Source organism: Lemur catta, chromosome 2 (genome assembly GCF_020740605.2).
Source record: "Lemur catta isolate mLemCat1 chromosome 2, mLemCat1.pri, whole genome shotgun sequence".
Taxonomy (NCBI): domain Eukaryota; kingdom Metazoa; phylum Chordata; class Mammalia; order Primates; family Lemuridae; genus Lemur; species Lemur catta.
This window is the reverse complement of record NC_059129.1, coordinates 42,646,039-42,781,870: the sequence shown is the minus strand read 5'-3', so window position 1 is coordinate 42,781,870 and position 135,832 is coordinate 42,646,039. Positions and strand designations below refer to the sequence as shown.

General features: G+C 41.8%; 2 protein-coding genes, 1 long non-coding RNA gene and 1 pseudogene across 6 annotated transcripts; 2 read left to right on the top strand and 2 right to left on the bottom strand.

The window, feature by feature from the left end:
* Positions 1 to 55,018: 55,018 nt before the first annotated feature.
* Positions 55,019 to 66,035, top strand: BTNL2 (butyrophilin like 2). The gene is given in 8 exon segments (XM_045541778.1): positions 55,019 to 55,037; positions 55,040 to 55,093; positions 56,459 to 56,806; positions 58,784 to 58,891; positions 58,894 to 59,064; positions 60,205 to 60,225; positions 64,404 to 64,751; positions 65,746 to 66,035. Coding segments are annotated over 8 exon segments (1,359 nt in total).
* A 4,625-nt stretch (positions 66,036 to 70,660) lies between these two features.
* LOC123631794 (erythroid membrane-associated protein-like) lies at positions 70,661 to 76,261 on the bottom strand. 4 transcript variants are annotated; one of them, XM_045541777.1, is made up of 6 exons: positions 75,899 to 76,261; positions 75,502 to 75,520; positions 75,373 to 75,419; positions 74,546 to 74,572; positions 73,061 to 73,213; positions 70,661 to 71,094 (listed from the first exon to the last, which is right to left on the bottom strand). In XM_045541777.1, exons 1-6 carry the CDS (start codon positions 75,936 to 75,938, stop codon positions 71,072 to 71,074), a joined length of 309 nt encoding a protein of 102 aa, XP_045397733.1. In that variant the 5' UTR covers positions 75,939 to 76,261; the 3' UTR covers positions 70,661 to 71,071. The 4 variants fall into 4 exon arrangements, 2 of the variants coding, with proteins under 2 accessions (XP_045397733.1, XP_045397732.1); XR_006733230.1 differs by lacking the exon at positions 70,661 to 71,094 and having other exon boundaries at positions 72,292 to 73,213; positions 75,373 to 75,399; XM_045541776.1 differs by lacking the exon at positions 70,661 to 71,094 and having other exon boundaries at positions 72,292 to 73,213.
* Positions 76,262 to 76,621: 360 nt separating this feature from the next.
* Positions 76,622 to 94,419, bottom strand: LOC123631792. The gene is made up of 3 exons (XR_006733229.1): positions 94,385 to 94,419; positions 80,155 to 80,266; positions 76,622 to 76,635 (listed from the first exon to the last, which is right to left on the bottom strand). It is a non-coding gene; the product is annotated as an uncharacterized LOC123631792 (long non-coding RNA).
* Positions 94,420 to 119,570: 25,151 nt separating this feature from the next.
* LOC123632068 lies at positions 119,571 to 120,506 on the top strand (annotated as a pseudogene).
* Positions 120,507 to 135,832: the final 15,326 nt, after the last annotated feature.

The following is a 135,832-nucleotide window of genomic DNA, read 5'->3' as shown; positions in this document are numbered from 1 at the left end:
ACCAAAGTGGTCCATGACAACAGGGCTCATCTTTTGCCAGGAGGACGACAGCTCGAGAGTTTGATTCGTTTTGTCTTCACCCCCACCTGACATCTGACGCTTTGAAGACCAGAGTTGTCTTTATACACACCTCCAGGCGTGTAAACCTACCCTCTTTACTTGGGTAGTCTTTGTTTGGAAACCCTGAATCCGCATCCCAGAATATTTTCCCTGCCAGCAAACCGCAGGTTCCATTGCTATAATTTGAGCACCTACAGTCAGATTGCTCTATAATCCCCAATTTTCTTAAATTTTCTTGTCTATTCTAAAAGGCACAAACTGAACCTTATAATCCAGAGATGGTGAAGGAAAAGATTAATTTGAAAAGTCACCAAAGAAGCCTAATGGTGGTTGTCTCCAATAGCTGCCCCCACAGGGCCGATCCACGGCTTGATTCACTCACTCAGCACCTCCTGTTCCTCAGACACTCTGGCAACTTGTTGTCTGTCTATTATCTTGGCCATTCCAAAGCTGACACAAATAATCAGTACATAGGACATTGTGTGTAATGCAAAATGGTTTTCATCTTCTGGAAAAGCGCACACCCTCACCTGTGCATCCTCTTTTAGCCAGGAATAGGGAACAATTTTACTCAACCAGCCATGTAGGTCAGTCCAGAAGCTGCAACTTTAAATATTATGCTCTGTTGCATGAGGTCTAAAGTGTGGAACCTCATCAAGGCCTGAATGATTTTATAGATCACGCGTGTGCGTGTGTGTGTGTGTGTGTGTGTGTGTGTGTGTGTTGGGGAAGGAGAGCTGGAAAAGTCTCTATTTTGAATCAATCTAATTTATAGAATTTTAGTATATTCATTAAGTCTTTAAATACTATTTGCTCATATTCTATATTTAAGGTACTATTTTTAATTGGTTTTTGAGAACATCTGAAGCATACAAGTGTAACTGCTCGATTGGATAAGCACTAAGCAAAATTTCTAATCACGTTGAAATCACTGTGCCTGCTGTCACCCCTTTAGGCATTCTCACTGGAGATGCTATCCTCTGCTGTTGGGGATATCACATGAATTATTTGGTCAATTTTAATTAATGTGTCATGCTATAATTCCATTTCGTTGCACAAACATATCTTAATACAGCAATTAGGTTATTTGGTACTACATAATATTTGAACATCCCAACTCGATTTCAGATAAATTTTTCTATCCCCTACTGGAAATTTTTGCAGCAAATTTTAAGTTTGGATTTCCTTCCTTCTCACATTCTAGTTGGAACTTTGAGGCTATGGCCCATCTGGGGTGGGTTCAGGGAGAGGGGGAAAGAGTAAAAGGCCAAACATGTGTTACCTGAAGTGAAATGTTTGTGTTCTCTGGGCGCGGATGATGCTCACAGCGATGCGTTTCTCTCGTGCATGCTCTTCAGATTCCCTCAGGCCCAGGTCTGGTGTGCAGGAAACAGTTGATGCCCACAAACTCTGGAGTGCAGACCATTCCCCTGCAGTCACCCTTTCCAGGCCCCCTGCCAGCTGCGGCACCTAACCTGCCCTCTAGGCTTCTGGTGGGATCAGGAGCCCGTTCTGTGGTCTTCAACCACTCAACTTCATGTCAGATAGAAGAGACTTTGGTTCTCCTAGAAAACAGTTTCAGTAAATTCCAGGCAAGCAAGTTCATCCCTTTCCCATATAATTTGGGGTAGAAGATAGAATTCACAGTGAGGAGCAGATTTTTTCCAGGATCTCACAAATCCGTTCTGTCCTATATGATCTCTGACCACCCTTTGCTCAGTGAAGAGAGAATAGTAGAAACTTGTTTTTCCTGTTATTTCATCTGTGAGTTCTGCAAAAGCAGTGAGAACAGTCCTACAAGTCCATAGATATGTGTTAACGACCCCTTTGTTGAAATTGAGGAAAGACCATTTTTTTAAAAAAAAAATCACAAACATTATATAAACAAGTATAAATTACAGTCATTGTCTGTCACTTGTCATGTAGGCATAATTATAACACAGTTTAGGAAACGGAGATAGAACTAGCAATGTGAGTTGTCTTTCTTGGTCCAATTTTCTTACAGGATTATAGGGAAGAGTAGGCTTATAACACGGTTTATGTCAGATTAAGCATTACACAGGGATCTCTCTGTTAAGGAATACATCTGAGTTTCTTTCAACCTCTTCTAAGTACCCTGCTTTTTTCCCACGAGTACAATTGACATGTGAGGCCTCAGTCAGTGCTGTGCTCTGTCCAGTCACTCGGCTTGACAGTGCCAGTGTCCTTCTAAGGCAGTAAGGACATCTACTCTTGGGCATGTGCCACATAAAAGGCACAACTGGGTAGAATTGAAGATTATTCTTTCAGGGGAAAATAACACGATTTCTAGAAGGGCTTTTCCTTTTACTCAGGAGGGAATTCAGAGGCTGGAGTTCCAGTCTGGAACTGACCGTGCCCAGACAATAGTGCCATCAGACAATAGGCATTTCTGCCACCTTTTCTCTGGACATATGCAGCATTATTTGGAAATGTTTGTCCATTACGCATGATCTCTGCTCATTTCTGGAGACTGTAAGAATGTCTGTGTAGCAGCCCTTTTCTACTCATATCCTTTCTAAAAGGTATAACTGAGGGTCAGAAAGTAAAACCTTGAAGATGTTCTTCTAATGTATTTGGTGAGCAATCGTAATAAAGGAGCCGGGTCCTAGACACGCAAAACACCGATTGCAGAGAAGTTAGGAAGGAGACAAGACATCTGAAGAACCAATCGCTAGAGCCTCCTGGCTTATTGGATTAGGACGAGAAAGGTGGTAGAAAATGATAAAGGAGTACATAAGTACTTAAGATTTTTAGGATGAATGTCTTGAAAAAATGAAGGAAATTTTCACAAAAAATATTCATGTGGAGAAAGTGGCTCTTGTTTGCATTGGGCACAGCACAGGTCAGGCACAGAGTGTATGAGGGAAATGTGTTAAGTTATTACAATGTAACGGGGAAAACATGAGTGGATTAATAGCACCTAAACAATAAACCATTTCATGACTTAGCATAGTCCCCAACTTACGATGGTTCAACTTTACAATGGGTTTTCTGGGTATTAAATGAATTTTTAGCTTATATTTTTGACTTATGGTGAGTTTATCAGGACATAACCCAATCATAAGTCAAGAAGCATCTGTACATGAGAAGTGACCAATACTGCAAAATGTTTTTTTAAAAACCAGGTGTTATGATAGGAAATAAACTATTTTAGGTTTCTGGGGTTAGTTTTGAACTCTGAAACTTTTAAAAAGGTGGAAAGAAAGCTGAGAAATAAGCTAGAGGGTTGTCATTGCCTTCACTGAAATTCTTTTTGGGACACATTTTCTCCCTCACCAATTAAAAATACTATTACAACTAATATACTAAACCATACCATTATATTTTCTCGATAACAATTGTATCTCCATTTTATCCTGAGAAACCTAGGTTTTAAAGAAGTCTATTCTTTTGGTCGAGGTCTCACTTAGAGAGTGGGAACTGTGGAATTCTAAATCAAGTCTCTAACTGTGTAGCCAGCAATATGTGGAATCTAAAAACTTGTCCACTCAAAACACTAAAACCACTCCAACCACAAACATAGCCGTGGGTGGGGATGGCAGTTGCTTCTTTCTTGTACACTATGGTGGTAGGTAAAGGATTCTCAGGAAACATCTTTCCCCTGATTTTCTAACTTATAAGTGGGACTAGGCTTCCCTCTTGTGGTCAGCAATGCTCAATTCTTCCTAAATGCTTTTGACATTGAGTTTTCAGATACCTTACGAAAGGTCAAATGTTTCTTAATCAGGATGCTTTAACTAACTTTGTTCTTTATGTACATACTCAAAAATTCCCAGGCATGTTTGATCTAATTAGCTTGCTTAAATGGTTTGTAATTTTAAAATGTTTAAAGTCTTTTTATACTATCACCATGCCTTTTTTGAATAAGCACACAAAACATAAAATGTATTTCTTTTAAATAATTTGAAAATTGAGATAATCTTTTTAAAATGGAAAAAATTAACTCCATATCATTTTGACTCTTGTGGATAAATACTTAATAACACCCTCTCTATTTCTCCACGACAAATTGAATCTTAGGCTAATTTTCTAGCTGTTTCCCAAAAACCTGAAAAAGAGAGAATGGCAGCTGGATTTCTAGGCAACATTGCTTGAGGTATAAATGGCCTCTGATTGGCAATTTGTGTCTTGACTGGGAAGAATATTGGATGAACTACAACAAATGGTGGGAATCCATAGTTGGAGATCTCTGGATGCACTGACGTTTGTACCTGAGTGTACCCTTGTGGGGACTCTGGAAGCTACACTCATGTCACGCTATTTGTTACAAGAGGTGCTGGCTCCTACGTGGCATGAGGATTCTACTCCACTTCCACAGGTGTAAGTTCAGCTCCTTGCACCCAAGTTGTACTAGGGGGATGGGAGGGAAGAAACCAGACCTGGACTAAAGTATGCACTGTTTCAAGACTTCTCCCACTGAAAAGAAATACCCAATGCAGCCCCTGTGGCATGCCGGGATTCCTGTCTGGCATCCTTCTAAGTGAATCTGAGCGCCAAGTGTGGCCTATGTAGTAATTATGTGAGTCCTAGTGTTTAGTTAAACCTAAGAAGACCCACCTGGGTCTTGATATATGGGCAGCTTTCTTTTTTTTTTGTACATGTATGTGTATATGTGACATGTATGTATGTGTATGTGTGTATATATGTGTGTATGAATACATGGGATATGTATACATGGGATATATTTACATACATATACACACATACAATTTCCCATGATATTTTTTTTAATCTGCATAAGAGAGAAAGGAACACTTATGCACTCTTGGTTGAACTGCAAATTAGTACGACCTCTATGGAAAACAGTATCGAGATTTCTCAAAGAACTAAAGGTAGACCTACCATTCAATCCAGCAATCAACTACTGGGTATTTAGCCAAAGGAAAAGAAGTCATTTTATCAAAAAGACACCTGCACTTGAATGTTTATTGTAACCCAATTCACAGTTGCAAAGACATGAAATCAACTCAAGTGCCCATCAATTCATCAGTGGATTAACAAAATGTGGTGTGTGTGTGTGTGTGTGTGTGTGTATGTGTGTGTGTACACACACATACACACACACACCATGGAGTACTACTCAGCCATAAAAAGAAATGAATAAATGTCTTTTGCAGCAATTTGGATGGAAGTGGAGACCATTATCCTGAGTGAAGTATCCAAGAATGGAAAAACAAACACCGCATGTACTCTAATAACTTGGAACTAATTGATGGGCACAGAAAGAAGTAAAAATTTTTGGAAATCAAGAAGGGGGAAGGGAGGAGGAGGGGAGGGGTAAAAATGTACCTAACAGGTACAGTGAACACTATTCAGGTGATAGGCAAACTTATGGCTCTGATTAAAGTATTACAAAAATTGTCATGGAAGAAAAACTTTTGTACCCCCTTAGTATTTTGAAATAAAAAAACAATCTGCATATTTTATGGCTTTCATATAATTAATCTCACACTTAGTTTTGTTTTCTTTCTGTTATCAAATTAACTTACATCAGATAAACATAATTATCTAAGGATAGATGAACAATATTGTAATATATTGGCTATAAGGATATTACAAGTTTTTGGTGAGCAACTTCTGGTTTCAGGACAAGGTGGAGTAGATGCAATTCTGCCCATTCCTCCTGCTAAGAACAGCTAACGACAGACATAAAAGGACTGAATGGTGGAGGGGAGGGGCAGATTGGCCTCAGACCTTGGGATTGAGGAGTGACATCGTGGTGAGTTCTCTGGGTTTTCTTTTTGCCAAATATATCCAGCAATGGGTGCTGGAAAAACTGGAAAACAGGAAACACCAACAGGCACAAACAGAAATGTCCTAGGGAAAGTCTGCTCTCTTTATCCAAAGGAACAGGAACCACACTACTCCAAACACCACAGAAAGATCTGTGGCTGTCACCCCTGCCTCTGTCAGCAAAGCCTGAGTGAGGGGCTTAGATTTCCGCCCCTCCTGGCTGAAACGAGGCACTCCCTGAACCCACCCGGCTTGTGTCAGAGGAAGCTGACTGGGGACCCAGGCCTTTCACCACTGCCTGTCAGTAGCAAACCACCCGCACACTTCGGTGTTAGTGAAGTCACCCAGCTGGAAGGAGGCAGCCCTTACCCACCCTGCCAGGGTGCTGTCAGAGGAGGCCAAGGGGAAAGCTGGGACTTTCACCACTGGTCAGTGTAAGGAGGCACTCTCCCTTCCTGGTGTCAGTGGAGGCCATGTGGGAGCAGCCCTCCCAGTCAGGATTGTGTCAGTGGAGGCTTAGAGAGCAGGGAGCCCAAATTTCTACACCCACCCTGCAGCCACAAGGCACCCCTGCAAGAGAGCCCTAAGTTCTAAGTTCACCAGCAACTGAATCTGTCAGCACCTTGATTTTGGACTTCCCAGCCTCCAGGACTGTGAGAAATACAGCAGATCCTCAACTAGCATTATTTTGTTCAATGTTATTTTGTTACAATGTTGACGAGAAAAAAATCGATTGCTGGCCAGGGCCACTGTCTATACGGGTACATTTTCCACATGTCTGCGTGGGTTTTCTCCGGTCACTCCTATTTCCTCCCACATCCCCAAAGTGTGCACATTAGGTTAATTGGCAGGTCCAAACTGTCCCAGCAGAGAGACCGTGGGTGTGTTTGTGAGTGCGCTCCGCGATGGAATGCAGTCCTGTCCAGGGCTGGTTCCCGCCTGGACCCTGAGCTGCCAGGACAGGCTCAGGTCACTCAGGACTCTGAACTGGAATAACCAGGATGGAAATTGAATAAATGAATGAATATAAATTATTGTAAAATAAAACTTTATAAAGTATCCAATCTGCTAATCATCCAAATGAACAATAACGATGCGTTAGGAAAGCACTCAGTGAGCCCACCACGTTTGAGACTGTTTTTGAGCTGTGCGGTGGGTGGAGGTGCTCCTGACGATCGTCACTTTGCAAACATTTATTCCTTGATTTAACCCACCCCCACCGTGACCACCATCACTCACTACTTCACCAAAGATTGGGTAAATAATTATCTTACTTGTTTTTCTTAATCCTTCTTAAGTGTATGTATAGCTCACATTTATTTTAATGTTTACTATTAGAAGTGGTTTGGGTCTTTATTTAAAGAAAGTTTGTTGATATTTTTGTGTCCAGAAATATGTTGTAGGAACTTAAATCTTGTTTGTATCAATTAGCCTAATATGGCAAAATTGGTTTTGTCATATGTCATTTTGCTTAAAGTCACAGTTTCCAAGAACTGATCATTGATGTTAAGGGATGACTACATGTCTCACTAAACATTTAAATATTTAAACAACTAAATATCTGTTGTTTAATCCATCCAGTTTGGGTGTCAATGGAGCCCAGTAGAGTACTTGGAATTTCACACCCATCTGGCAATTTTTGGATGAAAGCGAATTGCCCTCCATCCTGTGGGTGGGCCTCCTTCAGTCAGCTGAGGGGCGGAATAGAACAGGAGGGAATTCTCTGATTCTCCAACAGACGCCTTCAGCCTTCCGACCCCGTCTGGGACATCAGCTCTTCCTGGTTCGACAGCCAACCACCTTTGGACTCAAAGGGCAACTTCATCTCGAGTCCCCCACTGCTGGCTTCCTCCATCAGAGTGTGGCCTCAGTAGCCTCCACCATCCTGGGAGCAAATGCTTTGAAAGAAATCTCTCTGTATGTCCACATCCTATTGCTTCTGTTTCTCTGGAGTAGTCTAATACAGATCCCAAAGGCATTACACTAAGTACAAAAAGCCAATCTCAAAAGGTCCTATATAGTGTGATTCCACTTACATAACAATTCTAAAATGACAAAATTATACAGATGAAAAACAGTGGTTGGCCCAGGTTAGGGGTAGTGGGGGATGGGAGATTGCTGTGACTATAAAGAGGTAGCAGGAGGGAGACGGAACGTCGTTCTGTATTTTGATCACAATGGTGGGTACAGGAATCTACGCGGGTGATAAATAGAAAACTGTACAAACATGTATCAATGTCAGTTTCCTGGTTTTGATACCATTGCATAGTTATATACAATGTAGCCATTAGGGGAAGTGGATGAAGGGTCCAAGGAACCTCTGTATTATTTTCACAATTTCCTATGAATGTATAATTATTTCAAAATTTAAATTTTAAAAAATTGTGATGCATATTGTCTAATTTTTTCTCTCAAATTTTGAACAAATTAATGGTTACCATCAGTAAATGTTTCTCTGCACTCCCAACAATACTGAATATATGTACTTTTAGACTTTTTTCAACTACAGATGGTTGTTGACTTATGATGGTTCAACTTAGGATTTTTTGATTTGATGGGAAAATGATATGTATTCTGTAGAAACCATAGTTCCAATTTTGAATTTTTATTTTATCGGGGACCACCGATAGGCAGTACGACACCCTCTTTTGATGGGGGTGCGTGGCAGCGAGTTGCAGCTCCCAGTCAGCCACACGGTCTCGAGGGTAAACCGTCGGCGCTCTGCATTTTCAACTCAGGATATTTTCAATTTATCATGCGTTTATGGGACACAACCTCATGGTAAGTTGAGGAACATCTGTGTTACATAAAATATTCCAGGTCATTTAAAATTACTTGCCTTCCAATTAATGGTGTCCAGGTTAAAAAAAAATTACTTGTTTATTTTTGTATACTTACAAGGTGATTCTGTCTGGCCCAGATTTACAAGAAAACAAACAAACAAACAAAAAACACTTGAGGTATTTTAAGCCCAGAGAGATAAACACAGTCAAATGGATTGGAAAAGTTTTGCAAGGGCAGTGTCAATGGAAAAAAAGGCAAACTCTGTAAAGTAATTTTAAAGAGATTTATTCTGAGCCAAACTTGAGGACCATAACCCGGAGCCATGCCCAAGAGGCCTTGAGCAAGTGGACTCGCTGTGGTTGGTTTTACACATTTCAGGGAGACAGGGTTTACAGGTAAAGTCATAAATCAATACGTGGGAGGCATACATTGGTTTGGCCTGAAAAGGTGGGCCATCTCGAAGTAGGGGGTGCTTACAGGTTATAAGTGGGTTTAAAACTTCTTTGACTTGTAATTGGTTAAAGACATGAAGCTTTAGGCTTGGAATGTTTTAAGATAAGGAGGTCTGTTAATCAGAGACAAACCACTGGACGTATATTTGTTGTGTAAATTGAGGACCTGCAGGTGTGTCTTGCATACCCTTAGGCCTGTTAATAAGTTACAAAGGATGTCCCCAAGAAGGGAGGGGGTGAGGCATGTCTGACCTCCCTCCTCCGTCCTCTTGGCAGGCAATTTAGTTTTAGGATGTTAGAGCCAGATTCCCTCGGCCCCGGGAACAGAATGACAGAGTCACTGAGGCTGTAAAAGGCAAAGGAGTTTATTGACTAGTTCAAACTAGGGTCCAAGCCCCGAGCACCAACGCAGTGGTCTCTTTCTATGGGCAGGGACCCCGCGCACTGGGAGTACAGGTCTTTTATATTTTTTTGTTGGAATTTATTACAGCCAGTTACCTCTGACAAGGGGACATACGCCCCTCATAAGCTTATTTACATACTGATCAGGCCTTGGCCCCCTTATCAGTAAGCTATTCATGGTTGTTTTTTTCTCTAACTACATTGGAGCATTTTTTTTTTTTTTTTTTTTAGCTCTTTATCGCAACCAAGCGTTAAGCAAGCAAGCCTTGTATACAAAAGCGGACTTTGGCTGTTAGCTATAAGTTAAGCAAGCCATCACAGAATTAACTAAAATATTGTTTCAGTCCTGTTCTACATTTTCCCCCCTTTTCTTTGTTTATACGAGCACTCCTGCTCGTATTTGGTTTATGGGCCTCTTATGTCTCTCATTTTTAAGCTCTGGTACTGTTGTCGCAAAACCATTAATTGTACAGTGTTAACCCATTTTTTTACAAAGGCAACCAGCCTATTTAGGATACATGGCCCGAGAGTGAGAATGAGCAGGATTACAATTAGGGGTCCTAGTATAGTGGAAAGCAAAGTAGTTAGCCAAGGGGAGCTATTGAACCATGACTCAAACCATCTTTTTCTTTGTTTACGCTCACGCTTTTGCTTTGCTAGTCTCTCTCTGACTTTAGCCATAGTATCTCTAACTACTCCAGTGTGGTCAGCGTAAAAGCAGAACTCTTTTTTAAGGGCCGCACATAGCCCTCCCTGTTGGAGGAATACAAGGTCCAGTCCCCTCCGGTTTTGCAGCATCACCTCAGACAGTGAGCTTAGGGACTTTTCTAAAAGAGAGATGGATTTTTCAATTTTGGTTATGTCTTCATCTATGGCAGCCCTTAGATGGTCAAATCTTTTATGTTGCATGGCTAAGGCTGAGATGCCTGTCCCTGCTCCTATTACACCCAGGCCAAAAAGGGTAGCCACGGTTATTGTTGTAAGGGGCTCTCTCCTTTTTTTAGCTAACCTGGCTCTGCCTGTGCCCTTTGTCCATGCATCGTATATTATATCTTCTTGATGGTAAATAACCTTAGGGAATACTAACACCTGGACACAGAATTCCTTAGACTCATTAAACACAGACAGGCTAAGACATGGAGTCAGGCCTACTTCAGAACAGAGCCACCACCCATTGAGTGCTGGAACGATCCATTTTGTCTTTACAGTCCGGTTTACCAAAGGGTGGATTTTGGCACAGAACTGTGTATGAGTGGGGGTTACCTTTCCTATACAGATTCCACTCTTGGCAACTATCTGAAGTGTTAGCCCGGGGCCCTTGTGGTCCCATATGCAAGATCCAGGGGCTTCTTTTTCTGAGTAGTTGAAGGGAGTAGTTAATCCAACTGCTTCATAGAAAGGGGGTCTAATATCATAGCATAACCAGCAAGCTGCCGTAGCATTGGGGTCGGAGCGATTTAAAGCCCCATATGCCGTGATCAGCATTTTCCATAAAGGGTCCTGTGGCTCTTGCACTTTCCATAGAAGGTTCTTTGCTACCGGAGCCTGTGTTCTGGGGGCCACCTGAGTTGCCTCTGAAGGTATAAGTGGGGTGCTGGTGGGTTTCTGGGTTGTCGGGCACTGGGTATACTGTTTTTCTGTCAGCACCCTATTGGGCCCTACAGCGCCTTGGATGGGAGAAACCCGCAGCTTAATTTGTATTACAGTGCCTCGCCCCCCCTTTGCTGTGATCATAGAGGGTGAATCCCCAATATAATCCCGTGACCCACCGTCTGTCCTTTTTTCCTTCCTCCGTAAACCTCACACGTACTAAGTTACAGTCAGAGGCATACCTGGTTCGTGAGCACGGCCAGACAAAAGACATTTTGATGAGAAGAGATTGGACCTGCCATTTCCACTCTCCATCATTGGTGGTCACACATCTCCAGGATGCACAGTAGAGGGACTCAATTTCCCCGCATGTGCGTCTCATTTTTCCTGTTTTAATCCTGGACATACAAAAAACCCATTTTTATTTAACTCTATCCGGGCCTGGCGTTGAGTAAATTTGCCATCTTGGCGCCACACCATACCCCCCCCCCCCCCCCCCGCGGTTCCTCCTATCCACCTGTTGTGCTTTGCAGGGTTATAGTCCACGTCAATGCCCGGTAATTGTTCTAAGTTGAAATATAGGTCCGGCCACCAAGTGTTTAGTGGGGTCGTCCCTGAAGTCCTATTATAAACTTCATGGGTTTCCAAGTTAGTGATTTCCCAGGTGAGGTTATAAGGCACGTGGGGATTTGGATCAGTCACTAGCGTTCCCACAAGAGTTACAATTATAACAGTTACCACAAGTATCTTTGTTCCAGGCACTTCTATCACTGGGCCACATGAGTCAGTCTGGTCTTTAGAGGATTTCTTGGGTCCACCGAGGCCTTTCACTGGTCACGCTGTTGTTCCTGGTCACTCTCGCTGGCAGGTTTCACGTGAGAGTGGTGTATCCAGGTCGCCACACCATCAACCTTTAGGGCAGTGGGGGTGACAAGAATAATCTGAAAAGGTTCTTTCCACCTGGGCTCCAAGGTTTTGTTATTATGTCTTTTTACCCACACCCAATCTCCCAGCTGGTAAGGGTGTCCGGTAACTTCTCTCTCCCCCTGTTGGTAAAAAGCTCGGAGCGCAGGCCAAATCTGGCCCTGGACTCGCTGTAGCGCCTGTACAGCCTGTAGCACTTCTCTTGGGTCTTCAGGCGCAGCCCCAGAAGTTATTCTTGGCACTACTGGTGGAGGAGCACCATACACAATCTCAAAGGGGGTTAGGCCTAAATGATAGGGGGTGTTCCGTGCTCAGAACAGGGCGAAGGGAAGGAGGGTCACCCAGTCTCCGCCAGTCTCTAGGACCAATTTGGTCAAAGTCTCCTTCAGGGTTCTGTTCATTTTTTCTACCTGCCCTGAGCTCTGGGGATTATATGCGCAATGTAATTTCCAATCTGTCCCCAGCACCCGGGCTAGTCCCTGACTAACTTGACTTGTGAAGGGTGGTCCATTGTCAGACCCTATGCTCTCTGGCAGCCCATACCTGGGAACTATTTCCTCTAATATTTTCTTTGTCACTATTAAAGCAGTTTCTCCTTTAGTAGGAAAGGCCTCTACCCACCCTGAGAAGGTATCTACCATGACCAGTAAGTATTTGTACCCATATTTCCCTGGTCTTATCTCTGTAAAATCTATTTCTCAAAACAACCCAGGTTGCCTCCCCCGTTCCCTGGTACCTGTATGGGTCCCTCTGACCTTTCCCGGCTGCATAACCTGGCAGACACGGCAGTTTTTGACAATGTCCTCTGCCGTCTTCTCTTGTGATTTGAATCTGAGTCGTGCCATGGCCAGCAGCTGTAACATCTTCTTTTTGCCAAGATGCGTTGTCTGGTGCAAGTGTCCTAGTAGGTGATGCCCTAAGGCCTCAGGGACTATCAGGCGATGTTCTCCGTCTTGGAACCAGTCGTCCTTGTTCGGCGTCGCCTGCAGCTTTTCTGTGGCCCACCTTATGTCCGTGCTGGAATAGTCCGGTGGGGGGGGCATCTTTCCCATCCCAGGGGGCGGCAAGCTCAGATGCAAAACATCGGTTAGTACCGGCCCTTCCGCAGCCCTTTTTGCCTCAATGTCCGCGGCCTGGTTGCCCCTGGTCTCAAGGGAGTCCCCCCTCTGGTGCCCCGGGGTATGGACTACAGCCACTGCCTTGGGTAGCAGGATGGCTTCCAGTAATTGGAGTATCTCCGATTTGTGCTTAATTTCCTTGCCTTCAGCTGTAATGAAGCCCCTTTCCCTATAGAGGGCTCCGTGTACACGCACTGTCCCGAAGGCATAGCGGCTGTCAGTATACACCGTCAGCCTCTTCCCCTGGGCCCGACGAAGGGCTTCCGTTAATGCCACCAGCTCAGCCTTCTGGGCCGAGGTCCCCTGTGGAAGGCGCGTGGCCCAGATAAGCCTGCCTTGCTCATCTACTATGGCTGCCCCTGCATACCTGTGTCCGTCCCGGACGAAGCTGCTCCCATCCGTGAACCAGGTCAGGTCGCTGTTTGCGAGGGGATGGTCTTGCAGGTCACTCCGGGCCATCTGGGTCTCGGCCAGGATCTCAAGGCAGCTGTGTTCAGGCATTGTTGGCACCGGATCTGGCAGAATCGTGGCTGGGTTCAGGATGGCAGGAGTCCGGAATCCGATGCGAGGGGCGTCTAACAGAAGCCCCTGGTAGTGAGTCAGCCTCGCGTTTGTGATCCATCGTCCCGGTGGCTGCTTTAAGATCCCCTCTATGGCGTGAGGGGTGGTGATGTGCAGACGCTGGCCCAGGGTGAGCCTGTCGGCGTCTTTGACCAGCAAAGCGGTAGCTGCAATGATTCGCAGGCACGCCGGCCATCCTGCTGCCACCGGGTCTAGCTTTTTGGACAGCTACGCCACCGGCCGCCTCCAAGGTCCTAGTGTCTGCGTAAGCACCCCCTTGGCTATTCCCTTTCTCTCGTCTATAAACAGGTGGAACTCCTTTGTGAGGTCAGGGAGTGCCAAGGCCGGGGCCTCTAACATAGCTTTTTTTAGGACCCAGAAGGCGTCTTCCATTTGCATAGTCCATTCCCATGTCTGGCCCACTTTACAGCCTTCATATAAGGGCTGAGCTTTTTTTGCAAAACCCGAGATCCAGAGACGGCAGTACCCTACTGATCCCAGGAATTCTTGCACTTCTTGACATGAAGTTGGGGTGGGAATCCCTAACATAGTCTGTTTCACTGCCTCAGTCAGCCATCGCTGACCTCCTTTTATTTTATATCCTAGATAAGTGACTTCTTCTTTGCAGATCTGGGCCTTTTTAGCACTGGCCCGATATCCCTGTTCACCTAGCACCCTAAGCAGGTCCTTAGTGCCTTTCAAGCAGGTCTGTGGGGTTGGGGCAGCTAGTAGCAGATCATCTACATACTGCAGCAAAGTCACTTTTGGGTGGTTGGCACGGTATTCACCCAAATCATCGTGAAGGGCCTCATTGAACAAGGTGGGTGAGTTCTTAAACCCTTGAGGCAGCCTTGTCCAGGTCAGTTGCCCCTGAATTCCCCTTTCCTCATCTTGTCATTCAAAGGCAAATATTTCCTGGCTGCGCGGGGCTACTGCCAAACTGAAGAAAGCGTCCTTTAAATCCAGGACAGTGTACCAGGTTTGTGTCGGGGGAAGGGTGCTTAGCAGGGTATAAGGGTTGGGAACCGTAGGGTGGATGTCTAGGACCCGCGCGTTGACCTCCCTGAGGTCCTGCACTGGCCGATAATCTTTCCCACCCGGTTTCCTCACTGGCAACAACGGAGTGTTCCAAGCTGACTGGCACTTTCGGAGGATTCCAGCATCTAGAAGCCTTTGAATGTGGGGCATTATGTCCGTCTTGGCCTCCTGGGGCATAGGATATTGCCTGACCCGGGCTGGTTCAGCTCCTGGTTTCAGTTCAATATAGAGAGGCGGCCGATGCTTTGCCCATCCTGCTCCCCCTGTCTCAGCCCAGGCTTCAGGAAACTCATGAAGCCAGTAGCTCATTTCCCCTTCCTGATTGATCTTCATGGGCTGATACAGTCTGTACTCGTCTGCCTGAGCCAAGGTCAGGCTTTGAGTAACCTGGGGGCTACTGATAAGATTGCCTTTATTATTAGTTATTATTATTCCTTCTTCTTCAAAGTAGATATGGGCCTTTAATTTTTTGAGTATGTCCCTTCCTAATAATGGGGTGGGGCATTCTGGAATGACCATAAAAGCATGACTCACTTGCCCCGAGCTCAAATCTAACTTTAGTTGAGTGGTCCATTGGTAGGGCTTAGTTCCAGTCGCCCCCTGTACCCAGCTAGTCTTATTGGATAGTTTTCCAGTAGTTTTGGTAATCACCGAGTATTCTGCCCCTGTGTCCACCAGGAAGCTAACTGGGTTCCCCTCCACTTGCAAAGTTACCCTGGGCTCGGGGAGGGGCACCGAACCCCGTCTTCCCTATTCACTATCTTCTCCTTGCCCCGCTAGTAAGACTCTCTTAGGCGATGCTCTCCTCCCTGGGCCCCCCTTTTTCTTGGGACATTCTCTAGCCCAGTGTCCGTGCTCCTTGCAGTGGGCACACTGATCCTTGCCTAGTCTTTCCCTCCGGGGTCGTTCTTTGCCATCTGCCCCTGACTGTCCCCTTCCCATGGCTGCAAGTAGGATCTTAGCCGTCTCCTTATTTGCCTTACGTGCCTCACCCGCCTGGAACTTCCTATCTTCCTGTCTCATTCTTTCTAACTTTTCTTCCGGCATCTCCCTATAGTTATAGACTTTTTCCGCCACTTCCAGCAGGTCTTTCAAAGTTTTCTCACTCAGCCTTTCTATTTTTTGCACTTTACGCCTAATGTCCGGGGCTGCCTGGTTAACAAAAGCCATCATTACTGCCGCCTTGCTCTCTTCTGCAGTGGGATCTATGGGAGTGTACTGTCTGAAAGCCTCCATAATCCTTTCTAGATAAGCCGCTGGACTCTCCTCGGGCCCCTGCCGAACATCCCCTACCTTAGCCAAACTGGTCGGCTTCCGTGCCGCCGCCCGGAGACCGGCCATCAGAGTCTGGCGGTAGACCCGGAGACGCTCCCTACCTTCAGCCTCATTGTAGTCCCAGGGCGGCCGTTCAAGGGGAAAGGTCTGGTCGATGACCCGAGGGTTGACAGTAGGCCTGCCGTCCTCTCCAGGAACTAACTTTCGAGCCTCCCCCTGGATTTGCTCCCTCTCGTCCGTGGTAAAGAGAACCTTAAGTAACTGTTGGCAGTCGTCCCATGTGGGCTGATGAGTGAAAAGGACAGAATCTAAAAGGTTAATTAGATCTCTCGGATTATCAGAGAAATTTGCATTTTAAGATTTCCAATTATAAAGATCACTGGTGGAGAAGGGCCAGTACTGATGTGCCTGCTCCCCGTCCACTCCCGGGGGTCCCACGGCCCTCAAGGGAAGCGCCCTCACTGGTTCAAGATCTGGAGTTTATCCAGTCCGTTGTCTAGTGCCGTACGCCGGCCCCCCCGTCGGAGGCCCCGTCTTCCCCTCGGCCGTGGGAGCTGCAGGAGCCGCCTGGGCCCCCTGGGCCACCCTGGGATCATAAGGTGGGGGTGTATGACACTCTAGGTCTATTAAATCTGGATATAGATTAGAGTCTGGCAGCACAGGTGACCCTGTGGGCTGAGGATCCTGCACCCCACTCTTCTTTATCTCTTTGGTAACTAGGGCTTGTGTCTTCTTCCTTGATGCTGGCAGGAGGGCCCTTAGCCAAGGTGGCGGATCCTGGACCAAGTCTTGCCAGATTATAATATAGGGGGCTTGGTCCAGATGACCTTGATGACCAAAGACTATCCCTTTTATTTTTTCAATAAGCTCAGCATCAAATGTTCCTTCCTGTGGCCATCCTACCCCGAAGGCTGGCCACTCTGCCTCACACAAAGTGATAAATTTATTTTTCTTTATATCCAAGGAAAGACTGTGTGCTCTTTCCTTAACATTTTTGAAATGATCAATGAGGATAGATAGAGGCGTTGTCTGAGTCTGACCCATGCTCACAAGGGTATCAAGGGAGGGAGTTCTTTCAGGTGTCCGCCTGGCTGCGCGTCCCTCGCGGGAACTTAGGCGCGTCTTGGCTAAGGTGTGTCCGTATAAAGCCCGGGCCCGGTCACTCCTTTTTAGGGGAGTGAATCACCGTTATGCCGTACGACATCGCCACAGAAACGCAGGTTAGGACCCACTCAGATTCCGTAGCCATAGCCGTGGAACCTCATACAGTCACACTTCATTCACTCAGTCAGACAGACAGACTTTACCTCTTAGAAGGGAGGGTCGATCCGGAGCCACGCTAGGACTCCCACTACGACCCAGTAGAAGAATGTAAACGCACACTTCTGTGGAGTACTCCAAGCCTGGGGTGCTACAGTGTATAGACCGACACCAAACACCAGGGCTAGTGAACAGAGGAGGAAGAGCTGCACCCAGAACACTGCACCTTCCAAGACCAGGCGCGTCATAGAAGCGAAAAACACAGACGAGACGACAAAGTAACGACAATGGGGAACAAACAAAGACAGAATGACAATCAGCGGCCCCGGACTTATCCCCGCTCGGGGGTGCCTCCCGCAACACACATCTTAGCCGGCTACCGTTTGGATTCCTCGTCAAACGGATCCACCTGGTTTCGCCTTTCTAAACACCGTTTCCATCAAGTGGCCCCGGACTTATCTGCCCTCTCGGGAGTGCCTCCCACTGACTACCGAGTGGCCCCGGACTTGTCCCCCTCTCGGGAGTGCCTCCCACTGACTGCCGAGTGGCCCCGGACTTGTCCCCCTCTCGGGACTGCCTCCCACTGACTGCCGAGTGGCCCCGGACTTGTCCCCCTCTCGGGACTGCCTCCCACTGACTGCCGAGTGGCCCCGGACTTGTCCCCCTCTCGGGAGTGCCTCCCACTGACTGCCGAGTGGCCCCGGACTTGTCCCCCTCTCAGGAGTGCCTCCCACTGACTGCCGAGTGGCCCCGGACTTATCTCCCCTCACGGGAGTGCCTCCCACTGACTACCGAGTGGCCCCGGACTTGTCCCCCTCTCGGGACTGCCTCCCACTGACTACCGAGTGGCCCCGGACTTATCTCCCCTCTCGGGACTGCCTCCCACTGACTGGAAACAAAAAAAAGCGAAACCAACCGTGGGGGTGACGGACGTCTCCTGTCACTCCCGACCGGCGACCCACCAGCGCGTCCGCCTAAGTCTTCTGCCGGTCTCTTTCCAGGGCCCAATCACCTACACCGTATGGATTTCAAGAGTTCCAACTCCTCCTCGGATCCGGATTCTGTTCCGGGGGGGTTTGGGATCCCGGACGAGCCCCCAAAATGTTAGAGCCAGATTCCCTCGGCCCCGGGAACAGAATGACAGAGTCACTGAGGCTGTAAAAGACAAAGGAGTTTATTGACTAGTTCGAACTAGGGTCTAAGCCCCGAGCACCAACGCAGTGGTCTCTTTCTATGGGCAGGGACCCCGCGCAGCGGGAGTACAGGTCTTTTATATTTTTTTGTTGGAATTTGTTACAGCCAGTTACCTCTGACAAGGGGACATACGCCCCTCATAAGCTTATTTACGTACTGATCAGGCCTTGGCCCCCTTATCAGTAAGCTATTCGTGGTTGTTTTTTTTCTCTAACTACAAGGATATTCCCTTGGCCAAGAGGCAGTCCATTCAGTTAGGGGGTGGGGGGTGAACCTTAATATTTTATTTTAGTTCACAGCAGAAACAGCAAAGTTGTGCTTCCAGAGAGCAGGCACCCCAGCAGTAAACAGCCCCACACTCCTGGCGGCCACTGCTCCTTGCTGTCAGAAGCAAAGTGGCAGCTGCTTTCCATCTGCCTGGTGTTGCAGGCCAACGGCTCCGGTAGCAAGGGGCTCGGAAAAGTAGTGCCCAGGCTTCAGCCCCATGTGACACAGAAAAGAGCACAACAAAAGAGGAAAATGGATTTAGTACCAAAAGACGATATCTCCAACTCGAAATTTTTTGAATATATTACCCTTTTCTAATACCTCCTTTGCACATTTCCTTTATTTGTGCTTTGTTCATATATACATATAATTGATAGAATTTTATCAGTTTTAGTAGCTTACTTATTTTATATTCAAAGGAATATTAATCCTTTTTATGTTAATTACACCAGACATAACATTGTCTGATGGACAAATCTTAAATGTTATTAATCAAATATTAATTAGCCTCTTGAGTTTTAATTTATATAAAGCTGAGTAATGTGGAAATAAATGAAGCTCAACCAAATGAGTTGGAAGCAGGGACTGTTAGAACCGGATTCCCTCGGCCCCGGGAACAGAATGACAGAGTCACTGAGGCTGTAAAAGGCAAAGGAGTTTATTGACTAGTTCGAACTAGGGTCCAAGCCCCGAGCACCAACGCAGTGGTCTCTTTCCCTGGGCAGGGACCCCACGCAGCGGGAGTACAGGTCTTTTATATTCTTTGCTGGAATTTGTTACAGCCAGTTACCTCTGACAAGGGGACATATGCCCCTCATAAGCTTATTCACGTATTGATCAGGCCTTGGCCCCCTTATCAGTAAGCTATTTGTGGTTGTTTTTCTCTAACTACATTGGAGCATTTTTTTTTTCTTTTTTTTTTTTAGCTCTGTATCGCAACCAAGCGTTAAGCCAGCAAGCCTTGTATACAAAAGCGGACTCTGGCTGTTAGCTATAAGTTAAGCAAGCCATCACAGAATTAACTAAAATATTGTTTCAGTCCTGTTCTACAGGACAAATATTGGGGAAACTATCACTTATTAAGTCCTGGTCATTTTGGACCAATTATTATAAAAGTTATTGTTTAGCTTCCTGGGTTGCCGCTAGAAATAGCAATCTGGCTTCCTGCAGGTCTGGCCTCAAGCAGGCTGGCTTGCCCGATTGTTTTTGTCAACAGGGGGGTTGGTTCCCAGGGCAGGTTGCCGCAGGTTGTGGGTCAAAGTGAGAGAATATAGGAAGTGGACTTTGCCACCTGCCTGAGCCTCGAGCCAAAGCTTAAGTCTGATTACAATACTGAGCAAAAGCCTTGAAGATGATTAACGCCCAGCTTCAACAGAAGGGAGTTCTGCTTCCTTTAAAAGGACGTGGCAACCGTCAGAGCAGGGGCCCACTCACCCCAGTCGAAGCCAGAACAAAGCGGTCGCTGCCAAGATGAAGCCGAAAGTTGACCCCTCATAGACTTTTCCCCTCATTTTAATGCTAAAACTCATGCCCAAGCGTGGAGATTTAACATGCTACTGAGACATGTGATGTACGAAGAAGTGTGATCACTGATGTGCAGCGGCCAACAAAACCCCCTCTACATTCTATAGTTTTAGTGCTGGTGCTAAACTCTCTCTCTCTACCATTTTAAAAGTTCCCCAGCCCTCTGTTCAGAGCCAGTCTGGTTGCTTTTTAACTGTACTGCTTCCCAAGTTTGAGCAAAAGCCCCGAGTAAAGCCTTGCCTGCCTAATCTTTCCGGTCTTCTGCCAATTTCTATTGACCTGGGGACCAAGAACCCGAAAGTCCAGTATCAAAAGATCCATTTTTATAGATGGTCTGGCCATTGTCTGTTTCTATATTCACTCTTTCAGTAAGGACAACTAAAATCTTATTCTTGTTTTCCACTTCGGTATAGGATGCATTAGGTCACAGCAGGACAAATTCTCCCACTGGTAACAACTAAAAAACAAGGATAAATTTTAAAACTCATATTTTTTAAAGACATTGTTGGCTAAGAAAGCAAATATGACTAGATGACTGAAATTGCCAGGAAGAACTATTCAAATGTAAGATGATGCTTGAACATCGCTTTTTCTCTTTGGTGACGTTTGCAGATTGTGAGTGTGGGCTGCAAATCAGTGCTTTCTCAGGAGAGGTTTCCTGCTGGGGGGGAGAGGAGCAGCAGTTATGGGGCTGGAGTGACATAATTAGAAACCCTGGCACCTCAAACACTCTGGTTTCCTCACATCACATTTGTTAAATTCTGTTACTATGGTGAAAGGTAAAACAAAGAAAAAACTAGACTGACAACTTCTGAAAGGTGGGGCAAAATCTCTCGAAGTCCAGTGGGGTTTAGGAAACAAAACAGACGTTGGGGGAACCCTAAAACAAAACAGACGTGAGATGTAATTTTGGGAAGAAGTAATGAACTGAAACTAAATATCACCCAAGGGCACTTACTGGTCTTCAGTGCTTTCGAGTAGCTAAAAATCCAGGTTTGGCCTCTAACAGTTGGCCCCCCACCCCCGATGGATGAAGAAAATAGCAGGTTATTTTGTCATTTGCTGTGTTACTAAAATGACAATATTTGAGAGTTGATGATCATTTGCTAAATTCTGAAGATGCACAGAGTAGAAGACTAATGAGCTAAGAGGAAAATTTCTCAGTCTCGGCCTAAATCTCCTTCAGCTTTTCAGGACTGAGAAAATGAAAACTACTGGATTCATCATTAGAAGTCACGGAGGACCAGACTCTAGGAAAGGGGAAAACACCAGTGCAGTCAAGCGTCACTTGACTATGGGGTATGTTCGGGAAAGGCCATTTGTCATTCTGCGAGCACTACAGAGTGCACTCACACAAACCTGGCTGCTGGCCTGTTGCTCCTGAGGCTACACACCCGAACGGCATGTGACCGTACTGACTACCACAGCCAACTGTGACACAGTGGGGAGTATTTGTATATCTAAACACAGAAAAGATACAATAAAAATAAAGCATAAAAGATAAAAAATGGTGCACTTGTCTAGGGCACTTACCTTGAATGGAGCTTGCAGGACTGGAAGTTGTTCTGGGTGAGAGAGTGAGTGGAGGGTGCATGGGAAGGCCTGGGACCTTCCTGTACACTACTGTGGACTTTATAAACACTGTACACTCAGGCTGCACTAATGTTATAAAACATGTTTTTCTTTCTTCAATAAGCAATTAACCTTAGCTTACTGTAAATTTCTTACTTTATAAACTTTTAAATTTTTTTAGCTTTTTGACTCTTTTGTAATAACAGCTTAAAACACAAATACATTATACAAAAATATTTTCTTTCTTTATATCCTTATTCCATAAGTTTTTTCCTATTTAAACTTTTTTTAAAACAAACTTTTTTATTAAAAACTGAGCAAAGGCCAGGTGTGGTGGCTCACGCCTGTAATCCTAGCACTCTGGGAGGCCGAGGAGAGAGAATTGTTTGAGCTTGGGAGTTCGAGACCAGCCTGAGCAAGAGCGAGACCCTGTCTCTACTAAAAATAGAAAGAAATTAGCTAGACAACTAAAAAAAAAATATATATATATATATATATATATATATATATATATATATATATATATATAGAAAAAATTAGCTGGGCACGGTGGCGCATGCCTGTAGTCCCAGCTACTTGGGAGGCTGAGGCAGTAGGATTGCTTGAGCCCAGGAGTTTGAGGTTTCTGTGAGCAAGGCTGATGCCACAACACTCTAGACCGGGCAACAGAGTGAGACTCTGTCCCGCCCCCCCCCAAAAAAAAACCTGAGCAGAAACACACATACTAGCTTGGGCCTACACAAGGTCAGGATCAATATTACTGTCTTCCACCTCCACACCTTGTCCACTGGGAGGTCTTCAAGGGCAACAACAGGCATGGAGCTGTCATCTCGATAACAATGGCTTATTCTGGAATACCTCCTGCAGGGCCTGCCTGGGGCTTTTCTTAGGGAGGTGTCACTCTTTTCAGAAATATGTTCATGGTGGTTTGCTTGGTTTGTTTCTTTTATTTATCATGGATTTGCTGAAAAGCCAAACCATGAACATTCTTCTCTATTAATGAAAACCTACTGGTGTTGGGGTTCATATTTTCAAACTCTTGGTGTTTCTTCTTTTTCTTCTCCTGCAGTTTCCTTTTCTTTTGCCTCTTTTTTAGCTATGCATTCCTGTTCCAGTTCCAAAAACTCATATGTCAATTCCTCAGGAACCGCCTCTAGAAGCTCCTCAGTGCCATCCTCATCCACACCCAGGTTGAAGGTGTATGTCTTCTCAGCCATAGCCTTATTGATTTTTGTAATCCCCTTACCCTTGGCAAATCCTTTGAAGTCATAGATGTCTTTTTCCAGATGCCATTCATACATGATGTCCTTGGTGACATTGTCTCAGGCCCAAGCAAGGTTTGCGATGCAGTCATAGCTGTTGTTATCGTTCCAGAATTGCTCAGTGTCTTCTCAGCCTCTTTCTTGGTTGCAGCAATAGGTCCTCCTCAGGTAGCCAGTAGGCCTTAAAAGCTGATCTAACTGCTTGATCTATTGGTTGTATTGGTGTTTGGAGGGAGAAATACCACCTCGATATTGGGATGAAGATCACCAATAAAAGGAGGACGTATCAAGAATCACCAACAATAAGCAAAACCTTGAAAGACACATCATTCTCCATTTCACTGGCATAGCAATTTGAGAAGGGCATCTTGGAAGAGAAACTGGGCCACCCATGGCTGCTTATTGCTCCTAGAGTCCACTGGCCGCGTGCGCTTATTGGTCTGCTTGAAGGCCCTGAGGTTCTCACTGTGCCGATCACAAAAGCTTTCCATTTGTAGCCTGCAATATTTCCCCCAAGCAAGACTGTTACCCTGTCCTTGAAAGTCTTGAAACCCGGCATTGACTTGGTCTCCTTATGCATGAAAGTCCTTTCAGGCATCCTTTTCCAGAATAGGGAGGTTTTGTCCTTATTGAAGATTTGCTCTGGCAAGTAATTTTTCTCCACAATCACTTTATTTAGAGTTTCCAAAATTTCTTTAGCTGCCTTTACATCAGCAGTCACAGACTCATCACCCACTTTCCCATATGTAATGAATAAGGATTTTTTAATTGTTTAGAACACCCAGAGCTAGCAGAATTCAATGTCATAGTCAGGTCCTGCCTTTTCTTTCCACATTGCAAACAAACTTTTTGCTTTGGTCATGATTGTTAACCTTAACAACCCCTGGGAGGGATATGCTTCTGTGTCTGGTCTTCAATCCAAGTCATTAGAAGTTTCTCCCTATCTGACATAGGTCCCTTCTTGAGGTTTTGTTATTCTCATTGCCTTCGATGAAGCAGATCCCTGAAGAGCTTCCATCACTTTGTTCTTGTTCTTCAAGATGACAGCTAAGGTGGAACGGGACACGCCTGCCTGGAGAGCAACAACCATCACTGATTCTCCACTTTGCTAGTCTTCACTCACTTTTAATTTCATTTCCAGGGCAATCGCTTGACATGGTCTCTTACTGACTGTAGGGACCGTCCCTGGGCAAGAATTGGCTTGAGCCCAGAGTCAGCGAAGCTGGACGTGCTTCTTGGGTCCAAAGGTCAATAGGTCCAGAACACTCCTTGACGCCAGAAGTCAATAGGGCCCTAAGCGGCCTATTGACTGCTGAATGCTCCCTGGAGCTAGAGGTCAATGGCCTATTGAACAGACAAACTGTTCCCTATGGAAAATAGCCAAGGGCCTTAGGTCCTGCACGCAAGCCAAGGCATGTCTCATTGTCCTGCACGGTAATGAGGTCCAAAGGTTAACATGCAAATGTCTGCCTTCCTTGAGCAATTTCCATAAGAAATGGAACATATCACCTCAGGACTCTAAAGATAGTCACGTACCAGAAAGTAGCTGCTGGACAAAAGGAGTATAAAAATAAAGTGACTAGTGCTTTTCGGAGCTGTAGTCTTGTACCGTCTTTGTGTGTCTGTGTGTTTCTTTCTGTGTCTATCCCCCGTTCTGTAATCGGGCTGCTACACTGACAACATTAGCAGTGGATTTTGTGTGCTTAGGAACCATGATGAACAAAATAACATGAGATTAAATCAAGCACAAGAGGAAATGTTGCAATCAAGAGATGAAGTAAACACAAATGGAGCTGCTGTTATAACACACGGAGTGTTTTACAGTGACCTTTTTTATATATACATGGAAGTACACTCTAAAATAACAATAAAAATATAGTATAGTAAACACATAAACCAGCAACATAATCATTTATTATCAAGTGTTACATACTGTGCATGATTGTACATGTGATACCTTTGTATGATTGTTTGCACTAGCATCACCACAAACATGAGCAATGTGCTACACTATGATGTTATTTACTATGTTACTATGCCTGTGATGTCACCATCCAATAGGGATTTTTCAGCTCCATTATGATCTCATGGGACCACCATCCTCTATGTGGTCTCTTGTTAACAAAATATCTTCATGTAGCACATGACTGTAGTCCAAGTCGCACCAAACCACGGCCAGCATAACCCAACTCCATCACTGACTAATAGAGGTGACCGACAGCTCGCCTTCTCTGCTTGACAGAGGAAAGGGCTGACACTCTGTGGTAGAAGAAAGCATCATCTGGATCCTCTACAATTTATTTTTCCATGATATCTAGCATAAAATTAAAATAATGTATGATGTGACTGAAAATCAAATAAAAAATAACAGATAATAGAAACAAATCCATAGATAATCCAGATTGGAATTAAAAGGACTTAAAATTATTATAATTAACATGTTTAAATAAAATAAATTTAAAAATAGAATAGAGATTTTCACATAACTATAATTTTCAAAAGCATCAAAATTTGAGTTTTTTTGCATTATTTGTTGCTTTATTGGCATTCTATAAATATGTCTATGGTCTGCTGCTTTTTTTAATTCAGAATATTATGGGGGTACAAACATTTTGGTTACATGAAATGCATTTGCCTCACTCAAGCCAGGGCCACAAGCATGTCCTTCCCCCATACAGTGCGCCCCATCTCCATCTGCTCTACCCCACACCCCCTCACTCCTCCTACCTGACCGGCACCCAGTGAGTATTACTACCATGTGAACACTTTAGTGTTGATCAATTAGTACCAGTTTGATGGCGAGTACGTGTGGTGCATGTTTTTCCATCCTTGTGATACCTCACTTTGAAGGATGAGCTCAAGCTCTATCCAGGATAATGTAAGAGGTGCTAGATCATCATTGTTTTTTGTAGTTGAGTAGTATTCCATGGCATATATATATATATATATATATATATACCACATTTTATTAATCCACTCATGTATTGATGGGCACTTGGATTGTTTCCACATCTTTGCAATTGTGAATTGTGCTGCTATAAACATTCGAGTGCAGATGTCTTTATTATAGAATGTCTTTTTTTCCTTTGGATAGATGCCTAGTAGTGGGATTGCTGGATCAAATGGTATTTCTATTTTTAGTTCTTTGAGGTATCTCCAAATTACTTTCCACAGGGGTTGTATTAATTTGCAGTCCCACCAGCAGTGTAAGAGTGTTCCAATCTCTCCACATCTATGTTAGCATTTATTATTTTGGGACTTTTTGATAAAGGCCATTCTCACTGGAGTTAGGTGATATCTCACTGTAGTAAAATTTGTTCTTTAGAAATAAAAAATAAATCCTCAATACAAATCTCAGTAGGAACGTTAGACTTAGTAGAAGACAGGATTAGTGAATTGGAAAGCAAGTAAAAAAACTGCCAATCTAGAATTCTATAATAATAAAAATGCTCTTTAAATATTAAAGTGAAATAAATGTTTTTCCAGACAAAAGAAGGATTTGAAAGGGATAAATAAAACTGTCATTATTAGGAGATGATATGATTGTTTTCCATGAAAATCTTTACAAATGTTCTGTGGAAAGTAATACGGAGATATCCCAAAGAGCTACAAGGAGAACTACCATTTGATCCAGCAATCCCATTACTGGGCATCTACCCAAAGGAAAAAAAGTCATTCTATAATAAAGACATCTGCACTCAAATGTTTATAGCAGCAAATTCACAATTGCAAAAATGTGGAAACATCTCAAGTGCCCATCAATACATGAGTGGATTAATACAATGTGGTACATGTATACCATGGAGTTCTACTCAGCCACAAGAAACAATGGTGATTTAGCACCTCTTATATTATCCTGGATGGAGCTGGAGCCTATTTTTTACTAAGTGAAACACCACAAGAATGGAAAAACAAGCACCACATGTACTCACCATCAAATTGGTCTTAACTGATCAACACATGCACACATGGAAGCAGTATTCATTGGGTGTTGGACAGGTGGGAGGCTGGTGAAGGGGGTGGGTAAATTCAAAACTACTGGGTGCAGAGTGTACTGTCTGGGGGATGGACATGCTTGTAGCTCTGGCTTGGGCCATGAAAAGGCAAAAAATGTAACAAAAATGTTTGTACCCCCATAATATTCTGAAATTTAAAAATTAAAAAACAAGCAAATTTAGCAAGATCACCGGAAACAAGTTTAATATAGACAACTGCATTGCTTCAGTGATCTATTACTATGTAACAAACAACACCAAATTATTGGTTTAAAATCACTAACAAAACTAGCAACTTAAAACAACTGTCTTGCTCATGAATCTAAACCTGGGCAGGGCTCCATGTGGAGTGCTTCTCTGCCCCAGGCAGCTTCAGCTAAAGTGGCTTGAAGGCTAGTGGTTGGTTACCCCACGCTTGAGGCTGGGGTCAGCGGGAGGCTCATGCACATGTCTGGTATCGGATGCTGGTTCTTGGCCAGAACCTTCCCAGGGGATTCGTCTCAGGTGGCCTTTCTTTGAGGCTGTGGCTTCCTCTCAGCACGGTGGCTGGGTTCCAGGTGTGAACACAGGTATACATACTACCTGTCACAGAATTTGGGGGCAATATAGAACTGCTAAAGGGAACATCATGGATATTCAGCTTCTGTCACCTGACAAAAAATTTAGAGCACACCAGTGACATTGGGTTGTGCCATGCCAACCTATCAGATCTCATGTGAAGTGTTCTTATCACAATAATAAAATGAATTAAAATAAACTGGATAAAAGAGGTAGCTCAGAATTATAATTGTTTTTTGTTCTTTTAAATTTTTTTTTTATTTCAGCATATTATGGGGGTACAAATGTTTAGGTTACGTATATTGCCCTTGCCCCACCTGAGGCAGAGCTTCAAGGGTGTCCATCCCCCAGACGGTGCACACCGCACCCATTAGGTGTATATGTACCTATCCCCTCCTCCCCCTTCACATCTGCCGGACACCCGATGAATGTTATTATTATATGTGCACTTAAGTGTTGATCAGTTAATACCAATTTGATGGTGAGTACATGTGGTGCTTGTTTTTCCATTCTTGGGATACTTCACTTTGTAGAATTGGTTCCAGCTCTATCCAGGATAATGTAAGAGGTGCTAGATTGCCATTGTTTTTTGTGGCTGAGTAGAACTCCATGGTGTACATATACCACATTTTATTAATCCACTCCTGTATTGATGGGCACTTGGGTTGTTTCCACATCTTTGCAATTGTGAATTGTGCTGCTATAAACATTTGAATGCAGATGTCTTTATTATAGAATGTCTTTTGTTCTTTTGGATAGATGCCCAGTAATGGGATTTCTGGATCAAATGGTAGTTCTACTTGTATCTCTTTGAGGCATCTCCATATTGCTTTCCACAGAGATTGTACTAGTTCGCAGTCCCAACAGCAGTGTATGAGCGTTCCTATCTGTCCACATTTGTTGGGAGAGGTCTCTGATTACGGGTGAGCACATAGCCAATAGAATCATTGCTGGGAGCCTTGTCAGGGCCCTCTACCAATCACTTCCCGCCACGACTACCTGCAATGGTATATAAGCCCACGGTCCTTCGTGTTCGGGGTCTCTCGCCATGTAACTAGACTAGATGCCTCATTAAACTGCTGTTGGAAGAACTCCAGTTTGTTGCGTCGTCCTTGCAGGCGAGTGCGGCGCGACAAGTGGTGCCGATTTTCCCATTCAGGTCTATAACCCCCAGGCCCAGGGTATCATAGAGCGTGCCCATGGCACCTTAAAGGCCTATCTCAAAAAACAAAAGGGGGAGACGGGGACGAGCCCTTTGGGCTTACGTACCCCTAAGCCTGTGCTCTCTCTCACCTTGTTCACTTTAAATTTTCTTTTGCTGGATGATCAGGGGCGCTCTGCTGCAGACCGCCACGCCAACCCCGGTTCCCCTTTATCAGAGCAGGTCTTGTGGAAGGATGTCCTGCTTAACAAATGGAAAGGCCCGGATCCGGTTGTGAGCCGGTCCAGGGGAGCTGTCTGTGTTTTCCCGCAGGACACTCCTGATCCAGTGTGGGTCCCGGCACGCTTAACGCGGCGAGTGCAGCGGTTGGCGGATGTGGAGGATGCAGATGATGGGGCGTCCGCTGCCGGGGATGCTGCTGCTCCTGACCTTTCTGCTGCTGGCCGCATCGGTGACGACGGACCGGCGCTGGGCCATCCTGTCGGTGTTCCCGAGACCGATGCCGGTGACCCATGATGCCCAGATCTTCCCCCGGCTGTTCGCTACTAATGCCTCTTTGGGCCTTGCCAATCTTACATGGAACTCCTCCTCAACATTTGAGACGTCGGTCCACGCTATTCAGCAGTGTAATCTGTCTTTCCCCTCCACACCTGTTTGCCTCTGGCCCCCCTTTTATCTGGATCACTGCTACTTCCTCTGGTCCTGGTGTTCTCAATTGCTCCACGGCAAACTGCTCCTATGCCCGTTGCTGGAATGCCTCCAGCCAGTCCATGGCAATTGTTGCCCGTATGCCTCGGCATATTCCTTGGCCGGTGGAGGCTCCTAGCTTCTTGACCCTTTTCCGACAGCGAAGAGATTTTGGCGTTACTGCAGCTGTAATTTCCACATTGGCAGTGACTGCCGCACTGGCAGCCGCTACGGCTGCAGTGGTAGGCTCTGTTCAGACAGCACAGACGCTGAACAACCTATCGGCATCTGTGGCTACAGCTCTGGACACACAATCCGCCGTCAACGTGCATCTGAAGGGTGGTATCATGATACTGAACCAACGTGTGGACTTGGTCCAGGAGCAAATAGATGCCTTATGGCAGCTGGCACAGCTGGGCTGCGAATGGCGTTTCACAGGACTATGCATTACCGCGGTACCGTTTGATAATGCTTCTGCCGCGGCCAACAAGTCTCGTCAATTATCTGCTATGTTGACAGGACACTGGTCTAGTCAATTTACCGCCTTGACCCGGCAGTTGCAATTGGAGATCACCCACATTAACTCCACACGCCTGGACTTGACAGTGACCAATGGTCTCTTTCCTACATTTCAGTCAATAGTCCGAGGACTTCGGGACTGGGCTGGCCTGGGGTCCCTAGGGTTCATGGGGATCCTGGGAGCAGGTTTCGTGATCTGGGGGTTCCTGCGCGTTCGTGCACAGCGCCGCAGGGACCGAGTGGTAGTTACCCAAGCCCTAGCCGCCCTCGAGTGTGGTCAATCCCCTGGCATCTGGCTACAAATGTTACGCTCCGAAGGTCAAGACCGCCTCCCCTCTCGCACAGCGTGACATGGCCCATGCACTCTGAGGGGTTTCCCCATTGCACCAGATTGTGGCGTGTCACCCCCTTACCAGCCGTTGCACCTCCCAGAGTCTCTGCTCATTGCACGGGAGACGGTGGCCTTTGCACCTGCTTCAGGGACTCCACCCCCTGGATCCGGACCTTGAGGTTGGAGTCCCCAAAGCTTGTGTTGCAAAACAAAAGGGGGAGCTGTTGGGAGCGGTCTCTGATTACGGGTGAGCACATAGCCAATAGAATCATTGCTGGGAGCCTTGTCAGGGCCCTCTACCAATCACTTCCCGCCACGACTACCTGCAATGGTATATAAGCCCACGGTCCTTCCTGTTCGGGGTCTCTCGCCATGTAACTAGACTAGATGCCTCATTAAACTGCTGTTGGAAGAACTCCAGTTTGTTGCGTCGTCCTTGCAGGCGAGTGCGGCGCGACACACATTCATGCCAACATTTATTGTTTTGGGACTTTTTGATAAAGGACATTCTTACTGGGGATAAGTGATATCTCTTTGTGGTTTCAATTTGCATTTCCCTGATGATTAGAGATGTTGAGCATTTTTTCATATGTTTGTTAGCCATTAGTCTATCTTCTTTTGAAAACTTTCTGTTCATGTCCTTTGCCCACTTTTTGATAGGGTTGTTTGATTTATTCTTCCTGATTTTCCTGAGTTCTATATAGATTCTAATTATCAGGCCTTTAGTGGATGTGTAACATGCGAATATTTTCTCCCATTCTGTAGGTTGTCTGTTTGCTCTGGTGATGGTTTCCTTAGCTATGCAGAAGCTTTTTAATTTGATCAGGTCCCATTTATTTATTTTTGTTGTTGCTGTGATTGCCTTTGGGGTCTTCTTCATAATTTGTTTGCCTACACCAATGTCTAGAAGAGTTTTTCCAACATTTTCTTTTAGAATTCTTACAGTTTCACGCCTTGGGTTTAAGTCTGTTATCCACCGTGAGTTGATTTTTGTGATAGGTGAAAGGAGTGGATCCTGTTTTAGTCTTCTACATGGGGCTATACAGTTTTTTCAGCACCATTTATTGAATAAGCATTCTTTTCCCCAGTGTATGTTTTTGTCTGCTTTGTCAAAGATCAGATGGCTATATGAGGATGGTTTTATATCTGGGTTCTCAGTTCTGTTCCATTGATCTATATATCTGTTCTTGTGCCAGTACCATGCTGTTTTAGTTATGATAGGCTTGTAGTATAGCTTGAAGTCTGGTAAATTGATGCCTCCTAATTTGTTCTTTTTGCTTAATATTGCTCTTTCTATTCAGGATCTTCTCTGGTTCCATTAGAAGCGTAGAATTATTTTTTCTAGATCTGTGGAAAATGATGTTGGTGTTTTAATACAGATTGCACTGAATCTGTAGATCACTTTGGATACTATAGATATTTTAACAATATTGATTCTGCCGACCCATGAGCATGGTGTGGTTTTCCACCTGTTCATGTTCTCTGCTATTTCCTTCCTCAGTGTTTCATAGTTCTCCCTGTAGAGGTCTTTTACCTCCTTAGTTTAATATATTACTAGGTATTTTACTTTCTTTGTTGCTATTGTGAAGGGTATTGAGTCTTTGATTTGGTTCTCAGCTTGACTGTTATTGGTGTATAGGAATGCTACTGATTTCTGCACATTGGTTTTGTAACCTGAGACTTTGCTGACTTTGTTTATCAATTCCAGTAGTCTCATGCCAGAATCTTCTCATTTTCTTGACTTAAGATCATATCATCAGCAAAGGGTGATAGTTTGACCTCTTCTGCCCCCACTTGGATGCCCTTAATTTTTTTCTCTTGTCTGATTGCTCTGGCTAGGACTTCCAGCACTATGTTGAATAGAAGTGATGATAAAGGGCAACCTTGTCTGGTTCCAGTTCTAAGCGGGAAGGCTTTCAATTTTTCCCCATTCAGTATGATGTTGGCTGTGGGTTTGTCATATATGGCTTGTATCACTTTTAGGTAAGTCCCATCTGTGCCTATTTTGTAAAGCGTTCTTATCATAAAAGGGTGTTGAATTTTGTCAAATGCTTTTTCTGTGTCTATTGAGAGGATCACATGGTCTTTGTTTTTGCTTCTATTTATGTGGTGAATTACATTTATAGATTTGCATATGTTGAACCATCCCTGCATCTCTGGGATGAAGCCCACGTGGTTGTGATGGATTGTTTTGTTTTGTTTTTTGATAAGCACCTGAATTGGGTTTGCTAGGACTTTGTTGAGAATTTTTGCATCTATATTCATAAGGGATATTGGTCAGGAGCTTTCTTTTTTTGTTGTGTCCTTTCCTGGTTTTGGTATAATGGTGATGTTGCCTTCATTGTTGGTGAGGATTCCTTCCTTGTGGAATAATTTCTGCAGAATAGGCACCAGTTCTTCTGTGTAGGTCTGGTAAAATTCCAGTGTGAAACCTTCTGGTCTAGGACTTTTCTCTTTAGGAAGGTTTTTTATTGCTGTTTCAATTTTGGTACTTGATATTGGTCTGTTCAGGAATTCTATTTCTTCCTGATTGAGCCTAGGGAGGCTGCGTGTTTCTAAGAATTTGTCCATTTCCTCCATATTCTCCAGTTCATGTGCATATAGGTTTTTATAGTATTCATAGATTATATTTTGTATTTCCATAGCATCGGTTGTAATTTCTCCTTTTCCATTCTTGATGGAGCTTATTAGACTTCTTTCTTTTCTGCTTCTCGTTAATCTAGCCAGAAGTGTGTTAATTTTATTTTTTCAAAGAACCAACTTTTTGTTTTATTAATCTTCTACATACTTTTTTTATTATCAATTTCATTTAGTACTACTCTTGTCTTTGTTATTTCTTTTCTTCTGCTGGATTTGGCTTCAGTTTGCTCTTCCTTTTCCAGTTCTTTGAGATGATTCATTAGATTGATTATTTGTGATCTTTCTGTCTTTTGGATGTAGGCATTTATGGATATAAGTTTTCCTCTCAGGACTGCTTTAGCTGTGTCCCACAGATTTTGATAACTTTTGTCTGCTTTATCATTTAGTTCAAAGAATCTTTTGATTTCCATCTTGATTTCCTCCTTAACACAATAATCGTTCAGCAGAAGGTTGTTTAGTTTCCATGACTTTGTGTAGAGATAAGCGTTTCTGTTGGAGTTGATTTCTAATTTTATTCCACTGTGGTCTCAGAAGGTGCATGGTGTAATTTCTATTTTTTTAAATTTTTTGAGACATACTTTGTGGCCTAGGATATCATCAATCTTAGAGAATGTCTCATGAGCTGATGAGAAAAGTGTATATTCAGTGGTTTTTGGGTATAACATTCTATAAATGTCAGTCAGTCCCATTTGTTCTAGAGTTCTGTTTAAGTCCATTGTTTCCTTGTTTATTTTCTATTTGGAGGATCTGTCCTGTTCTGTCAGAGGAGTGTTGAAGTCTCCAGCTGTTATGGTGTTGCTGTTTATCATTTTGTTTAATTTTATATGAAGTGGGATTTGCTTTATGAATCTGGGTCACCCAAGTTAAGTGCATAAATATTTAGAATTGTTATGTCTTCTTGTTGAACTGTGCCCTTCACCATTATACAGTGGCCCTCTTTGTCTTTTATCACTTTTGTTGATTTGAAGACTAAGTTATCTGAAATTAGAACTGCCATGCCAGCTTTCTTTTGGCTTTTGTTTGCTTCAAATATTATTTTCCACCCCTTCACCTTGAGTCTGAATGCATCCTTGCAGGTTAGATGTGTTTCCTGAAGATAGCAGATGCTTGGCTTTTGTGTATTTAACCATTCACCCAGTCTATGTCTCTTTAGTGGACAGTTCTAGCCATTCCCATTTATTGAGAGAATTGATAAGTAGGATAGATTTCTGTTCATCTTGTTGAATTTAACTTTGTTGCTTTGTTTTCTCTCTTGAGCCAGTGTAGTATCTGGCCTTTGACCTTTAGCTTTTGGATGATTTTACATTCGTGAGTGTTTATTGTGAGGATCCATGTGTATTACTGTTTTGAGTACTTCCTGGAGGGCATGTCTTGTTTTAATGAATTCCTTCAGTCTTTGCTTGTCTGAGAAGCTCTTTATTTCTCCTTCATATACAAAACTTAGTATTGTGTGGTACAAGATTCTAGGCTGGGCATTATTCCATTTGAGAAGAGTGAGAATGGGTCCCCAGTCTCTTCTTGCTCGTAAGGTTTCAGTTGAGAAGTCTGACATTATTCTGATGGGTTTTCCTTTGTAGGTTACCTGCTTCTTTTACCTTACAGCTCATAGGAGGGCCTCTTTGGTGGTAATCAGTCTGATGACTGTGTGTTGTGGTGTCTTCCTGTTTGTGATTAATCTCCCAGGGTTCCTTTGAGCTTCTTGTACCTGGATATCTAGATTTTTAGCAAGGCTTGGGAAATTTTCCTCTATTATATATCCTCAAATAGCTTATCCAACCCTTATGTATTTTCTTCTTCAATCTCACAGATGCCTATGATTCTCACATTAGACCTCTTTACATAATCCCACATTTCTTGTAGGCTTTGCTCTTTTCTCTTATTTCTCTGCTCTATCTCTGTGACTGACTTATTTAACTGAAAGGTATTATCTTCAATCCCCGAGAGTCTTTCTTATGTTTGATCTACCCTGTCCTTGAGGCTTTCCACTGTGTTTTGTAATTCCTTGAATAAATTCTTCATTTCCAGAAGTTTGGCTTGATTTTTCTTTAATATTTTGATTTCTTTAGTGAATTTTTCTTTCAAGTCCTGGATTTTTTTTTTTGTGTGTGTGGTTTCTTTTTGTTGGTTATCCATTTTTTTTCTTGCATATCATTGAGTTTTCTTATAATCCATGTTCAAAATTTTTCTTCTGTCATTTTAGTGTTCTGAATTTGATTGATGTCATTGCTAGAGAGCTGGTGTTCCCCTTTGGGGATGTGCTTTCCATTTGATTCTTCATACTTCCAGAGTTCTTTCGCTGATTCCTTCCCATCTGGATCAGTTGTTGCTTCTTACCTTTAGATTTTTGTTTGAATAATGACACACCTTGTTTAGTCTCTGAGCCAGTAGGTGGTGTTCGTGGGTGAGATTCGACCACACCCTATATGATGAATCAGTAGATGTAGTAAAAGGGTGTGCAGAATGACCTTCCTGTCAGTAGGTGGTGCTTGCTGGGAGGGGCAGGCTGCAGTGTTGTTTTTGGGTCCTGTAACCAGCTCTCCTTTCTTTGGAGAGGCACTTTAGTGCCTCAGCTGGTCGGTGGGGCCCTGGGACTTCCAGGTGTGTCCTTATTCTCCACCTCAGTAAGGGGAGGTGGAAGAGTGAGTCTGGGCAGAGCTGGGTTAGGTGAGCCTGCCCTCAAGCACCACAAATGCTGTTAGCAGGTGTCAGAGGTCTGTTCTCTGCTTCTGGGCTCAGCTGCCATGGAGAGGCTGAAATGGCCCCACTCAGCCAAAAAGTCTGCATGTGGGGCTGGGGCTGTCTGAGACCTGTAGTCTGGATCAGTTCTCACTCCTTTCCACCCTTCCCTATTCTGCAGTTTCTCCCAGGTCTCTGCCAGCAGGCAGGACCTCAAGCCAGTGGATCTGCCCTGGCTGTGATGCCAGCTGGGAGGGTCCCTGCCCAGGATCACAGCTTGAGCTGGGTGCATGGCCATCCTGTGAGAGGAGGGTTGCCCCTCAAGCACGCTAATCTGCCCTTCAAGGTATAGACACTTCAGTAGGCTTGTTCACAAATATCCCTTCTGTGCCCTGGGGCAATGCAATCTAGACCTGATTGCATGGGGTCTGGTCTGCAGGCCTGTGCCCTGGGCCCTCGAGATCAATCCCCAACCCACCCCAGAGAGGAGTGCTGGTCTCAAGTTACCCCCAGGGCACCCAAGCTGAATCTATGTCTCTCTGCCTCAGGATTTGCCCAGCTCTGCCGGAGTCACCAGGCAAGCAGCATCTGGGAAGGCTGGCAGGTAGGGAGCTCACAGTCTGAGTACCCCTCAGTCCGCTGTAGGGCCCCAAAAGGAAAGGTCCCATTCCCTGAAGATGTCTCTAGGTGGTGGCTAAATTATCTCTCTCGGCAGCCGTGGGTAGGGAAGGGGAAGGGGAGAATGAAGCGACATGGCGCCTGCCGATCGGCTCGGGTCTGCAGGCCGGGAGGTGCCCGAGGGAGCTGGGCGCGCGGTGCCCTGTCTGCAAGAGGCTCACCACTCACTGGTGGCAGCTGTTTCTGGACTGGTGTTGGCAGGTCTCTCCAACCGCTCAGGAGCCCACCCTCAGTCTGAGGTGCAAGGAGGGGAAACGTAACCGCTCCAGCTACCCTTGTCGCTGGTCTCCACGCCTTTCGGGCACCTTTCTCCTTCCAGTCTCCTCAACTTCTTCCCAGGGAGTCTCCTGTAGTTTCAGGCACCCTTCTTTCCGACCCCCATCTGATCTATGTTTGCCTGTTTATTTTTTTTCATTTTCTTCTAAAATCTGTCTTTCTTGCAGAGACACTCTGGCTGGAGCTTCTTGTCCGCCATCTTGCCCTGCTTCTGCAGAATTTGTAATCGTTACCAGCAAGAGGGTTATTTCAATACAAGCTCTTCCACCCAGAGGCCAGAACTCTCCTTCCAGAGCTTTTAATTGACACCCAGGAAGGTCTTCATCCCTGCAAACATCAGTGAGAGTTTCAGCCCTGAACTCCAGTATTCTCTGGCCCACTTCTCAGCCTCCAGTACCTTCAAGAGCCAGCCTGGGAAGGGAAGCCGCGCCTTGTTCTTGCCACAGACCCGGGCCTCAGGCAGCTCCGAGACTTCGTGGGGCCTGTGGAGTTTCGGGCCTGACTCACAGTCCTGTGCTGCACCAGGGCTCAAGAAATGTCTTATGGGGGAAACTGGCAATGAATTTGAGACCCCTCAAATATCTAATTTCTTATTCAGTCCCTGTGTCACTGCTGAAGGCCTACTTGGTCCTCCTTTCTCCAGCAGATGCCCTGGCTGGGTCCGTGACCCTGGTCTGCTGAAGGATGAATTGGCAAATGCCGGGGGGAGGTGGGGGGCAGCTGGTGACTGCCAGCTCACCTCAGAAGGATTGTCTCGTCTCTAGAATTCTATTTCATCTGGTCCATGGTGCTTCCACTGGTCTCCTTTTCCTTTAAAATATGAATTTTAGGCTTAAACATTTTCCTAGCTATTGTACTGGAAGTGTTGGGTTGATCTGACTGTATCCTACATGGAATTCAAAGTCCTGTTATTCTGCTCTTATTTTATGTTATTTTTTTTCCAGCTTTTTGATACTTTTTGTCTTCTTATATGCCTTTTTGTATTGAGGCCATTGCAGAAGAACAATATGAGTGATAATTTGAGGCTGCAGATAATGTTATATTTCTCCAGAGGTTATTGAGTTTTGTCGTGAGACAGGGAGGCTCAGGGCACTGATATCCCCATATCACCCAAATCTAGTCTAGGATTGAGCCGATTGGAACTTGGGCGTCAGTCCCTGTGAAGAATTGCTATTTCCATTTCGCCCCTATTCCTATTAGTAGAGTTTCAGGGTTTCTGTGGAAAGTGTACTTTTATCTTAGGGGGCCCCTCATCTGTTTGTGAGCCATAAATTCCAAATTTGTCTGTCCAGCCTCATGAGCATGGAAATGCCCCAGTGATTCCTTTTTTGAGTGTTTTTGTGTAACGGGAGTTGAGCCAAACGAAAAGAAGCACAAATATCAAATGCCACGGTGGAGCTGACACAGCTAACCACTGGCCTTTCCCACTGAACCAGTCTGCTCCTCACGTAACAGACAGCACTGTGTTCTCACCAGACCAGAGCTGGAATCCTAGGAGCAGCTTTTGTCTTTGCCTGTACGTCTTCTGGTCTTCGCTGGGTCTGAAGGCAACTGGAGAGGTGACTCTCTCCCGCTTCCTCTCAGCCAGTGCCTTGTTCCTGTCTCTCATTCAGAGGCATTATCTAGACATTGGATAATTTGGGGCTGGATAATTCCCTGGATAATCATGGTGTAAAGTGGTGTTTTATTCCCCATGGTTAGTGGGAGTGTTTCCCTCCCACCACCTGCCTAAGTCGTTTCCAGCTGCCTGTGCCGGACTCAGCAGCCTGAGGTGAGAAGATACAAAATCCAGGCCTCCACATACCTGAGGCCGTCGTGTCTGTTCAGTTGTCTTTCGCATACATCGACACATATCAGCGTGTCTGCCACTGTGATAGCCCAAGGAAGAGAGAAAATATCAAGGACGCACAACTTTGGAGCTACTGATTTGCTTTCTTTGCTCCTAAAGATGGCATGATTGGGTTCTTCCTTCATGATGCCATATTTCTGGTGCTCATGGCACGGGCTGCAGCTACATGGTGCTTGTACCTCACACACATTATCAGAAAGTTAAACACATTCCATTTCTAGCCTTTACCAAGGATCCTCCCATTTGAATAGAGCTACAAAAAACATCCTTATGCTACTGAGCCCTTTTTCTTGTTTTGGTTTTATTCACTTGATTCCTTGTTTATACTTTATAAAAATTATGTTTACAGCATCCTCAGTAGACAGTATACACCTCTGCCTTTCTCTCTGGCCGCTTCCCAGGTCTCGGTCCCTCATGCTGATGTTCAGTGACACTCACCTTTGTCCTCTTGACACAATATGGGGAATAAGTAACTTGAATCTAGAGGCATTTCGGGTGTCATTCCACCTGGGCCTTCTCTTTAAGACATGCTCTGTGACAGAGCCCTTATGAAGCGTTATTCCTGAGGACAACTCAAGCTAAAAAAAAATAAAATAAAATATTCCAGCCAAATTGTTTGGTTGTGAATGACAGTAAATGAAGCTTTGGAGAAATCCCATCAGCTTTATGAACTCTCAGATACAGTCATTACCGGTGTGCAGTCTGCTTTGCGAGGAAGACCCAAAACCCATGCACGGTGTGGTAGGGACACCCCTCTATGGCACCTTCTTTCTCAAAGAGCTGAGATTTGTAACATCGGGGAACATGATATGAGCATCTTGTTACTCCAGGAATACAACTGTGGAGAAGAGGAATTCTCTGAAATGGTCATTTTTTTTAAGTGAGTGGGTAACCTTGGCAGCACCTGAAGGGCAGAAATTGTTGGGAAGGAAACGGGGAAGCAGATGGCGCAGAAACACACACTGCGGGGCAAACTCAGACTGGGCCGTAACGTGGGGCGATGTCTGGGCTGGGGAGGGCAGAGCGCAGCCCCTGTGAGGCTGCTGTCCTGCAGGGTAGCTGGGGCCTCCCCTGGCTACCCCTAGCATGGCACTGGGGTGGGCTGGGATGTGACCTCGGTGGGGGCAGTCTGTCCCCAGCCAAGAATGGAAGGGGTTGGTGTAGTCATGCATTGTATACAAAAATAGGCACCGTTATGAGAATGTTTTGGAAATCATCAAACATGGGAATTATTTTATTTTACTCCTCATTCCTTTTCTCCCTCCTTTTCCTTCCCTCCCTCCCTCCCTTCCTCCCTTCCTTCTTTCTTTCCTTCCTTCCTTCTATACATCCTTTTCTGTCCTTGCTTTATTTTTTTCATTAAAGATCTTGCCCAGGTGAGCATCCCGGAAGGTGGGGCATGCCAGGTGACAGGTGGAAACCAGCCAGTGAGCTCAGTATTGAGAGATCTGTGATCACGCGTCAGTTCAGTATCGGAAAGAGAAGCATCCAGCTTCAATCAGCAATAACTTGCTATAAAAGTGACCATTCACTTCTAGAGGACAGTGGCCTCTTTAATAACAGAGTAAAGGGCTCCCAATGCATGGTCTGCTTTTCCTAAGACCTCCAGCTCTCCCATTGATTATCGTGAATAAATGTCAGGTGGAAAATATTGCAGCAAACACAAGATGAATTAAAAAAAAACTATAATTCGAACTCAACTATCAAATTCAAGTTTGTCATGATGAATTGAAGTCTCTACTTTTCTTCGTAAAGGGGAGTTTAATGCAGGCAGGGCTCAGAGCCAGCAGGGGAGACCCCAACCATGAGTGTACACGCAGAGCCCTGGGGATGGCACTGACTGTGGGCACAGACCCCCACCCGGGCAACCGTGGGGACTGAGTCAGGGTGGATCAGGTTCACGCCTGGGGATCTCCCAGGCTTCGGTCTCCCCCGTCCTATCCAGGGCACCGAGAGCGGACACGGCCAGCAGTGCACAGTGCAGACTGAGGACTGGAGCTCCCAGGCCAAAGGAAGAGAGAACAGCCCTTAACTGGACTTAGAGTCACAGGGTGCATCAGCATGGGGTGTGTCATAGGGAGAATCGGTCGGTGTAGGACAAACAAAAGGCTGGTCTTAAACAAGTTTTAGGCTGTTTGATTGAAGAAGAGATGGAAGGATCTCAGAAATTACAATGTGACTCTATATTCTAGGGTAAAAATGTCTGGTTTACTCCAGGGCTATTCCAAAATCCATGACTGCCTCAACCACAGTCCACATCAGCATCTGTGTCACCTCCCTCTCCGGACAGAAGGTTTTCCCTGGCAGCGTTTGCTTCTAGGCCGAGGCATTAAGAGACACTTATCAGGCGGTTCTCAGCTCCAGACACCCTCAGGATGCCGGTGTGTGGAGGGAACCACACTCAGGGGCTAAGACGTGGGAACTTGGGGCCTGGAGCTCCTCAGGCCCCAGAGCTATGACGCTCCTGTCAGCTGAAAGGACAGGACTTTGCCTGGACAGGGAATTAGCATTTATTCCAGCTGTAAATCTCTATCTTGTCATCCTCCAACAATTTCAGCTAACTATTTCCCCCTGCAAGCCCCAGTAAAGGGGAATTTGTAACAGCTGAGGCCAGTGGTATGAGAAAGTCCTTCCCTGCCCTTTAGGGAGAGGGTACAAGCACCAGGACGTGCAGACCCAAAGACCCCTGTGCCTGTGTGCCCAGCTCTGGGCAGCCCCTCTCCCTCTGCTGGACCTTGGCTCTGTCAGGCAATGCAGTGAGCATTCTCGCTGCCACCAGCATGTCTGCTTGGACGCTTACCCAGCTAAAGGGCTTTCTGAAGTTCCACCTTCCTCTGATCCCTCTTTCCTCACTTTCCTGTAGCAGGACCATGGCCCAAACCAAGACCCTTATCACCACCATTTTGGGATTCACCAAAGCAGCAGAGAGTTGGGGGTGGCACCCCCATATGCTCATCACGAAGTCTAATAATCAATAGGTTTAACTTCCATGTGACATTTAATATTTCTATTTCTCTTCATTTTCCCCAACCACCATCACATCAAAGCACTAAAAAAAGCCTATTGGTTTTTAAAATCAGGTATTTGTCCTCAGGGTACTACTTCTATTCTTTAGACTCTCACAAATTTTTATTCTTTAGACTCATAAATTTGTTTTCTGCATAGTGTCACTCCTGCTGATTATCAGTCCCGCTTTGGGAATCAAGAACTTTTAGCACTTTTCTTTGTGAACTGCTTAGCTCCTACCAGAATGGATAGTTCAGGTTTTCAAGATCTGCAGATTGCAGGAAAGCGGATTCCCTATGCCCTGAAAGGTCTCTGTGCACCATCCCTCTGGGCTAGCCTGTCTGCTGTCACCTTGATGCCCCATGCCTCTTCCCCTAGCACAAGGCTGGGGGCTTCCCTAAAGGGGCCTCTGGACCTCACCTGCCAAGCGACGATGGGCAAACAGGTCCTCCCTCCCCCGTGTGGGTTGGTCCTCATCTGGGCCCTAACCTATCCCTGGGATGCTGGAGAACGGAGATGCAGAGAGCAGGGAGTCTCCTGAGAAACAGTGAGATGAGAGCTGCCATTATTGACCCTTTGGGCATCTATTGCCCACACCTGGAGGATGTAGTCCTGGGAAGCAGCTTTCACAGCGCCTGGCGTGGGTCCCTGACAGTGACCCCACATGAATGGTGGGGGTATGTTCGGGGGTATGTTCCACACGTAGCTGCTCGCACCACGCCTCCTGCGGACCATGCACCACTGCACTCACTGTGCATCAGTAAGTGACCAGGCAGCTGGTGACATTTCCTCTGTGAGTCCCCCTAGCAGGCTGATTTCCGTGGCAGCTGGGTAGAGTTTCCAGCAGGCTTGCGTGAAATCAGTGTCTTGTGGGGGTGAATAACTCATCGTATCCGGCTGCAGCATCTAGGGTTGCTTAGCCACGGGTGAGTCAGCCAAGTGACTGTGGTCCTGGTGGGCAGCTGGAGACCCACACCTGCTTGTGCAGAGCCTCGAGCGGACACCTGGAGATCAGAGGGAAAGCCCACCGCGATAATCAGACCCCGACTCCCCTCCCAACAGTCGGAGCTGCTTCTGCTTTGTGCTGGCTCCTGCCCGGAGAAGGCACAAGGACGAGGTTTCTGGCGGGGGTGGACGTGCAGAGCTGGGTGGTGAGACAAGGGTGGGGATGAGGTGTCAGGGCTGCCCATGTCCCCAGCCCCACCCTGCCTGTTCAGCTCCAAATTCGAAGTTACAAAGATGAGTCTCACCAGAGGGCCAGTGCGCGAGAGACACTAAGCTAGCGCGGGGTTTGGCAAGTGTTCATGAGCTCCGCCGAGAGAGGGGCCTGTTGGCTGCGCTTTGGACGGTACTCAAGTTCTGGAGGCATCCTTGGCCCTCGCACCTCTGAGGAAGAAGGTGGTGCCAACACACGCTCAGCAGGCCTCACGGCGAACGGCCCTGGCAGGCTGGAGTACTGCAGGTGCAGAAAGTCAGGGGCCATAGATCAGGAACGGACTGGGCTCCAAGACTGGCTCCGGGCTCTAGGGGCACGCCAGGGTTGGAGGGCGCCCCAGCACCTTGCTGAACAAAGTTTCCTGCCAAACCTCTGCCCTCACTCTTCACTCTTCCGTTTCATTCTCCTCAGTCCTCCACAGCGAAGCTTGCCCAGGGATACGCGGGGCTGTTCGCCGCAGAGTTACACGCAATAGAAAGCCTGGAGACAGCCCGGGTGTCTGCTAACCAGTGACCAGCTGAGCAAATGCAGCGGAGGGCAGCTGTTAACAGCAGTGATGGGGAAGGGAGGCGACGCACAGCGCCCCAGAGGACGGGGCTTTAGGCCCAGGCTCGGGAGCAAACGGTCGTGGTGGAAGCAGAAACGGCAACTGGAGGCAGAAGCTGGAACTGGCTCCTGAAAGCAATAATGTGGCTGAACACTGCAGCAAGAAGTGTCACTTACCCGGAGAGTTGCCTGGTTCTACCAGCCACTCCTGCATTTCTCCCACTGTGACCTTCCTCTTGTTTAGATACTCCTCCTTGATTAAACCACTCAGAATTATTTTTCATCCTTATTTATCTGATCCAGAGAAAAATGTGGCCATGACAGCAGTCCTAAGCATTAGTGTCCCCGTGTGGCATGCTTCAACAGGTGTGATGCTTCCTGTTTTTTGCCTTCAGATTGTGTCAACTGCACACCAGTCATCACTGTGCAGGGAATTAACTTCAAATAAGCTAATCTTACTTGAGCAAGGAGCAAAGACTGTGGGACTACTGAGGACTTTTGGGAGACAGTCACCTCCTAAAGGCGGCACATTGCGCTGTTTACACAGCATGCCCGGCACAGAACGTTGTCAGAAAGTGGTTACCGCAGGAGTGTGACTCCGTCTGCCTTCATCGGAGCCTCAGCGCAGGCACAGTTATGGCCATTCCTAATGAGCCAATCTTACTTGACTTCTGTATCCTAACTGCCGTCTCTACCTGCCGCACTGCCCCCCGCCCCTTCTATTTGCCAATGCCCGATAACAGCATGCTTTTTATCACGGAAAACCCAGGAAAGAAATGCTGCAAAACTCATTGTTAGATGACATAACGATAGCGCACCAGCACACCAAAGGAGAGAGGCAATTCACAAACACGCACCCCTTAGAAAATCTAGGTGAAGGTCATTTCAACACCCCTAAAAAATGATTTATTTGCCTATAATTGACATGAGTATATAAAGTTATTTATCCATTTGACTGTTAATGGGTACTTGTTTTCAGTGTTTTGCTATTATGAATACAGTTGTTATGAACTTGCAATAGTTTCTCCAGGTATATATTCAAGAATAGAGTGTAGTATAATTTGTATATATTTTCAATGCTACTACATGATGTTGACTTGTTTTCCAGAATGAGCCTAACAATTTGTATTTCTGTCAACAGTATATTGGTGTAACATTGTACCACATCCAACTGATACATTTTGACATTTTTATTATTTTTCTAGTGTGGTCTTTATTTGTAGTTTTCTGATCAGTAATGAGGAGGTTGGAAAAACTTTTCATGTATATATATGTCATTTATGTACCCATGCTATAGAGTGTTTCTCCTTGCCTTTGCCACTGTTTTTCCTCAGATGAATGTACTCCTTTACTGAATGATTTGTGTATATGCCTTAACTAATTGATTTGTGGGAGGTCTTCATGCGTTCTGGGTACCGATCCATTTATGGTTTAATGTGCTGCAGCTGTCTCCTCCCAGTGTACTAAACTCCCTCTGCAGTGGATGATCCCAATCAGCATACAAACGCACTGTGGTATTTCCTTTTCCCTGAATCCAACTCTGATAACGTACTTTTACTTCTAAGTTGAAGGAAATCCCTAAAAATGTTGGACGCACTTGTCATTTCCATTCCCTTCCACTCTTCCTTCAGCCTACACAAATTAGGAAACAGTCTGTAACTTTAGCTGAAATCCTTCTTGTAATTGTCGTAAGTTAGCTCAGTGTTGCCAAATCCGATGGCCAGTTCTAGGATGCCGATTTATTCATCATATTAGAAGTATTTTTACATAGTTGATCACTACTGCATAATCAACATATTTTCTTAATTTGTCACTAAACGGTACTCTTGGGATTCTCATCACACCGGACTGACAATCATATCTGAGGCTGCTGCACCGATTCCCCTCGTCTCCCCAACCTCTAAATGATAGAGGGCTCCGGGCCCATCTCTTGCATTTGTTTTCTGTGCACCTTCGTTCTCTAGAAGCTCTCATCCTTGCCCACAACTAAGCAGAAGTTTTTGTCATGTCTCTCTAACTGGCATCACTAGCCCTGACATATCACCTGCAGCTCTGAAGCGTGACTGGAAACCATGTTTTGAATATTTATTTTGTTCTTCTTTTTCAGAATACTTTCGGCTATTTTAGGTCTTTTGCATTTCCATATAAATTTTAGAATTGTCTATTTCTACAAAGAAACCCAATGGGAATATTTATCAAGATTGTGTTGAAGAGACTTGGTATTTCAACAATATCAATTCTTCTGAAAGCAAAATATGTTATATCTCTTCACATATTCAGGATTTCATTAGTTTCTATCATCAGCGATTTGTGGTTTTCACTGCAGAGACATCATGTATCTTTTGGCTCAATTTAATTGCTAAGTGCTTTCTGGTTTTGTTGCCATTGCAATGAAATTACCTTTTATTTTATATGCAGGATTCTACTGCTGGTATATAGAATTATAATTGTTTTTTATATTTTATTAAGTTCACACATTCTAGGCATTTTTTTAATAGCTTTCTTAGGGTTCTATATGTAAACAATCATGCTTTTCAGGCTGCAATGTTTATATTCTTTTCCAAAGGAGTATAAAATTCTGTGAACTCTGCTTGGTTCTAGTTATTTTGTTTGTTCTGAGATGGAGTCTCACTATGTTGCCCAGGCTGGTCTCCAACTCCTGAGCTCAAGTGATCTTCCCGCCTCAGCCTCCGGAGTAGCTGGGACTGCAGGCATGCGCTACCGTGCCCATCTTTAATTTTTAAAATAGCATCATTTTGAAATACAAGGCCAACTCAATTTTCAAAATTGAAGAATACTTTAAAAATTGTTTCTTACACCCAATTTTATGTTAAATCATAACCATTTAGTTAAATGTCTTATATATGATCATGAAGCTAAATAGCAATTATCTCCACATTTCAGTTTACATCACTTTCAATGGCTAGGGTATCTTTAGGGGTATAGTTTCCCTTTCTCCCTGCTAATTTATTAATTATTCTTTGTTCTGTATGTGCCCACACGTACATTTTCCCCTGATGCTGAAAACACCACGTCTCTCATAGAAAATGCTCCAACCTCCTGGCAGCGCAGCCCTAAATGAAGTACGAGCGATCCCTCACGTTCCATTCTGCGCACCACAGCCTCCACGAAGGTCTTCTTCACTCCGCAGTCATTGAATTATTATAATTTTAGCGCCTATATTTTAGAGTCCCCCCTCTTAAAACTGCAAATGACTTTGAGAGCTGGATTTAAAATGTTTTCCTCCTTTACTTCCTCAGGAGTGCCTGGTAAGGAAAGGCGGTGACAATGGATTTAAGACGACGAAGCCGCCCCCCCACCCTCTCCGTGTCGCCCTCTCCCGTCTCCCAGGGTGGCTCGTCACAGAATTCCGCCGGGGCCCCAGGAGACCGAAGCATATTCAGCGGCAGCAGTTTTCCTATTCCTGTCCCCATTCTGCGGGCTTTGAACTGAGTTTACCACGAACTATAAAAACACAAGTTAAGAAAGGAAGAGATGGGAAGTTAAGATTGGGGACGGTTCAGAGCACGACTCAGTCCTCTCCCTGATTCTGATTCTCTGTGCGCTGGAAACGCCGGGGCTCGTTCTCGGACGAAATGTGCCATCTACCGGTCACCTGCGGAACTGCAACGGCCCGCTGGGGAGCGCGCTCCGCGGGAAGGGAGCCGGCAGAAGAGCCCAGACCCAATGAACGAACCCGGGGAGAATGGCAGGCTGGGTGCGTGCAGATGCAGGCCGCTCAGTTGTTTTTTTTTTTATTATTATTATTTCAGCTTATTATGGGGGTACAAAAGCTCAGGTTATATATATTGCCCATGTCCCGCCCATCCCCCTGAGTCAGAGCCTCAAGCGTGCCCATTCCCCAGACAGTGCGCCTGGCACTCACCAGGTAGTCACATCAGATAAAGGACTGATAACAAGAATATATTTAGAACTCAGGAAAATCAGTAAGAAAAAATCGAACAACCCTATCAAAAAGTGGGCAAAGGACATGAATAGAAATTTTTCAAAAGAAGATATAAAAATGGCTAACAAACGTATGAAAAAATGTTCAACATCTCTAATCATCAGGGAAATGCAAATCAAAAACACAATGAGATACCACTTAACCCCAGTGAGAATGGCCTTTATCAAAAAGTCCCAAAATAATACATGTTGGCGTGGATGCGGAGAGACAGGAACACTCACACTGCTGGTGGGACTGCAAACTAGTGCAACCCCTATGGAAAGCAATATGGAGCTACCTTAAACAGGCGGCTCAGTTCTTTAACCTTCTTTCCCCAACATGCGGAAGGTTCTCCTACTTCCAGTGTGAGACATGGCTGCTGGATATCCGCAGATTTCGGGGGTCCTGGGAGGAGTGTGAGGGTGTAAAGGCACATTCCGTGACCCCCTAACTCCCCCAGGGGCATCTGCCTTGGTTTGAGAGTCCACTGGTGTGAGTTTCACCTGTGTTTATATCTCTTCATTGGGACGTCATTCTAATAGGCTAACACCTGCAGTGGAGTCAGTTTTATGTAGTTTATCATTTTCCAAAAATAATGGATGACAATTAGTGATTGCTTATACTTTTGTAACTTTTTCATAAAAGTAAATTTAAAATTTTTAAAATTTCAGAGGAACTGGTTTGGCACACACTTTCTGGATTCTACGACAACGACAGTCAAACAGTGCAAAGAGCTCTTCAGCTTAGGTGAGTCAGAACCAGAAATTGCCTCAGTTTCCCAGCCCTAAGTGTTTATTTCAAGTACCACAATTTACTATCCTGTGCTTTCTTTCTACCGCGTTCTTTCTCTCTCTTTCTCCTTTTTTTATCTGACATCTGGTGGCAAATCTCTGGTATGGGAAGATTTGCAGAGACATCTGGGTCTGGATGAGAGTCCTGGGACCATTACAGTTGCCCTGTTCTTGCGGCATGAACTTTAGGAATCACAGTCTTCATTCTCCTTTCATTGAGCCCTCAGTCCATGGGCTCTCACTTTGTGGATGATTCTCCTTCTTCATGGGACTTTGACCAGATGGCAGTGCTGTGCTTCCCTTTTATTTGAAGGAGCATTGTCACAGCGCTCAGTCCCCGGAGGACTCAAGGGGCTCAAGAGAGATGGACGCTCAATTCCACATCCACTGTGTCTCCTGCTGAGGCCAAGGTGACACTGGGTGAGGTGGGGGTAGGACAAGGAGGCATTCACACCAGGCACTCAGAGCTGCTTCCTGGTAGTTCACTCCCACATCACCTCCATCTCTGTGGATCCTGAGATATCACAGAGGGCCCCTGATACAGTCATGGACACAGAGTAACTCCTTTCTGTCCCTACAGGACTTGAGCTGATCCCCAGAGTATTTATGCCTTGGGACCACCCACCCTGTGGGGGAAAATTCCTGGAGGCCGGGGGTGACTTGCCCCTGTTTAGTCAGCTGAACTGTCCTCTTGCACCCAGAGCCCCCTCCAGGATCTGCTTCCATCCCTTAATGACCCAGTAATGGCCAGCCCGAACCCATCATTTCAGGCTCAAGTATTACCTTAAAGTGAGGGAATCATTCATTCCCCTCTCCTAAAGCTGGGAGAAAAATACTTCTGCAAAAAGACCAACCAGTAAGTAAGTAAGTATTGTTTCAAACAATAATTCAGAGCCTCAGGCTTCTTCTAAACAACAACAACAACAGAGTCAGGTTCTTTTTTTTTTTTTTTTTTTTTTGTGCTCTTTCTTTCAATTCAATTCAAACAAACAACATAAAAACAACTCATACAAAAAGTCTAGATAGGAGACAAGAGAAATTTCAAAAAATAATATTAAAGGTCCACACTTGCCTAATGTTGTTGCATCAATGCTATGCTAATGGAAAGTTACTCTTATTTTGATCTTCTAACCAAATCAGTAATAACCTTTCCATTTCAATAATTAATCTACTTTTCTGCTTAGCAATAATTGATGCTTTCATTGGAGCACAAGCGTCAGGTTCTTGTCTACGGTGGTTCCAGGGTGTAAAGAGTGTTGAGGGAGGAGGGAAGGAAGGAGTGGGATCCCCTCCCAAGGTGCTGATTGAACTGTGGCCACACTATGAGGAAAGGCCACAGTCCACCTGTGAGCACCGCCCTCCCCTCAGCGTCCCCAGGAATTCCAGGCCCGGGCTCAGAATCCGGGTGGGCTTCTCAGGAATTCTGCCAGTGCTGTCTCCCCTCCAGCAGGGAGCAAGCAAGAGGTCTGTCAATGACAAACTGTTTTGCCACCACGAGATGAGGGCTGCTGATTTTTCTTTCCTTTCCCCGAGGGAACTCCACATTTCCAAGTCCCATAGCGGGAGGACTCCACAAAATAAGTTATCCTTCTGGCGAGCTGATGGACAACTCTCAAAAAAGCTTTCCACCAGCTCCCCAAGAAGAAGTTGATGACACTCACCTGAATTTCTCCATATTCATAGCAAGACTCCTGACATCTCTCGGATTAATGTTGTTTTCTTATTCTCATTTCTTATTTCCTCCAGTTTTTTAGTCTACTTTCTTTCCAAGACCCTCCACTACCAATTACAACGCCTTATATCTAAGTAGGGATTTTGCATCATGATTATGTTTTCACTCTACCTTTTTAACAATACTTTAATGTGAGCAGTGCACACATTATCCCTATGTTAAAACTAAGAAAATTGAGACCCCAGAAATGAACGGACTTATCCAAAGTAAAGCTTGCCCAAATTTGCAGCAAATCTAGAATGAAAATGCCAGACATCCTAAGCTCAGGCCCCCTTTTGTCATCTACTGGCTGAGGGTACACAAGACAGCCACATCTGAAGGAGGAAACATCCCTAAGTGAATCTTTTCTTGAAGAAAAGCTCTGAGCCTGTCTCTGCTCCCCTCTGGTGGCCATGCAGATCCGTGACTCCCCCTCCCTTCTGTTCTTTCTCCTGCCTTCTCTGAGATCCTTGTTTTTGGCCTCTCCTCAGTGCTGTGAACGTTTGTCTTGTTATCCTCCCTCTCCCAGATATGGACTCAAATCAGAATGACAAAAAGACTGTGACTCTTTTTTCTCTCCCACATACCAATATGTCCCTACACAAAATGGCCGTGTACCTTAGGTAGCATAGTTTAGGACACAGTTCTTATTTCGTGTCTCAACACGGATGGACCTCTGCGAACGTGCATGTGAACGGTTTGCAAGAAAAGATGCACAGGAGTTGAAATAGAGCTTCCTTGCACAGTCAGCTGGTGCTAATGTCACTGACCACACATAGAAATTCAGAGACGGACACAAAGGCTCCTGGAAGAATTCCAGCACCAAGTACCGCGCTGATGCAGAACCTGCGCCCTGGGGAGTCCGTTTTCACACCATGCAGGTGTGAGAGCATAAATTTCTGTATTTTCTATTACTGATTCCAATTCTTGTGCTGAACATAAGACATAATAATGTCTTATAGCAGAGGAGTTAATGCGGTAATTTCCAGATGAACTCAGCAGCTTTCACACAGTTATTAAATAATTTAAAACTACTCCCTGCCCAGGGCTACTTCCGAGTTCTGCTGCGGGAGGTGGTGCGGGGTGGGTGCAGAGGCTCTCCTCATGTTTCCAGCACCGACTTTCCCCATGTGTCGGTCCCATGGTGCGCCCTGGTCGGCGCTGTCCTTCCCACACTCCAGGACGCCACTCTCCTCTTGCTAGAATATTCTATGCCAGCATTTTAGGCAGCACACTTTCATTCCACCGTTGCAGCCTTCCAGGGCCCACCTTTTGTTGGTTTGGGGAACTTTTCCTTGCTACTACACTTCAGTGTCATTGCAGGGGAGGGACATCTGTGGGCACCACCCCACTATTCCAGGGACCAGAGGTGAAGTGGGGTGCAGTCCCCTCTACTCTAAGCAAGAGAGAAACAGAGTAAAGAGACATTCATAACCTCATCTATGTTTAATTATTCATATTTCTTTTTCAAACCACTCAACCTTCAGAGTGGGAAGGGTCTTTATCTGGACTGAAGGATGGAGGCAGAAATTCTTACATTTAAAACAGTAACTCAAGTTATGGGGCCCAATTACAGCCTGCTCATAACAAGGGAGGGAAAGAAATTTCAGGAAAGAAATCTCCTCAAACCTTATGACACCACAATGCCACATATGCTTATATTATTACACTGAAATGAAAATCTAAAATTAAATTAAAAATTATCCTGGAGAGCTCTTGAAGCCCTGAGACTATATCTGCAGACCTCCCGCCACAAAGTTAAAAAAAAAAAAAAAACAGACTTAGGAATGTAGAAAATGTGGCTTAAACAAAAACACACACAAAAGTGTGCCTATAAACCCTAGCATTATACTCTTTGCACACGTTGTGTTGAATAGTCTATTATTAATAAATTTCTCGGCAAATATCCGAAAGTAATTAAACCCTTTATTACCTGGCAAGGGGAGATAAGAAGCAAAGTAAAAGGAGCAATAAACCAGCCCATGGGGTCCTGGCCTGGTGCGCTGAGCCCGGAGACGGCAGTTCCTTCCTCCCGGCCTCTACTACTTTTCCATCAGTTAAATGACGGCGGGACCTTTGCTTCCAGCTCCGCAGCCTGCGAGTACCGTGCTCAGGTGGCCACCTGGCACTGGCCGGGAGTCTTTGGCGCGTGTCGAGGCGGAGGGAAGGGGAAAGACAGACGCCGCGCGAGGTGCTGCAGGGACGGCAGGCCTGTGTGGGGGCCCGACAGGGGATGGCACAGACGGAGTGTCCCATGGGGGCCCAGCGGGAGTGCCCGGGGCTTCTGGGGAGGTTGAGGAGTGCCAGTGTCACAATTTTGTCTGCAGGTCCCCAGAACCCACAGCTGAACCCAGTCAAAGTCCACTTGTCCTCCGAGTTTCACTTTTGAGAGGATTACAATTGACAGGAGGGGCATGGGCCATCCTGATTCGAATCTGGTTTTCAGAGGGGATTTGGCTCTGCCCTCGGCTTGGGGGAGGCGGCATAGATCCTCCCTGCACCCGAACCCCAGAGGAAGCGGGGGCCACCTCCTCCCTCTCTGGCTGTCCTGCGGTTCTGTCCCTGATCGGTGCACCCCAGGGCTCTGACCTGTCTTTGGCACCTGCTGTATGCATGAAGGATACACCTGACACCAAGAGAGGAGAAGACCCCGCAACCCCCGGTTTCAGCCCGGAAGGATAGAGGGAGACACGTGAGTGGTCTGGAAAGTCCCTGGTGACGGGTGGCCCTGGCAAGCTGGGGGAGCTGACTAAGATGGGAAAGTAGAGCAGGCAGAGTCGGGGTCCTGTGGGGGAAATGCTGCCACCTGGTACACTGCGTCCCACGTAGACGGCACGCTCACATTCACGGCACGTTTTTCAAAGTGCTGTCACAGCTCATTTGATCCTCGGTGAGGAGGGGGCACTAGATTAAAAATTAAGAAACCAGTCCTGGTCTGTCACGTGGTGATGACACAGTTGGGAAAATGTTAGGGTGATTGTCTCCATCAGAGAGGAGAGAAAAGAGAGGTTTAAGAAAGTAAAGTGAGATGTCCAAGGTCACCGCGTCTCCTAGAACTCATATTTTATTTTGCTTTCTCTTTATAAAAATATGTTGCTTTAACATATGATTAACTATAGCTGCTTTTAAGGTCTATATAGATACATAAGCTTCAAACTTCATGAACTGAATTTATTCTCACCACTTAATTACTATGGCTATTTGGCATTTTGAGGATTTAACATTTAAGGCTCTTAAATGAAAAAAATCCTAATGACCCATGATATGTAGTAATTTGTAGTTTTCTTTAATATGAATTTTAGTAGCACAGGATGAGCCTTGAAATTCAGAGTTGTCATTCACCTAATGCCTGAACACAAACTACCACTTACTGTTGCATTCTAGCACCTACACCTCATCCAGAAAATTAAATTAAATATGGGATTTTAAGAATTTGATGATACATCTACATATTAGGTCATATATCTTGACATTAACAAAGTTTGCCACATTTAATAAGAATAGCAGTTTCAGAAGATTCTTGCTCTAAATTCAAATGGTAAAACAGAGATGTCAAAAGCTTATAATTAAATGTTTTGATTTAAATTTGCAATTTAAGTCCAGGTAACTATTTACAAAAAAAAAAATGTGCCAAAGATTTGCAACACACTGACAGCAGACCCCATGGCAGGGTTTTTCCTTGGCCTTATTGACATTCGGGGCTGGATGAGTCTTTGTTTGGGGCTGTCCTGTGCATTGCAGGATGTTTAGCAGCATCCTTGACTTCTGCCCAGTTGTGACAACTAACAGTGTCTCCAGATGTTGCCAAATGTCCCCTATGGGCAAAACCATCTCCTTCCCCAGTGAGAACCCTGGTCCAAGGCAGTTATTCTCCCCTTTCATTCTCTCTCACAAATCTATCCCTGAGCAACAGAGAAGGTTAAGATGTAGTTTTACAACATTCTTCAAAGCTGCATTGATTTGAGCAATGGTTCTTAGGGTTCATTTGTAGGCTCCCCCACCATCCACCTTAGTATAATTGACCTAAAAGAACATAAACCTATACAGTGCTTCTTTTTAGTTCGCACAACTGAGGGATAGTTGCCTCGATGATTCAAAGGGAATTCTCCAACTGACAACCAGCTTACTGCAAATGAGTGGTCTTTGTGGGGCTTTCCTTGCTCTTACTTGGTGGAAAAAGATGTTTCTGCTTTTCACAAGAGGTGTCGAGGGGACATCTGCGCCATCCTCAGTCTAAGGCAGTGACTGTTGAGATTCAGGGTTGAGGCACTGCCGGTCTGTACTGTCTTGTAAGGCACAGTCCCACTTTCGTATAAACAAGTCAGTGCTTTTTTAGATCTAGGTATCGTGACTGGGCTCATGTCCGTTTCCTTAGATATGTCTTAAGTGAAAGCACATATTTTTTTAGAAAGTGAAGAGTAATATTTGAGTAATAATAATCTCCTGAATCATCAGTTATTCATTTTCATTTCAGACTGTGGATTCTTCCCGTGCCCCACAAAATCTTACCAGAATTAGTTCGTGGGGAAAACAAAGCAGGAATTAAGTCAGCATTGCCCCTGAGCTGGTTCTTCTACTTGGTGTGAAGCAAATTTCTTTCAATAAAATACTTGCCACATCAGATATAATATGTCTTAGGCTTCTTTCACTCTAAATTTTTCATTTTTCAACAGTAAACCTAGCATTCAATCTTTGTCCTTCCCGGTAAGTTTCAAACTTTTTAGCTGTGCGGGAGTTTTATTATTATGCCTATAGAAGGGGCTTCTTGGGTTTGCCAATCTCTGCCAGTTGGGCTATTTCTTTTATCATTCCCATATGTTTTCAAGATCCTAAAAGGGTGCTTTAAGGGTGTTTCCTTGTTTGTCTTCTGCTGTAGCCCCATTTTTCCTCCGCTTTCTGAGGCTTCCTGGTGCCCCTGGGCTGAGTGTTGGCACTGGATGTCGGCCTCCTGGCTGCAGCGTGGGGAAGCAGAGCCTGCTCTTTCCTCCACATGTAAAAAACTGTAGTGAAGAAGGACTTTGCAAGAGAAGGAGGGAGGAGGATGAGAAAAAATATTTAAATTCTCCCCTAAAATTTCTGCATGCTCACAACAGATGGACCTAAGGAGTGTTTTTAAAACATGATTCTCCCTTTAGCTCAAGAGTACATTTCATTTCAATCAGAAAGCTTCCCTTAGGCTTAAAAAATAATTTAAAGTACAACATGTTAGGTAGGGGCTGGGATGTGGTCAGTAACTGCCAAGAAATGGAGCCAAGCCCATTGCACTGGTTGTGAAGGGGTTGATGTGGATTCCTTGTCCACACTGCACAACAAGTGGAGACCATGGAGTGTGCTGGGTGTGTCACAGCCTCACTTAGGCACAGTCTCCTTTCCCTTGTGTTTGCTCCAGGAACCATGGTGAATTTTCCAGGGTACAGTCTGGTGTGCTCGCCTCCTTCTTCTTCATCCTGCTGACCATGAAGCTGTCAGGTAAGGACTCCCTTCTCCCTTTACTGTGTACTTTAACCTCCCAGGGAGCCAGTCCAGTGCAGGATCCTAAACACAAAAGGACTAGAATAACGTCTAAGAGTGTAGGCCCAGTGGCCAAGGCACCTGTGTTCTTAAAAGGGCTCCTCCACTTCCAGCAGGGTCACCTTTGGAAAGTTATTTGAGCACTTAGTGCCTTAGCCTCTTCATCTTTATGATGAGAAGAACAACAGTACCTGGGTCTCAGAGGCTAGCAGAGGCTTTGGGGTTAAATGAGATGTGGAAAGCACTTGAGCCAGTGGCTGGAGCATGTTAAGTTCCTCATCCATCCTCCCACTTCCACAGGACAACCCTTTGGGGGCAAGAAAAGCAGCTGCTTCTTGCCGTAAATCAAGCAGCATAAGAATACTTGGGAATAAGGAACTGGAAGGAGACTTCCAAGAAATGGACTTGCAAATCTCAGTATATGAATTTTGTCAGTCAACATGTAGCCCCTTGAAAAAGGATTATGGAAATTTAACATCAGAGGGAGGTATCAGAGCCCCAGGGAAAATGCAGCACGTGAAGTGGGAGGAACCCTGGGCAGGGCATCTGAAGGCACAGGCTCCGCTCAGCGCTGCAGTGATCCTGTGACGTGGGGCTGCCTCCTCTCTGTGCTCGGGCTGCAGTTCCCCACCTGGGACTTTAGTCCCAGCTTCGCAGTGAGGCTCCACCGTGAAGAGTGCGAGCAGATCTCCACTCCAGCTCTGCGGAGACCTTTCGAACAGCATCTAGAAAATCACTGCCCTTAATCCACCACAAAATGTCCTTGTGAAAACTGCATTGTACATAGTCCCAGTACCTTCTCCAGAAAAAAAAAAGCACGGTTCCTCGAGAGCAATCCTGAAAGCTGAAAAATCTAATCAATGAATTTATTACCTAAATTTTAGGAAGATGACAAAAGTGTTAACACTAACAATAATATATTAATAGCTTCCAATTTAAAAAATCAATTTACCTATTAACTTATTTCAGCATAAATATAACCCAGAGAAGGTGGTTTCAGTGTCTTAAAGATGAAGAAATTAAGACTTCAAATCTCAAAGTGGCACTGAGAATAATAATAGATTTGTCCCCAATCACAGAGGTGTTAAATGACAGACTCAGCATTTGATCTCAAATTTTTGACCTGCGTTTCTTTTCAGTACACGAAATTGTCTCTATAACAAACAAATATGCAAATCGTCAGGCTGGATTTCTCTAAGACGTTGAAAATGAAGCCCTGGCTCCTCTCCGTGCCTCCCTTTTGATGGGCCTGACACCCCAAAGCAAGCACGTCGGTTCTCTGCGTGGCGTTGTCTGGTTCCTCTTTTTCTCTCTGTTTTGTAGATGACTTTAGAGTGGTTGGTCCTGCCCGTCCTATCCTGGCCAGCGTAGGGGAGGACGCCCTGCTCCCCTGTCAGCTCCTGCCCAGGAGGACCGCCGTGCACACGGAAGTGCGGTGGTACCACGCGGAGCCCGGCGTGCCGGTGTTTGTACACCCGGACGGGGCGGCGGTGACGGAGATGCAGGTGGAGGAGTACAGGGGCCGGGTAGAGCGGACAGAGGACGACGTTGCTGAGGGACGTGTGGCTCTGAAGATATACAACATCCAACCATCTGACCATGGGCAATACTGGTGCCGTTTCCAGGAAGGAAACTATGGTGCAGAAACAAGCTTGCTGCTCAAAGTAGCAGGTGACTATCTGGGAAAAGACACGGGGTCCCGGAGGGAGAATTATACTCCTTTGCAGCAAGCTGATTGTCAGTTGGAAAATTCCCTTTGCATCATCAAGGCAATTTCTAATGCCCAATCCTCTGCCCTGATTCACTTGAAAGCAAGCGTTTCTGGAGTTTTCAAAGCAAGCTCACTGGAAAAATATTTTCCTAAATTTAACTTAAATGGTTTTGAGTATTCTTTTTTTTAGTGTAAAATATTAAGGGGGTACAAATGCTATTGGTACATGGATAACTTTTATAATGCCTAAGTCAGGGGTACTAGCGTGCCCATCCCCGGACTTGTGCTCACTGTACCTGTTAGGTAGGTTTTTACCCCTCCCCTCCTGCCCCCTCCCCCCTTCCTGATTTCCAGTGACTTTTACTTCTCTCTGGGCCCCTGTGTACACATGGGTTAGTTCCAAATTATTAGAGAGTACTTGTGGTGTTTGTTTTGACAGTTCTTGAGGATTATTTGACATCCATGGCACACAGGCATTAGCAATTTCGAGGCAGGAGCTGTGCCACTCAAGGCTGGTGTGCGAGAGCGAGTGGCCTGCTGGGTGAGCCAGCCCGGCTGCCTGCCCAGCGCCCGCATCTCGGGGAAACAGTTGCTTTCTACCCAACCTCATCTGTGCAGCAACTGAGATGCGAAAACTTTGTGTCTTTGTGAAACTCCTCCAGCTGGGAAGCTAGCGCTGAGACCAAGAGGTTAAGAATGTTGTGCTTTTATGGAGATTACCATATACCAGGTTCGATGGATTGGGGACTCAGAGGTGCTTCTGGACACAGCCACTGTGAATGACAAGGATCTGCAGAACGCTGCTGTATCAGCAAAGCAGGAAGGGGTCAAGCGAAGAATAGATCTGTCTTACAGAAAAATAAGTGTTTGAACAGTAAACTCTCCTCTCGTTTCCTGACAGGAAAAACTCCTCCATGTCCTAGAGAGAACGTCAGGCGAACCCATTTACTGTACCAGGGAACTAGTTCTCTGGAGATGCTAATGGCCCTGGCTGGCGCTGCTTCCTGCCCTACTCCCCCATGCGGCAGCTTCCTAACGTTTTTTTCCTTGACACCCATGGCTGGTATTATTACTGTTGCTATATTCATGGTAATTCAAAATGGATTAAGGAATCCATGTTTTTCTGACATGTGGGGGGTGAGGAGGGAAGATACTAATGCATTTCACTATCATCAACCTTCACAAATAAGCCACAAATTCTCTAAGGCTCCAAGGGAAGAGAGTGGTCTCTTCCCCAGCAAGTGATAAAGACAGAATTTCCATCTGTGGTAAATATGGTCTGCTGTGTTTGGGTTTGGGAGTTTCGTTTTGAATGGAAAAAGAATTTCATGATTACACAGATCTAAACTAGGATTTCCCAAAAAACATTTTCCCCAGTGAACAGGATATTTAGATACAAAGAACTTCCCATGGAACTTCCCATTTCCCACACTCCAGTTTATCCACTCACATCCCAAGGTCGCGACCACCGGGAAAAGGAATGGGAGGGCCAGACCCCAGGGAAGTGATTTCTGACTTTATATTAAATATTCCATTTAAATTGGAATCCAGATATCATCTAATATGTCAGACAAAGTGCCTGATACAGATAATATTAAGATGAAAAGGCAGAGTTTGAAGCATGGAGAAATTCCTGAGTGAATTACTCATCTTTGTTTGCAGTACTAGAGACATAGCAAAATGTCATTATAGTCCCTTCTTCTCAGAGTCACCTGTCTGCACCTGAGGAAATATGCTAGTCAGACGGTACAATGTAAAGATCCAGACTGGAGAACAAATAAAGTGTAACTGATCTCCAGTTTGAATGGGGAGAAGACTTTGTCCCCGTTTCTGCTCCCCAGACCCCTGTCCCTGTGAGCACCGTCACTGGGATCTCGGTCTCTGCGATTGGAGCCTCCGTGGGCTCCGGGACTCAGCGCCGCGGCTTCTCTCCGCAGGTCTGGGCTCTGCCCCTGACATCCACGTGGAGCGATCTGTGGGAAGCGGAGTCCAGCTCGCGTGCACAGCGAAGGGCTGGTTCCCAGAGCCCCAGGTTTACTGGGAAGACAGCGGGGAGAGAAGTTGCTGACTGTGTCTGAGCGTCACACCCAAGACGAAGATGGCCTGTTCTACGGGGAAGACATGCTTGTGGTCCGGAATGTCCCTGCAGAGACCGTGTCCTGCGTCATCCACAACCCCACCCTGGCTGAGGAGAAGAGGTCAGTCATCGACATCGCAGGTCAGTGCCCTGCCCAGATCAGCAGGAGAGGCTCCAGGGGCTGCTCCAAAGCGCCTCATATTTTTTATCAAGAAAAATATCTAACAATTAGTAATATGTATTAAAAGCTATAGGACATTTATGACTGGAAATATAGGCACTACATTTTGATTGAATAGCTGTGAATGGCACTTCGGTTATTTTTGAGTTCTACCTTTTCTTCTACTGCATTGATTCTTTTAACTCACAAATATGCATCACATTGTAAAGAAAATGAAACTATACACCTTCAAGGGACATTTTTTCCTTTGCTGTGTTGTGCTTAGAATAAATTTACTTCTAGAAATTTATTACAAGGAGATAATCAGAGATGGAGACAACTATTTATATAATGAAATATTAATTATACCCTCATGTATAAATAACAACAAAAACAACCAAAAAAAACCAATATTGAGTATTAAGTTTCTTATGTTACTATAAGTTATAGCATTGATGAAAAATAGTATTCTCCAATAATTCCAATGATAAAAAAATCCTCATGATGTACTATTTAATGATAAAAATTACATCTATCTACCTATAAATAGATTTCCAATCATATAAAAATTATCAGCTTTAAGTAACTTATAAATGCACTAAGATTTTGGGAAGTCCTCTATATTTGGATACAAGAATATAATTGTTCATATAAATGGATAAAAATCTTAAAGTAAATGTTATATTTTAATATTGAAAGAAGCTGATGTTATTATATATATATATATTTAGTCTCTGTATATACTATATATATAATCTGTTTGTAATATAGGTGATAATTTCCCATGTCCATATAATTTTATACTTTTCATGCATCTATTATATAAAAGGAACATGTATTATTTTTATAACTTACACTTAAATATTTATATGTTAAATATCAGCAGAAACAAACAGAATCATGGGGAGATAGAAGTGAGAGCATTTTTCTTGTGCAGAGAAAAGAAAAAAACAGTTGTACCACTGGGTGATCCTTGGGAAAGAATGAATATTTTTCTGCATTTCGTATTTTTTCTATGAATTGAGCTTTCCTATAAAATGTAGAACTTGCTTTTATTTTTTTGAAACAGTTTCTCCATTCCCTTAGACCAAATTCCTTAATGTGTGATTCTCCCTTTGCAGAGAAGCTCCAGACTGTGCTGGGTAAGTAGGACGGCCAGCGCGCACCCTACCGGGAGCCTCTGCCGTCCTCAGTGTGTGAGAGTTAACCTAAGACCTCATGAGCCAGAGGAGAAACTGAGGCACAACTTTACCAAATCCTATGTTCAGTTAGCACCAGAGGGGACCAGCAACCTGCAGCCTCCTTAAGAGACTTTTCCACTGGGTCACCTGCCACTCTGGGAGTTCACGGGGATTCCCCTGAGCCTCAGCTGGAGTCCTGTAAGGGGCAGGGGCATCACTTCTGCTCTGTGCAGCCGGAGGAAAGGGCGCTGCCTTGGGGTGGAGGGAGATGGAAGGGGACAGCTGGGCACAGCTGGCCGGGTTCTGGAGGCCTGTTTAAAGCATTTCGAGGGTACGTGAAGGCAGTGTCATCATGACAACTGGGGGTCACACCCACCCCCTCCATCCTTGGCCCTGCTCTGGGCCCTGCACCCGCGGCTCACTCCAGTGGGCCCCTAACCTCGTCGCTGTTGGAAGGGCGCTGCTGCTTCCTGGGTGCAGCCTGGGACCCTGTGACTGGGGCGACAATTTTCCTTTTCCTTTTCTTTTCTTTCTTTCTTTTTTTCTTTTTTCTTTTTTCTTTTTTTTACCATGTAGCTGGACTTCAGGTATTATTTCATTGTACCTAAGATAAGTGGTTTAAAAAATAACCAACTGATACTCAAGCCCCTTCCGGTTGCTCCTTTAGCTCCTTATGGTCTCCCTCCTCTTTATGGCCTCTTCTCCCAGCCCGAGAGGACCAGCCGGCTCCCTGCCCATAGGCACTTGACCCTCGCTGCCTCCTGCCCTCAGTACCCCGCTCTCCCCCGCCACCTTCTGCGGAAATGCGTGTGTGCTTGTGTGTGCTTTAGGTGAGCTTACGGGCTCCTTTCAGCCCATGTAGAAGTTTTTTGAGGAAAGTCAGATGACAAACACACTCCAATCCCTGCCAGAGTCTACTGTGGCACCCTTGACCCCATCTGGTCATCAAGATAAAGGGAAGGGTTTTGGGAAGGTCAAAGGTAACTCCACAACGTGGGGAGAGACGCACCTGAGAGCCTTCTGCCTGGGGCAGCACACGCGTCTGATCCCACAGAAACCTCGACAGGCAGCGCGTGTTAGTTACAGACCAGGGCGTCAAGCCAGTGTGGGGGGCAGGGTGACACACATCTCTGTCCCTCAGTGAGGAGTTGCTCCTCTGAGTTCTCTGAGACAACTTGATACACCCACTGGAGACCCAGCACACAAAATACAGTCCCATGTCCTGCTGTGCCTAAATTGTGCTGACCTTCTGGAACCACAATACAACAGGGAGGAAGGAAGGAGCGTCCCTTTGCTCCCTGTTGGTGGCAGCAGGGCTGTGGTCCTGGAGCTTTGCCGGTGAGTGCGGTGACTGAAGAGCCCACGAACTCCACAGCCGCCCCTGTGTTGTCCTCATGAGTCAGAGGCCCAGAGGCAGGACCCAGCGCACAGGGCCGCCAGGACACCCAGCTCCCCGGAGAAATCCCTGCTCCCACTCTGCCAAGCCACGTCATTCAGTTATAAAAATAATGACTACTTTTTTTGAAATATTAATTATATGCCAGGTACTATGCTAAGTGCTTTGCAGGAATTCTTTTATTTTTTTTTTTTTACAATAGTTACAAAGCTTACTAGATTTATCTTCGTTATACAGTTAGGAAGTAATCTTTGAGACATATGTGGTTTGCAGAAAACCACAAAGAAATTGTGATGTTTGCCTTGTAGTGTACGTCTATGTAATTGAAGGGTGCAAGTTCTTAATCACTTATGTGTGATTTGTCAGCTCATTAGTCTCTATTTTTCTCATCTTATATATGAACAGGTTGACCTTAATCTCCAATGTGGTGTGCAGTTCTCAGAGACCAGACAGAATGTAGTTAGCGTATTTGAGAAATGAGATAATGCACTGATGGAATATGCTAATTGAAAGAGGATTGCATGGTATGGTGACAAGATTATCAGGTCTCAAGGAATTAGTGTATAATTCAATGTACTTCACACTCCAGAAGGGATTTAATTTTCCAGTGAATATTCAGAAGGCATTTCAGGGGCATACATACAATACTCAAAAAGAAAACAACAATAAATTTGAGCACAAATCGCATGAGAATCTGTGAACTAAACTGTATACAAAGGGGAAATTATGCAGAGCTGCTCCCAAGGAGCTCATATTCTAGTAGAACATCAATTATTAACAAACAAGGGTGCAGGATTTGTCTAGTACTTTCAACTTTAGCTTTACTTGGATTCTGGAAAAACAGGAATTTTGTCTAATTACAATGTATCTAATTAATTGAATCTCCACACTTTATTTTGCTTCCTTTAGTCTCCATTAAAGTCAATTGTAGCTCTTAATTACCTATGTCTAGCAGGGCAGGCCAACTTGATATTTGATATATGCTACAGGTCATGGACAGGGAAGAAAATCCTCAATACAGGTAACAGAGATGAAGAAACAGTGTGTTTTATTAAGTAATTTCCTGTAGGACATACAGCTGGAGAAAGAGCAGCAAACTAATCCCCAGTTCATTTTTTCTGATTCTTACACTTATCTTCAGATTTTAACAGATACATAGGGAAAGGAGATAATATTGTTTTAGGTAAAAGTGCAGGACAAAGCAAACAAAATGCTGGAGGTAATTGGGAGTCAAATATTATTAACAGCCAAAATAGAAGGGAGTAATCTGAAAATTAGAATTGTGTTGATAGTGACCTTCCTCTCTAGAAAGGTACCTAGCAGTTTTGGGCCAGTGACATGATGGGGATGTTGTGCCTTTGGGCACTGCCTCCGTGCAGAAAACCTACAATTTTATGCCTGTATTTCTATTATAAGTGATCACAACACATGCAAAACCATTCTTATCACTTGATAGAAGAAGATGACTCTCAATTTAGAATAGGGCAAAATTGGCACGGTCAGGGCCTGATGAGATGGAAGTTGGAATATAGCTGGATCCAGGAACTCCCTCAGAGATAATCTTCCCCACTCTCCACAGCGGGAAAAGTAGACCCCTTTTGTGCATTCATCGTTATTTCACGGTTGTATTTTGTGGACTTTCTCAATTCTTGATCTTGAAATGTTTCTCAAAGTTATCTGAGGACATTCAGCTTGGTCTGGGTCTACAACCCCACACATGTGGAACATTGCAGAAAGAAAATATGGTGGCTGGACCAGAGTTACAAGGCATTATAAGACTACCCAGAGGGAAGTTTCTTAACTTTCATTACCAAAAATCCACATGGGACTCCTGTTCAACCCCACCGTCATCAGGGCAGAGGGTGGGGTTGGCTCTGGCGCCCTCAAGCCCCACAGGTCCGTGTGCCTCTGTTCACAGCATGTGGTCATCCAGGTGCCGGGTACAGACACAGCAACCTTATCCTATGGGGAGTAATATACCAAATGTATAGCTTAAGAAACTGAGGCAAAGACAGATTAAGAAATAGTTTAGATCAAACATGTTAGAAGTACTAAAAGAAAAATTTTAGACACACTAAATTTAGCACAGTTGAACTGAGCCAAGAATGATTCTGGAATGAGGCAGCCCTCAGAACCAGAACAGATTCAGAGAAGTACAGGAAGCATTTCTGGACAGAAAAGGGAAGTGAGGTACAGAGATAGTGCCATTGGCTAGAGCTGGCGTTTGCCTTTTGGAACGTGGCTTGGACAGCTGTCCGCCTGCAGTTGGCTCACGTGGGGCTGCGACTCAGTTTGTCACTACCAAAGTGCACTCCTAGTTAGGCTTTCAGTTACCTGACATACCAGGTTAGGTTGCAGTTTGTTACATAAGGACTCAGGTACAGAGGTATTCTCAGGGCAAATTTGTAAATCCTTTATTTTATTCTGGGAGATTTTACTGCAAAATTATTTTATTATCAGTCTGTAAACTGAATAAAATTACAGGTGGGGCTGGTGAGGGTTCAGCTACTGATTTTTTTTTTTTTTTTTTGGACTGACACACATCGTGGATGGTTCTTCCTTGAACAAGGACATCATCTACCTGGAGTCCACGAAACTGGCACCTCTCCCAAATATGACCTTGGCCCTCATGGCTCCCCTGGGATGCTCATGGGTTCTAAACCCCACTAGAGATTTTCTTGCTGAGGATATAGTTTGCCCCATTTTGATACTTTCATTGTGTTTTGTCTGCTGTATTTAACAGCTTCCTTAAAAGTGATTGGACCTTCCCAGCCCACCCTTGTCAGAGTGGGAGAAGACATACAGTTGACGTGTTACCTGTCCCTCAAGGCTAATGCACAGAGCATGGAGGTGAGGTGGGTCCGATCCCACCATTACCCTGCTGTGCATGTGCACGTGGATGGGGACCCTGTGGCTGGAGAGCAGATGGCAGAGTACAGAGGGAGGACTGCGCTGGTGAGTGACGCCATCAACTAGGGCAGACTGACCCTGCAGATACGCAGCGCCAGACCTTCAGATGATGGGCAGTACTGCTGCCTTTTTGAAAAAGATGGTGTCTACCAGGAGGCCAGTTGGGATCTAAAGGTGGTAGGTAAGGATTTCAGATAGATGTTTTGGATTTAACATCTGTTCCTACCACTTTAAAATTTCTCTGCACCTGAAAATTTCTTAATGCACATTTGTCATCAAATTTATATCAAACCTTCCAGCGTGCAGGAAGTGTCATAGATACTTAAAGTCCACAAACTCAAATGGACCAAATGTAATTCTTTAGATAATAGAGCTTGTATCATTTCCAGTATTTTCAAAAAATGACCATATATTTAGGGAAATCTAAGAATTTTACTTCATAAATTTACATAAGACTCATTAATTCACAGTTTGCTATTAAAATTCTGGAAAATATGGTTACTAGGAAGTATAATAATTTGAAAAATAAACTGGATCCACTGCATAAACAAAAATCATATAGATTGACAGTGTTGGCAGGGACGGAGGAGGAAAGATAAAATAACTCCCTGCATCATGATTTCCCACTGTCTACATCTGAGAGCATCATTTTCCAAGGTTAGCAAATGCCATTGAGTGCAGAGGCCCAAATCCTCGACAGCCTGCACTTTTCTCCCATGGATTCTGAATCTACATTGATAAATGTATTTAGGAAATATCCACAGGGACACATGCTGAGAAGTCGAATGGGCCTCATCATTTTCTGCTATTGGACATAGATATTTATAAGATTTTCATCTTTGAGAATATTCTCTCACCATTTTTTTTTTTTTTCTCCTGTCTGTATGATCCATGCCCTGTCAAGGTTATTTTGTTCTCAGGGACAGAAGAATTATATTGGATTTGAAAATATGTCTTATCTCTTAATCTATCCCAGGATGATTTAGGAATACAAAAAATAAAAATAAAAACAAATAAACAAAACAAAACAAGATGACCCCCCAGCTAGACTCTTCCCTAGGTGGAGCTTCGCTGTCTCCCCCCTGACCCTTCGTACCCTGCCCCTCTCAGTGATGTCACTGCCACACAACCCCCAGAGAGACTCTAGGCCTTGGTTCCTGGATCTCTATCCCCAGGTCTGGGATCTTCCCCTCTGAGCACCATGGAGGCCACCAAGGCTGGAGAAGCACAGCCAATGTGCTCCTCACATGGGTGGTTCCCGTGGCCCCAAGTGCAGTGGAGGGACACAGAAGGAAAGAAAATGCCACCAACTTCTGAGAACCTGACTCAAGGCAGCCACGGGCTGTTCCATGTGGAGACATTTCTGTTGGTGACCAACATCACTGCTGCTAACGTGGCTTGTTCCATCAGCAGCCCGCTTCTGGGTGAGGAGAAAATGGCCAGTTTTTCTGTCTCAGGTTGGTGATTCCATATGTTCTCCTCAGGTTTGGGAAACAAACATCAAGACCAGTCCAAACTTACTCATTTTATTGCTCTTTTTTTTTTTTTTTGAGACAGAGTCTCACTTTGTTGCCCAGGCTAGAGTGAGTGCTGTGGCATCAGCCTAGCTCACAACAACCTCAAACTCCTGGGCTCAAGCGATCGTCCTGCCTCAGCCTCCCGGGTAGCTGGGACTACAGGCATGCACCACCATGCCTGGCTAATTTTTTTTTTCTATATATATTTTAGTTGGCCAGATAATTTCTTTCTATTTTTAGTAGAGATGGGGTCTCGCTCTTGCTGGTCTCGAGCTCCTGACCTCGAGCAATCCACCCGCCTCGGCCTCCCAGAGTGCTAGGATTACAGGCGTGAGCCACCGCGCCCGGCCTATTGCTCTTCTTTTAAAAATTTTTATTGTCTTCTCTGCAAGGAAGTACCCTGCTATCTCTTGGGAGGCTGGCTTTCAGAACACCCAGGGATCTCCTGCCCTGAGTGTTGCCCCCACATCCCCAACTAAGGCCTAAAGTATTATTTTTTGTTGAGTGTAGACTAAGTTGAGTCTGTCTTCACTATAACTCCAAACTCTCCTCTTCTGATGTGAAAACTATTACAGCACTTTGCTTTTTTGCGCCTCACGGTAGATTTTCTTCTGGATTAGAAACTAATTTTCCCTAATACCATCTTCATGGCTGTGGCCTGGAGAATTTTATCCTTTGCCGCCTCACTTGTTCCGGTGATTCTATGATATCATCCGAAGAGAGAAGAGAAAAGTGTGTGTGCGCGCGTGCATTTCTGAGAGGAGGGAACCCTGAAGTGAGGCCTGAGCTTGGTCTCTGTTCCGCCCCCACAGAGCAGGGAGGAGCAGACCGACCAACCGCCTGCCTGAGGGGCCCAGTTCCCTCCTCCCCAGCCCAGGGGCTGCTCAGATGAAAAGGACGATCTTGGTATTGTCCCAGTTTCATAATTTACTGGGATTCCGGGTTTCCGTTTTAGAGCCCCAGATGACTTTTCTGTGGGAGCTACTGCTTCTTTGGGGATTGCTTCTCGCTGCGGCTGTAGGCCTGACGGGGGGGGGGGGGGGGCAGCTGTGGCAAAGGTGAGTTGGTAAACAGTGCGACACTCTGCGGGGACCGGGCCGCACGCTCTCCCCAGCCTCCCCCGTCAGCACCGCCACCGGGGGCTTTCAGGGAGCACTGGGTCCTGAGAGCCCACGGCTCACGCTCATGTAATCGAGGCTCGGTGCCCAATGGGGCCACAGTTTACAGGGGCAATAGAAGCAAAAGGACTAAAAGACAATAATTTGATTCCCTACTGCCCATCTCCAAGCGATCTAGTCAAGGGAGAGGAAGAAAAAGGTCAGTGGCGTAGCCTCCTTGGTTTTGCAGCTGGGAGAGAAGGATTCACTGAGATTCCGTTGGCACGAACGTTTCACCATGATCTTTAAAAATGTGGGCTCCCACTTATGGTGATTCCTGCTCGGCCAGCGGAGGACTTCCCACGTGTTGACAGAAAGGCTGTTTTGTGCACTCTGTGAAGTTCTCCCACTGTAAATTTCTATGTCAGTGAAAATTTGCCTGTTTGGATGTTAACAGCATAAAATTAATACTTTTCAATATTGATTAATTATCAGAACGGATTTTCTTTCTTTGCAGTGAATGTGCCACAGGATCCAAGTACAGCTCACTGGAAACCGATTCTTCCTGAGGGAAGCAAGGGCGTGTCCCCTGGACATTCCGGCGGCCAGACGTCCCCCAGAGATTTGACTACCTGCTCTATGTGCTGGGCCAAGAGGGGCTCAAGGCAGGGAGGTGGTGCTGAGAGCTGGGGGCTGGGCATGGCACAGGATGGGTCCCGGGTGTTGCCAAGGACAGTGCTGTGAGGAAAGGAGTCATCTCTCTGTCACCTGGGAATAGGGTCTAGGCAATGGGTTGCTATGGAAGTGACGCCTGGGCCGTCACCTCTCCTCCAATCCTCCTCTCCCTTAAGGTGGCCCCTGGACAGGTCAGAACCTCCCTGACTGTGCCTCTGAGCACCTCTCCTTTTACAACATGACCAGCAGGTGCCCTATCTACACCTTCCCCGAGACTTTCTGGGACTCTGCATCCTCTTTATTCTTTGGTTCCTTGATGTAGATTCTCCGGGAATTTTTCTGCACCCAGAAGGGGCTCTTCAACATCTCCAAGGAAAACAGCAACTTTGGATTCTGGAAACCCAGATGATGTTCTGAGTCCCAGATCCTTTCTCCTTTCACCAACTGCTTGAAGGGACTCACATGATCATAAGTGCCAAGTCGAGTGCTTTACTCTCACTCTGGCTTCAAATCTGCCTGGAGACTGGGCCCTTCAGAGACCTATCCTACTGCAGATTCTCTGATGTGCAGCCTACTGATCACAGCCTCATATCCGATGCCCAAGCACCCTTAGAACATGCACTTTAGCCTAGAGGAAGAAATGAAAGGAATAATCAAGTATTTGATCAGTTTCTTTAAGATGATGACAATTAATTGTCCATGTAAGTGGAACTGAGAAAACCAAAAGCACAGTTAAAAAAGACTGAGAGAAAATACAGTTGAATATAAGGAGAAAAATATAATCACTAAGATATAATCTTGAAAATCGGATGAAATGTTGTGAAATCCCTACTTCAGAAGGTTAATAGAGGATATTGAGTGAGGAAAAATATTAGGCATTCTAATCCAAGAGAAAAATTAATTATGTATCATGTATATGAAAATGTCAATTTACAGAGAAAAATAAAATGCACAATTTAAAATTAATAATTATAAGATAAACATAAGCAATAAGTGCAACACAGAGTAAAAAATATTTTAAAGTCATAATGATTTAAAGAAGAGAACTGCATGTGAAAGGAAAAAGAATGTGAAAAAGATTTTTGGAAAGAGTCCTAAAATCTTACAAAGTGAGAAAGAGGAATACAGCTGATGACACTGGCTTCCTAGGTGGCAGTCGGCACACAGGCATCACCGTCCCATGTGGCTCATTCGCTGACAGCACTCTGGAGCTTCTATTCCAGGTCACAATTTTTTTTTTTTTTTTGAACTCAAGATAATGTTTCAAACTATGTATTATTCTTCCACAAATATTTACACATTTATTTTATTTTATTCTATTTTAAAAAATGTTTCAATTGTGATAAAATATGCCTAACATAAAATTCATCATTTTGACCATTTTAAAGTGTACAGTTCAGGGGTGTCTAGTACATTCACAATGAGACCATCATCGCTATCTAGTTCCAGAATATTTTCATCACGTTAAAGTAAACTCCATACCCACTGAGCATTACTAGTAGTGCTTCAGTTACTACCCATTTTTTTCCTCCCCACCCCCTGGCAGTCTCCTTTCTGTCTCTATGAACTTTCCTATTCTGGGTATGATTCATATAAATGGAATCATAAAATATTTCTCTGTGTGTGGCTTTTACCTAGGTTGACGTTTTCAAAGTTCTTCCTTGTTATAGTATGTACCAGTACTTCATTCATTAAAAAAAAAAAATTAAAAGACATCATTTTAGGACAGTTTTAGGTTTATAGCAAAATTGTATGGAAAATCCAGAGTGTTCCCAGATCCCCAAATCTCTCCACTCTCTCCCTGTAGTTTTCCCTATTATTAACATCTCGTATTAGTGTGGGACATTTGTTACAACTGATGAACAAATATTAATACATTATTTCCAACAAAAGGTCATAGTTGACATTAGGGTTCACTTTTTGTGTTGCACATTCTATAGCATTTAACAAAGTTCAGGGGTGTCAATAGATTCACAACGAGACCATCATCACTATCTAGTTCCAGAATATTTTCATCACGTTAAAGTAAACTCATTACATTACATTACATTACATTGATATCCCCTTTATATTTTGAAAACTTAAATTTATTAGTAAATATGCTAGTTTTGCTGGAAAATATTTTAATGTTACTCTATTTTAATTTAATGTAATAAAATGATTTATTTAATAATGCTTGAAGATTAACTGTTATTTTTCGTTTATTTTTGAATCTTCCTTCCCAGTCAATCTGGTTCTTTGCTTGTTGGTCTGTGTTTGTGTGAGCCCTATAAATAAATATATAGGCTTTTCTGGGAGAAAGTCTCATAAGAATTTTATTTTTAATCAGTCACATTCTGTTAGTATATACTAAGAAACATATTTCCCTGTAGCTTCCCAAACTGGCAATTAATTTAGTTTTTCAGTTCCAATTCCAGTTAGACCAGAGTGGCTTGAGGACGATGCCCCGGGTCACTGGGACAGTCACTGTGGCTGACGGATGAGTGACTGGATTGGCCCGTCAAGGAGGCAGCCCCTTCCCAGTTCTAATGTGCAGACAGCTGGGTGTGGTCACAGAAAGCATGACGACTCTCCAAATAGATGTGTGGACGGCTGGATCTCGGTTTCAGGGGAGAACAGGAGGAAGCCAGAGAGACTAAATTTGTCAGCCTCCTGCCTGTTAACCTCCCTCCTTTGTCAGCATGGTGTAAATTCATGAGGACAGCGATTTTGTCTGCAGATGTGTGTATGTCCCCACAACATAGAAAACTGGCATATATTGGTTGATCAACAAACATTTGTAAAACACGTGTATCGTTTCATAAAGTAGATATTTATTGAATATCTTATCTATAGAATGCACCCGGTTAGGGCCTAGAGATACAATCCTTGATAACACATAATTCCTGCCCTCGGGCCTTTCTTCATTCTAGGGGGGTCACTTTGTTTTTTGAAACTCTTATTATACCTTCATAAACTCTACTGAAAATGGGATTGCCAGAGTAGTCCAGTAGTAAAGAATTGATTGATGGCGCCAGGTCGTGACTTCACTTTGCCAGAAAGTATAGGCTACTTGGAGACCCTGCCCAGCTTATTGACCTACCCACAGCCACAGTGGGGACAAGGTGGGCTTTGTTATCCCTGACACTTCTACAACGCTGATTCCAATAGACCATCTGCCTTCATTTTTCTCTCACCGTCCACCTCCAGTCACTGCTCCTCAATCCCCAAGCTTAGTTAGAAGGACAAACACACACTAAAATGAGCGGAGAAGTGATAAGTGAAAGAATCTTGTTTTAGAAGAAAATATAAATTCAGCTCCTACAGGAGAGATACTAAAAACTCATTTGGAAACCTCGTGCTGAATGTCCTAAGTGTGTAAGAAAAGTAAAACATTCAGAGCTGAACCCATTATGCTGCTTGTTCTATGTCACAGTTCCATGCCCCTTTGTTCCTGTTTTGTTGTTACCCCCGTGTATACGGTTTATGCCCACAAATCGCTTCTTCCCCACCACTCCCATTTGATTATACCTATTAATATTTTCCCACCATTTAGTTGCCCCTCTCCTGCCTTTATCATTTCTTGCTTGAATTATGTAGGTCTTCCCTCTAGTGTCGGTGAAGTTAAGATTCTGGGCTCTGGGTTGATTCTTCTTGGGTTCAACTCCTGGTTTTGCCACTTAGTGACCGTGTGGCAGGGACATTTCACCAAGCAGATACATGTTTCAAGAGAGGTTGTTAAAGGACTTGCAGTTTAACGATCTGGCAATAGTGCAGATCTTTTCCGCCGTCAGGAAGAGAGGGCTCATTTAACAGGGGAAGCTTGTACTCTGTGTCCTTAAAAGCATAAACTTGGTGATAAGCAGCTGGAGAAGGCTGAGGTGCAGTAAAGACAAGGGAAACCCTCAGCAGTGGGAAAAACACAGAAAGAAAAAATATGCTAACATTAGCGAAGGCTCTTTCTCCATGAAGGCTACAGAGGCTTCTTCATTCCTACTTAACTGTTTTCACTCTGAAAGCATAAACTACAATGTCAATCCTGTTTTTGTTCACCATTCTCCACAGGACAGAATTCTGGACTTGCTCGCCAGTGAGAAATTATTAAAGAAAAGGGCTCTTTCCTCCCAGAAGGCTTGGACTTCCACTCCAGTGGTTTACAGCTGACATTGGACTTCTCCCTCCCTAGACAAAGTCCAAGATTGAAAGTCAATAGGACCCTAGAGCCTGAAGAATGGGCAAGCTGAGCTATTAACTTTCAAAAAACCTGAGCAGATTTCTGTGTCTCTCCCTCCAACAGTGGGAACGTGTAGTGAGAGTTCACTCCACCGTGACCCTTCCCTTTCAGTCCCACCCTCCTCCGTATTTGATAACAACAACAAAAAAAAAAAAAAAAGAAGAGAGGTTTTCTCTTTAAATATTGGTTTAAAAATATTTACTTCAACACAACTCAGCAAGAAGACAGAAGAGAGATGCAGGCACTTGTTTAGAATTTTCTTGTGACAAACTGTTATTGCCCACAGAGAGACTGCATTTCCCTGATGGTAACAGTAAGGAAATTCCCTTGGCATCTTCCAGTTGTCTCGTTTCTCTTTCTGCCTCTCTCTCTGTGGAAAAGCCTGGAATCAAACCTATACTGAAATGGAATTCCCTTAACCACTCTCTACCCGGAGAACACACCCGTAAGAAGCTGGAGTGGAGGCAGCAGAGGTGCCTAGGGACTCAAACATTTGCCTCTTGAGGTGAAATAGAGAGTTCGCTTGTATCACAACTACTTAAAGGAGTTACAGAGGTCACTGGAGAGAATCAGGACAATTTTCACTGTGACTGGAAGCAGTGCAGATGGTCACAGATGTGGCAGCCCCCTGAAGACTAGCATAAGGTTGGACATTCCACAGAAGGTGACTCCAGTGAAGGAATAGATGTGGCATCCACCCACCGTGTTGTACAAGGACACAGCCCCAGCCCCCCAGTCCAGGAACACTCCTGTCCTGTGGGGCGCTGCCGCAGCAACAGAGATTCTGACGGGGAGGTGAGAGCCATGACTTTCCCTTCCTGGTACGCCACCACCCAGAAAGCCTTCTCTGGACTTTCTGCAAACCACCTCTCTCTCTTCACTGTATCTGAGGAAACACCCAGAGCCCAAATCATTCCTGGCCCAACGTCTGTCCCCATATTTACTTCTACCTCCCAATAATGTCTCCCTGCGGTAAAGCAATTCTGACCCAGAAAGCTGAGGACGGTTCCATATTCTCCTGGCCCGTGGTGTGTTGGGGCATCACAGTTCTGAGGGACGTTGCCTATTGAAGAAACATGTCTTCTACTCTCAGATATGATGAGCTTGGGATGAGCTGTGTCTGGATCCAGAGAAGCAGCCACTGTGGGTGTGGGGGAAAAAAAGAGGTCAGTCCACAATGGAGACGGATTGGCCTTAGGAAAGATGCAAACACTGGAAAGCAGAATGGAAGAAAACAAGAGAGAGGAAAATGGAAGAGTAGGTAAAACAATTTATATTATATCCTAGAAGACACATGATGGGTAAATCATAGGAGCCCAGGGGCGGATAGGACCCTAGGTGACCATCTGTTCCAGATAGTCTGAGACTATCTAGCCAGCATGGTTGTCATACCTGAAAATCCCCAGGGTCATGTATTTCAGGATGACGTCTCTCTGTTCTTCAAATGCCTGTTACTCTATTGTTTGCTTTCAATAATTATGTCCTGTCATTCCTCCAGTCATGGCAGGCCCACTTTCATTTGAGCCTCTTCAGTGTCATTTTCTATGGGCTTATGCAATAGCTGAGTCACCCACTTCTCTTACACCCTTATTATATTTCTACCCGTGGAAAGCCTGGTCTCTGTATTCAGAAAGATCTGAGTCTTGATAATCACTCTGTCCTTAGTAGCTGTGATCTTGATGAAGTTACTTTGCTTCTTTCAGGCACACTCAGTTCTCATGGTGATGTACATAATTATGATACTCAGCATAGGGCTATTGTGAAAAATGAAGGAGACAGCTTGTAGAGAATTGAATACTAAGTCTTGTCCACTTGGTTAATTTTAGCTTCCAATAGTTATAGTAACACTAGTACCAGCAGTAATAGTAGCAATAGTACTAATACTATTAATCGTAGTAATTAATCTGCTTCCTGTCAAATCAAACTCCCTCAATAAAGTTTTTCTCACTAGAATTTGCATATGGAAATTATATTTAAATTTTTGGAGGATTCAATTAATGAGGAAATGTTTGTAGGTGCAGGGATATTCAGAGTAAAGTAACATCACTAGAAATTGACAACCCACAATTCTGGAAAGACTCTAAGATGGTCAGGGGCTATTTTCTACTTCAATGAGCTACAATGAGCTCTTCTCTGTCTCAGGCTGCACTTCTGCATACACAAATGCAAGAGTTTCTCACTTGTATAGAAGAGGTATGTGGGGCAAACCAATAAGGTCACCCACCTGCTTCAAACTGTTCCTTTCTCCAGTCTAAAAACAAGAACAAAATAATCACATGGAAAAATATGCCAAGAACCTGTCTCATGAACTAGTGAAATACTCCCCTCCTCCTGCTCCCTGTATCTTTCTGGACTCCCAGCTTCAAAATATTGTAAAATCTCCAGAACATGGCACCTCTCTGGAAAATGCCCAGATAATGCCTCATGAAATCCTGGGGCAACTGAAGCCATAAGACACGTTGGAGTTACTCACCAGCATATAACTCTGCATTTCTCCAGTCTGAAATAAAACAAAGGAATTAGAGTTTCTCATTCCTAAGATCTTCACTTCAGAATATAAAATTACTGTGACTTTATGAAATCTGAATGTTTATGATAGTGCTATATTTCTTTGCTCAACATCTCTTAATGACAGTTCTGGGGCATTTGTCTTCTTTGACATCTCCTGTTCTTCCTATCCCATTTTCCACATTCCTCCAGTCTGAGGGGCTGGTCCTTTTGGGAGACGCAGACGATAGGCTTGAATTGTGGGGCTGTGTTGTTAAGCCTAAACTTTCATGTGCTGCCTTGACATCTTTGAGCCTCACAAGGCTCCAAACGCCTGACTGTGGGTTCCCCTGTTCTCACCAGATATGCCCCCACCAAGCAGGGAAGCCCCCCACCCAGCTAATTCCCCCAACAGTCAAGCAGGCTGACTCCCGCCGGGTCCTAGACCAGGGCTTCATCTCCCTGTCAGCCTGGAATGTTATTCAAACAAGCCAACCACAGACTGCTGCAGGAAACAGGGGCCCCTCATCCTCTCGTTGCGGCAAAGCCTGCTCCTGTACCCTTGCTGGTTTGCTCTGCTCCCCAGGGCGACCCTGCGATCCGCGTGGCCTGAGCCCTCCTCCCCGGGCCGTGAGTTTATGTGACTAATAAGCTGCTGTCCAGCCCATCTTTCCAGTGCTGGGTGTCACGTGTTTGACCATCTTACTCCATTTAGGGCGGGGATCCCTCGCCCGCCCAGAAGACGAATTGGAGGCAACCAGCACAGGGGGCGGAGGGGGCGGTTGGCCCAACCACAACGTCAGCGCAACTCACCTCGCTCGTATAATTCCTTCCTTCCGGCTGAAAAGAAGTAAAACAGCCTGTGAGATGCCAAGTACACAGCATGGAGTAAGGACTCTACTTCTTCTATTAATATAATGGCGAAGAAAAGGAAGAACTTACCAAGCTTTCATGAGTGATTCTAAAAAGGAAAGAAAATAACAAAACAGATTTTCCAAAAAAAGAAATGCCCGAAGTTTATTTTCTGGTTTATATTACAATCCCAGATCCTGAATGCCACTTGCATATAAATAGATCAAAACATTTACTTTAATTGAGCATTACTAAGATTATTTTTTCCTAACTCCATGTTTATACCAGTAAACTGTCTTTCTCCATTGGATTCTATTGTAACATTTTTCTCATAGGGGCCATGGGCCCTCGGTCTTGCTGGAGGTCTCGGGGTTCTACCTTAGTCTTCCACATGTCTCTGTGTCCCAGCAGGTGCCATCCATACACACAGCCATGCTAACAAACCCACAAATTCACAAACCCCACCATGTCTGATTCATAGATTTACCTTTGGCTTCGCTTTTTCCTTTTCTTCCTTGGCCTTCCATACTCTCTTCTTTTCCTGTTTTTCTTTCCAGGCCAAAACCACAACAGCCCTCATGCAAAACACAAGTATGGGGAAAGTCGCAGCAAATGCTACCTTCATCAAAAACATGCACCAAGCAAGCCTATCCCATCCCAGGTCCCAAATATCCTCTCCTTACTCTTGTCCTGTCCCCAAAATGATCAACACCACCCACCTGGGATAGAAATAGTTTCCATCTGTTCTTGTCCAAAGAAAGGATTCTTCATGGAGCAGGGCACTTTTCTCCCTGAGCCGTCTCCCACAGTGCGGGGTGCCTCTGTCTGGGATAGCCCGTCATCATCTTGGGTCTCGTCCTCACAGAGAGACGGTGTCTTCTCTCCCCTTGTGTCTTTCCGCTGGGCCTCAGGCTGGGGAAACCATCCCCTTCCTGTGCATGTCAGCCTTATTCCTTTATCTCCTGGACCCACCATAAGGACCTGAGGACCAGAACCCAGCCCTGGAGAAGAAAGTCATTCATCTGAGACTGGGCCACTTTTTACCCTGAAATGCCCAAAGTTACACAGTAGCACCAGTGTATGAAGGTGGATGAAGCACCATAGTTTTTGGCAGGAGAAGAGGGCGTCTTTGGTTCAAAAATCACAGCAGACTTGAAGCTGATCCTAAGACTTATACCGAGGCCTGTCACGCATTCTGTCCCCAAGCACATCTGCATTTAGGTCCTAGAGGGATGAGAGAAAAGGGGCAGGGTGAAATTTGCCGATGTTGAATTCTTTCTGAAAAACATCTGTCTATATCTATGTCTATTGATTCTGTTTATTGGAGTCTCAAGGAGACTATCTTTCTAAGATTAAAATGAGACTTCTGGTAGTCAGTTCTTTAAACAATCTCCCCTTGTAGCTTTTTCCAAACTATTTTTCTTCCTCCAAGTAGACATTATCTAAAAGATGAAGGCAGCTGGGTAAAGCTAATCCTGGAGTCAAGGTGTTTTTACTTTTTGCCCTCACCCCTTTCTTTCCCCTCCTACCATCTCTCTTCTTCAGCTCAACAGAAGCTGTATCTGCAAGTGAATCCATGTAACCAGCGCCCATATCAGAACATAACATTACCACAATGCTACAAGAATCTACCCTGTCTTCGAAAATAATGACTCTCCTGAATTCTAAGACTACATATTATTTTGCCTTTTTGAACTTGATGTCATATGGTACGAACTTCTTATGTCTGGCTCAGTCCTACTCCAGTTCCTCAGCTGCAGGAACTAGATTAGAATTCTCAGCTACATCATCATTTTTTTGGCTGAAAAATATAACACAGCTAATGTTTACTACCGGACCCTGACCTGCCAGGAATGACACACTCCTGGAAAGCAGAAAGCAATCTGAAAGACAATGCATCTTCTCAGAATTGCTTGAGGGAGCCTCCAAAGGAAACATCTACATGGGTAAAACTGGTCCTGAGCAAAGTGGAGCAGATCAAAGCCTAGAAGCAGGAACTGCCAATAGACCAAACAGACCTTGCACCTCCCAGAGGCATATAGCCACTGAAGTCCCAATTTGAAACAAGTAGACAAAAGCAATACCTATGTGGAGAAGAACAGGAAGGGATGCCCATTCTTGAGCACAGAAGTGGCTGTACTTGGCAAAGGTTAACTAACTGAATAGAAGGTAAGTGTGGATATATAATTAACCAACTGCTTCTAAAGGTCAATTTGTCTTTACACCCATGAGTCAATGAACTGATTTGGGAAAGATACCGAAAAATGCTATGCTCCCAGGAGGTTAGTTCTAGGCTGTGAAAATCTGACCTCTTTCTGAGAGGATACTAAAGTGGGCTCACAGTAACAGGACTGAGAGAGTCTGTCACCCTTTCTTTCAAGATCTGATGAATTTGGCCTCTTCCTACATAGAGAAGGAAATTTGACATAAAGAAGATGGATAAATTTTCTTTTTCTTTTGTTTTTCTTTTCTGTTGCCTGGGCTCGAGTGCCATGGCAGCAGCCTAGCTGACAGCAACCTCAAACTTCTGGGCTCAAGCGATCCTCATGCCTCAGCCTCCCGAGTAGCTGGGACTACAGGCAGGCACCACCAGGCCTTGCTAGTTTTTTTATTCTTTTGTAGAGATGGGCTCTCACTATGTTGCCCAGCCTCATCTTGAATTCCTGGCCTCAACCAATCCTCCTGCCTCTGCCTCTCAAAGTGCTGGAATTACAGGGGTGAACCACTGAGCCCAGCCAATATTTACTTTTTAATGAACATTGACAATTTTCAATTTTATATCATGACAAAAATGATGAAACACACATACAGTAAGCCTTCACTTAACATTGATATGTTCTTGGAAACTGTTATTTTAAGCAAAACGGTATACTGAGAAGTTTTTGATCCTCGTTTTGAGTCATGATCTTCATATTGAGTTATGAAGGCAATAAAATTCATGTTTAAATCTAGATGTTTGAGGTGTGTGCAGTGACTTACACCTGTAATCCCAGAGGCTGAGGCAGGAGGATTACTTGAGCCCAGGCATTGGAGGTTGCAGTGAGCTATGATCCTGCCACTGCACTCTAGCCTGGGTGACAAAGCTGAGACTCAGTCTCTAACAAAAAAAAAAAATTCTATGTAATGGAAAATTTGCAATCATAAAAGAATACAATCTTTTGTAATTTGTCTATTACATATTGTTAAGGAGAAAACAGCAAGCTGCAGAAAGAACACATTGTGAGATATTTTAAGTGAAAATATCAGTATGTGTTAAGGAGCAGGATATTATTTGACATTTTAATAGTGTTAACTTTGCTTTAACTGCTACTTGAGCTTTCCTCTAAGTTTTTCCATCTCTTGATTCCAATTATAATATTTCAGCTTCAGGCATATTTGTTTGGCTTAAAGACCTTTCTTTCTATATTGTCAAATGCATACATTAAATAGAGCAATTGTATAATACAAGTGGGGAAAAAATGTCTATGGGCTACTGTCCTCAAGGAGAACAGAAAGAAGTTTTGATAGAGTGAGGTGGAGTTTTCTCAGAATTTAAGGAAGGGACACATAGATCTTCAGATTCTTCTTGAAGAGTTGTATCGAAAGTCTTGAACTATATCCATGACAAGCTTCCTGGAGGCAATGGTGGAGTGATGTAACAGCCTAGGACGATGAGCATCCCAGTGCTAACCACTGAAGGGCCCAAGCTGGAAGGGATTTGCTGAACCCTGGATGCTGTGGGCTGCACTAGACTCCAAGGAACTTTGCACAATCATTACTCAGGGGAAGAGAGGTAGGAAGCTCAATTATAACTAAGACATAATCCTCCCTGGCCTGATTGGCTGAGGAATCAAAGACAGATTTAATACCGTTTTTAAATAAGGTAACCGAAATGTTTTTGAACTAGTTTATTATCAGAGATTAAGATCTGATTCATAAATATATGGTTATGTAAAGAAAGAGATATAGAAGGTCAGAGAACAATCTGTTATTAAATGTTACATTGGAAGAAAAAATAAATACTGAAGGGAAAGGGAGGATTATCATTTTATATTTTATGGCTTTTTAATCGTTTGCGTCTGAGACAGCAAGCTTATAATTTTATTGTAATTGTAAATAAAACAGCGCCAATAATGACAAAACCCATGGTGGTCGACTCAGTGTTCTGTGGGCTTTCCCTCAGTCTATTCTTGCCTTTCACACCGGCCCCTCTCTTCAGGGCCGTTTTATTTCCCAAAAAGCCGCTCTGATATTGGTTTTCTCTACTTCTGCCTCACTTAGATACTCAACATTCGTTATTTTCTGACCTCAACCCTCTGCTGATAATTTTTTTTCCTGCACTATCAATCCACTGTGTCACAACGTTTATGATCTCTTCCTCCAAACAGTGCAATCAAGACCTCACCGCCAACACTCGCAGCTGAGACTTGGTTCATCACAGAAACCAGCTGGGGCGCTGGTCTCTGAGATAAATGTACATTTTGGTAATCACGGTGCTTTCCTTCAAATGCATGGGAGAGACATGAGTAAGAAATAACTTACCTATTTTTATAGTAGATACTTATAGAAGCGGTTCAATTTTAAAGTACAGCACAATAAATGCATAGATAGATCAAGAGCATTTGGGTGAAATCCAGTGTCCAGGATGTTGTTCAGCTCTGAGCACACCTGCGTGTTTGTCCTGTTCATGACCCTTCCCCAAATTCACACACAGAACACTTACATTTCCCTGAGAGTGATCTGCACGCTCAGGTAATCACTCACCTATCACCATTAGCTCCACAATGGCTTCTTCAAAATCAATGCCTTTTCTAAAAAACACATGTACAATCCATCGTCTGAGGCCTGGAGATGGTGGATTCTTTTTTTTTTCCACCTAGGAGTTTAAATGTTTTATTTTTTAATTTTTTTTAATTTCAGCCTATTATGGGAGTACAAAAGTTTAGGTTATGTATATTGCCCATGCTCCCCACGCCCCCATTCTTTTTTCTTATTGATACATAATAATTGTACATATTCATGGAGTTACATGTTACATCTTGATACAAGCACACAACATACAATGATCAAATCAGGGTAACTGGGACATGATTCACCTGAAACATTCATCATTGCTTTATGTTGGGAGCATTTGAAAACTTGTAGCTATTCTGAAATACAATAAACTATTGTCAACTATAGTTGCCCCATTGTACCACTGAACATCAGAACTTCTTCCTTCTATTAAACAGAATTACCCCTTCACCAACACCTCTTTGTTACCCCATCCCACCACCCTTACCAATCTCTAGTAGCCACCATTCTATTCACCTCTTCCTTGAGATCAATTTTTATTTTTAGGTCCCATATATGAGTGTGAAAATGAAATATCTGTCTTTCTGTGCCCGGTTTATTTCACTTAATGTCCTCCAGATCTATCCATGTTTCTGCAAATGACAAAATTTCCTTCTTTTTCCTGGCTAAATAATATTCCATTGTGTACATACACCACATCTTTTTTATCCATTCGTCCCATGACAAACACTTAAGCTGATTCCACATTTTAGCCATTGTGAATAATGCTGCAATAAACCCAGAAGTGCAAATATCTTCTGGTTACATTTTGTCTTTGGCTCACCCAAGCGAGGTTTAGAGGCATGCCCTTCCCCTCTACAATGCTCACTGTGTCTGTGACCCTTAGTTGTGAGTTTGTCTCCCCCAATCCCTTAATCCCTGGAGAATATTACTACCATGTGAGCACCATAGTGTTGATCAGTTAGTACCAATTTGACAGCGAGTATATGTGTAGACTATTCCTGGGATCTTGTGATACCTCACTGTGGGTAATGGACTCAAGCTCAATCCAGGAAAATATAAGAGGTGCTAGGTCACTGTCGTTTCTTATAATTGAGTAATATTCCATTGTATACATCTACAAAATTTTAGTAATCCACTCATGAATTGACAGGCACTTGGGCTGTTTCCACATCCTTGCAATAGTGAATTGTGCTGCCATAAACATTTGGGTGCAGATGTCTTTATTATAGAATGTCTTTTGCTCTTTTGGGTAGATGCCCAACAGTGCTATTGCTAGATCGAACGGTATTTCCACTCCCAGCTCTTTGAGGTATCTCCGGATTCTTTTCCACAGAGGTTGCACCAATCTGCAGTCCCACCAGCAATGTAAGAGTGTTTCTGTCTCTCCACATCCTCGCTAGCATTTGTTGTTTTGCGATTTTTTGATAGAGGCCAATCTCACTGGGGTTAGTGGTTGTCTCGTGGTGGTTTTGATTTGCATTTCTCTAATGAGTAGAGATGTTGAGCATTTTTTTATATGTTTGCTGCGGAGACGGTGGATTCTCACAGCTACTCTTCCGTCAGAGATGTGCTCTTTCACCAACTCTGCTCTCTCTTTGAAATCCACCGGCTGTTCCCGCCCGCTCCATTCCGTCGCGATGCGCACACACAGCCACCGCACTCCCACGCTCACGGCTGGGGACACACGGAGGGGCAAGACTGCGTCCACGCCCAGCGTGGCTCCAATGGGCTCTGAGGGGCCAATAACAAGAATGAATGTGTGGGATAGAGCCACAAGGGAAAAGAAAGCCCGCATGACCTGCCTGCGATTTTAGAGCTCAGCGCGTTCCTGCCCGGGTGTCCCGCGACGTCCGTCACTCACACAGTCACGGGTCTGGTTCAGGCTGAGGGGTGGCAGTGAGCAGGACAGAGGATTTCTAACCTCAGGGGGCTTACAATCGACAAGGTAATCTCACATTAAGAAAATTTTTGAAATTTTATTTAATTTTTAAAATTTCAGTTTTTAATTGCAATGGCAGTACATTTTATCAAGGAGGAAGAAGAGTGCTGGGAAATCATGGAAGCGGGGTTTTTAATCAGGTCTTGGGCATCCGAACATGTATTCCTCCTGAAGCTGAGACCTGAATGAATGAGAAGGTACTAGTAAAATAATTCTACCTGGTCCTTCTCTCTAGAATAACTATATACTCTATGGGCAAATAAATCATTATATCAAAATATTAAGAGAGGATTTAGAGCTAATCCATGTATGTATGAGAAGCGATGGAGCGATTTAATCCTTCTATCCAGAGACTAAGAGAACTCAGGTATAGAAAACATAAAATATTCTCACCTGAGCCCCACAGCGACACCTGGAGAAGCCGGACAGAGAGGAGGTCTATTGGCAGAGACGCGTCCAGGCAACGCACCGCCTTTCTCAGTGCGGGGAACAGTGTGGCACAGTGGCGGTCCTGGCAATAGCGCAGGGCAAAGACAAGAATGGGACCCACTGGTAGAAAGATCACGGCGAGTCGTGAGGTCCCTCATTCCATTAGGCTGAGAATTGGAAAGGAAGGACACACTTCAGCTTTTCTACTCTCCTTCCGCCTTACTCCAAATCTAATAGCAGAGCCCACCCAGGGAGGGGTAGACAGAGCACCGGCCGCCCCAGCCGCATCTGCACCTTCGGCCCCTCCAAGCCCCTGCATCCAAAACCCGAAACCTTCACTCTTCATATAAGAGAAGTTTTTGTGAAGGGAAAACTCCTGGTTCCTTGCTTGTCTGGACCTTTCTTTCTTTTGCCTTCACACTTAAGTGTTAGTTTTGTTGCTCAGGTAATTCCAGTTTCCACTCAGAAATATAAAGACTAGGTTCAGTTGTTTTCCTGCAATGAATATTGAATGACAAATGTATGATGGAATCTGATTCTTTTTCTTTTGTTCATAACGCATTTCCTGGACTCTGGAAGCTTGGAAGTTCTTGTTTATTTGTTTGTTTATCCACGGAGCTCCAAAACTTTGTAAGAATACATGTGTAAATGACTTATTTTTTTGCTCCAATAATCCAGCTTTTTATGAAGGGCCCTTTGAATCCAGGGACCTGATTTTTACCCCTGATTTCCTTCGTTCCATTCTAGAAATCCTATTACATGAATGTTGTGGTTCTGGATCTATTGTGCTTAAGTCATGTTTCCTAAATTTTATCTCTTTGATTTAATATGCCATATCCTTGGAGAATCCAGAAACTCCATCTTTTTAGCTCAGTATTTTAATCTTCAGTGGCATCTACTCAGGTATTTGACTCTTCCATTTGGTTTCTATTTTAAGCCAGTTTTTTATATGCAAGAATGCTGATTGCTTCCCCAGTCCTGTATTCCCTACAAATGAATCCTTCTTGTCATACTTCATATTTTCATTTTAAAATATTTTATGCACATTATTCTTTACTTTCTCATATTAGTCTGAAAATTATAGATAAACAAAAATTATAGGTAGAAATACCCATTTTTGCACCACTCAGCAATAAGTACCATATCATTTTTTGCATGATTTTGGTGTTTATCCTTCCATATTTCTTAAACAATTAGGATCATATTGCTCACCCTGTTTTAAAAAATGCTTTTTGAAATCAATAAGCTCCTGTAAGATATCTTTCCTTCTCTCTCGACTTCCATATCTTTCTCTCTTAAACACACAAACACTGGGTACATACATACTCGGTGTAATTTCCTCAAAATGTTCTCCACAGATTACTCCACTTTACTCAAACAATTCTCTATTATTGGGAGATATTTAACATATGTATATGAATTTCAAATTTATTTTTTCAGCTTTACTGGAAATATATATCAATCTATTTACATTTTGGACTAGAATATACACACAGACACATATCACAAATTTCAAAGAAAACAAGGCAAATGGTGTTTTCAAACTTTCCCTTTTCTCCTTTTTTTCCTTCCTATTCCTCAATATTTCAGACCTACACTATGAGGCAGATGTCAGCGCCGGGGGAAGACAGGAGGGCTCACAGAGCCCCGCGGGCCGTGGGGTGGAAGGGCATGGGAGAAGTGAGGAGGGCTGTGGAGGCAGCGACAGTCCCGAAGAGAACTGCCGCGGAGTAAATATGCATAATACACAATATTGTGCAGCAATAAAAATGAAGTACTGATACGTACAATGCGGTTGAATCTCAGAAAACATTTTGTTTCTCTAAAGAATCCAGATGCAAAAGCATACATACTGTATGATTCTTTTTTTGTTGTTTTGAAGTTTAATTTTTATTTTTGTAAAATTTTTTTCTTGAGGGAAAATAATATACATATATAATTTACCATCATTACCATTTTTAAGGGTACATATCAGTGGTAATAAATTTTTTTGACGTTTTAGATTAGGCAAGATTAAGCTACCATGATTTATATTAGAATACTGATTGTTATTCCTGGGATGGATTGACTGACAGAGAACATGAGGAAGATTTGCAAGAGATGCAAATGCTCGAAGTTTTGAACTAGGCAGTGATGGTTACATTTGTATAAACATTTGTGAAGCTTCTTTGAAATGTGCATTTTGAAGCCATGCATTCCATTGCACAGAAGTTATATCTAAATAAAATTAATTTCTTAAAAAGTCAAATGCACTTTACTAGGTCTAGAGAATATTTATTTAGAACCTTGGTATCCCTTTGGCCAGATTGTTAGTGGCTCAATACTAATAGTTATGCAATTGCTGTTTGTGTCCCTGATTATCTGGTAACCTTGTGTGACATGAAGAAATATGAATTAAACCTGGGAAGAATACAACATGGAAAGAAAACTCCTTCTGAGCACATTCCATGTCTGGCACTGTACAATTGTGTTATTATTTCTGTTATACTGTTGGGAGCCCCATGGTTCTTGGAGTACAGAGCCTTTCATTTCTGAGCTCTGATTTTCCCCGGCACAGCTCCGCACATGCCCTCCGACGTCGATTATGGTGTGGTAGGAAAAGTATGCTTCTCTTAGATGTATTCTCTAAATCAGTTAACTTCGTGAGCTGAACATTGGGATGACCCGCAGACCTGGACAGCATACAGGAAGATGACTTCCTCCCCCCTGGTAATGCAGTTTCAGCCTTTTGTAAACAGGAAAAGGGAGCTACGCTGACAATTTTCAACAAAAGCACGAATCAGAATTCCTATCATTCTATAACTCTGCCCCGACCGAAGTCTCTTGGGGTGACCTTTATTACTTCCACTTTCAAAGTAACTGAAGAGCTGGAGGCAGGCTGCGATTTTCTCCCTAGACTCTCTCTAGGACAGGCATTCAAAAGCCAGGGTATCTTGGCAGCCTTGTTGGTCCTTCTTCCCAAAAATATTCTCAATCCAGTGAAGGGTTGGAAACCTGCTAGCCCCAGCCCCTGCAGCCACCCCCTTGGATACTGAGCACAGGAACAATCAGGTGCAAATCGTCTCTGGAGCCAGCCCTGTGGGTGCACCCAGGAGTCCAGGAACTGCCAGGAATCCACCAGCTCAATGGAGATGGTGAGGGAAATGTGTGGTGATGTGCAGGGGTGTCTGTGGGAGTTGTGGCTACGGAAAACAGAGGGCCTCGACTCTGGGACCCATGGCAAGAAAAGGTTCCTTCCTTTTGGGAGTGAAGCCACAAGAGCTATCTGTGGTAAATAAATAAGTGAATGTAGAAACCTGAAGATAGAGTGGCTGAGGGAGTGGACTGGGTCTGTGTCCGACTTCACTTCTCAGCACTGAACTCAGGGTTCCTAATTTCCTGAGAGCCCTGGCGAGAAGGCGAATCCTCGGATAAGAAAGAGAGACACAGAGTGGGAGGCAGCCATTTACAGCTTTCTATGCTGCTGGGAACAGCTGGTTTCCAGAAGAAAGAGAAGGAAGGAAAACCCACCGGGGAGGGGGTAGGAGTTGATGGTGTTGGTCTTAAGGTCTGTGAGGGACAAACAGCCAAAAACCTGCGTATACAGTTAAATCTTTGAACAGAGGATTTTTTTCCTAAGAACCTCCACTCCTCTGCCTCCTCACCACCTTCTCCTGCAGAGCACCCAGTCATCTTCGCAGTGAACGTTCCCACCTGCCCTGGGGAAGATGGAGGGTTTTCCCGGCTTCTCTCCAGCTGGCTTTCTCCTCCCCTTTCTCCTCCTCCAGGGGTCCGCTCTGGGCTCAGCAGGTCAGTGTTCTGCCTCGTGCTTTTGTCTCATTGGCTTGTTTTCAATGTCTCCTCTCATGTAAATGAAAACACTTGGTCACGCATCAGCCAAGAAAACTTCCTCACATCCGTGCCCCATGCCCCTGAGGAGACCTCACAAAGCTCAGAGCTGTGACATTTACCCAAACCTTTACTGAGTGTAGGTGATTTTAGCCTGCTTACTTTTGATGTGACTGTTACAATATACTTGGTAATGTTGACACTGCCAAGAAAACCTAAGTCTGGGGACAAAGAATTTGGACTCAAGATTCCTGAGCTCTATTTGGTTCTGATCGTGGACACATCACTTATTCTCTCTGGGACATGAGTCTCTTTTTCATAAAAGAAAAGGGCCTCTCCGGGTGAGGTTTTCAGACTTCAGAATTAGAGAGAAACTGGATAGGGGATCACAAAAATGATGTTTCTGTGCCCCCTTCGTACCTGTCTGGCTCTCTCATTGAATGCTGTTTCTTTCAGAACGGCGAAAGGCATTGTACAGTGAAGGTAAGAGTCTCTGTTTGGACACCATGTGATGTCCCAATGCACAACATGTTCTCAGCTTCACTCTTTAGAGGAAAAGACTAAAGATTTCATGATGACTTATGAAAAAAAAATAAGAAGAAGAAAGGAAAGGAATATAAGGCTACAAGATAATATCTCACCTTGTCTTACCTGGATTTGTTCTACTTTAGATTGGAAGAAGGCCCTGATATATCCTGGTAAGGAACTCTCTGGTTTTAAATCTTTCCAAGTGCCTCTGGTATTATGAGCATAATAAGTACAGACATAAACACACACACACACACACACACACACACACACACACACACACTTGTCCACTTGCAAGTTGTAAACATTGATTTGATATCAATGTGTGCTATTGTGTATTTGAAGGCTCAAATAATTTGTTGTTTTCCAGAACTAAGCATGAAGGAGAAATAAATTCTAACTGGTAAATTCTACAACCTGGGTAGGGTGGACTCAGTATGAACTGTTAAACCATGAACTTTGGAGAAGGAAGGAACAGAACTCATTGATTTTTTATGAGCTCTAGGAAGAATAAAGACTACTCTGTTATGTCAGCATTTCTATAGGACAAAGTTTAAAAGAGCAGATAATATACTTCATATTTGGAAAATATATTAACTATGATTTCACATATTTTATTTTACTGATTCAAAATAAAGAAAATAAAGTTTTATATACAAGGATATAGATTTTAAGTATTGAAAAACAATCTCAAAATATTTTAACATCATATGTAAAAATATATTTATCTGGTGTAGAAAAAATTGCCTATTTTTAATATCCTTCTAATATCTGTATCTGTGTATTATTTGGGTTTACGGATGTGTGTGCATGTGTGATATACAGTTGGACTTCATAAACACACTAGGCCAGTCCTTGAACATGTGCTTGGGCAATTTTTATACAGCAGACACTGTGTGAGATGTTGGTATTGTGAGCCATTATTCACGATAAGGATAATCAGAATGACTAAATGTGAAGTGAAAAAGAGAATCTTAAAATTAGCAAGAGAAAAGCAACTAGTCACCTATAAGGAAAATCCCATCAGACTAACATCAGAAGACTCAGCAGAAATATTACAGACCAGAAGACAATAAGATGTCATTTTCAAAGTGCTGCAAGAAAAACAAACAAACAAAAAAAAAAACGCTGCTAGCCAAGAATTTTATATCCTGCCAGAATAAGCTACATAAATGAAAGAGAAATACAGTCTTTCTCAGACAAGCAAATGCTGAGAATTCATTACCACTAGACTGTCTCTACAGAAAATGCTCAAAGGAATTCTAAACATGGAAACAAAAGGTCAATATTCACTATCACAAAAATACATGAAAATATAAAATTCACAAGCCTTATAAAACAATCACAAAAAGGAGAAAAAGAATTAAATGGCAACATAACAGACATTCAGCAAACCGCAAAGACAAAAAGAGAAAAAGAAACAAAGAATGTAGAAAACAACTAGAAATCAACTAACAATATGACAAGAACAAAGCCTCATATATTAATATTAACTTTGAGCATAAGTAGATTCAATGCTTCACTTAAAAGATATAGACTGGCAGGATGGACAAAAAACCATGATCCAATTATATGCTGCTTATAAGAAACCCATCTTACCCATAAAGGCACATAAAGACTGAAAGTAAAGGGGTAGAAAATGATATTCCATGCAAATGGAAACCAAAAGACAACAAGAGGAGGTATACTTATATCAGATAAATCAGACTTTAAGTAAAAAAAGTTTGTGAGGTATCACAAGGATAGAAAAACATGCGCCACATATACTTGCCATCAGACTGGTACTAATTGATCAAGTAAGATGCTCACATGGTAGTAATACTCACTGGGTGCCAGTCAGGTGGGGAAGTAGGTGGTAGAGTGGGTGGGGGGGTAAACCCACAGCTAATGGAGACGGGGCACACTGTATGGGGGAAGGGCACACTTGTGTCCCTGGCTTGAGTGAGGCAAATGCATTTCATGTAACCAAAATGTTTATACCCCCATAATATCCTGAATTAAAATACATTAAAAAAAGCTTTAAAAAGACAAAGAAATTCATTATATAATGATAAAGGGACCAATTCAGCAAGAGGATATAATGATTCTAAATATATATGCACCGAATATCAGAGCCCCTATGTTCACAAAACAGATACTAGACCTAAAGAAAGAGATAGACAGCAACACAATAATAGTGAGAAAATCTAACACCCCACTCACAGGACTAGACATATCATCAAGACAGAAAATTGATAAAGAAACATATAACTTATACTGGACTTTACACCAAATGGACTTAACAGACATTTACAGAACATTCCACCCAACAACTACAGAATATATATTCTTTCCATCAGCACATGGAACTTTCTCTAAGATAGATTACATTTTAGGCCACAACACAAATATTAACAGATTATTAAAAATTGAAATCATATCAAGTATCTTTTCAGATCAGAGTAGAATGAATCTAGAAATTAATATGAAGAAGAACTTCAGAAACTATACAAACATATGGAAATTAAACAACATGCTCCTGAGGGATCACAAGATCAACAAAGAAATAAAGATGGAAATTTAAAAATTTTTTGAAATGAATGAAAATGAAAACACAACACCCCCAAATCTGTGAGGACAGTAAAAGCAGTGCTGAGAGGGAAATTTATAGCATTAAATGCCTCCATTACAAAAGTAGAAAGATCACAAATTAACAACCTATCATTGTACTTCAAGAAACTAGAAAAATAAGAACAAACTAAACACAAAGTCAACAGAGGAGGAGAAATAAAAGAGATCAGAGGAGAACTAAATGAAACAGAAACTAAAAAAAAAATTCAAAGGGTCAATGAGTTGAAAAGTGGTTCTTCAAAAAGATAAACAAAATTGATAAACTGCTAATTAGACTAACCAAGAAAAGCAGAGAGAAGATCCAAATAAATACAATTAGAAATGAAAAAGGAGACAAAAGAACTGATACCAAAGAAACACAAAAAATCATCAAAGACTATTATGAACAACTATATGGTCACAAACTAAAAAACCTAGAGGAGTTGGATAAATTCCTGAAAACAAACAACCTCTAGAGATTACACAAGGAAGAAATAAAACTCCTAAATAGACCAATGGGACCTGACCAACCTATAAAGCTTCTGCACAGCAAAAGAAATAATTAAAAGATCAAACTGACAACTTAGAGAATAGGAGAAAATATTTGCAAACTATGTGTCTGACAAAGGACTAACATCCAGAATCTACAACGAACTCCAACAACTCATCAAGAGAAAAACAAATAATCTCATTAAAAAGTGGACAATAACATGAACAGGCATCTTTCAAAAGAAGATATAAAAAAGACCAACAAATATATGACAAAATTGCTCAGCATTACTAATCAACAGGGAAATGTAAATTAAAACCACAATGAATTGCCATCTTTCTTCGTTTAGAATGACCATTACTAAAGAGTCAAAAAAAACATAGATGTTACTGCAGTTGCAGTGAAAAGGGAACACTTATACACTGTTGGTGGGAACGTAAATGAATGCAACCTCTGTGGAGACCAGCATGGAGATTTCTCTAAAAACTAAAAGTAGATCTACCATTCGATCCTACAATCCCACTACTGGGTATCTACCCAGAGGAAAAGACATAATTATATAAAAAAGATACCTGTACTTATATGTTTATTGCAGCACAATTCACAATCGCAAAGATATGGAATCACCCTAAATGCCCATCAACTGAAGAATGGATCAAGAAAATGTGATATATATCACACTTTCTTTATATATATACACACACATATATATATGTAAAACTTAGTGATAAGAAGAATGAAATAATGTATTTTGCAGCAACTTGCATGGAACTGGAGGCCAATATCCTAAGTGAAATAACTTGGGAACAGAAAAGTAAATGTAGCATGTTCTTATTTATTAGTGGGAGCTAAAATATGGCTACGCAAGGGCACACAGAGTGGCATAATGGACATTGGAGACTCACAAGGGGGGAGGGTAGGAGAGGGCAAGGGTTAAAAATTACCTATGAGGTACAATGTACTACTTAGATGATGGGTACACCAAAAACCCAGACTCTACCACTGCACAATATATACATCTAACAGAGTTCAACTTGTAAGCCTAAATTTATTAAAATGTTTTAAAATGAAAAAAATATTCAATTAATCAAAATAAAGGCAGAAAAAGGGAACAAAGCACATATGGAATGAATAGAAAACAGGTGGTAGAGTTGAACCTAACCATACAAAATTACATTCAGTGCAAAGGCAGAGATTGTCAGAGTGGGTAAGAAAAGTAATACCCAAATATATGCTGCCTTCAAGAAATATATTTTAAATGTAAAGACTCAAATAAAAGGATGGAAAATATATACCATATAAACATTAACTGAAAGACAGCTGGACAGCTAGACAAATAAACATCAGACAAAGTAGATTTCTGAACAAAGATACTATCAGGGATGAGGAAGATCATTCCATAATTATAAAGGGATAAATTCATTAAGAGAACACAGAAATACTAAATGTTTATATAATAATAATGAATGTTATATAACAGACCTTCAGCATTCATAAATGAAAATCTGACAAAATTGAAAATAGAAGTAGACAAATCCACAAATATAGCCAGAAATTTCAGTATTCCTTTCTTGATAATTAATGAAACAAGTAGACCATAATGTTATAGAAGGCTCAAACAAAACTATCAACCAACATGACTTAATTTATAAAACACTACATAAACAAGAAAACAAAGCACATTTATTTTTCAAATGCACACAGAATGTTTACCAAGATAGGCAATAATCTGTGCCACAAAATATATCTTAATACATTTAAAAAGATTTACATTATATTAATAGAATGTATCTTATCTGTTCACAGTGAAATTAAATGAGAAACAAACCCAGGAAGAGATATAAGTCCCAATATATAAGTCCACCAATAGCTGAAATTTAATGAAAAGTTTATAGGATGCTCCTCCCAGATGTTAGTGTCATACCAAAAAGTTTCCAGTGCAAGAACAGTAAATTATAGTTGAGAGAGCTGCAAAACACAGACTCTATCCAAAGCACTCCAAACGCAGAAATGGAGACAAAAACAAGGACAGTAGAGGAAGTTGAAGCCTCTATTGCCTATTGAAACAGTAAATGTTAAACACAGACTAACACCTAACAGATTATCATAAATCTTCCCACTAAAGGCCTAATTGCTTTAGTTCCTATTACCTGATTCAACATGTCTGGCTTTCAACAAAAAATTACAAGGCATGCTAAAAGGCAAGAAAAAAAAATACAGTCTGAAGAGACAAAACAAGTACCCGAATCAAACTTGGATATAACACAGATGTTGCAATTATTAGACAGGAAATTTAACATAATTATGTTAACATGTTAAGGGTGCTAAAGAAAAAAGTAAATGGCACACAAGATCAGATGGGAAATGTAAGCAGAGAGACAAAGAAAGGAAAAGAAAGAAAAGAAAGAAAAAATCAAAGGTAGAAGAAAGGAGAAAGAAAGAAAGAAAGAAATCTAAAGGAAATACTAGAAATAAAAAACAGTAGTGGAATTGAAGAATGCCTTTGATAGACTCATTAGCAACGTTGAAATGGCCAAGGAAAGAATGGGTGAACCTGAAGATAGGTCAACAGAAACTGCCCAAACTTAAATGCAAAAGAAACAGAATGACAAAAACAGAAAAGAAGTCATTACTGTAGGAAAATATGTAAAAATATAATGTGTGTGACTGAAATACCAGAAAGAGAAGTAAGAGACGGAATAGAATAAAGAATTGAAGTAACCATGGCCAATAACATTCCCAAGCTATTGACAGACACTAAAGCACAGATCCAGGAAACTAAGAGAGTGTGAAAACAAGTTTAATACCAAAATAAGACACCTAAGCAGAGTGAATTATGTATCCAATGAAAACAATTTGCTAAGTAAAGAAACCAGGCATAAAAGGTCACATATTTTATAAAATATGTCTGTCAATAGTTTGGGAATGTTATTAGCCATGGTTACTTCAATTCTTTATACTACTCCGTCTCTTACTTCTCTTTCTGGTATTTCAGTCACACACATTATATTTTTACATATTTTCCTACAGTAATGACTATATATATATATATAATATCCAGAATAGGTAAATCCATAGAGACAGAAAGCAGACGAGTGGTTGCCAGGGGCTAGGAAGAGGTGACAATGAGGAGTGACTGCTTCATGAGCATACAGTCTCCTTCGGGACTGATAAAGTGTTTTGAAACTAGAGAAGGGGAATGGTTGCACAACATTGTGAATGTACTAAAATCCACTGAATTGTATACTTTAAAATGGTTATTTATATTACGTGAATTTTACCTCAATAAAAAATGTGAAGGAGAAATAAACACCAGCAAACAAAAACTGAAGGAATTCATTGCCAGAAAACCTGCCCTGAAAGACATGCAAAAGAAAGTTATTCAGGCAGAAGAAAAATTATACAGATCAGCAACTTAGATCGCCATAAATAAAGAGAGTCAGAGAAACAAATGAAAGTAAAAGAGATTTCATTTTTAGTATCACTAACGGATGTAGAAGGTAACTGTTCAAAGCAATGATGATAACAGGTTTGGGATTATAGCATATGGATAGGTGAAATGAACGACAGCACTGTCACAAAGCACAGAAGAGAGGAACTGGAATACCCAGTCATAAGGGACCTCCCATTACACATAAAGTGGTACAGTGCTATTTGAAGATGAGCTTAGATTATTTAAAAATACATATAGTAAAGTCCAAGTAAATCACTAAAAATTTTAAAAGGAAGTGTACGTGATGTACAAAAAAAGATGATAAAATGGAATCAGATAAAGTGTTCTATTAAAACCAGAGAAGGCAGAACATGGTAGGGGAAGAGGAAGGAGAAACAAAGAACAAATGCAATGAATAGAAAACGGTTACAGAAATGGTATTTATTTGACTATGTAAAAAAATCACTTTAAATGCAAATGATATAAACACAATAATCAAAAGTCATAGATTTTTAGTATGGATAAAAAAAGACAAGACCCAATTTTAAACTATAAAGACTCAGATAGTTAAAAATAAAAAGATGGATGAAGATATACCATGCCAACACTAATCAGAAGAAAACTAAAGGAATGATATTGATTTCAGACAAAGCAGAATTCACAATAAGGAAGATTATCTACGATAATGGAGGACAACACATACGGTAAAGGAGCTAATTTTCCAAGAAAACATAATGATCTTAACTGCATATGCATCTAACAACAGTGTTAGAATAGATAAGGCAAAAACTGATAGAACTAAAGAGAGAAATATACAAATCAGCTATTTAGTTGGAGATTTAAACATCCCTTGTATTAGCTGTATATTACTGCTATAACAAATCACCACAAATTTAGTGGCTCAAAACCATACTGTGTTCTCTTACAGTTCTGTAGGTTAGAAGTCTGACATAGGTCTTACCAGGATAAAACCAAGGTCTTGACCAGGCTGTGTTCCTTTCTGGAGGCTCTAGGTAGGATCTGTTTCTTGGACTTTTTCAGCGGCTAGAGGCTGCTAGTGCTCTTTGACTCATGGTCCCCTTCCTCTATCTTCAAACCCAAAATGGCAGGTTGAGCCTTCTGACATTTCGTCACTTCAACCTTTGTCCTGCTTCCTGCTGGCACTGTTAAGAATACTTGATATTATTTCGGCCCACTCACCCCACCATCAGTAATTGACAGATCAAGCAGCAAAATGTCAGTGAGGGCATAGATAGTCTGAGCTGCACTGTCGATCAATGCAATCTAATTTACATTACAGCACAAAGAGTGAGCCTTTATGGATGCAGATTTTTAAAATAAGTTAACGAGTAGAGGAATTCCTGAATGGAATGCAAACCCTTTTAAAGGAATCTAACTGCACTACAAAGGTATAAAACAACCTCACTACAGAAGGAAAAAGGTGCTGACCTGTAGGGAACGAGTTCAAAAACTGTGGCCCTGATCAAGGGAAAAGACCTGCCCTGAGGGAGCAGTAGCACACATGAGATTATCTAAGCAACACTTTGGCAGGTTTGCAGGTGGCAAAAGTCCCTCAAAGCATAAGCCTATCCAGACGCACAGGGCCACCATCCAGAAGGGGACGAAGGGAAGGGATGTGTACAGACGATATTGCTGAACAGCATGATGGGTCGTCTCTGGGTTGGAAAGTCTAAAGGGCAACAGACTTGGGCTTTTTATTTTTACTTTTACATAGTCCTGTGATTTATCTTATTTCTGGATAGCATATCTTGGGTGCAGTCACAGGGAATATGTTAAGCATGAAGATTCTAAATGCCTAAAAATCCGCTTGTTTGTGCTACATTTAAAACAATTATATATGTAAAAATTTGAATTTAGCACTGACAGGTTTTTGAGCTAATGGATCTCTCAGCCTAATGAGAAGAAATAAACACAGGGGCTGATACACAACAGTCATTTTGGCTCATTTGTATAGCAGGACCTAAGTAACTTTGTAAGACTGAAAACAAAAAGAACTGCACATAAGTACTGTACTTTAGTTGAAAAAGTTCTTACCTACAGGGGTATAGGTTCACAATTCTGAAACCACTATACATCTATACTGAAATGAAACAGCTAAATAAGTGGATGGTGGATTGTGGGAGCAGGCTTCTCACTATTGGAGTGAGAGATTTTAGATGAGCAAGGGGAGTAGCTAGAATGAACCATGACTTACAGGATTGGAGCTGGAGGCATCAGCATGAACTCATGTTTATCTTAGTAGTTACATATAGAAGACTTATAGTTATGTACGCATTTCTTATTTATTATACATATACACATTCATCCCCTGGCTATGCCAGCTGAGATGGCCCAGAAGCAATAACACCCCAGCATTAAAAAACACACTTAGAGCCCATTCTCCAATAAAAGGAACCAAAGCTCCTTAGAGAAATGACTGACTTTAGGACTGGACAGAAAATAGACAAGGCAGCCTGAAGCATCATGCAGTTCCAGAAAGCAAGAAAGTTCTCAAAACAATAACAGCAAGGACAAAGCAATAACAAGAACAACAAAACACACAACAATGAGACATAGAAGCCAAATGCAAGACTTTCTTGATGGCCTAAACTGGAACAATTTGAGCAAATAAATTAATTATTATTGAATGATAATACAAAATACAAAATAAATATACATGAATCCATACTGATATAAACAAATGAAATTAACAAATGGGGAAAATAAGCAAATCACCTGTATAGAGGAATTATAAATAATTTGTTAGATACTGTCCCCTCAAGGAGGTGGAGAATACATCCCCACCCCTTAAGTGTGGGCTGTGTATGGTGACTTCCTTCCAAAGAGTCCAGTATGAAACAGCAGGGAGGTAACTTTATGGTGAGGAAATCTGACACACACTGCCTCAGCCAGGTGATCAAGGTTAACTTCCATAGTGATAAATCATATTGATCGTATGAATCCTTGATATGGTGTGATGAGAAGGGCCCTGTACATTTGTGGACATTGACCCTAAAACATACAAGTCATGTTTAACCAATAAAAAAATCAAGACAAGTCCAAATTGAATGGCATTTTACAGAGAACTTTAACGGTGCTCCTCAAAACTGTCAAAGTCATTGAAAACAAGGAAACGCTGAGTAACTCACATGTATCCAAGCTTGACAACTAAATGGAGTATGGTATCCTGGGTGGGATCCTGGAAGAAAAAAAGAGCATCAGGTAAAAACTAAGGACATTTGAATAAAGTATGGACTTTAGTTGACATCAATGCACAGCATTGGTTTATTAGATTTGACAATGGAACCATACAAATGTAAGATGTTAACAACAGGGCAAGCTCAGTGTGGGGTGCCCTAGAACTCTGTACTGTCTTTGCAACTTTTCTATACATCTAAAACTATTCTACAATAAAATATTATTTAAAAATATGTGTAAATAGACATTCATGGTGGGGTTGACACCTCTTTAAATTAGCTTATTTAGTTAGTTATATGATTATTTAAAACTTAGACTGGATTGAGAAATGGGGACAATAAATTTAAAAAAAAAATCTAAGGGTAGTACTATCCAAAAACCAAAAAAAGAGAGAGAATCTTCTCCAGAGATGAGGAAAGTTAGGAGTCTTCAGGTTGAAATGGCTCAATGGATATCCAGAATAATGGGATGGGGAGAAATTCTCACTGTAGGGTCCCCCTGCCCACCAACCAAAAATCACAGACTACATTGACCCCCTGTGACCCAGACAGCTGCAGGTTTTTCCCAGCAGCCTTGAACCCAAACCAGGGCCTTGAACATTCCCAGGCACTGACAAAGGTATCTAGGTTATTGCCCAAAACACTGAAAGAAACTGGCCATGGCCCTAAGCCAAATTCCTTAAATCTTCATATAGACTCCACACCCTGACCCCCTTGCTATGGACATAGCTAGGAAGAGCACCCCTTGCCTCTAGCTGTCCGTGGTAAGGAAACACTGCAGCTCTCCATACCTGAGTTTCTCTATCAAACGCTCTGGACTGATAAGGCCTTTAGTGCTTCTGTCTTTGGAATCTTAACTGGCCCCATCCCGGGATGGTTTGGGGCACTCCCTTATGGGAACTCCCCTGCCACTGTCTTTGGGGTGGCTTCAGCTGTGAGTTCAGTGCAGTGAAGCACTCCCCAAATACATCTCTATGGAAAGGTCATCTATAAAAAGACATGAATCAAACTGGCATCTCCTTTCCCTTCAGTAGCATTATAATACAAACCAGTGGAGCAATGCCTTCTAATTTCTGAGGTGGTCAAGAGTTTACTATTTAGCTAGAATATATTTATATTCTGTTTACATTCATAATATATGGGGGAAATAATATTTTCAGTTATTCATGGGCTCAGCAATTTTACCTACTTCATTCTCTTAGGAAAATCTTGAACATAATATTCCAGATAAATGAGGGCCTTAACCAAGAGAGTGGATTCAATGCAGCTGAATACTGAAAAGAATTGCAAAGTAAAAAAGGGCAGGTGATTTATAAAGTATTCAAGCTTGGGGAAGCTGTGATTCCATCAAAATTGTAAAATGGAAACTATTTCTGGGAAGTTTAATCTAAAATTATTTAGAAGTTATTACATGACACATCAAATATTGGTAAGCAAAAGGCTAGAGTCTGATGCACACGGGCAGCACTAATACTCCTAACCACCATGGCAGTGGCCTTGCGTGGCCACTGTGCATGTCACCTGGAGAAAATAGCAATAAATAGGGAGTGTGTCCAAAGAGTATGGAAGTCCACAAGTGACAATTGCCCATGGTGTGTGTGTGTAGAAGATTTAGAGAAGAACACTCGCCTGGATAAAATATATGTAGGCGTAGGATGCTTGGTAGAAGAGACAGTATTATATTGGGAAAACTGAGGTATCTTAAAGAAGTAAAGATACAATTTTAAACAATTGCTGAAGCATAAGAAGAGATTAATCATTTGGTCTGATACTAGGAATATTCTCCTTCACTGGAATTGAATCACTAGTTATGATTTTTTTTTAAACTAAAGAATCATTTATTGTTTATTGAAATTCAAAGTTAACTTGGTTTCCTCTATTTTTATGTTTTAAATCTGCAGCTCTACTAATTGTGCTCATATGCAATCTCGTGAAAGGGCTGTCACTCACTCTGGTTTCATTTGAATTAAATGGTAAACAACCCTTAATTATAGACTCAGTTCCACTATTATACATACTAGCAAAAATATTTTTGCATTCTTTTTTTTTATTTCAGCATATTTGGGGGTAAAAAAGTTTAAGTTACCTATATTGCCCTTGCCCAACCCCCAAGTCAGAGCTTCAAGCCTGTCCATCCACCAGACGGTGGACTTCGCACTCATTATTAATGTATACAGCCATCCTCTCCTCCCTCCTCCCATCTGCCCGATTAATATGATTTTGAACCTGGAAAAAAAGCAACTCTTATAAAATCATATAGTAAATGTTTTCTTCCAGAATTGAAATTGGGCATAATCAAAGAGCAAAAGGCAGAAGACTGTTGTGCTTGCAAGAAAGAATATCAATATCCATAATAACATAGAAGTAAAAGTGTCGCTGTGACTGAGTAGACTGGACAGATTCTTTTATAGAGAGAAATGTGGATGAAAGTCAGGAGTGAATATCCTCATAAGATGTAGAATTGCCCTGGTGGCTTGTGCTTATTTCTTTGGAATCCCAGCAAGTCCCATATTCTGGAATGTTTGGGACAGTCCCTTGTGGGAATTCCCCTGACACTGATCTTGGTGTGACTCCAACCATGGGTTCCTCCAGACATAAGAAAAGCCTAAATCAATAAGAATAATGGAATTTTTCCTAGTGTGTTTTAACCTGTTGAGAGCCTTTTTAGTGTCTCACTATAATATCATTATGTGAGGATATCTTACATGGTAATTTAAACTTTATCAATAAAATGTGTTACCGCCAAGAAGGAAAATGCTTCTGTGAAGAGTACAGAAGGGAGAAGGAAGTCTCATAAATGAAACCAAAATCTAATATAAACTTACATAAATTCCTGACACCTATAAGAAAAAAGGAATTGGCTTGAACCACTTCCAAAAAAATGAAATATTTATATAATGATGATGTTTGTCTTTTTTTCTTTGCTGCTGTTGGTTTAAAGTCTATTTTATCTAATATAAGAATAGTTATTACTGCTCGCTTTTGTTTTCCATTAGTGTGGAATATTTTTTCCAGCCCTTTATCCTGAGTCTATGAGAGTATTTGTGAGTTAAATGGGTTTATTGGAGACAGCATATATTTGGCTTGTGCTTTTTTATCCGTTCTTCCAATCTGTATCTTTTAAGTGGAGCATTTAGACTGTTTATGTTCAGTGCTATTATTGATATGTGAGATGCTGTTCAGTCATCATGTTGATTGTTACCTAGTTGCTTGTTTAATAAGAGCTATGAGTTTTAACTTTTGGGTGTTTTTACATTGGTGGGTGTCTACTATTCTGTTCCGTGTATAGAGCACTTCTAAGCATTTCTTGTAGGACAGGTCTAGTGGTGACAAATTCCCTTAGCGTTTGGTTGCCTTCATTTATGAAATTTAGTTTTGCAGGATACAAAGTTCTTGGCTGATGGTTATTCTAATTAAGAAGACTAAAAATGGAACCCCAATCCCTTCTGGCTGTAAGATTTCTGCTGAAGAGTCTATTGTTTCGGGTGGATTTTCCCTTGTGTGTTACTTGATGCTTTTGTCTTGCAGCTTGCAGGATTTTCTCCTTCACTTTGACATAGCCAGACTGATGACTGTGCCTTGGAGATGTCCTGTTTGCCACAGATCTTACAGGTGTTCAGTGACCTTCTTGTATCTGAATGTCTGAATTTAGCAATACCAGGGAAGGTTTCCTCCATTATTTCCTCAAATATGTTTTCCATGCTTTTTGCCCTTTCTTCTTCTCCCTCGGGGATACCTATGATTCTTATATTTGTTCACTTTACATAATTCCATATTTCTTGGAGAGTTCATTCTTCTTGATTCTTTTTTCTTTATTTTTGACTGACTGGGTTAATTTGCAATCTTTGCCTTCAAGGTCTGAAATTCTTTATTCTTCCTGGTCTAGTCTGTTTTTTAAAATGTCCACTGTATTTTGAAATTCCCTAAATGACACTTTCATTTTTAGAAGTTCTGTTATGTTTTCTCTTAGATTATCTATCTCTTTAGTGAATTTTTCATTCATGTCCTATATTATTATTTTTGGTTCCTTTGTGCTGGTTTTTCAACTTTCTCATCAATCTCATTGTTCTTACTTTCAATCCATATTCTGAATTCCATATCTGAAATTTCAACGATTTCCTTTTGGTTGGAGTCCATTGCTGGAGAGCTAGTGTGCTCCTTTGGAGGAGTCAAAACAGCCTGTTTTTTCATGTTGCCAGAATTCTTATGCTGGTGCCTTCTCATCCGGTACCTCTTCTCTCAGCTCAGAACATACAGCTTTGCAGTCTACCTGCTCTCCTCTGCTGGGAACTCTGTTGCTCAGCATGAGAGGGAGAGATCCCTGGATGGTGCTGTTGAGTCCTGCCCTGGAAGACTGACCAGGCAGGAGAGGAGCCTATAACACTGCTGCCCTCTTGTGTCTCCTCATTCTTCTGTGGCTGTCATAGTCCAAGCAGGCGGTGGGGGATATTGTTGTGGGGGGTGGGCTGGTCCCCAGGCCACTGCTAAAAGCTTGGGTAGAGGTAGGACAAGTCCCTCTCTGAGGAGGTGGGTAGCCATGGTGGTTTGCTCTGCCCAGGCCCCCCAGCAGCAGCAGCAGTGGTGACTGAATGGGGCTGGCTGGCTGGGGCTACCTAGGGAGTGCAGCAGGTGCTAGGTCTGTGGCATTCACTCCATCCAGGCTCAACGAACGGTAGCAGTGGCATGTGGCAGCACACAGTGTCAGGCAGTACATGTTGGCATGGGTGTTCACCCTTCCCAAGTCCATCAGTGGTGGCACTCCCTGGGCAGCTGTGGTGGCAGCTGCACTACCCAGATGGTGGCAGGAGGTGCTGGGGGCTATGGGCACAAATGCCACCTGGGACCCATGGCAGTGGTGACTGGGTGGGGCTAGGAGGCAGCAGTAGTGCCAAGGCCATAGGCCCTTGCTCTGCCTGGTTCCCCTGGTGGCAATGGGGGTTCATGGTACTTGTTCATGGGGTGCATGAGAGCTCCTGGCTTCCCCACTCCTCTCTCCTTGGCCCAGCAGGGGCGACTGGGAGGCAGCAGCAGAGCTTACCCCTGAGTAGATGCAGCACCAGCTGCAGCACCCAGGGTTTGGAAGCCAGTGGGTCCCTGCCATGCCTTCTCTCCAGAGCAATGCCACCACACAGTCTCTGGGCAGCTCCCTGTGTCAGTATAGAGGCCTGCAGTGGTGGAGGGACCCTCCTGTAGCTCGGATTGCAATGTCCATGGAAGAAGTGTGGAGCTTCAGGGTTCTCTCCTGTCACCTCCCCACATGCAGGAGCCTTCCTGGGTACCTTTGATCCTGCCAAGCAGTCACCCCATTTCCCTCTCCTCCACTTTGGGCACCCCCCATTGCCTCCCTGTTGATCCCCAATGCTCTCTTTTAGACAGCTGATCCGAAGGTGAATATCTACTCACCACTTCCGATCCTCTCCGTGACAGTGGCTTGTGCAGGCTGCTTGTAGGCCACCATCTTGGCCCCTCCCCTCCTCTACTTCAGCATTTACTAAACAGCAACTGGTGTAAAGCAGGCCTTTTGTAAGTACTAATAGTAAACTCTTCATGTATACATAAGATCTACACAGTAACAATGAGTATATATTCCTGGAATAATGGAAGATTTTGAAATAGTCTGGTGCTATTAACAGCAACTTATAAATTGAGTATTTGAAAAGAAAATACTGGAGGATGCTTCAGTATTTGCACAAGAAAAAAGAAAAGAGAAAAGAGGCAGGAGATCCCCTCTGAGACAAAGTCTCCATGAGAACACATAAGAAAGAAGAAGAGATAGTGGGGCTCAAAGACCATTGTTTAGACTAGAGAAATAAGGTTTATATTACACACCATGGCCACTATGAAAGAAGAGTAGAGCAAGAATTTAGCAGCACTCCATAAATGATATTTTCCTACTCCTATAACATAAAATGAATATGTGTTGTATTTTCATCTCCAGTATCTTCCCCCAATTTTTCTCTTAACAGAAACTCAGAGGTCTTTTGAGGAATGGGGCCTTGTTTTTAGTACCTGTGTTTTGAGTGAAGCTGCAAACTCAGGACTACAGGTAAAATAGAACATTATGGCCTAGGCAGTTCATGCACAAATCGTCTTAGCTACAATAATTGTTTCAGGACTAAGCATGTTCCCCATGTTAATCCATTGACTGGATTTACAAGAGAGATACCAAGATTGGAAGCTTGAAATCTTTCGCTGGGCTTAAATCATTCATTTTAGCAAGTCAGTTTATACATCAATTCTGGAGGAATATTTTCTCTTACTTGCTTTTCAGAAATCTTTCCTGCTACCTTAATTGTTTCTACCTTGAAATAGTCTGTAAAGCTTTATAGAATGACATGTAGAGCTCATAATTCTGTAACTCTAACTAAAAATAATACAGAAAAACATTTTAAATTGACTTGTTAATATAACAGATATAAGGAACTCTGAACTGGTTTTTCTACATTTATAAAATGACCATACATTTTATGTGCTGTGATCACAGAGTAATGACCTTCAATTTCTTCACAAGCAAGCTCTTATTCTTATAATTTCATTTCAAAGGCCACTCTTGCCTTATATATTCTTCAAAGTCAGAGTATTTAAAAAATAAGGAAAATGGAATAACACATTAAAGACGGACTCAAAGAGCACTGCATAGCTTTACTCCAAGACCAATTATACTTTAACTGCCATCACGATTTTTACTGGCATACACTAAATTTTATGGGTGAGGTACCACATTATCATTATACTGTGAAGATAACGACACAGGTCAAGAACACTCAATTAGTTGTCAATGAAACTCCTAACCAGAAGAGCAGAGTTCAAAACATTTCCTGTGGTTTCCCTCTGTGGCCAGGGTGATAAGACAGACCTTGAACAATGTGCTGCCCCCTCCACACCCGCCTTGGAAGGCTCAGTGTGAGCTGGTAGGTAAGGGATGGGGCATGGCGCTGTCAGCCTAGGCGTGTGCTGCTTGCTCCCAGGTGCACAGTACAATCACTTGGAAATATTTTTCCAGTCACTGATTTCTACCTGATTAGTCTGAGGTGGGACCTGGACGATGGCACTTTTTACAAAGCTCTTCAAGTGACTAATAGTTGGAGTTGAGAACTGCTGACCTAGAAGCAAAGTTAATATTTCAAATCAGTTGAGTAGCCAAATGGGTTTTGATGTCACACTTCATTGTGCTGTAACACTTAGAATACACATATCTCAGCAAGGACAATGAGGACTGGCACATGACTACTGGATGGCCTAAAATTTGAAGATTTTTATATCTTCACTAAGCAGAGCGTGGGATTAAGTTTATATTTTTTGATGGTTGTGACAGAGAAGGCTGCAGTTCTTTCCCTAACTCCATTCCCTTTGCCTGATTTCTCATTCCACCCAAGGTGGATAAGAGATACTATGAATTGGCCTAATTCAAGAATATTAGGGACACAATAGGGGCTACCTCTGTGAGAATTATGTTCAAGGTTGGGGAAAAGGAAAATTCAAAGCTTCCTTCCATAACATTGCAAAGGCACCAAATTTCAAGAGAGTGTGTCTCCTCTTGCCCCTGCCTAAGAAGGATTAACATAAGCAGCATAGATAAAATCTGCTCTAGGCTTTAGGTGACTGTTCATGTAAAATAGCACTATTGAGGACATTCCTGTTGGACAAGTTTTTGGCCCCATCAACAGATTACATAAGGGAGGGCCAATGTTTCTTCCATTAGAAGAGACCTTTAAGGAAAAGGAGATGAATTTTCCATTCTCTCTCAAGTGTTGTCAAAAGACTCAAATAATTTCCATCCATTAGATTGTCAACATATATGTCACATTCATGGGGTAGAGCACATGGTTGTGCTAGACAGCATTACCCTAATTCTATGTCAAGGCATCTATAACTAGGAGAAGGCTAGAAAGAGGTATAAGGCAGAAACAAGCAGTAATCCCATAAGAATTTGGTGCCTTAATCTTCCACCTCTCGATTTCTTTCCATTATTGACTTCTGCTCCTGGGGAGACAGGTAGAACAAGGTGAACTGGCATGTGCCCGGGCAAAATCTCACATGGAAATGACTAGTTCTCTATAATGGGACAAGTGTCTATGATTTATCTATGAAACTGTAAGCTAGGATAACATCTTGATGGGCAGTGTTCTGGAAATAGCAGCCAGATTCTTGCATCAGATAAGGTAGGAATTCATTCTGAGGCAAGAAATGTTGTGTCTTCAAATATTTAATATAATTGAACTGAGACAAAATCGTATATTAAGTGCAAAGCTGCTACCTTCAGAGAAGAAATGCTAGGATTCAGTATAGCCATGCATTTTGGGGACCATGGTAGTAAGTGAGTAATATTACAATAAAGAAAACTACAGACTAATATTCCTTGTGAATATAGCCACAACAATCCTTAACAAAATACACTAAAAGCCCAGACTTCAGCACTATGCAATTCATCCATATAATAAAAAACAATTTGTATCCCCTAAATCTATTGAAATAGATTTTTAAAAAATAAATAAATAAAATAAAACTACCTTCTAGACACTTCCAAAAAGAACAAAAAAGAACCCTAAAATACTAGTAAATCAAATCATCAATATATCAAAAAATAAGACATTTTAACCAACTAGTGTACCTTAATGATGCAAGGTTGCCTTAATATTTGAAAATCAATCAATACAATTTACCAAACTAATAGAATAGAAGAAAAACCATATGATCTTTGCAACAGATGCAGAAGAACATTGATAAATGCAACATCCATTCATGATTTTAATATCTCTCAGAAAACCCAGATTATAAGGAAATTCCTCAATCTAATAAAGGAGATCTATGGAACACCTGTTAATATCATACTATTTGTATAAAATGAGAGAAAAGACAAAATTTTCTACTTTCAGCAAATCTATTCAAAATTTTATTGGATATCTTAGCCATTGCAATAAGGTAAAATTTAGAAATAAAATACAAAACTGAAAAGAAGAAGTAATATTGTCCCTCTTTGCAGATTAAATGGTTGTTTATGGAGAAAATCCTTAAAAATCTATAAAACAACTAGTAGAACTAATAAATGAAGCACCTCTGTAACATGGCTCTAGCCCCTCCCAGCTGAGGTCCAGGAACAATCCTGACACCAGAGGGATCCAGTGGGAGTCACAGCTGTCCCTGCTCCCACAGCTAGGCTCACTGTCCTGTTAAAAATTCTAAGGACATATTTCACAGAAATTAAAAAAAACCATACTTAAATTTGTATGGAATCCCAAAGGACCCTGAATAGCCAAAGCAATTTTGAGAAAGAAGAAAGCTGGAGTCATCACATTATTTGATCTCAAAATCCACTGCAGAGTTATACTAATCAAAGCAGTATGGTTCTGTCATACAAGCAGACATATAGACCAATAGAACAGAATAGAGAGCCCAGAAAAAAAAAAAAACCCACACTATCACACTATATGTTCAACTAATTTTTGACACGGGCACCAAGAATACACAATGAGGAAAGTATAGTTTCTTTAATAATGGTGTTAGAAAAACTGGATATCCATATGCAGAAGAATGAAATTGGACCCTTATCTTCCACTATACATAAAAAGTAACTCAACATGGATTAAAGATTTGAATGTAAGATCTGAAACTGTAAAATTCCTTGAATAATATGTAGGGGAAAAATCCCCTTGACATTGGTCTTGGCAGTGATTTCTTTGCATATGACTCCAAAAGCACAGGCAACAAAAGCAAAAGTGAACAGTGGGATTACATCAAACTAAAAAGCTCTGAACAGCAAAAGAAACAATCAACAAAAGGAAAAGGCAACCTACGGACTAGGAGAAAATATTTGAAAACCATATATTGGGTTGTTTCCAACTTGTACAACTCCATAGCAAGAGAACAAATAACCTAATTAAAAAATGAGCAAAGGATGTGAAAAGACATTTTTTCAAAAAAGACATACAAATGGCCAATGGGTATATAAAAGGTACTCAATATCGATAATCATAAAAGAAATGCTAATTTAAACCACAATGAGATATCATCTCATACTTGTTAGGATGGCTATTATCAAAAAGACAAGAGATAATAAATGTTGGTGGGGGTATGGAGAAAAGAAATACTTTATACTCTGCTGTTAGGAATGCAAATTGGTATAACCATTATATTAATCAGTCCAGAAGTTCCTTAAAATATTAAAAATAGAACTACCATATGATCAAGAATCCCACTGCTGAGTATATATCCGAAAGAAATAAAGCTAGTACTTGGAAGAGACATTTGCACTCCCAAGTTCACTGCAGCATTATTCACAATAGCCAAGATATGGCAACAACCTAAGTGCTCATCCACAGATGAATGGATAAAGATAATGTGAGATATACACGTATATGTGAGATATATATATACATATACATACATATATCTCTCTCATACACACATATATGTATGTATACACCCAATGGAATGCTATTCAGCCTTTGAAGGCAAGGAAATTCTGTCATTTATGATAATATAGATGAATCTGGAGGACACTATGCCAAGTGAAATAAACCAGACATACATGATCTCACTTATTTGTTGAACTCATAAAAACAGAGAGTAAGATGGGGGTTTCCAGGGCCTAGGGGAGGAGGAAATGAGGAATTGTTGGCCAAAGGGTACAGACTTTCAATTATAAGATGAAAGATGTTATGGGGATTTAATGTACAACAAGGTGACTATAATGTACAACATGGTGACTAATAATACTGTATTATATAGTTGAAATTTGCTAAGAGAGTAGATCTCGTGTTTTCATCACACACACAGAAATGTTAACTAAGTAAGGTAGGTGATGGATGTGATACTTAGCTTGATTATGGTAATGATTTCACAATGTATATGTTTATCAAATCATCACGCTATACATCTTAAATGTATACAATTTTTATTTGCAATTATCCTTCAATATCATTGGGAAAAAACTATTAATTCAGAATAAATCATAGACATAAATGTAAAACTACTAAAGATCCAAACATAAGAGCTAAAACCATAACACTTTTAGAGGAATATGTATCTTCCTTGATAACTTAAAGTAGGCAAATATAACTGTAAGAATTGAAACAATAAAAATTCTAGAAGAAATATAACAAAAACTCTTCTAGATATTGGCCTAGGCAAAGAATTCATAACTAAGACCCAAATGACAAATACAACAATAACAAAAATCAATAAATGGGACTTAATGAAAAAATTTCTGCACAGCAAAGAAAATAATCAACAGAGTAAACAGACAGCCTACAGAATGGGAGAAAATATTTACAACCTATATATCCAGTGAAGGACTAGTATCCAGAAACTACAAAGAACTCAAACAAGTCAGTAAGCAAAAAACAAATAACTCCAATAAAAAGTTGGCAAAAAACATGAACAGAGTTTTTTCAAAAGAAGAGACACAAATGGCCAAACACATGAAAAAATGCTCAACATCACTAATCATCAAGGAACTTCAAATTAAAACCACAATGAGACATCACCTTATCCCTGTCAGAATGGCCATTATTAAAAAATCGAAAAATAGATGTTAGCATGGATATAATGAAAAGAGAATGCTTATACACTGTTGATGGGACTGTAAATTAGTACAACTTCTGTGGAAAACAGTATGGAGATTCCTCAAAGAAATAAAAGTACACCTACTATTTGATTCAGCAATCCCACTGCTGGTTATCTATGCAAAGGAAAACACACCTGCACTCAAATATTTATCACAGCACAATTCACAATTGCAAAGATATGGAACCAACCTAAGTACCCATGAATTGAAGAAAGGATAAAGAAAATATGGCATATTCAAGGCTGTCCATACAGTATCCATCCATGTAATATGAAAAATTACATTAACGATGGCTGGATACTTTCCAGACATTCCAGACATCCTTCATATATACCATGGTGTACTATGCAGCCGTAAAAAGGAATGAAACAATGCTGTTTGCAGCAACTTGGATGGAAGTGGAGTACATTAACTTAAGTGAAGTATCTCAGGAATGGAAAAACAAACACCACATATTCTCACTAATAAGTGGGAGCTAAACAATGGGTATACATGGTCATATAGTTGTGTAAAGGACACTGGAGACTAAGAAGGGGGAGGGTGAGAGGAGGGTGTAGGATAAAAACTTGCCTATCATGTACAATGTACACTATTTTGGTGATGGGTGCACTAAAAGCCCTGACTTCAGGATTATTCAATTCATCCATGTAACAAAAACACTTGTACCCCATAATATTTTGAAATTAGAAAAGCAGTGAATCAAAAAGGTAAGAAACAGGTTATCTGTTCTTTACTGCATCAATTAAAGAAGAAATTAGATTCAGAAGCTGTAAAATATCAAGTATTAACATATTTGTATTTATAAATCAAGAGAAGATGCTTCTGAGTTTCAGATTATGAAATATTTATTTCAAATTGAAAAAAACTAAGGAAAGAAAAATTGATGAATTAAACTTCATAAAAATTACAACTATTCTTCATAAAAAGACACAATAAAAAATTAGTAGACAAGTCATAGATTGGTAGAAAAATACTGCAAAACATATTGATAAAAGGCTTATAACATAGAGCATAGGCATAAAAAGAATTCCTAAACAAACCATATTAAAAAATAAATAACCCTATAAAAATGAGCAAAATTTTAAAAAGATTTTCAAAAGTTAAGATATTTAAATAGCCATTGTGCATATAAATTATTTCTAACTTTATTAGTTGTCTAGGAAATGCAAATTAAAAGCAGTATGAAATACTATTATACAATCACCAGAATGCCTAAAATTTTAAAAACTGACATTGCATATTGGCAAAAAAACGTCTAACAAGCACTTTGCAAAAAGTAACTTTTTGGAAAAAGATCTGGTAGTTTTCTCTAAGTTATCTATAAATCTAAACTTTATTTTTTTAATTTTATTTATTTATTTTTATTTTTATTTCAGGATATTATGAGGGTAGAATCATTTTGGTTACATTTTATGACTTTGCCTTACCCAAGCGAGGATTAGAGGCATGCCCTTTCCCTCTACAATGCTCACTGCATCCATTAGTTGTGAGTTTACCCCCCTCAACCCCCTAATCCCTGGAGAATATTACTACTGTGTGAGCACCTTAGTGTTGACCAGTTAGTACCAATTTGGTGGCAAGTACATGTGGAACCTATTCTTCCGTTCTTGTGATTCCTCACTTCAGAGGATGGGCTCAAGCTCTATCCAGGAAAATATAAGAGGTGCTAGATCACCGTCATTTCTTATAATCGAGTAATATTCCATTGTGTACATATACCAAATTTTAATAATCCACTCATGAATTGATGGGCACTTGGGTTGTTTCCACATCCTTGCAATAGTGTGCTGCCATAAACATTCAGGTGCAGATGTCTTTATTATAGAAGTCTTTTGTCCTTTTGGGTAGATGCCTAATAGTGCTATTGCTGGATCGAATGGTATTTCTATTTTTAGCTCTTTGAAGTATCTCCAAATTCTTTTCCACAGAGGTTGCACTAATTTTCAGTCCCACCAGCAGTGTAAGAGTGTTTCTGTCTCTCCACATCCTCTCCAGCATTTATTGTTTTGGGATTTTTTGATAGAGGCCAATCTCATTGGGGTTAGGTGATATCTCATTGTGATTTTGATTTGCATTTCTCTAATGATTAGAGATGTTGAGAATTTTTTTATATGTTTGCTGGCCATTATTCTGTCTTCTTTTGAAAAGTTTCTGTTCATGTCCTTTGCCCATTTATTGATGGGGTTGTTTGATTTTTTCTTGTTGATTTTTTTTAAGTTCTAGATAGAGTCTTGTTATCAGCCCTTTATTGGATGTGTAGAGAGCAAATATTTTCTCCCATTCTGTAGACTGTCTATTTGCTCTAATGATAGTTTCCTTGGCTGTGCAAAAGCTAGTAATTCTAATCCTAAATCATTCTCAAGAAAAATTTTTTACAAATCTACAAAAAGACATGAGAGCTGATTATATGCTTTGCTTGTGAAGTAAGTTTTCATCAGTGTCACTGTTGGTAGTTTGAAAGTGACCATGGTTGAAGTGTTTGCACCATAAAAATCAGTAGACACTACAAATCAGAGCTGTTTTCCCTCAATGAATCAGCTGTTCATCAGCAGGTCCCCAGTTAAATATTTGGTATTTATGCATTTGCAAACCACATACCTGTTAACAGTTACTCCCAGTTTACCCCTCCCCTTATCTGTTGGCAAGCATTCTCCTATTTTCTGTCTTTATGTATTTGCCTATCCTAGATACTTTATATAAATTAAATTACACATTATAATGTGTGGTATTTTGTATCTGACCTCTTTCACTTAGCATAATGTTTTCAAAGTTCATGCATATTTTAGCATGTGTCAGTACCTCATACCTTTTTACAGTGGAATAATATGCCATCATATGGATGTACCACTATGTGTTTATCCTCTCAAGTTTTGATGGACATTTGTGTTGTTCACACTTTTTGGCCACTATAAAAAATGCTGCTATAAACGTCTGTGTACACATTTTCCGTGTGAACATACACTTTCAATTCTCTTGGGATATAACTTGTAGTATAATTGCAGAGTTATACGGTCATTCTATGTTCAACTTTTTGAGAAAGTCCCAAACTATTTTACACAATGAACTGCAGAATTTTACATTTTTGCCAGCAATATGTGAGAATTCAGACTTCTTCACATCCTCTCCAAACTCATTTTCCTTGCTTTGGTGAGAGGGAAGAGGGGAGGGAGGGTAGCCATTCCAGTGGGTGTGAAATGGTATTATATTATGGTGGGTTTTTCTTGGTTTTTTTTTTTTTTTTTTTTTGATGAGACAGAGTCTCTTTGTTGCCCTGGCTAGAGTGCCGTGGCATCAGCCTGACTCACAGCAACCTCAGACTCCTGGGCTCAAGCGATCCTACTGCCTCAGCCTCCCGAGTAGCTCGGACTACAGGCCTGCGTCACCATGCCTGGCTAATTTTTTCTATTTTTAGTTACCTGGCTAATTTCTTTTTATTTTTAGTAGAGACAGGCTCTTGCCCTTGCTGAGGCTGGTCTCAAACTCCTGAGCTCAAGCAATCCTCCCCTCTTGGACTAGCCATCCTCCCCTCCCAGAGTGCTAGGGTTACAGGTGTGAGCCACCATGCCCAGCCTGTTTTTGATTTGCATTTCCCTAATGACTAATGATGTTGAGCATCTTTTTGTGTGTTTGTTTGTCATTTTTATATCTTCTTTGGAGGAATGTCTATTCAAATCCTTTGCCCAATTTTAAACTTTTTTCAGCTTTAGTGAGGTATAAATAGTATACAAACAAACTGCACATAACTGATATATACAATTTGGTGAATTTGGACATACACATGCAGCACAAAAATCAAAGTATTGTGTAGATATAATGTAGCTTTGGTGTACTTTTTGGGAGCAATGAGCAAAATGAGAGAGCAAGAAAAAGTAGGAGCAATATGGTGAGACCGGGAGAGAAGTGAGGCTGTAACTGCTGCTTAGATGCAGGACACTCAACATGATACCATAAAATGTAAAATATCCTTTATGGTAAACACACTAATCATTTTTAACTTCCCTGAGAAGAGACAGATGCAAGCATGGATTACTGGAAGAGACAGAAAAGAAAGAAACAGAGTAACAACAGGATATACCATTTTTTAATTTGCTCTTTATTAATTCAAGAGTTGTTACTGAAAATTTCTTTAGGTGAATCTATTAAGCCAGGCATTGTAAAATTCAATAAAGTTAAAATAATGCCAAGAGCTAGGGAAAATACTAACAAACAAATAATTATGCCCAATATGATATACATACAATTTTATTAACAAATACAAACATTTTTGTGAAATGTTGCTATGTGACATCAGTATGTGTTTGGTGCCTTTTACACCAATCTCTCCCTGAAATATGATTGTTAATGGACTGTGAGGAAAGCAAAGACTTAAACTGCGGAGTTTGGAGTCCTCAGTTATGCAGCAGAAATCTCAAAAGCCAAAGGAGTAAGCCAGATGTGAAAAACAAAATGAAATAAGGATGTAGAATGTTGACACATCTATTCTAAACCCCGTTGGAGGTATTACCTAGAGCTGCAAACCAATTAAAAAAAGAAGTATCTAAAATTAATTAATCAACTCATTTGAAAAATTTTATTGAGTCATGGTCTATACCAGCGGTCCCCAACCTTTTTGGCACCAGGGACTGGTTTCTTGGAAGACAAATTTTCCACGGACTTGGGGCGGTGTGCTAGTTTGGGGATGATTCGAGCACATTACATTTCCTAAATTTGCAGCCACTCCCCAGCACTAGCATAACTGCCCGGGCTCCACCTCAGATCATCAAACATTAGATTCTCACACGGAGTGCGCAACCTAGATCTGTCACGTGTGCAGTTTAGGGTACCATTTGCACTCACTCCTATGAGAATCCAGTGCTGCCCGCTGCTCTGACAGGAAGCGGAGCTCCGGCAGTGATGCAAGTGATGGGGGCAGCTGTAAATACACATGAAGCTTCCCTCACTCTCCAGCCACTTACCTCCTCATTTGTGCCCGGTTCCCAACAGGCCACAGACCAGTACCAGTCTGCAGCCTGGGAGTTGGGGACTACAACTCGGCACAGTCAGAGTGTTTATCAAGCAGGGAAGAAAGCAGACCCAACTTCCTACAGTTAAGGAGTTTACCTTCTCATGGAGGGAGAGAGACTGCAAACGTTAAATAAGTTAAATATGGAGTATGTTAGAGAGTGATTAAGTACTTAGGGTAAATTAGAAATTAGAGTAGAGCTGGGAATGGTGGCTCATGCCTGCAATCCTGGCACTCTGGGAGGCCAAGGCAAGAGGATCACCCACTTGAGGTCAGGAGTTTGAGACCAGCCTGAGCACAAGCAAGATCTGTCTCTACTAAAAATAGAAAAATTAGCCAGGCATTGTAGTACGCACCTGTAGTCCCAGCTACTTGGGAGGCTGAGGGAGGAGGATTGCCTGAACCCAGAAGTTGCAGTGAGCTGTGATGATGCCATTGCACTCTAGCCGGGGCAACAGGGAAAGACTCTGTCTCAAAAAAAAAAAAAGAAAGAAGGAAAGAAAGAAAGAGGGGGGGGGGAGAGAGAGAAAGAAAGAAAGAAAGAAAGAAAGAAAGAAAGAAAGAAAGAAAGAAAGAAAGAAAGAAAGAAAGAAAGAAAGAAAGAAAGAAAGAAAGAAAGAAAGAAAGAAAGAAAGAAAGAAAGAAAGAAAGAAAGAAAGAAAAGAAAGAAAGAAAGAAAGAAAGAAAGAAAGAAAGAAAGAAAGAAAGAAAGAAAGAAAGAAAGAAAGAAAGAAAGAAAGAAAAAGGAAAAGAAGAAAAGAAATTAGAATAGTATAAGGATTGAAGGAGGATGACAACTAAAGGATGACAGCTTGTCCAGGGAAAGGTGAATAAAGACCTGAAAGCTGAAGGAGACAGTTGTGTGCACATCTGGAGGAAGAGTCTCCAAGGCAGAGGGAAGAGAAGGCACAACGCACATGGAGTATTCACAGAACAGTGAGGAGGCTGGTTTGGCTAGAGCAGGTGATCAAGTGGTAAGTGAATTAGAAAGATACAAAGAGGACCCCATGGCAAAATCGAGGTCCAGCATGGTAGCAGATTTCAGAACGTTAACACACCTAAGGGGGACAGAGGCCAGTGCTGAATTCGGACTGCAAAGGAGTAATCTTGGAGCAAGGGGGCTGCAGTCAGTGCATAACGTGCTGGGGAAAAGGAGAGGAGCCCAGGATCAATTGCTTACTCTGTAGCAACCCTGGCTTAGTTTTATTGGTTTGTATAAATTATTCATATCAAGGGAACATAAAATTTCTACCCCTGTAGTAACAGCTACTCCAGAGGCTGAGGTGGGAGGATTGCTTGAATCCAGGAGTTTGAATCCAGCCTGAGCAAGATCCTGTCTCTAAAAGAATAACAGTTTTTTAAAATACTCGCCCCTTTCAGCACTAGACAGTCTCACTGGGGTTGATTCTGTATGAAGAGAAGAAAAACAGGAATCTGTTCTGCTACTTATCAATTAATCTTTGTATTCATTCAAATGAGCAAATGAACATCTGCAACTGAAATCTTGTTTCATGATCCTCTGAAGTCCAGAGTTCAGAGTCCCCCACTGCTTTCGATTTAACTCCAGAAAAATTACCTGACTAGAGAGCTGGGGCACAAGAAACCTGGTTTGTGTGACTGATTCCTCTCTCTGATGCAGGATATTGCCTCTGAGGGTACAGTCTCTCCCCTCTATGCTTGTATAGGGAGCACAAAGACATTTTAGACTCCTGCCAACACGGATCAGAACCAAGCTGGGAATTTGCTGTAGGCCAGGAGTCCCAGGCGTAAAACGGACTCTCCTGAGACGGTGCTTCAGCCGACAGATCACTACGGAAAATTATATACGGAGCATGGGAGACATCAAGGTGAGAACTATTTTTGTTACTGCTGCTATTGTTTATGCTTCTCCGTGTGTATGAGCCTACGTTTCTAGCGCCTGTAAGGAAAGTATCTCAGCCACGAAGGTAGAACAGAGCCCAGGGTGCAAGCCCTGGTCAGTCTGACTTCTTATTTCTTCTCATCACTAGTTAGCTGCCTTGAAGGAGTCCTCCGCTCACCAGCCTCTCTCCCATTAGCTATCACTTTCTCTTCCGCCCCACTCTCCTTCCTCGCCTCCACCAGTGCAGTCTAATTTTTAGATATTGTCTCTCTCTGAGTATTTCTCCTCTTTTTGTCTGTGATGCTCCTGGGAATACACTTCCTACATATTTTAAATTTTGTTCTTCTCTCTACTCCAACTTCATGATTAAGACTCCTAGAGTAATCTCACTGTAATCCATTCTTTCTTGTATGTCATTAGAAAATGAGATTTATCAGTCATTTATTTAAAAAATATAACCAGAAACTGGCACTTGAGAAATGTGATATTGACATTCTAATAGTAGAGAAAAATGACCTTGCAGAACTGAAAACCAGAATTCTTGTACCTGCTGCATATCTGCATAATAAGGAAATAAAAGATTTTTTTAAAGAACATGTTGCTGTGGAATTCTAAAAGGCCATTAATATGGTGAAAACATTTTAATGTGCACTAACTGGAAGTTTTAGGAGTGAGTAGAGTAGAGCTCCAACCTCCAGTGACTATGGTTCTGATTTACAGCAAGGACTGAAAAAAATGATAAAATGTATAAAACTGTGAGAAAATGATTAGCCTTTTCTGTTTGGAAAAAAAAAATCATCATTGACAAAATTTAGAGGTCACTGAGCTCTACCCATTGACAGAGAATGAGGAAACGTTACTTCTGGCCATCAGCAAGACAGTATTCATGTTATCCTCACCTAAGATTTGTACACTTTTTCCTTCGATGGAGATATGACTTTCACTCTGGACTGCCTGTGGTCTTGCAGCTTCCTCTGGGAGTCGACACGTTGTCTCCACTCATTCTGGTTTAAATGAAGTGACACATTCAGTGGTCATTGTCCACTCAGAAAGAAAGGTCCTTCCCAGCCCACCAAGCCATAGTCAATTCACTAAGCTGTTCACAGAATCATCTCCGTGTGCCCTCACTGAAGAGAGATGGGGTGCTCTGGTCTCTGGAGGAGACCTGAGCTTGTCCAAGTGTTGAGTCTTCTTGAAAAGAACCAAAAAGAAAGCACCAAGTTTGATCTTTAGTCAACCTTAAACTATATTTTTCAGATATTCACCTTGGAATGAAGAAAAATTATGCAAGATCAGTCTGGCCACATGTAGTGCAATTCTGATAATGATCTTTTGCTATTATTTCATCTCTAATGAATCTCATGAAAGTTGCAAGTCAAAGTCATCTATGTGATCTGAGGGGACCTTTCCCCCTCCTTGAAACATTTTGCCATTATGTTGAGAACAATGATGAGCATATTCTGAGCTTCTCAATACAAAAGTAACTTCCAACTAGGGGATGGCACTATAATTTTCTCTGGTTACACTGGATTTGGAGTTCTGTGCTTAGTGCTGGAAAACTCAATTTAAAAGAAACTTACACACAAAAAAGAGTAGTTGTCTCTCAGTATATGTGAGGAATTGTTTCCAGGACCTGAGGATACCAAAATCCATGGATGTTCAAGTCTTTTATATAAAACGGCATAGTATTTGCGTATAACCTGTGCATATCCTCCTGTACTTCAAATCATCCCTAGATTAGTTATAATACTTAATACAACATATGTTCTATGTAAATAGTTGCCATATTGTATTGTTGATGGAATAATGACAAGAAAAAAAGTCAGTACCTGTTCATTGTAGATACAATTAAAAGAAAAACATTTTTGAGCCACAGTTTGTTGAACCCACAGATGCAGAACCCATGGATAGGGAGGGATGAGTGTACCTCAGAGGTACAGTGTTTAGAATTGTGAAGGGCTTGAGCACTTAGAGTAAGATGAAAATGTAAATAAACTAAATATGTTTAGCTTTGAACGAGGAAACTTTGGAGAAAGTAACAACAATTTTCAAATATGGGATATCCTTCCTATTCAGCAAATAGAATGAATATTGAAAATATTAAAATGGAAGTTTTAGATGAAATTCTGAATAACTTTTTAGTTTTTGCAGCTGTGTGAAAATAGAGCACATACACTTCTATAACACAGGTGAGTTGCCTGGCCCTGGAGGTGATCATGTGGGAAACCAAATGGCTACTTAATGGATATTATAAAGGAACACATATGATAGAAGTTTAAATTAAATAATAGAAAAAGTTAAATAATGTAGGTGCCTCCTGCTAGTTAGAAATGATTGAGATAATCAACAGATATGAATGATTGATACTTTAGATGAGTCCGTGTTAATCTTGATGTAAGAGCTTCTCCTTTCTGCAGGGTTTACCCAATCTTTCAATGACAATTGATCATGCTGTCACATGTGGGATAGATACACATTTGCACCTTAACAATTCATGCATGTTTTCTATGTGCCTCTTGGTTATGGCCCGTTGGACTATCCTGGTCTGATATGACCTCGAATCAGTTTGCAGAGCTCTCTTTTTCAGGCTAAACTTATGAAAAAGAAACAAAAACAAATAAGATGACTTCTTTCCAGTTGAATTATAAAACAAGCCAGATTTTTAAGTATTTTGTAGTTTAGTAAAAACTGATTTTGAGATCACCTATATCTTTTTTAAATTAAAAAAAATTTGTATTAACACAATATGAGGCCTGTCCTCTTAACAAATTTTAAGTGTACAATTAATTATTGTTGACTATAGGTAAAATGCTGCACAGAAGATACCTAGAGCTTATTCATCTTATGTAACTAAAACTTTATGCCTTTTGATTAATAATTCCCCATTTGTCTCTCCCTCTAGTCCCTAGTAACCACCATTCTAGTCTTTGATTTTGTGAATTTGACTATTTTGTACATTTAATTTAAGAAGAATCATGCAGAACTTGTCTTTCTGTGCGTGGCTTATTTCACTTTGCATATTGTCCTGAAATTCCATCCGTACTGTTGAATATTGTAGAATCTTCTTTTGAAAGGCTGAATAATATTCCATTGTATGTATATATCATATTTCCTTTATCTATTCATCTGCCCATGAACATTTAGGTTGTTTCCACATCTTACCTATGGTAAATAGTGCTGTAATGAACATAGGAATGCTAATATCTCTTCTAGATTCTGATTTCAATATCCTAGAAGTGGGATTGTTGGATCATGTGGGAATTCTATTTTTAATTTTTTGAGGAACTTCCATAGTGTTTTCCATAGCAGACGCACTGCTTTTCATTCCCACCAACAGTGTGCAAGGGCTCCACATCTTCACAAAGTGGTTGCCTTTTTTTTCTTTTGATAATAGTTATCTTGACAGGTGAAAGATGGCATCTCCTTGTACTTTTGTTTTGCACTTTCCTGATGATTAGTGGTGTTGCGCATTTTTAAAATTACCTGTTGGTCATTTGTGTGTCTTTGGAGAAATGTATATTCAAGTCATTAGCACATTTTTAATTGGGTTCTTAATTTTTACTCATACAACTTGAGAACATCTATACCTTGTGTGAGTTGCATGTGGAACATGGAGAAAACAAACCAAATCACATTAGACCCGAGCAAAACTAGAGAAACAAGAAATCAGCAATGGGTGAAACAGTACTCCAAAAGTACATTCCAACCAGACATTTCTAAATAGCCTCAAAATGGAAAGAATCTACATATTCCTCACCCAATCACAACTCTTTAGGATTGATGCTGGTGGAGGGGACTACCGAGATGTCCACAGAGAAGGCAGCCTGACAAGGAGTGTTAGCACCAAGCTTGTCAGTTTCCTCACTCTCTCTTGGGAAGATCCACATGAGAGGTTGTTCCATGACATAGTAAATACATACCTGGAGGCAGCACTGGCCATGTTTTTACTTCTCACTTCTCTGTCCCTTGAAGATTTATGTCATAGTGGGAATGGTGGCAATAAGCTATATAAAAACTTGTAATCCTTCATGGAAAGACTATTTCTTTAAGGTCTCTACAAAACAAACTTCAAGCCTGAGAGAAAGCACAAAACCTTTCCCTTAAAGCTCATGGATACGTTTTTAATTTTAGGTATATATCTACATACATACATAGTTTTACTGTACTTGGTAGATAAGACAAAAGCAGATGATGTGGTCAACTTTGGAGGAAGCAGATTGAATGTGAGATCAACGGCACCAATCTCATAGATGACCACTCACCTAGGAGGCTGGATAGATCAAAACTTCCTCTCAAATGGTACCAATAGTGATTGTGTAAATGAACTCAATTCTCTTCCTCAGGCTGAGAAATAAGTAGAGGATTGTTGGTTTGTAGCAAAAATAAGGATGAAAATATAAATGAAAAGCAGAGAGTAAGAATATAACAGAATCATATCACGGCCAGATTGATTGAGATGCCCACATCTTAGTTACTTAAATTCTTGGAATTTATCACGATAATTTAAACCACGTTGACAAGATGGTGCTGAAGGTGAAGAAGGAAGCTCCTGCCCATCCCATAGCCGAAGCCAAAGCAAAGGCTTTGAAGGCGAAGAAGGCAGTGCTAAAAGGCGTCCACAGCTGCAAAAAAAAAGAAGATCCATATATCACCCACCCTCCAGTGGCCAAAGACACTGCGGCTCCGGAGGCTGCCCAAATAGCCTCGGAAGAGCCCCCAGGAGAAACAAGCTTGACCACTATGTCATCATCACGTTCCCCCTGACCACTGAGTCTGCCATGAAGAAGACAGAAAACAGCAACACAGTGCTCATTGTGGATGTCAAAGCCAATAAGCACCAGATCAAACAGGCTGTGAAGAAGCTCTACGACACTGATGTGGCTAAGGTCAATGCCCTGATCAGGCCTGATGGAGAGAAGAAGGCACATGTTCGACTGGCTCCCAATTACGACGCTTTGGATGCTGCCAACAAAATTGGAATCAACTACACTGAGTCCAACTGGCTAATTCTAAATATATTTATCTTTTCACCTTAAAAAATAATTAAAAAATAAACCATGTTTCCTTCAAAAACAATAACTAAATAATTCTAATGTTATATAAGACCACATTATTATCCTCAGAGGCATTCCCTGTAAAAATCCATTTTTTCAAAATGTGTGATATTTACATTAAGGATATGTGATTTTTTTAATCTAGACTTTTAAAATAAAGATAAGATTCAGAGGTGAAAAAGGATTTTTCCTGTTTATTGCTCATTTCTCCTGTTCTTGTTGTCACCAAAATTTGGCTCTTTTAGATGTGATTCTGCATTTAAATGACTGGGAAATTTGATGCATGAGAGATGCATTTATCTCTCTAAAAGGGAACTTCAGATTTCATCTTCTATATATTATTTTAAAGTAATGACATATATTCCCTTTAATTTTCAGGAAATATATTGAAAAATATGGGTAGTGGTTTTATTACTCTATAAACAAATTTCTATTAGATCCTTTATGAAATTTAAATCTTTGTTAATTTATCTACTAACCTCTAGGAGTTTTCAGTTAGATGTTTTAAATATTGAAGTAAAATATCTTTTACTAACTATCCCTAATGATGGCTTTTGAAACTTGTTGTTGCATCTCCAGAATTTAGGTATTTTGTAAGACATCAATGTTGAGATTATTCTTTCACAAACCATTTTAACTGTTGAGGAAATGATGGATTCTAGCAAAACTGGCCTGAAAGCAGGAGGAGCAGCAGGGGCTGAAGAGGGTCATTCAAAGAAGGAAGTGGTACATCTGTGGTGAATGCCACAGAGAGGCCATGAAAGTTAATTCTGTGATAAAGTACACATGATTCAGCCATTAGAAAATCATTAGTGTCCTTTACTGTAAGACCTCATGCAATGCCTTGAAGCTCTCTGCCCCTCAGAGTTAAGGTTTGTGAAATGACTCCCAGCTTCAAAGTTCTGTGTGTATGGCAGAGGTCAGCCACCTATAGCAAGAGGGATGGCAGGACAAACAGGGAGGGGTGGAGACTGAGAGTAGCTGGCAGAGACGGCGGAGCACCTCAGTGGGCACACACACGCTTCGGTGTCGAGGAGGCAAAAAGGATCAGAGTTCTTGGAGAAGTTGCGATTTCTGAGTGATCCTCTAGTTACGGTTTCTGTGAGGCCTGGCTGTCTTCTCATGCTCTTTCCTCTCAGAGACCAGCCAGTTCCTGTGAGCATGTGAAATTTGTGTCTCCACACTTGCAACCTAAATCTGTAGACTTTATTCCAAACATTTGAATCACACAGTTTTCAACTATAATAAAAGGTCAAATGGTTAGTTTCAAAGGCATTTTTGCAAAATCATTCTTTAATTCATTAAATCTCACTAGCATTTACTCTGTGTGTGCATGTGTGTCTGTGTCTATTTTCCACAATAGGATTTCAGATCCAGGTTGAGTACGTTGTTATACTCTTCAATGGCTTTTCTAAGGCTCCTTGTTATCAGAGTTTGGCTGACAGTTTGTGACAATGAATTTCTCTTGGGCATCTGCCCATGAGGTGGTCAGTAGCACACAGGTGTGAGTGAGGCATTCTTCTCTGCATACAACTTCAAAACTCATAGTCTGTTCTATATATATTTTTAAGACTAGTCAAGTGCAGTAGTGAGAAGCGGGGAAACTAGTAGAACAAGGAGTTTAATCTGTAACTGACTGTGAACAATCAACTGAGATAACTCACTACCTTCAGACCAGCCTGTTCTATATTATTTTGTAAATAATCTTCTCTTGTTTTTCTTTGAATGTTTTATTCTTTACTATTCATTTTACATTTGTAGTTCAATGGATAAAATGTATTAATAAATAAATGCATATTATTTTCATACTAAATACTCCCTTTAAAATGTCTTCTTTCTTTTTCTTGGTATATTCATAGTGGGTAAAAATATCATATCTGATCTATCATTCAATAACAGGAAGGGGTAGGCTATATTCTCATATCATTCTGTAACAATAATCACGTCAAACTGTAGGAAACTCAGCAAACTTAATATCCCTTCTTATCTTCTTTACACACATAGAACCACAATTTGATCAGAGTTTAAAAGAATTGCATAGTTAATCTATTTCAACCTCATTTTACTTAGAGTTAAGTAACCCTCAGTGAGAAGTAACCTTTCCAATGGCACATATCAGTGACAGAAAACTCAGGGCTTGAAATCATGTCATTTGTCTCTGCTCCCGAGAGAGCATGTGTGTGCATGTGTGTTTTCTTTCAGTTATTATAAAGAATAAATAAAAATAGTTCACTTTTCCATTGTCTCAAGGGGCCAATTCCACTAACCCTCAGAACCATGGGACTATTTTTTCCATATTCCAAGACTGAGGCAGATAAAAATTTTCCTCTTACATCATATGGGTTGTTAATTTCATGAGTAGATATATGGTAAAGAAAGATCTTTAGAATGTAATTTTAGCATGTCATTTTTTTAATCTTTTGGAAAATAGTCAAGATATTAAAAATAAAAATTGAGTATACCCTGCTGATATTAGAGAAAAAATTATTAGTCGTTGTTTACTGTCCACATCACGGTTTTCACCAGACAACAATATGTAAAGGTCAGTCAGTTTCAAGAGGATGAGCACTTCAGCCATTTGAGATCGCTGGTCTGAAGAATCAATTTGAAGCCTTCTCTGAATAGTCCAAAAGTGATTTATTTTCTTTTAGCTGCTTTGCTAGCATTCTGAAATTGTGACATACCAGTTTACTAATACTCAACAGACAGCTTCAACAAATTTGATATTTATCATGCAGGGTTGAGCTGTCAAACTGTTGTGTGAGGATGCTAGGAATGCTATGTGCACCACAAATCGTAGTAAAGACTCAATGCAGATGAACTCCCTGTGGTAGACAATCCTTTATATTAAGATTAAAGGAGTGCAAATATCGGCACCTGAGTGTTAGTGTGTATATTCAGATGCAAGAGAATGACAAGGAATTATCTAACCCCCCCCCAATCAAATCACTCCAGAATACAGAGGCGTGCCCAGTTCTGTTAGTCCTAATAATGTCTCTCTCTACTCAGCCAGCACTGACGCAGTCACTCACCAACAGCTCCCAGCTGTACAGTCTCTACGTAGGGGAAACTTACTGCACAATTTTTTTCTTTTACCTTGAGAAAAATGAGGGCACTGAGAAATGTTGTGTCTAAGAAATAATTCACGTTCCCTAATTGAGATATTAGGATCTTTACTACTGAACACAAAATCAAAGAATCTTAAGTCAGGAAAGGGTGAGTGGAAAGCAAGGAGTCATGGATCTCCGTCCAGATGTACGGGAGGGAGGAAGGGCATCACATGCAAGAAAACAAGAGATGTGCACTGAAGTCAGGATACGGAGCCAGAAGTTAGAGAGAGACTGGAGAGCACAAAATTTTTCAAAATAGAAAGGATATGAAGTTAGCAGTAGAATCTGTAAGAGAGAGAGAGAGATGTCCAGTTAAAATAATTTGTGTCAACATACAAGAATCAAAAGAAGAATGACAAGAGGTGAACATTTGTGACTCTCAGGCCTGGTGATGTCCTATGCACCCATTTCTCAACATTCACTAATTTGCTGCCTTAAGGAGATCATTCCAACAGATACTAATCTCTCTTCCAATACCTCCTGCTACTTTTCCTTCACCTTATTGTCTTTCATTTGTAGTTTAATTTATCTACCTAGCTCAAATTAGTTCTTTCTGCACCACTAATTCCCATATTATCTGAGTCCCCAGAATTACCCAGTCTTCCCTGTTCTGTCACTGTCACTGTTACAGGGTCAGTTTTCTGTGAGGTGAGGATACTCCAGGTTCTTTCTACTCCCTTCATCCCACACGACACCACAGCTTATATAGTTGCAGGCAAATAATATCAGTCTATCTTCATCTCTGTGTCTAATAAGAAATTTGATTAATAATAAAGGCTGAATTATCCTATAAAGCAGCTGTCCCCAACCTTTTTGGCCCCAGGGACCGGTTTCACGAAAGACAATTTTTCCACAGATAAGGTTGGTGGGGGAATGATTTGGGGATGATTCAAGCACAGTAACATTTATTGTACACTTTATTTTTATTATTACATGTGTAGATTGGTGTAACCAGCTTTACAATTAAAATATAAAACAAGTCCATGACGATAATGTTCTCCCTCATGCTACCACTTGATAGTCACAGCCATCCCTCTCCACCCCACTGCCATCACCCTTAACTCCTGCTAACTACTACTATGTCCCTTCTACAATAATGAAATAATTATACAACTCACCATAATGCACAATCAGTGGGAGCCCTGAGCTTGTGTTCCTGCAACTAATGCCACCGCAGATCTGGCAGGAGGCAGAGCTCAGGCGGTGACGTGAACGATGGGGAGCGGCTATAAATACAGATGAAGCTTTACTTGCTCGCTGCCATTCACTTCCACTGTGTGGTCTGGTTCCTCACAGGCCATGGACCAGTACCATTCTGTGGACTGGGGGTTGGGGACTGCAGCTACAAAGGCAATATTGGCATTGCTAAAGGAGGTAATAAATAGAAGTTCACAATTATCTGCTCTACATCAGCCAAATGAAATCTTCTTAACAAGCAGACACACCTGAAGCACTATTGAAATATTTTTCCTTGTAATATTCACACCACTAAGGGATTCTCATTGTTAAAGTATTATTAGTATATAGAAAACACAGGATAGATATTTGTGAAATGAAAATTTGGGAACAAACTCATCTACTTCTATTTAGAAAATTCAGTTATGTCTCAGAACTGCCCAGTTCTATTGATACACACATGAATCAGTGTGATACAGCAAAAATCTGATCAGTTAATTACATCCTTTAAGGCTACAGTCTGCAGGGTTCCACAGAGGTGTTATGCTGCTGCATGTATAGTCTCTAGAAGTTCTTGCTCTAGATCAGGGGTCAGCAAACATTTTATGTAAAGAGGCAGATAGTAAATATTTTAGGCTTTGCAGGCCAGGAAGCAGAATCAAGAATATGAAGTAAGTACTTATATAATAAGAGAAAAAACAAATTTCCACAAAATTTTTATTGATTACTTCCAAATTATAAGAAAGATAATTTAGTTCATTTTGGGGGTATGCATATCTAATAGTGAGAAGAATAGAATTTTTGCAGAAAGTAACATTTTGGTTAATTGTGCTTTGAAGTTAGTATTTCTTGTCAGAATCAATTACAAATATTTGTCTGTTAAAGATCTGTAATGAGATTTTATGTATTTAATTTTTGAAAATGTCTTTCACATAGATTGTTACTTCCAAATGCTGACATAAACCCATGAACATGATTTCAATTTAGTTTGAATCCTTAAAAGCAACTTATTGAATTCTATTAGATTATTCACTTACTATTTGCTTTTAAAGTGTTATTCCATCACAGATTAGCCATTTCCAATCAAATGTTAGATGGAAGCTCTTTAATTGCCCAATTTGTAGTAGCATTGCTGGAAATGTAGTCCAAACAATATATCTGGTGAAAATTTGTGTGAAAATGAGGATCTTGCTTTTTGTTTTGCCTTTTGACAACACAGGAGGTATATAATTCACACATGTGATTCAAATATTAGTTGTAGTCAAAACGTTATTATAGTATAAATTTCACATATGAGTTCTATTTTGCCTTCTAATTTTAGGTTGAATTAATTAAGAAACATTATGGTGTCTGTAGTAAAAGTTCTTTTTCCAAAATATGGTGTTTCATATGAGTGATTGAGTTGTTCCTTCTAATTCAGAAAAAAAATTAGCACCCTGACTTAAAACATACACTAGAACTTTATCACTACTAACCCATCAAATCCCTGTGTAGGAAGACAAGTCAGGATATTCAGATTTTATTTTTAATAAAAAGCCACAGAACTGATGATGGTTAAGTACACCATAATGAATGAAGTTCACCATTGCCACTAATGGTTCAATGACACATGATAGATTCAAATATTTTCCACAAAGTACCTGCTAATTAATAATGAAATGAATAAACTTACATTATCACAAACTTATAAGTTTGTCCAAATAATCTTCATTATGCTCTAAACATATTTTTACCACCATCAGTTTTAGTACTTCTTAGCAGATTCCATTTCAGGTTGTACTGAGCTAATGTTTAGTTGACTTTGAAAATATTCTTATCTGTATTTGTTCTAGGAAGACAATGTGTAAGAGGTTAAGACTTTAGTCACTTCAAACTTGGCATTGATTTCTCAAATAAACAGCAATAACTGAGCAGTATATGTAACCTCCGTCAAGAGCCAAGGAAAACCACTCAAAACTGTTTGCTGCCTTTGTCCCTCCAATATCATTCTTGAATATTTTTGAAATAATTACAGATTTACAGGAATTTTACAAGTGGTACAGAGAGTTCTCATGTACCCTTAACTCATTTTCTTCCAGTGGTTACATCTTATAAAATTATAGTATAATATGAAAATCAGGAAATAAGCATTGATACAGTGTGAGTATAGTCTTATGCCTTTTTATTACATGTGTAGATTGGTATAACCACCTTTACAATCAAAATATAAAACCAGTCCATGACTATAATGTTCTCCCTAGTGCTACTCCTTGATAGTCACAGCCATCCTCTCCTCCCCACTGCCATCAGCCTTAACTCCTAACTACTACTATGTCCCTTCTACAATTTTGTTATCTTGAGAATGTTATATTAAAGGAATCATACAGTGTATAATCTTTTGCCATTGGCTTTTATCAATCAACATAATGCTCTTGTAATCCATCCAAGTTGTTTGTGTGTTCAATAGCTTGTTCCTTTTTATTTCTAAATACTATTCTAAGACATGAATGCACCACAGTTTGTTTAACCAGTCCCTCCTTGAATGACATTTGATCTGTTTCCAAATTGTATTAATAGTTATTAAAAATAAACTTGGTATGAACATTCAAGTAAGTCTAATTTATCTGATATTAATATAATCACTTCTGATTTCTTTTCATTAATGTTTGAATCACATACATTTTTCTAGCATTTTTACTTTCAACCTACCTATATAATAATTATGTTTGAAATGAGATTCTTGCAGACAGCATATAGTTTGGTTATTTTAAAATCCTCTCTGCCCATGTATTCCTTTGATTGACATATTTAGATCATTTACTTTTAATGTAGTTATTGATATATTATTAAGTCTGCTATCTCATTTTTGTTTTCTGTCTATTCTCTATTTCTTGCTTCTGAATTTTCTTTGTCCAGCTTTCCCATGGGTTACATGAACATTTTAGAATTCCAATTTGATTTATCTGTAGTCTTTTAGTATATCTATTTGATTAGATTTTTAGTGGTTGATCAAGCTGTTACATTATACATGCATACATTATCATAGACTATTAGTGTTAACATTTTATTAGTTGGATAAATTATAGAAATCTTCTCTTCAGGGCCATTTATCCTCCTCCATTCTACACAGATTGAGAAGCACGTCATGAAATATTAACAAGTTTTGCTTCAACCATCCAATATTTTAGAAAACTCAAAAGAAGAAGAAAAGTCTATCATATTTGCCCATATTTGTATTCCTTTCCTTGTTCTGTCTTCCTTACTGATGTTTCAAGATTTCTTATTTTATCATTTTCTGTCAGTTTTAAGAACTTTTTTTTTATTTCAGCATATTATGGGATTACAAATATATAGGTTACATATATTGCCTTTGCTCCACCCAAGTCAGAGATTCAAGCATGTCCGTCCCCCAGATGGTGCACACCACACCCATAAGGTGTGAATATACCCATCCCCCCCTCCCCCCTCCCACCTGCCTGATACTCGATGAATATTACTACTATATGTGCACATAAGTGTTGATCAGTTAATACCAATTTGATGGTGAGTACATGTGGTGCTTGTTTTTCTACTCCTGCTGATACTTCACTTAGTAGAATGGGCTCCAGCTCTATCCAGGATAATACAACAGGTGCTGGATCACTTTTGTTTTTTGTGGCTGAGTAGAATGGTATACATATGCCACATTTTATTAATACACTCATGTACTGATGGGCACTTGGGTTGATTCCACATATTTGCAATTTTAAGAACTTTCTTTGGCCATTTTATTGGGCTAAAGAAAATTTCTTTCCAGAAGAAAGAAATTCTTTTAGCTTACCTTAATTTCAAAATGCCTTTATATTCCTTCATTTCTGAAGGATATTTTCACTGAGTATTGAATTTTGGGTTGACAGGGGTTTTTTATTCAGTATTTAAAATGTTATGCTACTTTCCTTTAGCTACCATAGTTTCTGATGATACATCTGCTGTTGTTTCAGTTGTTTTTCTGGTATAGGTAAGATGAGATTTTTTTGGTCTCTCCCTACTTTCAATCTCTATTTTATTTTATTTTTGTCTGTAGTTTTCAGAAGTTGAATTATGACATGTCTTGGCATAATTTATTTGGGTTTATCCTGTTAATGTTTTGCTCAGCCTTTTAAAGCTGTAAGTTAATGTCTTCTGCCAAATTTAGAAAAATTTCAGCCATTATTTATTCAAATAGTTTTTTAAGCCCAGCCTTTTTTCTTCTTCTGGGGTGCCAGTGGAATGAATAATAGATCTTTTGTTATAGCTCCACAGGCCCTGAGTCTCCACTCATTATTTTCATCTATTTTATCTCTATTATTCAGATTGTTTTGTCTTCAAGTTCACAGATTTATTTTTCTGTCATCTCCATGCTTCTGTTAAGGCCATCCAGTGAATGTTTTATTTTGCATATTGTATTTTTCAGTTCTTAAATTTCTATTTTATTCTTTTTTATATCTTCTGTTTCTTTGCTGAAACTTTCTGTTTTTTTCATTTGTTACAAGTGCGCTCATAATGGCTTATTTTTATAGTTTCAATATCTTTGACATTTTGGTGTTAGTGTCAGCTTATTGTCTGTTTTCATTCAACTTAATATTTTCTGTCTCTCAGAGGTATGAAAAGTGAATTTCTATTATATCCTGCACATTTTGTGTGTTATAAGACACTGGATTTTGTTCAAGTTTTTTTATTTTAGTATGCCTCAAACGACATCACACAAATAGGCAGAAGAGGCCATGACCTCATTAATGCCAGTTGGGCGTGGGAGTTCAGGTTACTCACCCAGCCACATTAACACTCCAGAAGGAGGTGGATACTTTGTTCCTGCTGGTGGGGCCTCTGCTGACACCACAATGCCTAGCAGAGTCAGAGCCACCACATTACTACTCTCCTGTGGTCTCCACCGGCTTTGTGGTACAGGAGGGGGGTGCTGGCCTCTCTACCGCTGGCTGAGAATGAATGTTCCAGCTCCCCAATTTGCCTTCACTGACATCAACCTGGCGGAGGACGGAGTGCATTGTCACAGTGGACTCAAAGTAAATTTCCAGGCTTCTCACTCAGTATTTGCTAAATAGTGGAAATGCAGCCCCAGTTTTTTTCTGTGGTGTTTGGCTGAAGTAGGGGAGTTATTGTTACTATTCTCATTTCCCAGCCCTTTGGCTACAAAGAACAGACTTTCCTTGAGCTATTTTTGTCTTTGCCCACTGGTGTTTTGGGATTTTTGGTTTCTCTAGTACTCAGTTGGTTTTACATTAGGAAAAAATAAAACACAGTGGACTCACTACTGTGTAATTCCTCAGATTCCAAGATCTCCAGCCTATCCACCTTCTTCTACCCACATTTCAGAGTCTTCTTGTACTTGTTTTATATATAACGTACAGGGTTTTAGTCTGTAGTTACTATGAGTAGAGAGAAGTGTGTCTCAATCTAGAAAATGCCTTGTACTTAATTAAGTGATAGATAACATTTATCTCAGTGTTTTCAACTCTCTGAACAACTGTTCTCTTCAAAAGACTAATAGACTTAAGTTTATTTTCTCTGGACACATTTCTTTGTCTGCTTCAATCAAACACGATTTAATAAACTCACCATTGTCAAATCACTTCTCTTGCTGGGCTAAGAAATAAGCCACTCAGAAACTTACTTTGGTTGCAGCTTTATTTTCATGATGAAATTCTGCTGTGATGATATATTCAATCTTACATTTTATAAATTTTTTTACTTTTTTGTGATTTGGCAATATTGTGATGAGTCCTTAGTCTGGTAACGTTGCTGTATATTGTATTCTTTTAGCACAGTATGGTGTCATTGCATAATACACATATGTTATTCAATAGCAAAATTATTCATACTCCACTGTGCATTAAAAATATTTTATTCAAAGTCTACTCTTTTCTTTTTCTTTTTTTATATGATTGGTGTTCCCTGGTAATTAAAACTGATGTCTAAAATAAAATGTTCAGTGCCACAATACTTATGCCTCTCAAAATGATGTTGAGTTTGAATGGCATCGCTACACTACACACAGTTTTACTTCCAACTACTTAACTGTGCTGTTGTAATGCAAAAGCAGCCATAGACCATACATAAAAGAATGAGTGTGGTTGAGTTCTATAGATACTGAAATTTGAAACTTACATAATTTTCACATAGTAAGAAACTTCTCTGGCTTTCCTTTTTTTCAGAATCACACTGCAAAATAAACAATGTAGATACAAACACCAAAGCTGCCCTTCTCCAATGCTTGATGGTATTCTTTATTATGTATGTGTTCAGAAAGGAAATACATGACTACAAAAGCGGTAAGTTAGTAAATATGTAAAGCCATGAAATGTTAAGGGAACTGTCTACTACTCTGACAGATTTTAACATGGTTCCTGAATGATAATGATAAAAGAGATGATATAGGATTTCGGTTTCCTATGAGAGAAGCAGAACTGAAGATAAGAGGTTGTCTGTTTGCTCTCATGATAGTTTCCTTGGATGTGCAGAAGCTTTTTAATTTAATCAGTTGCCATTTATTTTTGTTGTTGCTGTGATTGACTTTGGAGTCTTCTTCATAAATTCTTTGCCTAGGCCAATGTCTATAAAAGTTTTTCCAACATTTTCTTCTAGAATTCTTATAGTTTCACGTCTTAGGTTTAAGTCTGTTATCCACCGTGAGTTGATTTTTGTGATTGGTGAAAGGAATGGATCCTGTTTTAGTCTTCTACATGTGACTATCCAATTTTCCCAGCACCAAATTTATTGAATAAGGATTCTTTTCCCCAGTGTATGTTTTTGTCTGCTTTGTCAAAGATTAGATGGCTATATGAGGATGGTTTTATATCTGAAGTCTCAGTTCTGTTCCATTGGTCTATGTCTCTGTTCTTGTACCAATACCATGCTGTTTTCGTTACTATAGCCTTATAACATAGCTTGAAGTCTGGTAAATAGATGCCTCCCAATTTGTTCTTTTTGCTTAATATTGCTTTTGCTATACAGGGTCATCTCTTGTTCCATATAAAGCATACAATTATGTTTTCTAGATCTGTAATAACTGATGCTGGTATTTTAATAGGGATTACTTTGAATCTGTGCATCTCTTTAGGTGGTATAGACATTTTAACAATGTTGATTCTGTTGACCCATGAGCATGGTATGGCTTTCCACCTGTTTACATCCTCTGCTAGTTCCTTCCTCAGTGTTTCATAGTTCTCCCTGTAGAGGTCTTTTACCTCCTTAGTTAAATATATTCCTAGCTATTTTATTTTCTTTGTTGGTATTGTGAAGAATATTGAGTCTTTGATTTGGTTCTCAGTTTGACTGTTGTTGGTGTATAGTAATGTTACTGATTTCTGTACATTGATTTTGTAACCTGAGATTTTGCTGAATTTGTTTATCAATTCCAGAAGTCTCATGGCAGAATCTTTGGGGTTTTCTAGATATAAGATCATATCATTAGCAAAGAGTGATAGTTTGACCTCTTCTGCCCTCATTTGGATGCCCTTCATTGCCTTCTCCTCTCTGATTGTTCTGGCCAGGACTTCTAGCACTAAGTTGAATGGAAGCAGTGATAGAGGGCAATCTTGTCTGGTTCCAGTTCTAGGTGGGAATGCTTTTAATTTTTCCCCATTCAGTATGATGTTCGCTGTGGGTTTATCGTATGTGGCTTGTATCACTTTTAGGTAAGTCCCATCTGTGCCCATTTTGTTATGCATGCTTATCATAAAATGGTGCCAAATTTTGTTGAATGATTTTCCTGCATCTATTGAGAGGATCACATCCTCTTTGTTTTGCATCTATTTATGCAGTGAATTACATTGATAGATTTGTATATGTTAAACCATCCCTGCATCTCTGGTATCAAGTCCACGTGGTTGTGATGGATTATTTTTTTAGATAAGCACCTGAATTCACTTTGCTAGGATTTTGTTGAAAGGTTTCACATCTACATTCATAAGGGATGTTGGTCTGTAGTTTTCTTTTTCGGTTGCATCTTTCCTAGTTTTGGTGTCAGGGTGATGTTGGCTTCATAAAATGTATTGGGGTGGATTCTTTCCTTCTTAATGTTGTGGAATAATTTCTGCAGGGTAGGCACCAGTTCGTCTTTGTAGGTCTGGTAAAATTCAGGTTTGAAACAATGTGGTCTGGGGCTTTTCTTTTTAGGAAGGTTTTTTTATTGGTACTTCAATTTCCGTACTTGATATTGGTCTGTTCAGGAATTCTGTTTCTTCCTGATTGAGCCTAGGGAGTCTGTGGGTTTCCAAGAACTTGTCCATTTCCTCCACATTTTTCAGTTTATGTGCATAGAGGTTTTTATAGTATTTGTAGATGATATTTTGTATTTCTGTGGCATCAGTTGCAATTTCTCCTTTTTCATTCCTGATGGAGCTTATTAGAGTCCTTTCTTTTCTGCTTCTCATTAATCTAGCAGGACACATGTCAATTTTGTTTATTTTTTCAAAGAACCAACTTTTTGTTTTATTAATCTTCCATATAGTTTTTTATTATCGATTTCATTTTGTTCTGCTTTGATCTTTGTTATTTCTTTTCTTCTGCTGGGTTTCAGGTTGGTTTGCTCACCCTTTTCAGTTCATTGAGATGATTCCTTAGATTGTTAATTTGTGATCTTTCTGTCTTTTGGATGTGGGCATTTACGAATATAAATTTTCTTCTCAGGATTGCTTTAGTTGTGTCCCACAGATTTTGATAACTTGTGTCTCCTTTATCATTTAGTTCAAAGAATCTTTTGATTTCCATCTTGATTTCCTCATTAACACAAAAATTGTTCTGGAGAAGGTTGTTTAGTTTCCATGACTCTGTGTAAAGATGAGAGTTTCTGTTGTAATTGATTTCTAATTTTATTCCACTGTGGTCTGAGAAGATGCATATAAGATGGTGTAATTTCTATTTTTTTAAATTTGTTGAGACATGTTTTGTGGCTTAGGATATGGTCAATCTTAGACAATGTCCCATGAGCTGATGAGAAAAACATATATTCAGTGGTTTGGGGGTAGAATATTCTGTAAATGTCAGTCAGGCCCATTTGTTCTAGAGTTCTGTTTAAGTCCATTGTTTCTTTGTTTATTTTTTGTTTGGAGGATCTGTTCTGTTCTGTCAGAGGGATGTTGAAGTCCCTGGCTATTACAGTGTTGCAGATTATAGTTTTGTTTAGATTAAGTAGGATTTGCTTTATGAATCTGGTGCATCTGAGTTAGATGCTTAAATATTTAGAATTGTTATGTCTTCTTCTTGAATTGTACCCTTCATCATTATATAGTGACCATCTTTGTCTTTCATTACTTTTATTGATTTGAAGACTAAGCTATTGGAAATCAGAACTGCCAAGCCAGCTTTCTTTTGGCTTCCATTTGCTTGAAACAATGTTTTCCACCCCTTCACCCTGAGTCTGAGTGCATCCTTGTGGGTTAGATGTGTTTGCTGAAGACAGCAGATACTTGGCTGTATATATTTATTCATTTGGTATGTCTCTTTAGAGGGCAGTTCAAGCCATTTGCATTTATTGACAGAATTGATAAGTGAGGAAAATTTCTGTTCATCCTGTTGAGTTGAACTTTGTTGCTTTGTTTTCTCTCTTGAGCCAGTGTGGTATCTGGCCTTTGACCTTTAGCTTTTGGATGATTTACATTGGTGAATGTTTATTGTGTGCTGATCTGTGTGTAACACTGTTTTGAGTACTTCCTGGGGCTGGGCAGGTCTTGCCTTGATGAATTCCCTCAGTCTTTGCTTGTCCTAGAAGGTTTTTATTTCTCCTTCATATATGAAACTTAGTTTTGCAGGGTAAAGGATTCTAGGCTGGGCATTATTCTGTTTGAGAAGAGTGAGAATGGGTCCCCAGTCTCTTCTTGCTTGTAAGGTCTCAGTTGAGAAGTCTGCTATTATTCTGATGAGCTTTCCTTTGTAGGTTACCAGCTTCTTTCACCTTCCAGCACATAGGAAGGCCTCTTTGGTGGCTATTTTGGCCAGTCTGATGACTGTGTGTAGTGGTGTCTTCCTGTTTGCAATGAATCTCCTGGGAGTCCTTTGAGCTTCTTGTACCTAGATACCTAGATTTTTAGCAATGCCTGGGAAATTTTCCTCCATTATATCCCAAAAGAACTTATCCAACACTTGTGTATTTTCTTCTTCATCCTCAAGGATGCCTATGATTCTCAAGTTAGGCCTCTTCACATAATCCCACATTTTTTTGTAGGCTTTGCTCTTTTCTCTTATTTCTCTGCTCTATCTCTGTAACTGTCTTATTTAATTAAAAGATGCTGTCTTCAATCCCCGAGTCTTCTGTTTTGTCGACTCTATTCCTGAGGCTTTCATCTGAGTTTTGTAATTCCTTGAATAAATTCTTTATTTCCAGAAGTTCTGTTTGGTTTTTCTTTACCATTTCAATTTCCTTAGTGAATTTTTCTTCCAAATCTTGGATTTTGTGTGTGTGTGTGGGGGGGGGGTTCTTTATGGTAGGTATCTATTTTCTCTTGTATATCATTGAGTTTTTTACCATCTATGTTTGAATTCTTCTTCTGTCATTTTAGTGTTGTGAATTTGGTTGTTATCCATTGCTATAGAGCTGGTGTTCCCCTTTGGGGGTGTGCCTTCTGTTTGATTCTTCATATTTCCAGAGTTCTTTCACTGATTCCTTCCCATCTGGATCAGCTGTTGCTTCTTACCTTTAGATTTTTGTTTGGGTAAAGACATGCCCAGTTTTGTCTCTGAGCCAGTAGGTGGTGTTTGTGGGCACGATTCAACCACACCCTGTGTGATGACTCAGTAGATGCAGTAAAAGGGTGTTCAAATTGACCTCCCTGTCAGTAGGTTGCACTTGCTGGGAGGAGCAAGCTTCAGTGTTGTTTTGGGGTCCTGTAACCAGCTCTTGTTCCTCTGGAGAGGCACTCTAGTGCCTCAGGTGGTGGGTGGAGCCCTGGTGTGTCCTTTTCTCCACCTCAGTGGGGGCAAGTAGGGGAGTGAGTCTGGGTGGAGCTGGGTTGGGTGAACATGCCCTCAAGCTCCACAAATGATGTTACCAGGGGTCAAAGGTCTTTTCTCTGTTCCTGGGCAAAGCTGCCAGGGAAGGGCTGAAATGGCTCCACTCACCCAAAAAGCCTGTGCGTTGGGGTGGGACAGTCTGAGACCTGCAGTCTAGAGCAGACCTCACTCCTTTTCAGCCTCCCCTATTCCACAGTTTCTCCAGGGCCCCTGCCAGCAGGCAGGACCTCAAGCCAGTGGATCTACCCTGGCTGTGATGCAGGCCAGGAGGTTCCCTGCCAGAATCCAGAATCTCAGCCTCAGCTGGGAGCGTGGCCCTCCTGTGGAAATAGGGTTGCCCCTCAAGCATGCCAATCTGCCCCTGAAGGCACACACACCTCAGTACACTCATTCACAAATATTCCTTCTGTGTCCCCAGGCAATGCAATTGAAACCTGGGTGTACAGGATCTGGTCTGCAGGACTGTGCCCCAGCCCCT

Coding starts and splice junctions, on each gene's coding strand:
- LOC123631794 (XM_045541776.1), bottom strand. CDS start 75,938: ATGGAAGGCCAAGGAAGAAAAGGAAAAAGCGAAGCCAAAG. Junction 74,573..75,372: donor GAAGGAATTATACGAGCGAG/GTGAGTTGCGCT, acceptor GTTTTATTTCAG/ACTGGAGAAATGCAGAGTTA. Junction 73,214..74,545: donor AAATGCAGAGTTATATGCTG/GTGAGTAACTCC, acceptor CCACACCCACAG/TGGCTGCTTCTCTGGATCCA.